This window comes from Schistocerca piceifrons, chromosome 8 (genome assembly GCF_021461385.2).
Source record: "Schistocerca piceifrons isolate TAMUIC-IGC-003096 chromosome 8, iqSchPice1.1, whole genome shotgun sequence".
Lineage (NCBI taxonomy): Eukaryota > Metazoa > Arthropoda > Insecta > Orthoptera > Acrididae > Schistocerca > Schistocerca piceifrons.
In genome coordinates this window covers 354,634,727-354,778,905 of record NC_060145.1, presented here as the reverse complement: position 1 = coordinate 354,778,905, position 144,179 = coordinate 354,634,727, and the positions used below count along the sequence as shown (strand labels likewise).

At 39.5% G+C, this 144,179-nt stretch overlaps 3 protein-coding genes across 5 annotated transcripts; 2 read left to right on the top strand and 1 right to left on the bottom strand.

Annotated features, from left to right (window-relative positions):
• The first annotated feature begins 27,515 nt into the window (after positions 1-27,515).
• Positions 27,516-42,829, top strand: LOC124711516 (sodium/bile acid cotransporter 7-like). Of its 3 annotated transcripts, XM_047241633.1 has the most exons (7): positions 27,516-27,650; positions 27,747-27,966; positions 28,040-28,187; positions 28,267-28,513; positions 34,652-34,777; positions 35,265-35,352; positions 41,933-41,969. In XM_047241633.1, the coding sequence occupies exons 1-6, from the start codon at positions 27,545-27,547 to the stop codon at positions 35,330-35,332; spliced, it is 915 nt and encodes a 304-aa protein (XP_047097589.1). In that variant the 5' UTR covers positions 27,516-27,544; the 3' UTR covers positions 35,333-35,352; positions 41,933-41,969. The 3 variants fall into 3 exon arrangements, with proteins under 3 accessions (XP_047097589.1, XP_047097588.1, XP_047097590.1); XM_047241632.1 differs by lacking the exon at positions 35,265-35,352 and having other exon boundaries at positions 41,933-42,829; XM_047241634.1 differs by lacking the exon at positions 41,933-41,969 and having other exon boundaries at positions 34,883-35,339.
• Positions 42,830-54,444: 11,615 nt separating this feature from the next.
• Positions 54,445-105,431, bottom strand: LOC124711550 (histidine protein methyltransferase 1 homolog). The gene is made up of 5 exons (XM_047241686.1): positions 104,897-105,431; positions 92,884-93,056; positions 88,631-88,872; positions 70,852-70,967; positions 54,445-54,939 (listed from the first exon to the last, which is right to left on the bottom strand). Exons 1-5 carry the CDS (start codon positions 105,171-105,173, stop codon positions 54,893-54,895), a joined length of 855 nt encoding a protein of 284 aa, XP_047097642.1. The 5' UTR covers positions 105,174-105,431; the 3' UTR covers positions 54,445-54,892.
• A 62-nt stretch (positions 105,432-105,493) lies between these two features.
• LOC124711551 (mediator of RNA polymerase II transcription subunit 8) lies at positions 105,494-107,834 on the top strand. The gene has a single exon (XM_047241687.1). The coding sequence runs from the start codon at positions 105,602-105,604 to the stop codon at positions 106,382-106,384; it is 783 nt and encodes a 260-aa protein (XP_047097643.1). The 5' UTR covers positions 105,494-105,601; the 3' UTR covers positions 106,385-107,834.
• The last annotated feature ends 36,345 nt before the right edge of the window (positions 107,835-144,179 follow it).

Here is a 144,179-nt window from a genome sequence, read left to right as displayed (position 1 = left end):
GATACGAAATGTGGGTTAACGATTACGACATTGAGGCAAAAAAAAAAAAAAGGGTGTTCAAATGGCTCTAAGCACTATGAGACTTAACATCTGAGGTCATCAGTCCCCTAGACTTAGAACTACTTAAACCTAACTAACCTAAGGACGTCACACACATCCATGCCCGAGGGAGGATTCGAACCTGCGACCGCAGCGGACGCGCGGTTCCAGACTGTAGCGCCTAGAACCGCTCGGCCACAACGGCCGGCGACATTGAGACAAAAGTTCAGTCATCACAATGGATTGGCGAAGGATCCCCAGGCCCTAAGAAAGCATGTCAGTCTCGACAAAATGACAAAATGATGCTCACTGATCCTTTCAATGGAATTGTACATTTTGAATTCTTGCCTCAAGATGAAACAGTGAACGTGTGTACTATCAAGGTGTTTTGCACAGGTCACGTGAAAAATCGGTAACAAGAGACCAGAGTTGTAGCAGTTTTTGCAGTCTTGCGCCACGATAATCCGTCCGCAAACCGTCGGTTCGTTAGTTTTGTGCCGAAATGTCCTCCTGCAGCGTCCTTACTCGACAGACCTTGCCGCTTACGATTTCTTCTTGTTTCCGAAATTAAAATCAGCGCTGAAAAGACGCCGTTTTCGAAGTACTGATGAAATTAAAGGAAATTCGTCACAGACCTTCATTTAATCCACCTCAAATTAAGCTATCCTGGATTGCTTCTAGAAATGGAAACACCGCTGGGAAACGTGTATGAACAGAGGAGTGAAGTACTTTGAAGGGGGCAAGGACCAATAATTTGTAAAGATTTTAATAAAATTTAAAAAATAAAGCTCGGTTATTTTCTGAACTTGAAAAAAAACACAGTGGTTTTTTATATATTGAAATAATCAGTAAGTTTCTTTTGAGCCGAATTAATATGTGGCATATGCTCAGCACTCTCACGCAGGCTTATTGCCAGCAATAGATCGGCCAAAGTTGTTTGGGTTTGGTGTTCAAAATAAATTATTATTTCGTCCAGTTGCGTTGATGCCTCTGTACGTGTCATAATGTCCTGGGATCGAGCGGCAGTTTCATGAACTAGATCATCATCGCTATTATCACTCCTGTAGACGAACAAATGGTGATGATTTCATCATCATAAATCATCAATTGACGAAAAAAAAAACTTTCAGTTTGTTTCCGGATTACTTGTGACCGTACTGGCTACATTTGGGTCTGTTTATCTTCAGGCGTTTGTGTATGCACCAAAGTGTTACTTAAAAGTAAAATGTGTTAAATGAAATTAACGTAGGACATTTTGTTACTGTTCGCTGCTAGTGCGGCTGTTGGGGTATTTAAAGGGAGGGGAATAGGTAGTGGTTCACCAGTGAAAGATTTGTACAGTGAATTACATTGACAAACAGTGCCAAAATAAATAGACCAACAGTGTAATGTCTCACTACAGCTTCACCAGTGTGCCAAACGAAGCTTTGGGACGATAAAATCGGGTGTGAACAAATGTCAAATAAAAAAGTGTATCACTCGATTTTCGCACCATAACAACTGATGCAAAAGTATCTGCATCCCATACAGGTTGTGGTGCCAGTCGTATTAGACAACGAAGCACTGTTCTGCACCAGCAGAAGACGTCACTGAACATCAGTTTCAGGCCAACTGTGTCCACCGCCCCTCCTCCCCCACCTAACACCCACTCCTCCAAATATTCCAACAGCCACACCAGTAGTGAACAATAAACAGAGAGCCATATGTTAATTTAGTTTCAGACATTTTATTTTTAAGTAATAATTTCCTGCGTGTATAAACGCCTGAATATGTGCAGAAAATGCTCGAAACACGTAGCAATATGTTAAATTAAACATAATACAAATAAAAGTGATTGATAGTAGAAAATACAAGTAAGTAATAATTTCTGGATTTTCCTTGAATCTGGAGCCGTTGAAGTTCGAACACCAAACTAAGCGGCAATATTGTCCTTTACCCCTTCTGTGCGTTGCATCCAAAATTTTGTCCGTGGACACAATGCGTTTCTTTCTCTTTGACGTCATTTCATCTTCGCAAAAAATGGGGGCAGTGCAGTACCGTACAACTCATTCATCTTCAGTGACACTGTGCCTGGTTCCATGTACGGTGATTATATTTAAATGTAATGGTTAACGTAGTCGATTGTTACTGCTAATACTTTCGGATTATCAGAGATTGTACAGTGCACTGAAGGAAAGTCGAACCGGAGATCCTGATTAGTGAGGACCAAATAAACGAGGTCCTACAGTACTAATTATCCACTACCATCCCCTCCCCTCCTATTAAACTCTATTAACACGCAACTGGTAAGGTGGGGTCGTGCTGACCATAGGGATATTTTTTTATTGTGATTGTTTGCAACACTGTAGCCCTTCAGATCTCAGTACCTTTCAGACAGTTTGCTCTGAGCTGTTGAATAGAGTGGTTGTATTCACACAAGGTAATTTTACGATCACAGACCAATTTTTCTGCTGAGTTGAGGTCAGACTGCCCCCATCATACTGAGTACAAGATTTTTCTGACATTGTATTTTCTGCTATCCCAGACTGAATGGCATGACCTTCTCGTAATGTAATCAAAGTATTTGACCCTAAACTCGATGAATAAGTACGGTCGATCCTTGATGAAGTAGAGAGTGAGTTGAGTTGCAACGATGACTGAGATGTTGATACAGATTATAGGAGCAAACACAGCAGTGATTCAGAGAAAGGTGAAAATGAAAATGAGGTGGAAAATGAAAAGGTGTTAGAAACAACTAGATGAAAAAGTAGGAAAAGAAAAGTTTGCCAATATTACTTGTAGCGCACCAATATGCAGAAACTGGCATAGTGTTTGTAAGGACGATGTATAAAACCATTATGTGCATTTGTTTATTTCCTGCTTCAGGAAGTTTACATTATTTGGTTGCTTGAGTTCCTGTTGTTATAATCCATTGACATTTTTTAAGTTTTGAGAATCAGCAATTTTGTGATAGTAAAACACACCAATTCGTTGGACACTGCATTTGTGTTACTTTAACAAGTAAATTGTAACATTTCATATATCTAAAGTACGTTTGCCTTAAGGTATTAATAACTTAACTGCTACCCCATACGAACAGGTCTCAGAAGGCCCAAGGGTACTGACCGACCGCCGGGTCATCCTTAGCCAGTAGGTGTTACTGGTTGCGGATACGGAGGGGCATATGGTCAGCACACCGCTCTCCCGGTCGTTGTCAGCTTTCGTGACAGGAGCCGCTACTTCTCAGTCAAGCAGCTCCTCAGTTGGCCTCACAAGGGCTGAATAACACCCCGCTTGCCAACAGTCGTACAGTGAGTGACCCGTTCAACTACTAGCCAAACCCGACAGCGTTTAAATTCAGTGATACGATGGGAAATGGTGTTACCACTGCAGCAAGGCCGCTGGCAATACAGTAATAACTATCAAGATTAAACTGATTTTACGAATTTTTTTATTTTCATTCCCTAATTATGAAATAAAAAACTATGTTCCTGATGACGCCACGTTAACAGTTGCGCAACAAAAACTTCACTCTACTAGTTACATGTTCAGATTAGATGTAAAACGAAGCGAGCACTTACTGTGTGTCTTTACTATTATTACTTTTTCCCAGCCCCGGATCTACGACATTTCCGAACTGGGTCATAAACTTGATATTGCACCCCCTCCCTCCCGCCCGCCACCCCGCGCCCCTCAAGCGTTTGAGATACTTACTTACTTTTACACTCCTGGCCCCACAAACCGCAGTGGGTTTTTGGCCTCGTCAAGTAGCCTGTACCACAATATTCTGTCTTCGGCGTCTTTCCTTGCTCCCAGTCCCTTGATATCCTTGGCAACTTGGTATCTCCATCTTATTTTCGGCCTTCTGGTTAATTCTGAGACTTCTCTCAGTAAACATCCCTGCCCTCTTCTGTAGACGTCGCCGCCCAATGAGTTTTCGTCAGGTCACAGATGTGAGTTATGAGTGTTGTTGACATGATATTAAGGAAAGTGGCTTCATTTTAAAAAAATATTAATCTTGGCTTCCGCAACTACGTCTGGTTCATTGTATATCTCCCTGAGCACCTTGTCCTTTCTTCTTCGCCATTCTGCTCCATCTTATTTTGATCCAGATATCTTTCACAGGATTTTATTTTCAAACACTTTCTCTTTCTCTCCGTGTATTTATCTATTCTCCATATTTCTGCCCCATATAGTAATACTGCTCTGATTATGATTTTATATATTCTTGCTTTGGTTCCTCTTGAAAAAATTTTAGATGACAGTAGTTTGTTGACTGTGTGTGATGCTCTGGATGGAGCTTTGATCCTCGCCTCTGTTTCTTGCTTCTCATCGTTTTTGTTGCTTACTTCTACCCCCAGATATTTAAACCCATCAACTTCTTCAAACAAGTGGTTATCGATCTACAGAGTTTCCCGTCTTTTTGCTCTTTAATTTACTTCTACCCTCATAGATTTTGTTTTCTCATCATTTACTTCTAATCCAGCTCACCTTGCTTTTTGAAGGAGTCTTTTTGCCGGTATTTTATGGTCATCTGGATTTTCAGCGGTTAGTGCTACGTCGTCTGTAAAGGCCAGAACATTTATTTTTGTTCTTATTTTAATTCCTTCTTCTGCTTCACTTGCTGCGACCGGCGCTTCCTGTATTACAATGTTGAACAAGAAGGGTGATATTCCATCTCCTTTCCCGACTCCTGTTTTTATATTAAACGCCTTGGAATATTCTCCATTCATTTTCACTAGCCCTTTCGAGTCTTTCATTGTCACTTTCACAGGATTTATAATCTTTTTCGGTATTCCTAATTTCTGAATTTTATCGCACAACTTATCTCTGGATATACTTTCATAGGTTTTCTTAAAATCAACAAATAGAGTTCACACTGTTTTGTTATACTCCAAAATTTGGATATGACTTCTTTTAGTACGAATATATGGTCAGTAGTTGAACGATTCCTCATAAATCCCGCTTGTTCCTCATTTATTATCTCTTTTGAATATGGTTAAAAAAAATTTCTGGAGGATCTTGAAAAACATTACAAGTACTGCTAATTAATGAGATGCCTACGTAGTTCCTACATTGTTGTCTGTCGCTCTTTTTATGAATTGGTATTATTATTGCTTCTGTCCACTTCTGTGACATTCTTTCTTCATTCCAGATGTTCGTAACAAGTTTATGTATTTGTTTACAATTTTTATTCCTCATTTGTTAAACAGTTCAGCTGTTTGGCCATCTCTCCCTGGAGCTTTGTTGTTTTTTTAATATTTTGATTGAGTCTATTGTCTCTTTCACTGTCGGCGGTTCCACGAAGGGATCCACATTTTGGTAATCATGTTGTTGCTCCATTTCTACACTTCTGTCTTCAACATTTAGAAGTTCCTCAAAATATTCCCACCAAATTTCCATGCCTTTGGATCTTTCCAGAACTGAATTACCACTTTCATCTTTAATGGAATACCTCAGTAGTATATATCTTTTTCTGAAACATCTGACTGATCTGTAAAACTCTCTTGCATTTCCTGCACTTACATCCTCCTCTGCTCTTTTGATTAAGCTATCCACATGTTCTCTCTTTTTCCTTCTGAGAAGATTTTTCGTTTCTCTATTAAAATTTTCATAAGCTTCTTTACTTTCGTTGGAATTCTCTTGTAAGCGTTTTCCCTTCGCTGCTCTTCTTTCTTTTACTTTTTGTTCACATTCTTCTGAAAACCGTGGATTTTTCCTCGTTCTTTTTCTTTTTCGAAGACTTATAGTGTCGCTTCTTCCACATTTTTTTGATCATTTCCCAGTGGTCTTCAATGTCAAGGACGAGCGTTTGAGAAAGGACATCAAAAATTTAATAAAAGGATTTTTCAAAAAATGTTCATTTTGTAGCACACATCTTTCTGAAGAGCTTCATATATAAAACAAATATGTTCGACCAAATGTTTAAGACATGTTCAGAATCTTAAGTGAGCCAAGGTGCGATGTCAAGTCTCTTCACACAGCAGTCTTCTATCGCATGTCATTGTATTTCACTCTGTAGAGTTCAAACGTGTATATTTTGTAAAGGAAGCCATCAAACCCATATTCAGGACAGTGGAAATTGAAATGTCTTATGGTGCCTCTCCTGCTCCCAGTCGGCCGGTTCGACTTCCTACCCCGTTTAAAAAAAACTCACAGTTATTACTGGGTGGGATTAGTGGTGACCGGGAGATCAACAACTCTTCAGAAAATTTGCACTCTTTGTTGCCTATTAGCTAATAACTTTTTCTTTTGTGTGACATAAAATAAAATGTAGGAAACATAAAAGCAGCAAAGACAAGGAACAAGCAAGGCAGTACATATTTCTTCAATCCTTAGGTCCCAGTAATTTTTTTTCCTCTCTAATCTTGCTACAGCTTTAAACGGCGTGCTTTCCTTTCTGCGAAAGAATCTATTACCTCGTCAAAGTTCTTCAGACGTTTTGCTACTTGAAAAATCAAAATGTCGCTGTCTAATACTGAAAAAGCTGTTAATATGAATAGTACCCATGACTGGTGTGGTTTTTCGATTTGATGACGTCTATTTTGTCAGTGTCTGCTAGATAAAACGAAATAGGCCTTTCTAATATTGCAACCATTGTAACACACGTTAAATAAGAGAGACTGCTTTGGCACAAATTGTCTTTTTTAATTACCTCATTTAGATAAATAACACAACAGAACATAATTCATGATGTACGAATATCAAATGCCTATTAGGCCTACTACAAGCATAAAGTTTTATGTTAGGAAATAGTTTCACATTTCATTCATGTGCTCCATTTTCTAAATCATGAGATCGAAAAGTAGTAGTAGTAGTAATAGTGTGAAATATTTATATAATTTTGGAATCGTCATATTCTTCCATATAATTTGTGTGATATCCCCGTTTATTCTCCTTCCTCCTTCTAACAAACAATATTGTCATCTCTAATTCTGTAACTATTCCTGCCATTGTCAATACTTATTCTCCAGTTAAGTTCACTAACCCTGCCAGAATCATCTATTTAGTTATCCCACGTTTATTCTCCTGTTAGTCGTTATTACATGTTCATACAAAGCCTTTACCACGCTATTCCGAGAATTGAATTAAGCGGTTGCTAACCGGAGACTATACAACTAGCCCTTTGTAGTGTAGTGAACTGTCAAAACATTTTCTGTCAGAATTTCATATTCTTGGATACACCGAGAAGATAATATGTAATCTTTCTTACCTGTTATCCTGTTCGTCGTTTATTTCCGCTCTGGTAGTCCTAATCTATGGATTTCGCTAATAATTACAATAACACTTATCATTCGCACCCCAATCAACCACTTAAACAAACAGCGATTGGTATTCGCCCTTTCAGGTTTATTTGTCTCAGCTCGCATAGTCCCATCCCATTTTGTCTGCTGGAAAGTTTTTTATTACTTGATGCGACGGGGATTCCCCTGGCAGGGACATCATGTACACTATGCACGCATTCAAAAATCGACAAACGATTCGTTCAGATATCAACTCTGAACGTGTCAAAAATGTTCGAAAACCAACAGGTGTGCGTTTCCAACCGATGGACCAACGTGCTGGAAGCTAGGCGCTTTTTGAAACAAGGTATTTTACTCGAAGAATATGAATATTGCGCCCCGTGAAATTGCCTTCCGGGGCAGATTCGCCCGTCTGCCCACCGCCACCCGCACGGCCCCCGCCCCCCCGCCCCTGAACCGGTCCTGCTCTGCTTTTTCCGATGTTAGTTTCATTTCGGAATTTCATTTTTCGACGATTTATTAACCAGATTCTTTCTTTTAATTAGTCGTATGATATCCATGGCATAGTAACATTGGCCCATAGGTCCAATTATTTTAAAACTAAATATATAAATAAAAGTTTATTTGTCTTTTGAGAAAAAAACAAATATAATGTTATGCAACGCTACAACAGACTAAGTATGTTCACACATACGCATGTACGCGCACGACAACACACTGAGCATCCTAACTGATGGTGGCTGCAAGCCAGTTCGACCACTGACTGACCCCTAAACAATGTTGCCAGCGGGGCAGATTTACGGGTGTGAACATTTCCCCCCTAACAATTACCTTCCCGTTTTAGAGGGACAATCTGGGCGGGCCATCAGGAGGGCTAAACGGAGTAGAATGGAGCGGCAATTAACACTTTAGCGGCGGCGTCGTCTTTATTTTGGTGAATGAGCGCGGGATGAGAGGCGGTGAATTACGACGTCCCACCAGGCCTGGGTAAACAAGCCGCCCCGCCACGCCCCTAACGACCGCACGATAACCACTATTAATTTGCGGCCGTGCCGCTCGCAGCGCTCCTCTCCGTGACGTCACGAGCTGCTGCCCAGACCTGCCAACCCAACACCATCTAACGGCTCCGCTTCAAAGCACGAAAGAAGACTTTATTCAGATAACTAGCAGGCAGTAGAACAGGTACGCGATTGGACAGAAGGCTTCAAAGAAAACAAAATTCAGTACTTTATTCGTAATACAGACACAATGCCAGACGTTCCTCATGGAACTTCGTTCAATAAGGACCTTGTTGTTTAAACGTCTCTAACTTTCTGAGTATCGTTTGACTAGATCGAAAATCAGCCACTGCAGTCTGTCATAGTGGTTATGTTATCTTACTTTAATCTTTGAAAACTGGGCAGATTCAGATAATTTGAGTTATTTCACGTATTTTTCATTCCCTTGGACGTTTTTTCGGATATCTTTTTTACAGATAATTCTATCATAGTACCGAACCCATGTAACATTTTTCATGTTGTGCAGTACAATCAACAACACCTCCACACTTTTCAGCGCTGAGCTTATTCCGTTCAACAGTCCACTGAACGTCTACCACAGAAAATATTCTCTCTTTAGCTTCATTGAATGCAGGTATCGCAAAATAGTGTTGTACCACTTTCAGAGTTTCGTTGCAATCATCACTTCTACTCATTTATTAGTACCGTTACTTAGAAAAAGTTTTCGCTACCAGTGTTGCGTGATTTCCCTAAATCGCTTCAGGCAAATTACGAGATGGTTCCTTTGAAAGGGCACGGCCGACTTCCTTGTCCATCGTTCCACCTCGCTGTTTGGTACCTTCCCCAACCAGTGTTGTTCAGTTCAACGTGTAGTATGTCCTTAAAGTACTTATTTCACAGATTCATCAATAACAACATTAAGACCTTTTGAATATAACAGAGTTTTCTCCACCGCATGTCACACTGGCTCTTTTCCCATAGCTAACCACTTAAATACAGATATAACACAGTATAACTGCAAATAACAGTGTAAAATGTGTTCATTTCTCTTTCAAAGACTTTAACTAAATTTCCGACATAACATTTAGTAACAATTTCCTTTAGTTTGACAGGACAAAATGATTATTGCGAAGGATCTCTCGTCTACCGCGTCTTCACAAAAGCATTTCGCCAGACTTAACGCCTACGGATTTTTTCTTGTGAGGATTCGTAAAAGACATTGTTTATAAAGACGTTCCAACTACACCTGAAGATATGCGAGAGAGAATAGTCAGACCATGTGCTTCGATAACTGGTGAAGTTATAAGGAATATCACTCAGTTCATGATAATAAGATTGCAGCACTGCATTGATACCAATGGTCATCACGTCAAACACCTTCTGTAAACGGACGTTCATGCCACCTTTGTGACCTTCGTTGAACTTCAAAGACCTTACACATCATTGGGTTCGTCTCGATAGCCGCTATCAGAAAATAAGTAAAACACTAGCGCATCCCACTTAAAGAAAAATTGACCTTCATATCTCTGAAGCGACCCCACCTAGCAACAATGAACCAACGTCATATTAAGGGCCCCATTGTCCAATGCAACTTCTGTCCCACAAACGTTTCAGTTCCTATCATACTTTCGGAGTTATTTTTGGTGGCAACAGTTAGTGACTGACCCAGTATAAGGAAGAGCTTTAAACATTCCTTCATCAGTTGAGATACAGATACAATGTCGACTTCTCGAATACAAGTTGCGTGGTGGTGAGGCAATGTATATTATAAAAACCAGGGGGTGTCTGTTTGGTCCACTCCTCTTTCCAACGATCAATTAGGCCGAATTTTAACCGGAATTGTTCTATTCTATAAGGGAGGATGTCTAGAGCGCAGTTTTGTTCTCAGTCTCGGATCTTCAATATTTCCGAACCGGCGCAAGAACTTCATAGTGGCGTCCTCCCCACCCCAACCCACCCCCTTCCCCTCGAGGGTTGGAGATAGGACGTCAGAAATTTAAAAAATCGATTTATCAAAAATGTTCGTTTTATGGCGTTATGCAAAACATATTTGTTCGAGGAAATGTTGGTTGGTTGGTTATTTTGGGGAGAGAGAGGAGACCAAACCGCGAGGTCATCGGTCCCATCAGATTATGGAAGGAAGGGCAAGGAAGTCGGCTGTGCCACTTCAAATGAACCATCCCGGCATTTGCGTGAAGCGATTTAGGGAAATCGCGGAAAACCTAAATCAGGATGGCTGGACGCGGGTTTGAACCGCCGTCCTCCCTACGCGAGTCCAGTGTGCTAACCACTGCTGCACCTCGCTCGGTTGAGGAAATGTGGGACACGTTATTCGGTCTTAATTCCGCTAAAAGTGCAGAGCCACGCCTCTTCACACAGTGAAAGGTATCTCCACAACTAAGGGGTATCTTTACAATTAATCTGAATATGGGGGGAGGGGGGGGGGGAAGTATGACCTCAACACAACTGTAGCGTAAAAGGAATGCAGTAGGATGTGCCGTACATCAGAGCTGGATGAAGCAGGAGTGGAATTTTAGCAGTGAGAGCGTAAACAAAAATTCTGGCAAAAGAACATTTAATTGATCGCTACAATTAATTGCACACATGAATATGTATAGTGAGTAATATGATGGTTGCTGTTGCCTGCAATCTATTAAGTCGCATATTAATTAAACCTAGAACTTTACTTCGGAGTCCCCTGCAAGGTCTGGAAGAGGAATAACCAAAGGATGGTTTAACCACGAACACTTACATTCACACGCACTTGAGAGACTAACAGGGGGGAAAAGGACTAAAAACCTTCACCTCAGCACACGTGGGTAGCAATAGAGGATGGTCCCTTGATTTTATCATGCGGGATGAATGAGTAAAGTTTCTATTAAAGTGGATTGCTATAAACATGAAACATAAATAGGAATCACAATTAATTCAGATATTCTACAGCGGAAGATAACTGTAGCCTTGGCACTGTAGACTTTCTCATTAGATCACGACCATGTGGTCCTCACATACAAAAGCGCGCCCAAAGAAAGTTATCAAGTGGGACGAATTGCACGAAAGTCAGTCATAAAATCACGGAAATCATACGCAGTATACATGGTCTCGCGAAGGGGATACTAAAAATGAACTGAATCACAACAAACTCAACACGGCTCCACGTGTTTGATTAACAGTTCAAGTGAACAACAGCCTACATCGTCCCTAGATTTTAACGCGTTTAACACTCGCGCATTAGCAAGTAAAATTTGTCACACATGATAATAAACAGTGAACGATGAAAGGAATCATTTACTTTGACTAGCATTGAAAAACTTACACAAAACACAATATTAACTTATCATCGAAAAGGCACACTTACCGCCGATAGGTCCACGGAACACTCCACGAGCATTCACTCTCCACCAAAAACCGCTCCCCGTACCTACGGAAGTGGCCAGTGGAACCCCTGTTGCAGTGCCAACCTATACAAAAAGTTCGTCCAAGGCAAACAGAAACCTCTTTGCTACCTTCTACGTGTTTGCTACACTTGACTGTTCTGACGCAGTGACACACTACTACACTCCCACGGGGCTACACACTGAAATCCTTGCACACATTCATACATTCAACTGATCGGACAAGAGGAGGAAAGAATAGATACATTGAAATATGGCACTTAAATGTATCAAACATGCGTGTGGGGCTCCGACAAGTACCAATAACCTAATGAAATGTTTAAGCGAAATATGGATAGTATACCGTGGCCACCACAAGCACACTCAGCTGCTCAGTCTTTTCCCTTTTCTTCTTTGCATCCTGGGCAATAGACAATTTGCACCAACAACTGAGGTGCCACAGGCAAACAAACGAAGCAGTGTGGTATGGAAAATGATGAAGAGACTCATGCAGAGACCCTTCGACAGCATTCTTCTATCACACGTCACTGTATTTCGTAAGACGTGTATATTTTGTAATGGAAGCCATCAAGCCTATATTCAGGGTAGTGAAAATTAAAATGTCCTTAGTGCCTCTCCTGCTCTCAGTTGGCCGGTTTGACGTCCTACTCTCTTAAAAAACTCACAACTAATACTGGGTGGGATTATTTGTGACTGGGAGAAGAAAAATTCTTCAGAAATTTTGTACTCTTTATTGCCTATTACGTAATAACTTTCTCTTCTGTGTGACATAAAATTAAATATAGGGAACATAAAACCAGTGTAGACAAGAGATAAACAAGCAAGACAGTACACATTTCTTCAATACTTAGATCCCAGCATTTTTCTCACTGTAATCTTGGTACAGGTATACATGGCGTGCTTTCCTTTCTGCGAAAGAAGCTTTTACCTCACCAAAGTTCGTCAAACGTTTTGCTACATGAAAAATCAAAATGTCGTTGTCTAATACTGAAAAACTGTTAATACGAATACTACCCAAGACTTGTGTGGTTTCTCTGTTTGATTACGTCTGTTTTGTCACTGTCTACCAGATAAAACGAAATAGGCCTTTCTAATATTGCAGCAGTTGTAGCACCCGTCAAATTAGCGGGAATGTTTTGGTATAAATGGGCATTTTTATGTACCTCATTTACACAAATAACACAACAGGACATAATTCACGAAGTACAAAAATCTAATGCCTATTAGGCCTAATATACGCAAGAAGATTTATGTTAGGAAATAGTTTCACATTTAATTCATACGCTCCAGTTTCTCATTCAATGGCTCTGAGCACTATGGGACTCAACTGCTGAGGTCATTAGTCCCCTAGAACTTAGAACTAGTTAAACCTAACTAACCTAAGGACATCACACACATCCATGCCCGAGGCAGGATTCGAACCTGCGACCGTAGCGGTCTCGCGGTTCCAGACTGCAGCGCCAGAACCGCGCGGCCACTTCGGCCGGCTTCTCATTCATGAGATCGAAAAGTAGCAGTACGAAATTTTTGTATAAATTTTGAATCATCGTACTCTTAGATATAATTTGTGTGATGTCCCCATTTCCTCTCTTTCCTCGTTCTAACAATCTTTTCATCACTAATTCTGTAACTATTCCTGCCATTGCGAAAACTTATCCTCTGGTTAACTTCAATAACCCTTCCAGAGTCACAGGTACAGTTATCCCTCGTTTATTCTCCTGTTAGGCGTTATTGCATGTTCGTACAACTCGTTTTCCGCGTTATTCCAAGAACAGAACTTAAGTGGCTGCTAACTGGGGACTGTACAATTGCCCCTTAGTAATGTAGCGATCTCACAAAAAATTGTCTGTCAAAATTTCATTTTCTTAGATACACCGAGAAGGTAATCTTTCTTACCTGTCATTCCCCATCTCGCATAGCCCCAGCCGCTTTTCTCTGTGGGAAAGTTTTTCATTTCTAGATGCGACGGGGATTCCCCTGACAGAGACATCACGTACACTATGCACGCATTCAAAAATCAACTAATGATTCGTTCAGCAATCAACTTAGAATGGGTTCAAAAATATTCAAAAACCAGCTGGGATGTGTTTCAAAATCGTATGTATAATCGATACACCAATGTGTGATGGATGCTAGACGCCTTGTGAAACAAGTTCTTCAAGAATATGAATATGGCTCCCCCTGAAATTGCCTCCCAGGGCAAATAGCCCAGTTTGTCCCCCCCCCCCCCTCCTCCATCTCCCTAGATCCGGGCCTGCATGCGACGACACAATTAATCGAACGCTAAAGATAGTTGATATAATGAGTAATATTTTATGTACTATTGTCCTTGCCTTCCCGTCTTTTGGCTTACTTCCATATGGTTAATGTTTTACCTTGTCTTGTGTTACATACTTTTCTAGCGCAGAATAATAAACTGCAGTATTTCATCTGTTGTAGCTACATTGTGTGTTTATTGTGGATAGTGCTCCCACTAATGGTATCCTCACAAGAGCTAAGGAGAATGGGAAGAACATAATGTATGAACCTACAACACCGGTTACTTAGACGCCATTCACTGTGAATTATTGAGTGAATCGAATTAATTGACTACCAGTATTCTTATTCTCAAATACTTCCGACCGGTGGATGTCCGCCAGAAGTTTTGAGTTTCGTGCATTTCACCTACAGCTACACTGCATCTTCCCACACTGCGTAACAAGGTTGTATTTCTACTACGTATGCCACACCAGCCAAACCTGTGATTCAAATGCTGGAACTTCCGTTTTCCACATATGGCGTGCATAACGACAATATACAGTTTATATTTGCCATTAGCACGTTGGAGACTCAGACTCTACTACACCTTCAGATGTTTTTCATGCCACCTGCACTGTGGACAAACACGAACACCTCAAGGACAGTGTAATTCAATGCGTACATAAATCGAGGAAACAATGCATACAAAATGTCCCATACAGGTAAGGTTATTGGTGACAATTCACCATCATCATTTTGGCGTCACCTTCGAACATGCAGCATTATGGCACGTGTGGTTTAATCAGTTAATTTTCACAGTTAAAAGGCATGTCTTCGCAGTTGACCATCGCTGACATAATTTACAGTATTTTGCAAAATGATAATGCTGGTGTGGACCCTCAAACTGGCAATAGTGTGATAGCAATAGTCTCACCCAGCATTACTAGAGGGCGGCAGCTTCCACTAGTGGACCAGATCCGTGTAGTACAGCGATATTGAGTAGTCTCCAGTGGCAGCTTAGGTTACGTTAGGTTAGGTTACTGTCAAAGAAATTACAAACAGATTGCCGTCTCACACCTGCTCGGAAGACAACACCTACAACAACAAATGCTGTAGAACCTCCACGTGAACTCTGGATTGGTGTTGGTACCATGCCCATTACCAAACTCCAGCAATGAAGTGCATTTCCCCTTGCGCTTACAGGCAACAACAGCAACTGGGTTCAGTTGCTACTCCAAGAAGAAGCTACCTGTCACCAGCAATAGTAGAACTGATGTTTATGGTTCTTCACATCATTCCAGTGGTTTTACCAACACATCTGAGCAACAAACGACCAGCGCCAATTCATCTGTCTTCAAGTGCAGTATTGGCAAAGTAAATACAAAGGAAGCACCAGAGTAACATAACATCCCAGGTACTTTTTGTGGACCATTCCAGTTATATGTCACAGGAACTTGTGTTTCACACACATATCGTATTGATTCAGGATCAGATGTCAGTGTACTCCTGATGAATCAGGACAAATCGTGTTTAGCAAACTTCTGCCTTACAGCTGCTAAAACTCCAAAATTCGTACATTTGCTAAACTAACTGTGGTTGTGAATGTAGGCTACAAGGAATCATTACAGTGGAATTTTCTACTGGCTGATGTTACAGAGTCCATTCTACATGCCAGTTTCCAGCATCACTATAACACTGCTATTTCCTTGTGCCAAGCACATATCCGCATAAGTTTTGAAACTATTCACGGGCATCTTGGCAAAATAAACACCACTCAAACCCTGCTACATGGTGTACCACAACTGAGTGGTGTCCATGGCATTTCTATATTAATGGTTCCATTTCTCATAACTGCAACTATATGCTAAAGGATTCTAATATTTTAGGGTGTGCTTACCATGTTATCATCCACAAGGGATCTACCTCTGTAGCTGAGTGGCCAGCATGGCAGAATGCCAAGTGAGGGGAATGGGTTCGATTCCCACTTGAGTTAGAGATTTTCTCCACTTGGGGAATGGGTATTGTGTTGTCTTGATTATCATTTCATGCTCAGTGACACACAAGTCTCTGAAGAGGCGTCAACAAATAAGACCTGCACCAGGCAACCTGTCTACCCCATGGGAGGCCCTCGCCACGTGACATTTCATATCATCCACAAGGGAAGAAAAAAAAAACGAACATTCTCACTGATAAGAAAGTGTTACATTCCAAAATTTGTGTTGATTCTAAAAAGCTGGAGGGTGCACAAGCCGAAATGTAGACATTATGGGAACAGTTTCCTAAATGCCAGCTTGCATGTACATCCCAAATGTCTCAGGCCACATTCGCTAGACAGCAACCTATGCCTATTTCTGTTGTAACATGCAGCATAAAACACCACTTTAAGACTACTCCCTGACCGGTTGCAACTTTCAAGTTTCACAAACCCACATCCACAGCCAATACTGAATTCTCAAACATTACTGCAACTCAGTGTCATGCCCATCAGCCAAGACCTACAACGAACAATGCCTGTAGCATGGAGCATGGTTGACAGATAATTCTTGAAGCTCAGTGATCTATCCAGGGTGACATCAACATATTTATTGTTAATACTGGAATAACAGTTTGTTCTCAAAATACATACTGTGTTCTCTGTTAGCTAACTGGTTGTTGAGGTGGAATGTAAAGACTTATATCTTTGTGGTACTGGGCTGTAATCTCCAATGGCATGGTTGAAAAGTCAGTTAATATACTCACACTTCACTGAATAGGGCAACAACGGCTCATATCCTTCCTGGGTGAACTCAACGGTGGAAATGGAGATGTATCTAATTTTACTGAAGTCAATGGAAGCATCCAATTTCACCTGTCTGCTTTGACCCATGACATAATGGTGTTATAGAGTGAGATGTCACTACAATGCAATGTGTTTCTGAGTTGGTTGTATTTATAAATGTCATATTGTTGTATTTGATGGTGCTGAGTCTAACTTGTGCTATTGGGTTCATTTACGTTTTGGTTGTCATTGTGTTAATGTGGTTTTGGGCTTAGGTAGTTAGTGTGGCAACATGGGAAGTGGATGTGTTTTCAATGAGCCGGCCGCGGTGGTCTAGTGGTTCTAGGCGCGCAGTCCGGAACCACAGAACTGCTACGGTCGCAGGTTCGAATTCTGCTTCGGGCATGGGTGGTTCAAAATGGTTCAAACGGCTCTGAGCACTATGGGACTCAACTGCTGTGGTCATAAGTCCCCTAGAACTTAGAACTACTTAAACCTAACTAACTTAAGGACATCACACACATCCATGCCCGAGGCAGGATTCGAACCCGCGACCGTAGCAGTCGTGCGGTTCCAGACTGTAGCGCCTTTAACTGCTCGGCCACTCCGGCCGGCCGGGCATGGATGTGTGTGATGTCTTTAGGTTAGTTAGGTTTAAGCAGTTCTAAGTTCTAGGGGACTGATGCCCACAGAAGTTAAGTCCCATAGTGCTCAGAGCCATTTTGTTTTCAATGAGTTGTTAAGGGTTTTTTTTTTTTTTTTGCTTATGTGTTTGGCACTTTCGTTGTCTGATTAGTTTGATGTTTGTTGTGGGGAAAGAAGTCTAACATTTTTATTGTTTTTCATTTAGGCAAAGATATGACAGTGAAGTTCACAAGTAGATGTAGGACACATTTTATTTTTGGCGTGCGTGCGTGTGTGTGTGTGTGTGTGTGTGTGTGTGTGTGTGTGTGTGTGTGAGAGAGAGAGAGAGAGAGAGAGAGAGAGAGAGAGAGAGCATGTGTGAGTATGAAAGTAAGTGTGTGTGGGGGGAGGGGGAGTTGGTGGGTGGATGGGTGGCTGGGCAGGTGGCTGAATATGGGGTATTTGGGTTTTAACGTTGTTGGGGTTTTGATTCCACTTTTCGGAGTTGTAGATGTTGGTCTTTGGTATTGACAGCTGTAGTTGAGCTGTATAGGTCAAGGGAAATGTGCAGTTCCATTTTTTGTGGTTGTACGTGTTTTTTTTTTAGTACTGATAGTCACAGTTGAGCTGCATAAGTCAAGGGAAATGTCCAATTCCTGCAGTTTTCTTGGTTTATCAGAATGTAATTTGAATTTTTTTGGATGTTATTTGTTTTTGGATGGTGCAGTGATATTTTTGTTGTTGTATATTTAACTTGTCTCCACCCTAAGCCCACACTTTTCCATGGTTGTTCTGTTAGTTTCATTTTATTTTTGAAGTGAGATGTTGTTGTGTCAGTTATTATTTTTGTTCATGTTTATTGGTGTATGTATGTAGTGACGTCATTTTAGTAGCCATTTCCTCCATATTGATGACATCATAGGTCAAAGCAGATGGGTGGAATTGGACGCTTCTGTAACGCCAGTTGAGTAGAGGTGCTGTTTTCTAACGTTCTTATCCTCTTGCATAGAGACATGGCACCATTCATGGAATTTTAAATGTGAGTATAAGTACTAATTAATATTCTTTCCTGCTGTATTTGTGGTATCTACCTATAGGCTGTACAGTGCTGGAACTGTTTAGTGTAAAAGTAACTTAACTTTTTCTTATATACAAATGGTATTTTTTTCATTTTGGTACACAATTCATTTTTGTATAAAGTCATGAAATAATAAAATATAAAGTTACAGGATAACCTACAGCCTTTTCCTAATCATTAAGTGCTTTGGGGGAAATTGTTAAGCTGATAAATGAGGTAAACTGAAGTGTATAAATTCCATAAAATATCATAGAAAAAAAAAAGAATTAAATGAGGAATAATGATCAAGTATCTTTACCAGCATTCCTCAATAATTATATGGTGTCTAACAGATAAATGCTTTACGAAAAGTATGTTATCATTTTCATACCACATATGAAGTTGGCATAACAGTAAACAAACACTTTGATAGTAAGATATTTGCAACCTTATTTGAGCCAATATCATTCTTGTGTTTGGCATGAACCAAACAGCTCCACTGTCTTACATAAAATCATTTGTATGATAAATAGTAACTATGTGGAGAAAATCATTTTACTTTCACATAACAAATTGATTTGTAAATGTGACTAAATACTGATCATTTGTAGGGTCTTTTTAATACACTCACCACTTTTTACACATTACAGTCATATAAATTCTTTAACAGAGTAGGAGTTATAAGGGAGAAACATTTTCAATTTGTTTTCAAATTTTATTTTGCTGTCTCTGGTAAATGACCAAACATTTTAGCTACAGGATAGTGCAACCTTTTTTGTAGTAAATACACTCTTAATTTGGAGTAATGAATGTCATTTCTTCTTCTGTATCATAATTATGTACATAATTGTTTCTGTTGAACTGTAGTAAATTATTTAGAACCAACTTCAAGAGGGAATAGATATACTGTGAAGTAGTGGTCAAAATGCCCAACCAATAGATATATTCTGAAGCAGTAATCAAAATGCCCAACTCTTTAAATAGATGCTTACAAGATCAGCTCAGTTGAGCACCATACATTATTCTTACAGCTGGAGCAGCAAGGACTGTCTTTCTTGAAGAGGGATTTTCCCAGAATATTATTCCATATGACATTACTGAATGAAAATATAAAAAATAGGTATGGTTACCAATTTACTCTCCACAAGATTTGTAAAGATTCTAAGTACAAATGATGCTGAACTATGTTGCTTTACAAGTTCCAAAATGTGCTTCCTCCAGTTTAAATTCTTGTTGATATTAACATCCAAAATTTTTGAAGTTTCCACACTATTTACTATTTCCTCAAAAGTCTTACACACTGGTGTAGTACCACTATATGCGCAGAACTAAATATGTTAGGTCTTTTTTAAAACTGAGAGTGAGAACATTCACAGAAAACTAGTCAATGATATGTCAAGAATATTGTTTATGATTTCTTCTGTTTCATTAAGTATGCTTGGATTGATTACAATGCTAGTGTCAACCACAAAAAACTACTTCTGCTTGTTATGTACATTTGATGGAAGATCATTTGAATATATGAGAAATGATATGAGACCAAAGATTTATCCTCGAAGAGCGCCATGTGTAATTTATATCCAGTCAGAATAATGTCCCCAGACTAGACTGATTGAATTACTAAGGATAACTTTATGTGTTCTTTTTGTTGCATATAAAATTATCCATTGATTGGCTGGAGCTCTGCCTTTGTGATAAATAATGGCCTTAGTGCAGAACTGGCATGAACATAATTAGGTGTTTCACTGAGACGGTAGGCTATGCAGAGAAGCGTGTGTTTCTATCAAGTTTCATGTTATTTAATGTTGATAGAATTCCTGGAAGCTGTTGTGTCCTTGTCTGCAAATCTAATTATTATGAAGCGGAATATAGGACAACTTTTTTCTTTTTTTCAAGTTAAGGAAGGAGAAACATGTGGATAAAAAAATCTCAGAAAAAATGCGATAGTTACAAAGAATATAGAAGTTTGCATCTTACATTTGCCTGAAGATCAGCCCAACCCATTGGCAAGTAATTACTAAAAACTTACAAATACAGTGTACAACAAGCAAGTAGACTGGTATTGAAGATAGGCTTATTCTTTTTCAGGTTTTGTGTTAGTAGTCCTTTGCAAAATGTTGGTTTAGGAAAGTGGTGCTGTTCTGTCTTGCTGGCAAATTTCGCTACATATTTAACCTCTCCTGATATTTCTCAACACACCCACCCAGGAGTTGAAGAAAGTTTGTGTTTATTATATAGGTACCAATACTGATTTGGAATGCAGCTTTCTGATGGTACAACTGTGCTTTGCACTTACATTATATTTGTTCACAGTAGCTGTGGGTCTATACATGTCATTTGTCTTTTGAATTTTGTTTATGTTAAAATACCGCCTTGCTATCTGAAAAGTACACATATTAAAAGATCAACTCAGTCCTGTTAGCAAGCTACTGGTCATTCATATCAGTTTGTCACACAATGATACAACAAAATACTTGCTAGCCTTTCCTGGTATCAGCATATTTGACTAATTCGTATTTTACCTGACAGCCTATAATTGTTAACAACTGTTCTGTAAACTGTATGCCCTATTTTGCCATGTGTGTTTTACCATTTCTTCTTAATGTATGTATGTAACATATGCAATATTACATCACAATCTAACGTGAAAACTAATTGCAACAAGTAGTATAATGTCATTCAAATGTATCCTGTCTATCACAAACAGGGCGTGGTATAATGTCTGCCACAGTATGTTCATGTAGACAGTTTCTGATATAAATCATTTAACAGTATTGTAATGTATCAGAAGTCCAAACCCATATGAGTTGTAATTAATTTTGTATGAGAAAATACGATCACTCAAGTTGAATTTGATTTATGTATGTGTTCAAATCCGCTATCTTACTGACAACTCAATGTGTGATGTCATTAAAGCTGTACTGTGGCCTTGAGTTTATGAGGGCATTTTCTGTAGCATTAATTTCATAATAACTCAGTTTGTATAGGAGAATATTGTGATTCACACAGTAGAATGCCTCAGATAGGTCACAGAGAATTACAGCTTGTAAAATTAGCTGAGTGAATGTGTAAATAGCATTCTCAGTAGAGCAACTTTTCTGAAGTCCAAACTGTGATTTACTGAGGACATTATTGTTGCTCAGGTGGAATGCTATTCTAGAATACAGCACTTTTTCAGTAGTGAATAAAGTCAGTAGTTATTGGCATCTCTTCTAAGACCTTTATTATAGAGGGGTTTAACACTGTCATATTTCAATCTATCTGGGAAAATGTCTTCACTGTAAGTCTGGGATTTCCATGAAAAACGTTTGAGATGGATGCCATCTTGCATAACCAACAGAAGTTAAAAGATGTATCTAAAGTAATTACTTGTTCACTGGTCTGGAAGAGAGCAACTTCTTTTAAATTCAATATTTGATTTGATACCGTTCTTGTAACATATAAAATATGCAGCTCATGAGATAAATTCTGGGGTTATTTTTTTGTGATGATATCATGATATTGGGCATCTGCATGATAACAACTGAACCAACTTGATTTTGGTAAAAGGTTAAATTTTGAAAGAGGTCATTAAAAATACTAAATATAGAATTCAAAATAAAATAAGTGACATATTTCACGAGATTATAAACTTCTGTACTGAATATCGCATTATACATACGTTTCTGGATATTATAAGTGGCAAATACTTGCTGTATGTAGTTATATACATTGTTTATTCCATTGAGCAAGCAGTTGTGTATATTCAAACATGATTAAACTGAATATTTGACCTGGAAAATTATATGTCATATCAGTTCTCTGAAAAATATAGCTTTCTGTATGATAGGTGATAAAAGACCTGTTTAAAACCTTCAGATTCTTAAAAATATTAACAATGTGATTACAGGAATTAACAGCAAAGAGCTGGCCATAATAACAACCTTTGTACTGGTACAAGTGAAGCTCATGAGTCACACCTAGACAGCTAAGTCAGTAAGAGCACTGCCACAAAAAGAAGTTTCTGGGTTCAGATCTTGGGCCACTGCATAATTTTAATCTGTTGGGAAGTTCCAAAACAGCGCATGTTCTGTAACAAAATGACCAATTCACGCTAAAAACACTCCCGCCTCTTCACTGAGACTGTGAGTAAGCCACTTATTCCACAACTTCAGCTCTTCAAGGTCTGTTGGTCCAGCTAGGGTATGCAGGACAGCTTCTGTGAAGTATGGAAAGTAGGAGAAAGGTGCTGGTGGATTCAAGCAGTAAAGTTGTGAGTTGCCCATGGTATCTGTCAGAAAGAGAATTACTTGTGGACACCAAGGTTCTAAGTATCAGTCTTAGCACAGCATAAAGTTGTAATACAATTGATAGTTTCAAAATAGCACCTATTCTGCTGTAGATTGAAATATTTGTTTTAAGAGCACCTTCTTTATAAATGTGCATCAATCAATTCAGTACATTCTGGTCAAAAAATCTGAGAATAATGTACACACTTTTTCTTTGTCACTTTGCTTCATGGTCACCTCAGTCAGTAGAAGTATGAATACTTTGTGTTGAAAGTGGTTTTTCTTTGGTCACTATGAACCTATTCAGTAAAACAGCACTGTGGCTGTATTGCAAAGTAGTTGAAAAGTAATAATTTTAGTACTATGTATTATATATTGATCTGGATCTCATTGTTGAACTTACCTACTATTAATTTGTGCTATTCAAATTATTATTGATATGTGGTGTGATGTGATGTTGTTTTAATTTTTTTGTTCAATTTGATGCACAGTATCTGAAAGGCTATTCCTCAAACTGAATTTTACAGCATTAGAATTTGGGCAAATAATTCTTCCAAATACATTTAGATATTTTTGCGTCAGTCTTACTTGAGGATATGAGTCATGCAAAACCTTTGCATATACTTCTCCTGAAAATTAACCTCAGAATCTACAAGAATATGAAGCTCACCTTTCAGAGTAAAGACATTACGTAATGATGCATGGGGAGTAGACCACACATAGTGCAAGGCACAGTACTGTTGTTAGATAACAGTCTGCAACTGTTGTATTGTAATTTGAAGTGAAAGGAAATTTTTCGTAAATACACTCATGCTCATAAATTAATGATAATTGCAGAATGTGGTGCCACACAACGTGGCACTACACAAAACTGGCGCTAATAGCATAGGCACATAGGGAACTCACACAACACAGATCTGTAAGTCCATGGTATTGGTGATAAGTTGAGAAAATAGTCCCAAAACACATGTGCTACAAAACGCCACTGTTTCCTGCGCATGTACCCCGATATCAATATGGGATATGATCACCATGCACACGTATACAGGTCGCACAACAGGTTGGCATACTCTGGATCAGGTGGTCGAGCAGCTGCTGGGGTATAGCCTCCCATTCTTGCACCAGTGCCTGTCGAGCTCCTGAAGTGTCATAGGGGTTTGAAGATGTGCAGCAATACGTCGACTGAGAACATCCCAGATGTACTCGATGGGGTTTAGGTCTAGAGAACAGGCAGGCCACTCCATTTGCCTGATATCTTTTGTTTCAAGGTACTCCTCCATGATGGCAGCTCGGTGGGGCCGTGCGTTATCATCCATAAGGAGGTAGGTGGTACCCATTGCACCCCTGAAAATGCGGACATACTGGTGCAAAATGACGTCCTGATACACCTGTTACAGTTCCTCTGTCAAATACATGCAGGGGTGTACGTGCACCAATCATAATCCCACCCTACACCATCAAACCATGACCTCCAAACAGGTTCCTTTCAAGGACATTAAGGGGTTGGTATCTAGTTCCTGGTTCACACCAGATGAAAACCCAGCGAGAATCACTGTTCAGACTATACCTGGACTCGTCTGCAAACATAACCTAGGACCACAGTCCCAATTGCCATGTACTGTATTCTTGATACCAGCCTTTATGGGCTCTCCTGTGACCAGGGATCAGTGGAATGCACCTTGCAGGTCTCCGGGAAAATAAACCATGTCTGTTCAGTCGTCTGTAGGCTGTGTGTCTGGAGACAACTGTTCCAGAGGCAGCAGTAAGGTCCCAAGCAAGGCTACCTGCAGTACTATGTGGCTGTCTGCAGGCACTGATAGTGAGATATCGGTCTTCTTGTGGTTTTGTACAATGTGGACATCCCATACTGTAGCGCCTGGACACGTTTCCAGTCTGATGGGATCATTGCCATAATCTTTGTGGCACACGGACAGCCCCTGGTACGACCTGCTGTGTTTGACCAGCTTCCAGACGCCCTAGTATTGTACCCCTCATAATGTCATCAATATGTGTTCTTTGAGCCATTTTCAACACACAGCCGCCATTAGCACGTCTGAAAAAGTCTGCACACTTACTCATTGCACCGTACTCTGACATGCACCAACAACCTCTGCATATGTGGACTGCTGTCAGCGCCACCGAGCGACAACCGCAGGACAAATGCACCGCATGGTCATACCCCGAAGTGATTTAAACCCGCATACCGCCCACCAGAGCATTGTTTCACCATGTATCAGCATTATCCTTAATTTATGAGCATGAGTGTAGTAATCTAAAGTGCAGGTTTTAAGTTGTCACAACACTTTGCAGTGTTAATGATAAGACCATTCCAGTTTCGATTATACAAAACATTTATGCGTTCATAACTTGTGTGTGTCATTTCAGCTTTCCATGCTTGGTATGAATTATAAAGTATAAGTCCTGTTTAACTGTAGCCCATTATGCATTATTTTCTTCACATCATTTCTTTTGTTGCAGTCTTTTGCAGGATGAAGACACACCACTTAACTAATAATTTGTATAGTCCTACACAAAAGTAAAAATTACAGAAATTCAAATCGAAATAAAATTATCTGTTTCGAAATCTTAAATTCAAGTATGATGCTATCTTACAATTCTTATAGCTGCAGTTATCTAAGGATAAGCCTATTAACTCCACTTTTATTAACTACTCAGTAATGAGCTGTACAGGATACTACTTCAAATTATCTCAATAAAAACTTGATGTAATAATACAATAACATTTTTAATTTATATTACGTAAATACTGCACTTGATTTAAATTTTGGTATATTTTTCGTTAGTTTATAGTATGAGCACTGGAGAATCACCAGTATGAGTGGTCATTGGAATCACATGGGATGTTAAGGCTCATTCATACTTAATGGATAGAAACAGAAAATCACGTCAAATTATTCCACAAAGCATTACAAATGGCGAAATCCCCACAGATCATCAATTGGACGGCATGGTACGAAACAGGACTTTTCTGTGATGGTTTCTCAGGAAGGAAATGTCGTCGTTGGCGTTACTGCAGAAAACTAAGTCGTTGTCTGCTGACTTCGGAAGTTAACCTTTTTTGCCTTGCTCACGCAAGTTATAGTTATTACCAAACTTTGTGAGAAATTGCGATTGTTGAGATATAATTCCTCAGAAAACGATAAATGATCTAGATTTTACAATATCTGAACAGAACTGACAACTACACTGTGTGTAAATAAAAACACAAAATTATGAAGCAATTTTTTGTAAATAACTTTTTATTAGGTCAAAAGGCCAGCTTTATTGAAGGAGAAAAATGTGTTTGGCAAAAGAAAGTAATGAATCAGGTAAGCAGACTTTACATATTCCCCTATAAATGCTGTACTGTTTCATTTACTCTTAAGTCTATTTTTTGCTAGTAAATAAATGCTGATATTTTTGTAACTTTATTTCCCTTTTCAGCAATTTAGCATATAAAATTGGCCCACAACGTCTGTTATGAAGTTTGCTTTGGCCATTAATTAACTTTGTAGTTGCTAGTTCCTTAATTCCGACGATATATTCCAACGTTTTACGTCACAGATGGTATCTCATAACCTCACTTTCGCCTTTGGGTATTGGGGTAAATGAATTGACTTCATTTAGATGTTCCATCCAGTGTGAACGTCACCTGAGAGTTCCCTCCGTTCTGTTATGTCTAGTGTGGATTGGCATCCCAAGACTGAATGTTATCTATGGTGTGCATTGTTCTGTTAATATTCTCATCGCTAATATGTCTGCCTTTGCAAAAACAGACATAATGTCTGATAGGAAAGCCACAATCAATGATTTTACAATGTAACTTTTAATCTGTCTTGATTGCAAAATGTTTATTCATATGACCGGTTTCGGTTCCTCTACAATCATCTTCAGATCTGTAACGATAATGGTACTAATTTACCATTTCAAGAATGCAAGCCTCTTTCACTCTACCTAATGAACATAAAATGTACCAGCATGTACCTAATATTTCGGTTACAGGAGTAACCCGTCCAAATACAGCAACTTTCACATGCTGCATTACATAAAATTGGATGGTAGAATGCACATCATTTATATTAATTATAACACTATTACCGACAGGTCGCGTCTGGTACATTTGTTACATTGTATATGCACATTCTGTATTCAGTAGATTTTTGTAATCAACTTTTATCTCTAAAAATACTTAATTAAAATCTGAGGATGTCAGGGTTAAAACCTGTACTTATCAAAATTAAAGAACACAATAAAATTATCATTTTTATACGATCTAAAAACAAAAAGCGATTTATATATCTTGATTTCCTCCATGTTCTGCTTTAATTAAGTATTTTTAGAGATAAAAGTTAATTACAACAAAAATCTACTGAATACAGTATGTGCATATGTAATGTAACAAATGCAATAGACGCCACCTGTCGGTAATAGTGTTATAATTAATGTAAATGGCGTGCATTCTGCCAACCAATTTTATGTGACGCAGAATGTGGAAGTTGCTGTATTTGGATGGGTTACTCCTGTAACCGAAATATCAGGTATGTTGTGGTACATTTGATGTTGATTAGATAGGGTGAAAAAGGCTTGCATTCGTGAAATGGTAAATTAGTATCATTATCGTTACAGATCTGAAGATGGTTCTAGAGGAACCGAAACCGGTCATATGAATAAACATTTTGCAATCAAGACGGAATAAAAGCTTCAGTGTCTACCTTTGCTTCTCTAACTGTACTGTCTGGCGACGTTGCGACTTAAATAATACCGTCGTTGCGGACGGGTGACAATAAAAAGAAACCGAATTCCCGCTTTCTTTGCGGAAACAATGTGGAATCATCGCCAGTCGTATGTACAGCTCGCTTAATATCGATATCACATCGATACTTCATACGTCTTTGACCGAAGCTCGTTATGTGTATCGTTGATGTGTTTATATTTACTTACTGTATGGTGATGGCAAGAAGCAGAAAAATTTTGAAATACTGGTTTCTTATCGCTGTTTTAGTAGTTATTTTCATTGCTGAAATCGTACCCCATTTAACTGCTGACGGCGGTTGGTTAATATTTCTATTAGCTAACATGCTGTGTTCTTGAGACTGCCAGAAATTATAGTGCTGTATTGTTCGTTATTATTATGTTTTTTTTTAAGGTTTACCGTGGCCCGACACCAGCGCGAAGTATGGAACAGTACCAATCGTATTTCTTTTAAGTGGCTTAACTCTTCCAACCGATAATCTGTTGACTGCTGCCAAACAGTATGATTTACATTTCGTCACGCAGTGTTTTTCACTTTTATTTACTCCACTCTTCGTCAAACTTTTGACTGTTATTCTTGCGCCAACTGGTGTGGATGATTGGATTATGAAAGGGTACTTCGCATTTGTATTTCCAGTAATGGAGTATACAGAGGCCGCTCGAGGCAGCTTAATGTTTCCAGTGAAGTTTTATCATTTCTAGTAGTATGCCTGTCTCATCGTCATCCGTCGTGGCTACTATTTGTGCAGACGGCAACGAGGCAGCTGCAATAGTAAACTGTATTGTAGGTGCACTTCTTGGAATGATAACGACGCCACTTATATTGTTGATACTGGTATGTTTTCTTCGGTGGGCATTCGTACCTTCCTTTTTGTATAACAGTGGTTTGTGTTATTCTTATTTTATTGTTACAGATAAGATCAGCAGCAGTGGTTTCACCTGTCAAATCGTTGCATGACCTAATTCTCACTGTGGGCATACCACTGCTTGTTGGGCAAATTGTTCGCAAAGTAACTGGAATGAGACTGCAACACAGTATTGCATTGAAGATTAGACAGTTGGCGTTACTGATGACTGTGTTTATAACCTTTTGTGACATATTTATGTCACATCTAGATGTAGAATTACAGCCCATTAATGTACTAGTTTCAGTTTTCTCAGGTAAGCCGCATTGCACAAAAGGTGTAAACCTAAGGCTAAAGTTATGTTTTAGATGCCCCCACCCCCTCCACGCCGATTCTGATTGAGCACAACCGAGTTCTAGGTTACGTTGGATGGTGACAGTTTGGTTTTGAGTTGGCTAAGCCAGTGAATGCGAAAGCAGATCTGGTTTTGGTAACAAATTGACCAGTAGCCAAACCTAATGTTCATGTCCGTGCTATGTTGAAAAAAATTAAAAGGGGGTTCCAGTATGTAATTTTTACCCGCACCTGGAGTTCCCACTTATCATGAACAGTTGCCTTATCACTTAGGCTATCCGAGCATGCTCCCCAGACCAATAAAATCTTCCATATGTCATGCTGTCTACATTCTTGAGTCATAATCTTTGGGATTACAGAAGTGTCTGATTCCACCAGTCTGCTTTGACCCTGACTTCATCACTATGGCAGAAACAGTAATTTTAAGCGTCTCGAGGGTCTTAGGGTGAGGACAAGCTACATATAATAGTAAAAAAACATGATCCAAAAAAAAAAAAAAAAAAAATATTCAACATTCTGCTACACCAACATAATCTGCAGGAATCGGACACTTCCCTTGACTTATATAGGTCAACCACAGGTGACAATAGCAAAACACCAACACCTACAACTACGGAAATGGTAATCAGACATTTCCGATGACCTATATAGGTCAACCACGACTACTGACACCAAAACATCTACAACTACGAAAAATAAAACCAAAACCATAACCTCAAAAATCCACAAACCAAACATCCCTATATAAATTAAAACACATTCGGTACACCATAAATACACAAAACATCACAACAAGAGAAAAAAAAATTACTTACCACCAACAAATTCCGGCACTGCAAACTAGTTTGGCCAGCACAACTCCCTCCCCAACTCACACAGGCAGAAATTGAACATCTTCCCACGCTACAAACAAAAAACCAATAACACCAAACAAAAATGCCAAACATATAAACAAAAAAAATTGATAACTCATTGAAAAAACTTCCAAACCTTCTGTTCGGAATTACAAGCACTGCCAACAACTTCACACATCTAGCACCAAGGCTCAAGTGAATCAAATACAGCACATTATACTCAGCACACACACACACACACACACACACACACCACCACCACCACCACCACCACCACCACCACCACCACCAGAGGACACCATGAAACACAACAAGACACATCTACAAACACAACCAACTCACAAACACCATGCCTTAATGATGCCACACACCACAACACCCTTACGTCATGGGTCAAAGCAGACAGGTGGAATCACACCCATCCATTGACCCTAGTCTTTTGTTGGTGTTAAAGGTGGAGTGTGACCACACCAGAATCGACTGACGACTGATATGCAAACTGCTTAACCATAGAACACTAAAGGGGGGGGGGGGTGTAACTACGTTGTTACCAAACTGACGTAAATTTTACTGTTTCATATTTTGTTCAATGGATGTCATAATCTATAGTTCATGCACTAGTTAATTACAATTATAAGGTCTCCAATGGTATGCTACATACAAAATTTCCTGTTTACACACACTATGACAATACCAAATTGGTCCTTAAAGTTGAGCTATATAGCTCAACTGGTATTGTTGATACCAGTTATGGGTAAGTGGCATAACGTCAAATATCTTATACCTGTCAGTGAGCCATATGATTTTTTTTTAAGGCCAAATATTGAAGCGAATCTATAGTATTCTTAAAGCACTTTCAGTCTTAGGATTCCAGCACCAAATGGGAAAAAATATTGAGGGATTCTTCTAATTTAGGCAAAGCTATGTCCTATATGTAGGTTACATGTTTTAAATAGATGAAGTAGACAGAAAAGGTAGTCTGGCCCTAAAATCTTATCGATTCTCTTAGTTTATTTAAAAATTTAGATATACAAGAAAGTTTTGTACATGTAATGGACAAGTTTTGACTTTTGTAGAAGTATTCCTGCCCTTCTTCATTCTCTACAGTAATAAGTCGACTCCACTCAAACAATAGTTTTTTCATATACTTCCTGCTTACACTGTAACATCCTTACATTATGAGTCACGCTCCCCAATATTTGGCTAATTATACATTACGTTGAACCATCGAAGGCCCTTGTGAATATGAAGATTCTGAGAGCAATGTCAGAATATATATGTTTTATATTTCTCCCAATCCAAACACAGTCATTTATGGTGAAGTCCATTTAAAATAAAAGTAAACTGCAACAAAATAGAAAGCCACTTTCGACTCTGCCTAACTTAAGGTGTGAGTAGCAAATCCAGTTTCATTATTTAGAACTATGAGGAAGTTACTGAAGGTTCATTGCTGAAAAACATGGGAAAATCTTTGCTTAATTTGTTGCCCAAGACTGACAAGATGTATGGTTTGTAGAGGCTGTAATAGGCGAGTTTCCTCCACTTTGTCGGTGGGGGGGAGGCAGAACTACTTCTAATTACTTCACTGGTGATATGTTTATGGATAAACACGCATTTGTTACCACACATCTCCTTTAACCAATGGCATCACACAAAGCCACAAAAGAGTACACATTGACAGTAAAATATACAAAATGCAACATTGACATAAACAAAATTGAAAGGCCAATACCATATAAAAATTGTACAACATATAACAGTGCAAAAAGCCAAAATGTGGGACCAGTACACACACAAAAATTCATGAAAACTAATGAAAGGCTGTTTCTTCAACATCAGTTGACTTTTGTAGTTCAACTGAAAAAACTGATACCAAAATAGTAAAACAGCACAAGCAAAATCAAAAGGCGAGACCAATACACTCTACCAAAAATTGTGAAAATTAACAAAGGCAGTATCAATGTTATTAGTTGACCTGTCTGCAGTACCACAAAGCCAAAACTTGCTTATATGAATAATATAGAAAACCTAACTCAAGTAAAACGAACTCCATGATACCTACCAATCACAGACCAACATTATCACCAGCAACTAACATCACAGTCCAAACTTTCTTAAAAAATACCATTAACACCAGTTTTGATAAACAAGAAAAACACTGTTACCCAAACCCTACAGTCATAAAGGAAGTCATGTGGTGATTTAGTACACCATGGACTGTCCCATGGACATGGTCAGTCAACTTGTACTGTGAATAAAAAATGTTGCCAGGGCATAATGTCACTTATGATACTACATCTGCACACTGCGTATGTAATGTCAATCGAAGTGCTTCTACAGTGACAAACTGTGCTACGCTACCTTTACTTCATTCAGGGTCTTTACTTACCTTATTGGTGATTGTGTTGATGACAACTCTTGCTTGTGAACTAGTTTCCAAAGTGAAAAGAGTCTCATTGCTATACCAAGTGACAATCAGTATGGAGTCTTGTACATTATTTGTATTCGGAAAAAGGCAATTTATACTACAAAAGCTGGTTAATGGATCTTCACGGTTTAGATCACAAATTCTCATTTCAGTGCGATAGATGTCAGACATCATATATGGATTCTCTAAGTGGAATATCATAGTACACCATGTGCCAGATAGAGAATTCCACCACAAGGAATTCAGGTTACTAGACCCTTTGCTCAAATAAGTGTTGCAAATAGCTCAGGCATTGTAACTCTCATTTAACAGGCTGAGGCACAAATAGAGCAATCTCAAAAATTAGAAAAATACTATGCATCAAAAAGTTTGTCATTTGTGAGCATTTCAAATAATAGTACAGTGTGAAGGCAATGATCATTTTCTGCCAGCTATAAGCTCCTACCAAGCAAACATTACTACCATCTTGGCAGCAAACTGGAACTTGACATGTAGCAGGACACATCATAGGCAGCCAGCAGTTTGTGCACTTAATGTTTTTTCTTTTAGATGACCAACATAAGAGATGTTTCCATAGTGCAAACCACCAGTGTTGTGCCAAAGGAGGCCATTTAGCAGCTGTATGCAGTAGCAACCAAGCATAGTATTTCTCAGAAGATTCAGATAGTCAAATTGACATTAACACACTGGAAACTATTTTGTTATCCAGATTCTGATAAACCATTTATATCAGCAACTAGTGTCTTTCTGCTACACACTGGTGCTACAGTGACTTCTGTCAGCTTTGAAACTTATCACCAAACCACCTCCATGCCATTATCCTGAGCTAACCATCATTTTGTGTTGTTGAAACTGTCATTGTAGCCCTTTATGTGAACCCAGAGGGGGAGGGGAAATTAAGTATCTGGCAGCATTATAAATACTACAGCACCAGAAATATATATGCAGGGGCGAGGGGGCGCTGGGGAGGGGCAGTCACTCGCCCAAGAGGTTGCATCTTGCCAACAGCGAATGAGATGAACATTTTGTAAGCCACAAGGGGATGGGCAGTCACGTCTTACCACAGGTAAGACATATCACCACAGAATTATTCGTTGCTTATGGTATTTTTCCTGCTTGTGTCTGTCTACTAGAGCTATTGGACTGTTTCTGTGGTGCAAAACTTAGTGACATTACTTGAACTCTGCAGATGATTTTGCCTTGAATTATTGGTGACTGTGCTGTGGACAGTTCTTTAATACAAACTGATTTTCAAAGTAAATAAACTTTCATTCATGCACTAAGTGACAGTCATTGGTCAGTGTAGCAAATTATTAGTATTCTGCACTAAAGTGTGACTGTGGGCTAGCATTGAAACAGGATACACTATACAGACTGAAAATAAAATAAAGTGGAATTAAATGGGACAGTTTATAAGCAAGAGATACAAAAATGTGTATGCAATACAAAACACTGTATGTCTACAGAAGGCATATTATCAATTCTCTGCAGATTTTAATGGCTACATCCCTGGAATTTCACACTGTACGCATTCCTTACGTATTATTATAACGTGGCAAAACTGAAACATTTCTGCACATTGTTTTACACTGCACCACCTGGCGGTAGCCTTTGTGGGTTTCTGTCAGCACTTTCAAGTGTGTGTGCATGTCTGTATGATGCATCCTTTAATTTTGGCTGAAGATGGAATACATATTCCTAAAGCTGTACTGTGGTGCTAGAAACAAAATGATTCTGAAATCTATATCTATGTAGTCAGTAGTTTCAGTAGTTCATAATCAATACCAAGGGAGTATGTCATTTGAATGGTTCATGGATGAGACGTACACACCGCAGGCATCCAACTGCTCTCTGCGAACACCATGTTTCTTGTGTGTGACTAAATGGGCTAACTGTTACCGTTATTCCATATGACAAATTGCCTGTAAGGACGTATTGGGTATGCTTTCTTGTTAGATATCACCAATTTTGTGAAGTGATCACCTGTATCAACAGCAGAAGTTTTTTTTTTTTTTTTATTTTATTTTATTAAACACTGACTGTAACTTTTTGTGTGCATCAAGTTGTTTTATGTATCACTTCCTTCAGTAAGTGTTTGCAGACTGCAATTAAGGCATTTCTTGAACTCTTACGTTCTTGAAAACAAACAAATAAATAAACTTATTTAATTGGATAGATAAAAAAAATCTACTCACCAAGCGGTGGCAGAACACACACATAAACTGTTGTGACTGGCAAGCTTTCGGAGCCAGTGGCTCCTTCTTCAGGCAGAAGGGTTGAAGGGGAAGGAAGAAGAGTGAAGAAAAAGGACTGGAGAGGTCTAGGAAAATGGGTAGATTTTGGGAAAGTCGCCCAGAACAGCAGATCATGGGAGACTTACCGTACTTCTCATCCTGTACAGTAAGTCTCCCTTGACCTGCGGTTGTGGGCAACTTTCCCTAAATCTACCCCTTTTCCTAGATCTCTCCAGTCCTTCTGCTTCATCATTCTTCCTCTTCCTTCACCTTCAACCCTGAAGAAGGAGCCACTGACTCTGCAAGCTTGGCAATCACAACAGTCTTTAATGTGTACGTTCTGCCACCGCTTGGTGAGTAGATTTTTTTTATCTATCCAATTAAATAATTTTATCAATAATTGATTGTTTTTGTTGTTATAAACAAATAAATAAAATGAATTGGTATAAGTCTTTTCTTCAGCCATGTGCGTATTATAATGCTCATATGGTATTTTGAAATTTATTTTGATGTACGTGCAAAATGTTGAAATTGATATGTTTCCTACTAATAGAATACATTAAATTAGTTTCATGCTGTTGCAGTGGTAATTCTACAAATGACATTGCTACTTCTCATTTTTTGGACAACCAGATGTCTGCCATCAAAGTTTTCACTACAGGACACAAAGGCAATTATGTTCTGTTCAACACACAAGTCTCTCTCCGTTGGTGAGCCATTCTAGTTATGTTTAATTTGACGCATGAAGGCACTCCTAAAAATGTTTTTGTAAATATTACTCAATTTTTCTTTCTTTTTTATATATTTTGCTCCAGGTATCTGCTTAAAAAAATGCAAAGGCTGACTGAAATATTTCAAGCATTGCTACGTCAAATTTCTGTTCGCTCTAAAGAGTAATAGAGGGAAACAGTGTCTTGGAAGAAAGAAGCATTTGAGAAGGCCTTTCTCTTGACATTTTTTTTAATCTGTGAAATGAACATTAATTTCTTTGTATAGCCTTACTTTCAAGTACTCATGCATTTGTTTTCCAGAAAATCTAGATCTACTGTAATATTCATTTATGTGTTTCTGTCAGCCTTGACATAATTTCCATAACTGTGGCATGTGGAGACATCATATGTGTCATATCTCGATGTCAGACAGTTTTTTATTTGATTTTCTTGTCGTTAATCCACATTTTTTTCTGTTATTACATAGGGCAAGCTTTAAATAAAGTACCAAAGTATTTTTGGTTTGGTGTTGATGAAGGGCAGTATATGCAATAAAGAAATAATGTCAGCTTATGGTAAGAGGCATGTTTGTGAGGGAGGTGTAAAAATTATTCAGATTCTGAATTATGCATGGATGCATGGTTATGTTGTTCCAGACAAAGGTAACGCGAAGCTTCTGCAATTTACTTATTACAGGAGATATTTACCTGAACAATATTTCATGCATTTTCAGTGTTCAACTTTATTGTTATGTACTATCAAGTATAGCACTGACTAATTTGTTCCTTCATTTCCTGTTGCATGAGATTTTTTAACTATTTCTAGAAATTGCTTTAGCACTGATATCAAATGTGTCACTGGCTATGTTTATTTTGCTGTAATTGTGATGACGTGTGAAACTTTCAGTTGTTGCTTATAACGCTGTGGAATGATTCATAGTTTTTCCTTCACAGGCTGTACAGTGTCATTTTATTGCAAATGTATTTTAGTGTAAGTTGTTTGATGTATAATGTTTCAAAAGGTGCCTTGATTTGCATTCATCCTTAAAACATGATGCATATGATCAAGTTAGCCACCTGAAGTACAGCAAAATCTGAATTTTATACAGCTTTAAACTGTTTTCGTGTATCATTGTCCTTTGATTGTGTTGTCAGAGGAAAATAAACATTGCTGATTATGAATTCTGAGAGATAAATAATTATGTAAATGTCTGATGCCTTCTGTAATGCTTGGATGTTGGTCACTGTCTGCAAAAGCTGAATATAAAGTGTACCTATAAATCTTATTTTGCAGTTGCTCTTGGCGACCAAGACAATGGATTTAGCATATTGTGTGTCACTGGACTTTAGCATATTGTGTGTCACAACTATGAGAAAATGCTTCATGGCCGGACAAAAGGAGGATACAAGTATATGCACTCAGGTGTTCCCAGGATCCTATAAATGACTTTTACTTTTGGCTTGTTAGTTCTATAAGTGCTAGCGAGACAAACTATCATTTTCTCTCTTATTACAGTAATGCATCTGCAATATGAACCATCCCACACTCTGAGGAACTGCCAGTTCCAGTTTTTAATGGTTTTGCCTATCCACAGGATGAAGTGAACAAACTGTCTTCAGGCAAACAACTGAGTTATTGGCCTCAAGGCTGCAAGAGGAATTCCACAACTCTGCTAGGTTTCGTATATTCTAAAATGGGAACAGATGTTTTAGATTTTCTTCTGAAGAAAATCACTTTGTTTATTGCCATGAAAATAAAGGCATTAGCAAATTGGCAAGAGATTCTTAATAGTCCATATAAATTGTGATTGTTTCGTGACAGCTCCAAGCACATTCCTAAGTATGTTCCCTTGCTCAGCAGGAAAATATACATTGAAGTGATGAATATAAAAGTAATGACTGATTTACTAGAACATTATAACCACGACTGCTAATGGTAACAAATCACAGAATCTACATCTGTACTCTGAAAGGCACCTTATGGCATGTGGTGAGTTTACTTTGTATACCACTGTGACTTCGCTCTTTTTCCTGACCCAGATGCGTATTGTTTGCAAGATGAAAGGTTGCTGGTAAGCTCCATGTGGGCTTGAATCTCTCTAATTTTATCTTGATCGCCCTCTTCATGAGATATACATAGGAGGAAACAATATATTGGGTGACTTCTAGAAACATACACTCTCAGAACTTTAACAGTAGGCCATACCACAATGCAGAATGCCTCTCTTGCAGCACTTGTCACTGGGGTTGGCTGAGCATCTCTGTAACACTTTCACTCTTACTAAATAAATTTATAATGACATGTACTGCTCTTCTTTGAATCTTCCGTATTATCAGTCTTGTCTGGTATGGATCCCATACTGACAAACAGTATTCAAGTATTGGTTGAACTAGTGTTTTATAAGCTACTTACTTTATTGATGGTCTGTATTTCCTGAGGATTCTTCCAGTGAATCTCAGCCCGGCATCTGCTTTACTCGCAGTTAATTTTGTGTGGTTGTTCCACTTCAGATCACTCCCTATGCATAATGCTTCCATCAATTGTTATGCAGTTTTGTAATCATACAATAAAGGGTCTTCCTGTGTATATATTCACAGTATGTTACATTTGTTCATGTTCAGGGCCAATTGCCACTCCCTGCACCAAGTGTTGATCGTCTGCAGGTTGTCCTGCATATGCTACAACTTTCGAGGTTTATGTCTTCTCTGTATACAACAGCATCATCTGCAAACTGACATTATCTGCTATGTCATGTATACATATTGTGAAAAGTAATGGCCTTATGCCTTCCAGAAGTCAAGGAACAAGCAATCTACCTGTGCGACTCTGCCTGTATCTAGTGGTTTGTAAGTCTCATGGATGAACAGAGTGAATAGTTGAGCTGCTAATTAAATCTTTGGCTGGCACATAAACGATACTGATAATGTTTTAGCTTTTGGATGAATCCTCCTTTATAGATATAACAATACCAGAAAAGGAAAGTTGCCACTCACCATATAGCGGAGTTGCGATAGGCACAACAAAAAGATTCACACAACTATAGCTTTCGGCCATTAAGGCCTTCGTCAGCAGTAGACACACATACACACACACGCGCACACACACACACTCACGCAAACACAACTTGCACACATGTCTGCAGTCTCAGAGAACTGAAACCACACTGTGAGCAGCAGCACCAGTGCATGATGGGAGTGGGGAGTGGGTGGGGGTAAGGAGGAGACTGGGGCAGGGAGGGGGAGGGGTAGTATGGTGGGAGTGGTGCACAGTGAAGCATTGAAGTTTAGATGGAGGGCAGGAGAGAAATAAAAAGATAAAGAAATTAAAAGACTGGGTGTGGTGGTGAAATGATGGCTGTGTAGTGCTGGAATGGGAACAGGGAGGGAGCTGGATGGGTGAGGGCAGTGACTAACGAAGGTTGAGGCCAGGAGGGTTACGGGAATGTAGGATGTATTGCAGGGAAAGTTCCCACCTGTGCAATTCAGGAAAGCTGACGTTGGTGGGAAGGATCCATATGGCACAGGCTGTGAAGCAGTCATTGAGATGAGGGATATCATGTTTGGCAGTGTGTTCAGCAACAGGGTGGTCCACTTGTTTGTTGGCCACAGTTTGTTGGTGGCTATTCATGTGGACAGATAGCTTGTTGTTTGTCATGCCTACATAGAATGCAGCACAGTGGTTGCAGCTTAGCTTGTAAATCACATGACTGGTTTCACAGGTAGCCCTGTCTTTGATGGGATAGGTGATATTAGTGGCCGGACTGGAGTAGGTGATGGTAGGAGGATGTACGGGACAGGTCTTGCATCTAGGTTCATTGCAGGGTATGAGCCATGAGGTAAGGGATTGGGAGCAGGGGTTGTGTAAGGATGGATGAGTATATTGTGTACGTTTGGTGGACGGCAGAATACCACGGTAGGAGGGGTGGGAAGGATATTGAGCAGGACATTTCTCATTTCAGGACATGACGAGAGGTAATCGAAACCCTGGCGGAGAATGTAATTCAGTTGCTCCAGTCCCAGATGGTACTGAGTTACGAGTGGAATGCTCGTCTGTGGCTGGATTGTTGGACTTTGTGAGGTGGTGGGAGGATAATTACAGTCTGTGAAGGCTTTCAGTGAGACCCTCAGTATATTTTGAGAGGGATTACTCATCACTGCAGATGCGACGAGCAATGGTGGCTAGGCTGTATGGAAAGGACTTCTTGGTATGGAATGGGTGGCAGCTGTCGAAGTGGAGGTATTGCTGGTGGTTAGTAGGTTTGATATGGATGGAGGTACTGATGTAGCCATCTCTGAGAGGGAGGTCAACATCTAGGAAGGTAGCTTTGCAAATGGGGGAGAAGTTGTTGAGGTTCTGGAGGAATGTGAATAAGGTGTCCTCACCTTCAATCCAGATAGCAAATATGTCATCAATAAATCTGAACCAGGTGAGGGGTTTAGGATTCTGTGTTTTTAGGAAGGATTCCTCTAGGTGGCCCATGAATAGATTAGCATAGGATGGTGCCATGTGGGTGCCCAAAGCCGTACTGCAGATTTGTTTGTAGGTAATGCCTTCAACGGAGAAATAATTGTGGGTGGGGATACAGTTGGTCATGGAGACTAGGAAGAAGGTTGTTGGTTTGGAATCCATAGGGCGTCTGGAAAGGCAGTGTTTGATAGTAGAAAGGTCATGGGCATTAGGAATGTTAGTGTACAGGGAGGTGGCATCAATAGTGATGAACAGGGCACCTGGTATAGGGCAGGAACTGTGGAGAGTCAGTCGAGTAAATGGTTGGTATCTTTTATATAGGAGGATAGGTTCCGGGTAATAGATTGAAGGTATTGGTCTACGAGAGCAGAGATTCTCTCAGTGGGGGCACAGTAACCAGTTGGCAGCATTCTGTCTCGTGATGGGTAGTGGTCGTGATGTATCAGCTCGCCAGCTTGTATTTTCTTCTCATAATATTCAGTAGGTTTATATTGGTATTCCACTCTTGACATAATTGTTTTCTATTGAGTATGTATATTGTGGAACTGCTTATACTTTTTAATAAAAGAAAAAAAATGTTGAGATGTTATACACTGAAGCGTTGAAGTTGAACTGTTGACCACAGTTCTGAAAAATTACCAAGGAAAGGCAACATTGAATGTTGCAACACAAACAAACTACAGCATAGAGAAAAATACCAACTTCAGATTGGAAATTAGAATACCAGAATTAGTTCAGAAATAGTCTTGCTTCAATGCAAAATGCTCTCTTTCCCATGATGATAACAGACAAGATAGCACACCCACCAAGTAGAAGAGAAGTCAGAGTGACACCAGCAGATATGAAGTCCGTTCAAAAAATTCCAAAACTTTGTCTACAAAATTTTTCTACAGTTATCTTTCACTTATTGTGTATGGCCTCCTACGAAATACTCTCCTCCACAACTGACACACTGCTCCCAATGCAGTTGTGGTATGCCTCTCGCTGGATCGCACAAAACGCCATCTGCGAACTTTCCTTTATCTCTTCTATTGTTGCAAATCTTCATCCTTTCAATGGTGTTTTCAACATTGGAAATTAAAAAACAGGTCTGCAGTTGCCAAGTGTGGAGAGTGCAGAGGAGGAGGAAGCAGCACAGTTATTTCGTTTTATGTTGCATTAGTCGCGCACCAACAGGGATGAATGTGCAGGTGCATTATTGTGATGCAAGAGCCATGAACTGTCTCGCCACATTTCAGGCTGTTTCCTTGCCACATTTTCTCGCAGGTGTCATAACACGTCCCGATAATACCATTGATTAACAGTTTGTCCATGCGGCACGAATTCATGAAGAACTAATCCTTCAAAGTAAAATAAAACTGTTAGCATGGCTTTGACATTTGACCACATCTGACAAGCTTTTTGGGTCTTGGAGAACCTTTCCCAACCCATTGTGAAGACTGAACCTTGGTCTCAACATCATAACATAGACCCACATTGAGCTGTGGGTGAAGTTGGCAGCAACACAATGCATTCCAAGATGCTGTGTCTCGATTTCGTGACATGATCCAGCTGAAGTATTATGTTCTTCTGCAATCTGCTGGACAGGCAGTCTTCGATTGACATGCACAATTTCATTCACATTCCTGACATGAGCATTGTCAGTAGATGTCAAAAGCTGTTCCGAATGAGGGTTATCTTTAACTTCCATCTGGTCATTTTTAAGCCATATGAACCTTTTGTAACATGAGTATGTTTTAAGCACTCATCACCATAGGCTTCCTGCATCATTTGTTGTGTCTCTGTAAAGGTTTTCTTGAGTTTCACACAAAATTTAATGCAGATGCACTGCTCCTCTCATTCTGCCATCTCGAAATTCACAAACAGTTACACATTAAACACAGGTTTGTGCCGGAATGCCAACTGTATTTTGCTCCAACACACCATAGATTGCGAAATAATGAATGTTCCAGAATTTTTGAACAGATCTTATATACCTATCAATGGAAACAATCTGTCTCAGCTTTTGGAACAGAAGTTGTTGAAGCAGTAGGCATTGGAAATGTAGAGGGAGAGCATATTTAGAACCTACACAAATAGTGACCATTTTCATGAGAGAAAGGACCTATCAAAAAAGTATATAGTATCTGGGAGATGGCAAGGTTAGTATTCATCTAAACAGTACTCATTTAATATGAGGGAATAGAATGAAAGGTGTGATATTGTGGCAGTAGCCCAAGTGGAAAAGTGTCAGGTGAGTGAGAGAAGCTACTGTTTAGCAGGTATTGTACACAGAGAAATGAAAGTGATGTACAATGGAACATTCAGATAAAAGAGAGAAGAGGCTGGATACACTAAAAAAAGCTAGTCATAGAGTTACAACCCAGTTTCAGATGAGCTGTTACTGAAGAAATAAACAGGTAAGTCACTGAACATAGTTTCACATCCCTCTCCAATGATTTTGATTTATGTTTTCTGTGGTTGCTTAAGGCAAATGCTGGAATGGTTCCTTCGAAAGAGCATGGCTGATTTCCTTTGCCATCCTTATCTATTCTGAGCCTGTGCTCTGCCTCTAATTGGCTTCACTGACCGGAAGTTAATTCCTAATCTTCCTTTCTAGTCATACAGTAAACCTTTTTAACAAAATACTTACTAGTTTTTCATAGTGTTATAAATGTAATAATTGTATATTGAAATGCTTCTTTACAGGAATTCCGATTCTAAGGACAATGTACTCTGGTTATGGGCACCTTTATAGTGCATCACTGCCATTGTTGCTGTACTATCCAAGTCAAATCATACTGGGAGAACTGCTTGGACAGCACATGAAAAACTGGGTGAATTGGGATTCTGGACATGATAAGTAACAAAATGAAGTCGCATGGTGCATCTGGATGAATATATTCAATGAAGATGCAAATTTACTTCCGTCATCACGCAGAAAGACCCAGGAGAAATGATTAACCATAAGAATGTTGTTTCAGTTGAGTAATTTTGAACTTTTTTCCCACATTACCTAATTAGTTGCTCATATTGGTCACTGTACAGAATTCAGAGAACTTAAAAAACATAATAAACTGCTTAATGTCCCAAGTACTTCATGGTAGATTAAAACTATATTCCAGACTTTAATTCAAATCTAGATCTCTGGTTTTTGTGGCTACGGTTCTATAACCTGACCTATCTACACTCACGGTGAATCAGTACAGTACTTCTTTCGTAGTATTACAACCTAAGAGAGTTCAATGCTAGAACCATGGCCATGAAAACCAGACATTTAGTGATGAGTAGCCATTAAGTATACAGGTTTAAAATGGCATAAGGGTCCTTTACTTGCACATAGTCTTTCCACAATGAAAGGTTTGATATGGACATTATAAACTGCTTAAACAAGCACACTAACTATCTGAATTAGGATAAGTTGCTACCACCACAGAAGGGAGTGCTGAACAGCAGTCAAGCCTATTTGAAAGTAGACTGCTGGCTACTTTTATCTGTGGGATAAAGTCCTACCAGATGAAGTTCTATGTCATCTCCTGGCACAGGTGCTCAGTGGGTTCTCAGTTCCCAGAAATAGTGTGTGTGTGTGTGTGATAGCAATCATTGTATTAGAACACTGATGTAGAACTTCATAGATTAAACAGTTTCCTGAGGAGTGAATGGTAAACAAAGAAGAAATTACCACACACTCTGGAGGGGGAAATGAGTGATAACACACTTTATTTTTAGGAAGCAGTGATTTGCAACTTCTAAATATTTTCAAAAAATCTCGATTTTTCACAGTACTTTGCAATGAAGTGACACACACACCTACAGGACAAATCTCACTTTTTCAAAAGAAGGTAATAGTTGTGGTTAATTAGATGAGAAATGAAATTGGAATTATGGTTAGTTTCTTTGAGATTGGAAAAAAGCAAGTGTAATATACACTACTAACAACGAAGTGAAAGTGGAAAGATCAGGTCGTAAGAGTATGTTGTGCATCTAAATTGTGAAACACTAGTAGTAAGTAATATATTTAGCCAAAATAATGATAAGTGGACACTGAGAGCAACAAATAATTCAAAATTTTCTTGCTGGGTTTGTATGATCCTCTTGATTTTTTTTTCCATTTTTAAGAATTAAATTTGGTTTTTTAAACTCTATTTTCTGAAAAATACAATGTATTTCTTCTTTCAGTTTACTCAAACATGTTCCTATTAACCTTAGGAGGGTGGCTTCTCAAACTTGGAAAAAAAATTTCCTGAGAATTGCAGGTGTGATGAGGAAAATGGTGTCAAGAAGTTCCTGATAAATTAATGGCAAGCAGCAGATGGATGGGGGGAGGGGGGGGGGGGGTGAGCCTACCATAGTAATGAATTTTCTTTTTTCTCAGCAGCAGTTTTTCACAGGCAGTAGTTTAACAGTAATTTTTAAACATCGATGATTTCTATTGAATAATATCCATATAATTATCACAGTTTGAGATATTAAGTATTTTAAAATTTGTGATTTACAAAATTCAATTTCATGCTAGGTTAAAAATGTGGAATTCCCTGAGATTCCCCTGATTTTTGTAATTTCCTGAGAATACAAAGTTTTCCTGAAGAGCTGCCACCCATGTTATCTTCTGTGGGCTCTCAATTTATTTCTGTAAAAATATTATAAAGTGTTCATAGTTGTTTTTCTATTTTGGGTCTAATGTGATTTTTTGGTTGTGTTTCAAGTGTTCACTTAAAAGCAAATTAATGGTGAACTAGCTCTGTTCAAGTTGGGTTGTTTTTATATATTTCTGGCATGACAGCATGTCATCGGCAGAGTAACCCTTTTGAGATACTTACTTTCACCAATGTATGCATGCATTCAGAGTGCTTTCTTCGCTGGCTGCAATTACACACACAGTTTGCACTGTTTCATCGATATTTCACTTCTGTGGAAAACTACAAATAGTCTTTCGTATCGATTGGTCCACAGCCACATGAATTTCTTGAGGGAAGTCATTTTCCAGCATACATTGTTTTACTTTGAAATAATCACTTTATTTCATTATTTAGCAATTAGTTACTTTCACCTCATTGGCTGCTACCAGGTAGCATTTACCTTAACTGCAAGTGTGTAAGGAACAAGTTAGTCACTTATACACATCTTACCAAGAAGAATGTTCTCTCTCAGCTGTCTCATTTTGACTTTTGCTTTTTGATACTTGAGCCCAGTACTCCACAGAGTAATGCATCAAGGAGGCAAAATTAGCTAATCACTAAATAATGAAATAAAGTGATTATTTCAGAATAAAACAGCCTGCACAGTAAAATGACTTTTGGCAAGACATCCATACAAATGTACATATTACAACCTTTATTTCAAGGTATTATCCATTCTGTTCTATTCAGCTGTTCTTCCAGATTCTTTTTGCTTTCTCTGACGGCGTTACAACCTCTAAAACTTCTTTTTTCTTTTCTCCATGAACTTCAATTCCTTTCCAAATTTCTCCTTGTATTCCTTTACTGCTTGCTTATTGTACAAATTAAAAAATGTTGGCCAGAGGCACCAACCCTGTCTCATTCCCTTCTCAGGCACTGCTTCTCTTTCACATTCTTTCATTCTTTATAACTGGAGTTTGGTTTCTTTACAAGTTATAGATGAGTTTTTGATCTGTGTATTGTATCCAATCTTAACTTCAAAATTTCAAAGAGTGTTACAGTCAACATTGTCAAAAGCTTTCTCTAAATCTACAAATGCTATTTAGGTTTGCCTTCCTTCAATCAACATATCTTGTAAGGTAAGTTTGCCTTGGTCATCCCTACATTTCCCCAGAGCCCAAAATGATCTTCCCTTGTTTTTTTTTTTTTAAATAATTTGTGCCCGTAGTTTGCAACCATGACTTCTTAATCTGATGCTTGGAATTATTTACATTCTCTGTGCACCCCCCCCCCCCCCCCCCCTCCAAGGGGCTTGCCACTCTTTGGTGGGTTCGTGTTTGGCTACCCCAGGGCCCCAGTCTTTGCAGCATCTTTTCCCTTTTTCCCTTCTGTGCTGCATGTCTGTCCTCTTGCTATTCTCTTTCACCTCCCGTGGGGAACATGTCTGGGATGTTTTTGGGCGTTTTCCGTAGCCGACGTAAGAACAGTCTCACCAATCTTTTTTGTTCCTTTTTTTTCCCTTTAGTCATTCACCTCCTATCCTTCCTCCACTTTGGCATTTGAGGCCCCTCTTTTTCTTCTTCCTCCCCATGCACTCCTGAATGTGAACATCGCCTGGGCCTGGGGCGGAGGATCAGGTTGAAGTGAGAGTATGATCTTGCTCCCTCATAGTAAAGATAGCTCTGTAGCACTCACAATTCTGAGAAGTGAAGGGTATTGCCCGAGCCTCCTCCACTCATTGCCAATGGAGGAAGGAAGGGTGATGGTGGGAGGTGCTCGAAATGTCTGCAAAATGGCAGCCCATGGTGTTGGAGATAGCAATAGGGCTCACTATCTGTCTGCTACTATCAGGCCGGAAACTGTCAATCTTACCCCTAGTGATATATGCCTCTACGTCCTTTCATTTGTCCTCTAGCCATGCCTGTTTAGCCGTTTTTCATTTCCTGTGGTTCCTCTGTTAGGTGCTCGGGATTTGTGACCTGAGATGTGAGTAATTACCTAAGGCAGGTGAGGGGCCCCCCCCTGTCCCCCTCCCTCTGAGGGGCCCCCGAGTAGGAAGGAGCGCATCATCGGAGATGTTGGCAATCATGGGGGATTTTCCCGCAATGAGCCAATCATCATCTTTGTAGTCCTTGTCTACCAAACATAAACGGAATGAAGGTGTCAATCCAGAGACCCTCCCAGTTGCACCATGCTTCCTCGTGGTTTCAGATATTGAAGATGGTCAGTTCTTTGCAACAGTAAATCCATTTGTAATTGAAAAAGGCGTTGATGTAGCTGCCGGCCCTGTGAAATCCTGCTCCCATTTACACAATGGTACTTTGCTTTTGGAGATTACTACTTATTCTCAAGCACAACTGCTTGCCGCTTTGCTTTTCCACGGCTATCCTGTTCATGTTGAGGCCCATAGAACTCTGAACTCTTCCCATGGTAGTTGCAATATAAAAAATGCAGTAAATGAAGCAGGTGAAAACTAATGTCTCAAAAATGAGATCAACAGGAAGTGAAAAATGGCTAAGCAGGCATGGCTAGAGGACAAATGTAAGGGCATAGAGACATATATCACTAGGGGTAAGATAGATAGTTTCCAGCCTGATAGTAGCAGACAGTGTCATAGTGAACCCTATTGCTATCTCCAACACCATGGCCTGCCATTTTGCGGACATTTCGAGCTCCTCCCACCATCGCCCTTCCTTCCTCCATCGGCAATGGGTGGAGGAGGCTTGGGCAATACCCTTTGCTTATCAGAATTGTGAGTGCTACAATGGCACCTTTACTATGAGGGAGCAAGATCATACTATCACTTCATCCCAATCCTCTGCCCCAGGCCCAGACGATGTTCACATTCAGATATTGCAGCATCTTTCTCTTGCGGGCAAGCACTTTCTGCTTCATATGTACAACTGCATCTGGGCAGAGGGCACGTCTCTCAGACACTGGCATGAAGCCACTGTCATACCCATACTTAAGCCTGGTAAGGACAAACACCTTCCTTCTAATTACCGCTCCATTTCTCTCACCAGTTGTGTTTGCAAAGTGAAGGAATGTATGATTCATGCCCGGCTAGTATGGTGACTTGAGTCTTGCAATTTACTAACCACTGCACAGTGCGGATTTTGAGAGCACCATTCTGTAGTTGACCATCTTGTCACTTTATCCACCCACATCATGAATAGTTTTCTGGGGGAAATCCCAGACTGTGGCTGTGTGTTTCAGTTTGGAGAAAGCCCAGGACACCTGCTGGAGGACTGGTATCCTCCGTACTCTCCAGACCTGGCACTTCTGTGGCTGCCTACCCCATTTCCTTCATGAATTTTTAGAAGACTGAGTTTTCAAGGTATGTGTGGGTTTTATGCCTTGCCAGAAAACTTTATCCAGGAAAACGGCGAGCCTCAGGGTTCTGTCCTGAGCATTGTCCTCTTTGCTATCTCCATTAACACTATCATGGCCTGTCTCCCGCTAGGCATCTCAGACTCCCTGTTTGTTGATGATTTTGCCATCTATTGCACTTCTCCACGGACTTGTCTTATTGAGCGGTATCTTCAGCAATGTCTCAATCACTTTCACTCATGCAGCATCAACAACGGCTTTCGTTTTTCCACTGACAAAACCATCTGTATGAATTTCTGGCAGTTCAGTTGGTTTCTTCCGCTGCCTTTAAATCTTGAGCCTGTTGCTCTTATGTTCATTGAAACTACGAAATTCCTGAGTCTCATGCTCATTAGGAAACTTTTTTGGTCCTCCCTGGCAGCCTGCTGTATGCAGTCCCTCAATGTCCTACATATCCTCAGTGGTACTTCCTGGGGAGCAGATCATACCACCCCTCCTCCGTTTGTACTGGCCCCTTGTCTGTTTGAAACTAGATTATGGGTGTTTTGTTTACATATCTGCATGTGTGTCCCTCTTATGCCATCTTAATACTATACACCATTGTGGCATCTGTTTGGCCACTGGTGCCTTTCTCACTAGCCCAGTTGGAGTCTGTTTACAGGAGCTGCCAAACTACTGCTGTCCTAACACTTTGACTTTCTCCTCAGTTTGTCTACCATGTGTGGCTGCCCATCAAATGCCTCCTTCTTTGACGACTCCTTTGATCGCCAATATGGGGTGTGTCCTTCTTCTCCGTTACCTCTGGGGGTTCACTTTCGGCTCTTGCTCTGGCAGCTTAACTTCCCCAGTTGGCGTAAACCTTTCATCTCCTTGGCTAAGTGTGGTGGCCCATGTTCACCTTGGCCTTCATTCATTTGCTAAGGACACTACTCCAGCCTCGCTCTATTGCCTTCACTTTCACAACCTTAGCATGGAACTTCACAATAGTACCTTTGTGTACACTGATGGCTGTCAGATTAACCATGGTGTCAGGTGTGCCTTCGTCAATCGCACCGACGTTTTTTGGCATCGGCTTCCAGAACACTGCTCAGTATTTACAGCAGAGATTTTTGCCCTGTATCAGGCCATGCAGTACATCCAGCAACACAGGCTTTTCAGTTGCTCCAACTCTCTTGCCCTTCAAAGCCTCTGTGTGCTGTACACTGTCCATCCCTTAGTGCAGCAGGTCCAGGAGAGCTGTCACTTGTTTGCTCTTGATGGAGCCACTGTGATGTTTATATGGGTTCCTGGTCACATCGGTCTGACAGGAAATGAGGCTGCTGCCAAGGCTGCAGTCCTCGTACCTTGGCTCGCTAGTTCTTACATTCCCTCCATCACCACTGGTGCTCCCTTCATGGGAACAAATTCCAGGATATTAAGCCTCTCCCAGAGGCTTGGACGGCCTCCTCTCGGCCCTCTCGCCATGAGGAGATCATTTTAGCTAGGTTGCATACTGAGTACTGTCTATTTAGCCATCGCCATTTGTTAAGTGGTGCTCCCCCACCACTTTGTACTCACTGTGCTCAACCTTTGACAGTCCGCCATTTCCTGATGGATTGCCCCCTTTTTTTTTTTTTTTACTCCTTACATTCTCATTTGTGTTTGCCATCTGAGTTATTGGCCATTTTAGCAAACAATGTGCACATTTTACTTTTTATCCGTCATAGCAGTATGGCAAAGGTCATTTAATTTTTAGTTCAGGACCTCTGTTTCTCTAGGGCATATTTTATAAACCTTCCTCCACATCCCTGTTTTCAGCCATTTTCTCTTCCATCATTTGGGATTAATGTGTAGTTGTTTTTAACTCCTCTCTTTGTCTTTGTGTTCTACAGTCTGACATGGGCACGTATGAACCTAGTTGTCTTTGCACCCTAAAACAAAACAAAACATTCTTTTTGCTTGTTGTGCATATCTTACATATCGGCTGAAATAGTTTTGTCATGGCTAGCTCTCCCAGGAGTCTCAGCAAAACTGAGTGTGACATAGTGTACTCATTGAAAGTCCATTGTATGTAAATTTAACATTCGTTTATCATTAATAATCAATCAAATTTATAAACAAAGACCATTATCACCGATAAAAAGTGGAAAATGACAGCTCTTCTGTCAGTCATAAGATTTACAACTGGTAATGAAACAACTTTGAAAAGTAATAAGCTCCTCCTCATATGTGGATAGAAAAAAATGAATGTATATATCACAGTGACAAACAAAACTGAATCCATAACCGAGTCTTTTTCATTGATTTGTATAATGAACATACATGACCATCATGCAATTATACATGAATTTGAGTATTATATTAGCATATTTTTTAACAATAGTATGTTTGACACTGTTATATTGTCCAGTTTTTAAACTTAGAAAATAGATACTGCAAGGGTTCATACCAGTAAGTGACAAATATTTGCCTCAACATGAGAGAGAGAGAGAGAGAGAGAGAGATAAAGTTGCCCTGACTGGAAATACATACATGTGTAGCTGTTGCTTTAAACTATGAATCTTTGACTTCTTTTATCATTGAGCTAGGATGTTCCTTAACCCTTTTTCTGAATTATGGTTTTTTTGTTAAACTTCCACTTTCTTCCTTGTTTATCATCAATAGTAAAAATAAGGTAAGTAAAGCAGATTGAAATTGTAAGTCTTTATAATGCCATTATCCTTACATAGGTGTACTTCGATTACAGCTTCTTCAGCCTATCTCAACTGGTTTGAAATTTAATTCCAAAAGGAATTTGTGAGGTTAAATTTTCCCAATTTAATGTATGGTGCTATAAAACATTGAAATTTTTTGGTTAATATCATGAAGAGAATAATGCAACATATTTGGAGAGGACGCATTATGTAGAGAAGCCCAAATGGAGTACCCAGTTTGGTGAGCACATCCTGTTTGGCAGTATGAAATGTGACTTGAATTAAGCTGTAGATATTAGGGATGAAATTGTTTGATCAATTCTTTGTTGCATTCTGTGCATGTAGCATTGAAGATTTAGACTTAGAAATACCACTTGCATTGTAGAACATATAGCTGATAGGAGAAGAAAAAATAATTTGTGAGACAAGGAAATATTTCACTGCACAAAGCTTCAAATTGAAAAAAGGATCTGTATTATTTTGTGAGAAATAAGAAGATTTCAATAATTAAGATTTTTGTGCTGTATAATTCCTAATGTGGCTACAGAGTGGTTACGTAATGCAGCACAACCGCAGAAAAAGAAGCAAATCTCTTGTTTCAAGTTTGATATAATGATACGTCTCACTGCACTACAGGAAGCTGCACTTAAACCTATTGCCAGGTGTTAAAAAGGAAGAAAACATCACCTGTGAAAGCCTTCAGTGTAGGTTCAAATGAAGTAACACTTCCTTTGCATTTGCAAAAATTATTGAAGTAAAATACCAATGGGGAAAAAATATAATGTCAACAGAAAATCGATGCAAGAATTCAGTTACCTGTAAATGAGTAGTCTAATGTAATTATACATTGTTGAATTTTTCTGTGAGACAGCATAGTAGTCATGTGTTTCAGAAAGGAAAATTTGTATAATCTTCAAGACTGAAATCAAAATATTTGGAGGTGGGTCCATGGTACAAATATATGTGGACTGAAGTATGGATCACCATATTTTGTGACAAAAGCAAGCAGATTGGTACCAGTGTAGCTGAATGTTACTTTGTAGTACTTGGTGGCTAATTAACGAAGACAAGCTGGAGACTTGTCAGACTGACACACTATCAGTAGAACAGCATTAAAATTAATGGCAAGGAAGTTGCACAATAAAATTGATGGAGCATGAGTTTTGGAATAACTGGAGACTATATTCAGTAACATTGAATACAGTAAGAGGTTTCAGTTGTCTCCCAACCTCACCTATATAGAAGGAGATTTTTAACAGGTTAGTTTTAATAGCTTGTTATAAGTAGTATAAGCATAGTAGTGGCAAGGCTACAAACAGTAGATCCAAGTGGACATTAGTGTAAGTAAATAGATGCAAAATATAAATAAGAACTATTACATATTACTGCTGTTTGTAAAAGCAATGCTGTAGAATTGGAACAGTGATATATATCTTATTTTAGATATTATGTGAAAGGCTCTGTGTGTATCATACACCCATCCACCCTCCATCCCTCCGTCCGTCTCTCTCTCTCTCTCTCTCTCTCTCTCTCTCTCTCTCTCTCTCTCTCTCTCTCTCGCTCCCTCCCTCTCTCCCCCCTCCTCGTCCCTCCCTCATCACACCACCAATCCCTGTCCACAACCTGTAGAGAAGTAGTCAACGTTTGTAGCTCTAGCAACATGGACTCAGTCTAAATGGAAGTCAAAGAAGGTTAAATGTCATGTCAGCAACAAAGTCATTAGAGATGCAGCCACAATCAGAATGGGGAAGTATACTGGCTAGCTGTGTTCTTATACAATTTAGGGAAACTGTGGAAAACCACAAGCAAGATTACCAGGTAGAAAATTTAACCCTGGTCTTTGTGAATGTAAGTCCAATGCCTCAGCTGCTGTGAGGAAGAAGAAATATTATGGTTTAATGTCCCATCAACAATGAATTCATTAGTGTTGGAACACATCACCAAATTGGAAAGGATGGACAATGGAAATTGGCCATGCTCTTACGAAAGAACCATCTTGGCATTGGCTTAAGAAAGTTAGGTAAATTGCAGAAAATCTAAACCTATGTTGTTAGATGGGAATTTGAACTGCTGCCATACTGAATAATAGTCCAGTGTCATACCATTGTGCAACCTTGATCAGTCATAATCACTCTACCTGTTTTGTACAACTTTGTGCACAACAATAAGGAGAGGTGGGCTACACAGTGATGCAGCAATTGTCATCGTAGGAAAGCTGGACAAGAGCAGAAATGATTAGCGAGCAAGTTAACACAGCAAACAGAAGATTTATTTAACTTGTATTTCTCCAAGTGAAGGAAGACTCATTACAAATATTGTAGCAAGAAATAAAGTCAGCTATCAGTGTCCGGAAGGAAGAGGCCTGCTGAGCATGAACAGCGGTATTGTAGTTAGGAGGCTCCAAGTACTACTGGATTGAGTGGCTGCCATTGTGGTGACGGAGGGCGCTCATAGTACTGAGCGGGTGCACACCATTGTGGCTGCCGAATCCTGTCCAACTGCTATCGGTGTCAGATGGAAACATGCCATTCCATTACGAACTTCACGACACCTGTGGGGTGGTATCGATATGTGATACCACACTACCAACTGTCTCAGCAAGAACAATTAGCATTTCCTTTGATGCAAGTGGATATGATTGTACTTGAAGAAGATAAGCCAGTAACTGCTAATTGAACAAAGCTGGATATGCATGGGATTTTATCCCTCTATGACAAAGTATCCACTTTATAGGGTGGCCAAAATATTATTTTTTAAAAGTTCCAAATACATGCTATTCTGAATTCAGCTTAGAGACGACATAAATCCTAATGTGACTTTTTCTTTTTTTGTATACCCAAAAAGGGGGGGGGGGGGGGCGATGCATCTTGTGGAATCTTCACAAGTGGATTTTGAGTGTACACCAGTGCATACATGTTGGTGAATACTTTGAAAAGATGAGAATGTGTTATGAGTTTCCCAGTATTGTAAGTACAACCGTTGTAAATTTCAGGCCCTGTGAAGTTTTCCAGTGGTTGTAGTTTTGAGAGGTCTGATGGAGAAAATGATATAATGCTTCCAAGCGAAGTGGTACAATAGTTAAACCATTCTGGTTTATGATTTCTGTGGTTTCCTTTAGTTGCTTAAGGCCAGGGTGGCCCTCGTAAAAAGGACATAGCTACTGTGTTCAACCAGAGCTTGTGTCCAGGAATGGCTGATTAAGAAAATTGATCATGGTTATGAAGGTGAGCAGATTAGCCCAAGTTTCAATTGGCTGTTAATACACTTTACAGAAGTAGGTGCTCCCAATTGATGTATAGTTGGACATCAGCACTAGAATGATTTTTTCCTTCACCTTACTCCATTCATGGATGTTACATAGGAAGAACAATTCTCAGAACCCTTTGTACAAGTGTGAATTTGTGTCATTTTACTACTAGGGAGGTCATTATGCAGTCAGACAAATATGGTAGTGTTGGATCTCAGAATTTTGAGAATAAGGCTCTAATCAACGCAAAATGTCTTTCTTATAGCATTTCTCACAGGAGTTTGATATTTCGCTACAAAAAAGGAATTAAATGGAGTACACCATGTTGTCCTGTATTCATAATTTATCAAGATATTAGTTGTACATTGGAAGACTATTTCTCTCTATATATCATTTTGCTTTTTATTATTCTGTTTCCACTTATTCTAGATAGCAAGTAGCAGGTCATAAGTGATTGTCCTACCCCCAAATGTATGACTATTGCAGTAAATGAAATATTGTAAAATTTATTCTACTCTCTCATAGCACACAATAATTTTAAAATTTTTAAAGTGAAATATATTGTGCTTTGGACTTTGCTTCTGAATAATGCATTCTGATTTTAAATTTGCATCATTGTTTATACCATCCATTATTTTTAAATTTTTATTGAGTAAAAATTTAAAAATAATGGAATATTAAGAGTACATCAATTGATAGGCGTAATATGATATACAATTTATGCAAAATTTAATTAGTTATTGAAATCGAGATACTTTTGGATACATCCAGCATGTTGATTTCAATTACTACATTTGGTTACTAATGTTATCCTTTCGTACTTGCTTTGAAAGAAAGTAATAATGTTTTCCACATTGGTGCCATAAGATGACTAACTTGTTCTTACAATTTTCCCATGTGAACTCAGTCATTAGGAACATTGTGCTTTGCAAACTTTTTTTCTGTTGTACAAGGCCAAATCCTGATTGCGAGGTAGGTATGAACGGCTATTATGAAACAACTTAAAGCCAATTTTGGTAATGGCAAAAACTGGATTTCATACAAAAAATTACACATTAGGGAAAGTTTAATATTTTGAGTCTTGCCTATCCTAAACTTAGCATGTAATTAACTTTTCTTTAAGTACATAATTTTTGATTAAGTGGTAATTTGCCACCTAAAGTAACACATTCCAACAGATAACACCGGGGTTGGGAGAATTTTCATTAGATAAAAAGTTATACTACAAGTTCCTCAGGTTTTTATTTAGTAAAGACAGCATTTTCTGCTGTATACTGTATGGCACAATTCATCGTACCTCAAATGCAGTTCTTGTTTTCTGAGAGAGGACTGTTGAACAGGAAATTAAAACTCTTGTTACAAGACCTTGCCAATGTGCTTACTGCACCATAATTGTCCTCATATTCTTTGATGAACATTTTATGCAATGTAACTGTTTCATTTGCTACACACACATCTATATAAATGAATCCTGTCTTATGCCAAAGTGCTGCATTGTCAGCCACTGTCAAGTATTCATTGGAAGTGGAGGAGAAAAAAGAAAATCACCAAGATAGTCTGTTTACTCCAATGCTGCTTTCACAACTTTATATATGCATACCATACCTATTTACAGCATTAATGAAGTCCAAAGCGTTGCAAATAAAAATTCATTTTATTCACTACTTATGTCAAAAGTTCATCAAAAATTAAATTATATACAATACTCATTTTTCATAACTGGTTCTGATGCAGGAGACAATGTGTACAGTTATTATGAAGATTTTCCTGTAGAGATGATGCACATACAGGTAAGCTGGTTTTATCTACCTTTTTTGAAGGTAATTTTTAATATTTCTCGTTGGACACCTGTAATCAATCAGAAAATGTATAATTTTTAAAGTTTCTGTATGCTAAGGGTGATTCTGTCATTAAAAGGCAGCTAGTAAAGAAACATTAATTGAAATTCATTTTCCTATATTAAAGAAAAAGCAAAAAATAAAAAAATTGCAATGACAAGTCAATTAACCGCACACAAAAAATATGCAAATAAAGATGTACTACATACACTAAACATTTGTGAAAGCTGTAACACCATATAGGTTATACACAACTAAAAATGAATTTTTACCACAAATTAGCTACTCAGTGATTCACTGATGATTAAGATTACAGATATGTACATAATCTCTGTACTGCATGTTTTTAACTCATAGGATTAAAGTAGCCTTGTGCTAGCAAGAGATAGCTGTTACCTTGGACAAACTGCAGCCAAAAGTTGAAATTCTATATCACCAGTATTGTGAAATTGTCCAGTCCGTCCAAAAAAAAAAAAAAAAAAAAAAAAAAAAAAAAAAAAAAAAAAAAAAAAAAAAAAAAAAAAAAAAAAATCATAATGTAAATGAAACTGGGTTCCCAGAAAATAAATATAATGCACTGAAATTATTCAGTGATTACTTCCTCACAGTGAAAGGCTACTTTCAATAAACAGCATGCTTGTGCAAAGATACCATTCCAGGTTGGCCTCACACTTCTGATGACATGGTGGAAAGAATTTGCAAAATGTTTGAACAGAGTTTACAGAAGTCTATTCACCATGCAAACAGAGAACTGGCAATGCCTCATATGACTTGTCTGGTAAATGTTAAAGTGTGGTTTGGTCTATAAACCACACAGACTATAATAAGTGCAAGCTCATAAGTTTGCTGATAAAAAAGAAACATTTGACATAAGCAGTGCTCTGCTAGAGGATATGGAATATGATACATTTTTACCATGGTTAATTTTCAGTGATGAAACATCATATTGTGTTAGCAGTAAAGTAAACTGACATAATGTATGCATGTGGGAACTCCGGAAACCTCATGACATTACTGAGCATGGAAGAGACTCAAATAAAGTGAATGTTTTTTTGTGGTATTTCCTGTGAAAAATGTATGGTCTCTCCTTCTTTTAGGAAAACACAGTGATTTGAATAAGCTATCTTCAAATGCCGCAGAACTGTGTTTTTCACAACTTTAGGAGGACTACGATGAACTCATTTTCCAACAGGATGGACCTCCTCCAAGCTCGCACTACAACATACATCAGTTTATCAATGACACTCTGCCTCAACGCTGGACAGGGCGCACGGATCCCAAGACACAGCCTGCATTCTTGGCCTCCAAGATCACCAGACACGACTCCATGTAATATTTTCTTGTGGGGATATGTGAAGCAAAGTATGTTCATCTCCCCTTTACGTTCTGACAGAAATAGTGCAGAACAAAATAACAGCCGCTACAACTTCTGTAAAAGCAGATACATTGTGTAATCTATCGTCAACAGGTTGTTCGTGCTGCTACTAGTGGACACATTGGGCATTTGTAACAGCATAGCTAAAACTTAAAGGTTATTTTGAAATTCATCCATGTTTGTAGCATATTTTTATAAATAAATATCTCTGTGCATGCATCTGTATTACATTTACGTCAGCAAACACTGCAAAACAGTATACAGTTTAAAACATGCAACTCTTCAGTTGTTGTTGTGGTCTTCAGTCCTGAGACTGGTTTGATGCAGCTCTCCATGCTACTCTATCCTGTGCAAGCCTGTCCATCTCCCAGTACCTACTGCAGCCTACATCCTTCTGAATCTGCTTAGTGTATTCATCTCTTGGTCTCCTCTGCGATTTTTACCCTCCACGCTGCCCTCCAGTACTAAATTGGTGATCCCTTGATGCCTCAGAACATGTCCTACCAACCAATCCCTTCTTCTAGTCAAGTTGTGCCACAATTCTATTCAATACCTCCTCATTAGTTATGTGAGCTACCCATCTAATCTTCAGCATTCTTCTGTAGCACCACATTTCGAAAGCTTCTATTCTCTTCTTGTCTAAATTATTTATCGTCCATGTTTCACTTCCATACATGGCTACACTCCTTCAGGAGATTACAAAATGTATTGTATCACTGAAAAGTGCTAATTTCTCTGGCTGTGACAATATTAAATCTCCCATGTCTGATCTTCCAGTTATCCACCACCTACCAAAGTCTCACCATCCAGCCTTGAGGAGCAGTCCCCTCATAACTCAGTATTACCCAGGACTGGAGCAACTGAATTACGTTCCCTGCCATGATTTGACTACCTCTCATTGTGCCCTTCAATAAGCAATGTCCTGCCCACTATCCTTCCCACCCCTCCCATAGTGGTATTCCGCCGTACACCCAACCCACAAAATATACTCGTCCATCCCTACACAACCCCTGCTCCCAATCCCTTACCTAATGGCTGATATCCTTGTAATAGATTTAGATGCAAGACCTGTCCCATACATCCTCCCCCCACCATCACAACTTTCCCATCAAAGGCAGGGATACCTGTGAAACCAGTCATGTTGTCTACAAGCTAAGCTGCTACCACTGTGCTGCATTCTATGTCAGCATGACAACCAATAAGCTGTCTGTCCGCATGAATGGCCACTGATAAACAGTGGCCAAGGAACAACTGGATCACCCTGTTGCTGAGAAAACCATTCAACATGACATTCTTAATTTCAATGACTGCTTCACAGTCTGTGCCATATTCATCCTTCCACCAACATCAGCTTTTCTGAACTGCACAGGTGTCTGAAATATGTTCTACGTTCGCATAACCCTCCTGGCCTCAACTTCCGTTTGTCATAGTACTCAACCATGTAGATCCTTTGTTGTTCCCATTCCAGCACTACACAGCCCTCTATTCCACCAACACACCTAGTCTTTTTACTTCTCCCCTTTTCCGCTACCCCCTCTACCTCTGTCTAATGTCCTGACTCACCTACCTGCCCTACCCTCTCTCCATCTCGTGCCTGCATGCTCGCCAGCAGCTCTTTACCATCCCCCACCCCTACCCTGCTATCCCTCCCCCTCCCCATCCCCATCCCAGCCTCCTCCTTACTCCCACCCAGTTGCCTTTCCCATCATGCACTGCTGCAGCTGCCAGAGACTGTGTGTGTGTGTGTGTGTGTGTGTGTGTGTGTTTTTTGTCTATTATTGACAAAGGCCTTGTTAGCCAAAAGCTTATTTGTGACTGCCTATCTGCAACTCAGCGTTTCTGTTAAATGGTGAGTAGCACCTATCCTTTTCATAATATTGTTAGACTCACATTAAGCAATTTCAAACAAACATCAATGACCTGCTACTATCAGATGTAGGCATTTATGGTCATGCAATAAATGTAAAACATCTTTGGTGGGAGCTGGATAAAAAAGTAAAATGGAGTCAATACATAAATAAACCTTTCAGGAAGCTCAGTTTAACATGTTTTGCACTTAAAACTATCTCTTTTGATTATGCTTGATATTACCTTCTGCAGCATTGCACTGACTCGACTGAAAGGAGCAATAAGAGTAATGCATACAGCAAATAGCTGCACATCTTGCAGAGGCATCTTTAAGGTTCTTCTAATTCTTATACTCTTTGATAATTATCACAGCTGATAATAAAGAATATCTTTCAGGTAGACTGAGATTTTTAGAATCACAATACAGGACAAAAAAAAGTTTTATTTGGATTCTACGTATATGCTATTTAAAATGTTGCAAAGGTGTTCAACAGACTCACTTCTAAAATAAAGCAAGAAATTGGGAATAGCAACCATTTCAAAAGAAAATTAAAAATATACCTTAGTAGCCACTTCTACATATTATTTGAATGTCCAGATTAAAGGACTAAAATGCTATGTTAGCTGATGGCAAGTAGCAATGTTTATTGTATAGATGCAAGACAAATGGTAGTGTGTTGTAAACAGGACTCTGTTGTTATGGATGCACATAACTATTATGCTTCAAAAATAACTGTTTGTTCACATAAATAATTTAACAGGGTGAAGGTAACTACATGTCAAAGGATAATTCCCACCTTCAGAGAAACTGGTGTTGGAGCAAAGGGTCCAAATAGCCTGGATCGTGAAGCAGCCATTGAAATCAAGCATGTTGTTCTCAGCAGCATGCTCTGCCACTGGTCATCAACTCTGCTCTTGGACACAGTTTGAAGGTTCCCATTCAGTTTAGTTGGTAGTCATGTCGACATAAAATTTTGTGCAGAAATTATGCCAAAGTTTTCACAGCTGGCCCTGCTTTGACAAGATAAGCCTGTGACAGGACTGGAGTAGGATGTACTGGCTGGGTGTATGAAACAGATTTTGCACCTGGATGGTCCACTGTGGTATGATGTGGTACAAGGAAGGACTAGGTTATCATGCATAGATTGATATGATAGCGAACTGTGGGAAGGGTTCAGGATTGTAGGTTGGATGTTCCTGGCAAACAGTACGTTTTGGTTGATGCCGTCTGTGGTGATATAGAGGAAATGAGGGAGAGGGAGGGCGGTGTATCTTTGCAGCTGAGAGTGGTCACAGCATTAGGTATGTATGTGGATATGGCACAGGAAAACTGTCTGTGAACTAGATTTTGGGGACAGTGCCTGCTTTTGAAGACCTCTGTAAGAACCTCAACAGACTGTGCAGGGATTTATCATCAGTGCAGATGGGATGTCCATGAGTAGTCAGACTAAATGAGAAAGTTCTTTTGATGCGGAATGGATGGCAACTATTAAAATACAGATATTGTTGGTGGTTAATGGGCTTGACATGGTCACAGGTTTAGAGGGATGCATCACAGAGATGGACGTCAATGTCCAGGAAAGTGGCATGTTGGGCTGAGGAGGAAGAGGCAAAGTGAATGGAAGAAAAAGTTCAAGCTGTGGAAGAATGATGATGGGGTGTCTTGGTGGCCCTGTGTCCAGATCATAAAGATATAATCAATGTACCTGAATGAGACAAGGGGTTTGGTATTATATAGATGTCCCATAAATAAGTTGTCATAGGTGGGTGCCATGCAGTATGTCCATGTCTGTCCACAAATTTATTTGTGTATCTTCTCCTCAAAGGAGAAGTAGTTAAGTATAGGGCAGCAGATAGTTAGATGTATAAGGAATGAGATGGTGGATTCAGAGTCAGTAGGACACCACGAGAGGTAGTGTTCGATAGTGGCAAGGAGCACGAGAGATGTCAGTATGCAGCGAGATATTGTGAACTATGATGATTAGGGATCCAGGTGGCAATGGGTTGTGGATGGCAAGGAAACTTTTTGTGTCTTTTATAAGGGAGCTTAGGCTGTGGGAAATTGTTTGGAGGTGTTGGTCAACAAGAGCTGAGATATTTCAGTGTGAACACTCACCAACTACATTGAAGTGCCAGGACTGTTACATTTATGGATTTTGGGCAGCATGCAGAAGGTGAGTGTACAGGGAATGGTTGTGAAGAAGAGGCAGATGGATTTGGAACAGAGCTTTTGGAATGAGCCTAAGGACTTCAGTATGGATTGGATGCTATTGGATTTCTGGGTTGATATCACTATGGCACGGCTTGTAGGTGGAGGTAGTCATACAGTTGGCAAATGCTTTCTGTCATGTGATCGCTATGGTGCATCCTGTCTGCAGGGTCTGTGTTGAGGTTGTGGAGATGTTATTGCCTCTGTTGAGATATTTGTGTTCCAGGAAAGGGATCTGGAACAGGATGGTGAAGCAAGTTGGAGGTAAGGAATTCCTAAAAGGTTACCAAGCAGTGGTTGGGTGGGATTGGCAAGGGAGGAGGGTTGTAGTTGGATGGCAGTATGAACTGCGTGAGGCAATGGTCAATACTAGTATTGAGTTGGAGAGATTGGTAGCAAAGAAGTGTTTCCACTGTAGGGATTGGGAGAGGGAGTGTAGGCCTTTAACAAGTCCAGTTCATGATTGGACATGGGTGAGAAGTGGAAGGTGAGGTCTTGTTTGATAGGACTGGATTCTTTTGTAAGATTGAGAGATCTTTGATGGATAATTTGACAGCAGTGTTTTGGGTTTGTTTAGGTTCTGGGTTTTATGGGATGTTTGGAGGGAGTTTTGGGGGTTGTAGAAGAAGGAAGAGGTCAGCAAGCAGTATTTGGATGCTATGAGGGTAGTGTTGTTCCGTGGCAGTAATATCAATAAACTGAACACTATTGCAGGTGGTGTCTGGAGTGCTCCAAGAGTTGGAAGACAAGGGTTTAATTTGAGAGATATGTAGTTGGGACTGCACAGTAACAATATCATGCAGAGTGGTTCACAGAAGCCGTTATTGTGGTGATTTATTTTCCCTAGTAACAGGTTAGTGGGGCACAGGGATCAGAAGAATCTGGAGTTTTGAAGATTATTGTGAAAGGACAGGTGGCATCCAGAGATGGAATTTTTTCATGGTTAGACCATTTCAGGGAGAGGAGGTGGGGGGGGGGGGGGGGGGGGGAATTCCATAGCATATGCAGCATTTAAGGAACAGGATTTGGGACTGGGTTTCAACTAGGGATAGGGATACTTTCCTGAAATGATGTATTGAGATATCCATTGCCCAGTGTGCTGAAGATCTTATTGAGATCTTCACAGACTTGCACTATCCCCCAAACATAGTCTGCAGACATATTTCCCGTGTAATTCTCCCCCGCCTTCCCCCCATCAATCCTCTGACCACTCCCAAGAACTAGTCGCAAAAGAGGATCCTCCTCATCACCCAATATCACCATGGACTGCTTTCAGCATTTGGCTAACACATGGACTTGCTTGTCAGCCTAAAGCAGTATTGTCTTTCCTCATCATTCAACTGACACTTGTGTCTTCAGCGAATGAACTGATGGCATATGGGTGTACTAGGAGCGTGGTTCATATTCAAGTGCTTCCCTGTTAAACCTACAAAAAGGGTTCTCTTACACTACCATATGCATTTTTCAACAAACTTCTGGAGCATTGTACTGACCGAGATGTATCCACTTCCAGAAGTTTTCCATTTTGTGTATTTCCAGGTGTCAGGAACTCTTACTTTCTGTGATTTATCTGTACACAGTTTACGATTATAAAATAGGTGTTGTTGAAGAAGCAGACTTACAACTAAAAGGATCATGATAGCTAATGATTTTAATATAAAATGTAATGAATGAATCCAGTGAATCACTGATCTCAGCCCATCATCTGATTTCAAGCCAAACTTCAAGGAATTCACAAGAAAGACAGAGAGAACTGCAACCTGTATAGATAATAGTCTGTGAAATTATGCATTTGATGATACAAAAAAAAATCTGCATTGATTCAGGGAAATCTAATCATTCTGCATTGTTTCTGGAGCCGCCAAAAACATATTAACCATACATTAGGAAAGCATGCATCAAACAATACTTCAGTAAATAAAATATAACTTGTTCTACTGCAGACTTAAACAGGCCAATGGGTCATTGTAATATAAGTTCTAAAACTTATGACAATTTCATGAAAGCTTTTTTGTGTGTTTTTAGAGTCTGCCATAAAAAAATTACAAGCATAATAAAATCAACACCTGTTGGTATAAAAGCGCCAAGTGGTAAAAAAGATGCAATGAACTAAACACACAGATTTTATGAACTATGTAAAACAGTATAGAACTGTAATTAGATGGGTAGTAAAGGCAACAAAAGAAACAGTGCACACACCAAATTCATTCTGAACCATAGAAAAACTCCACAAACCTCTAATATTAAATTAAGTGATAATTTCAAATCCTTCAGAAACAGAGCAGAATTATTCAATGAATTTTTTTTTTTATTTTTTATTTTTTTTATATATAAATATATCAGAATGAGATGTTGATGTAACATGTTACCTAGATAATGTCCACCTCTTCAATTTCAATACCCACTAGAATAATTAAAATAGTTCCTAGTTTAAAATCAGAACCCCTGTCTGTAATAATTAGTCAGTCATTTGATGCAGAATGTGTCCCAGATGCTCTAAACTATGCGCAAAGGAAGATGCAGTGAGCTACCAACCAGTAAATCTCCTCCAAGTATTTAAAAAAATTGTTGCAACTGAGATCCTAAATTTCATGGCAAAATCTAATATCATCGCATTAAATTTGTGCAGCATCCAGAAAGGGAAGAGTACAATAAGAGCAATCAAAAAATTCTCTGAGAAAATTTGTTTATCTTTGGACAAGGCCCAAAAAGCCAGGAATTTTCTGTAACCTTACAAAGGCTTATGACTGTGTAAACCAGTTCCTGCTATTCCATAAATTAGGAAGATATGGAATAAACAATAGTGAAATGGGTCAAATCATATTCAATAGATAGAAAGCAAAGTAGTGTTGTAATATCAGGTATAAGAAGTTATTTCTCAGACTGGAAAATTATTTCATGGGGAGCCCCAAAAGTTCCATTCTATGTCTCCAGTGATGCATGCGCACACTTTAAAAAGCCTGCGCATGTGACAGTGCTATGTCATCCACAAAAGGTGCCCAGACTTTTGTTTATGGGTGGGGGTTCACCATCAGAGCCCACCATAGGCCCCAGTCTATTTAAGGCTATCCGAACTATGTTCGACCTCAGTTATCTACGTGTATTGCTACAGCTCTTAATGAACACAATTGGTTCCTGCTGAATGTTACTTAAATACTGTGTTTAGTTGTTAATGCTTCCCTGGAATAAAGTTGTGTTCAGTCTACTGGTTGTGTTGCACTTATACCTAATTACAACACGATTGGTGATGAGTGTGGTCCCAATCTCCATGCAAATTTCTGCTCTGGTTGGTCCTCCATTTATTCTAACAATGGCTGATGGTGTTACAGATGACATTTTATGTCAGTTGGTCGAACAGCAAGACTCATTTGACATGGCATTGCACCACCAATCACAGGTGCTGGACAAAACTCAGGTACTTTGATCACTGGCTTTTGTTTTATCTAATCGGCACACTGCTCAGTCTGTGTCACCCGCTGTTTTGCCCTCCACAGCACCCATGCTTTATCTGCCTCCCTTATCTACATACGATTAGTCTGTTGAGGAATGGGATGCATACCAGAAACATCTGCGATGCATACCAGAAACACCTTCAAGCTTGTGGGATTACTGATGCTATTTTATGTCATGCCTTGTACCTTTCATGGGTATCACCAAGAATGTATCAAGTCCTATGTCAACTTTCTCCTTTGCAGGATCCTTCTTCTTTAATGTTTGACCAAATGTATGAACTTCTTTCAAAATACTACTGTAAGCCCACCCATATCTTCAGATCCCGGGCTGAGTTTACTGCTGTAGGAAGCAACCACATCAGTCCTATTGAGCGTGGGCGGCTGAACTCCATGAGTTAAGTCTTAATCGTTGTTTTGGGTCCGATGTGCATATGGAGTTGTATGCTGATCAGATGGTGAGAGATGCTATCATTTGTTTAGTTCCGGATCGTGAGCTGCAAAAGCAACGCCTCTAGGGCGGAAACCCATCCCTCTCCAAGGTTTTAGCTATTGCACAGTCATTCGAGGTGCTTTGGGTAACCAAACTGAGTCATTGTGTGAGGTATCAGCAATCCAACCTTCTCCTCCACACTGAACTTCAAATAGTTCGCAGAAGAAAGAGAAGGTCACAGTGGTCCACACATGATCACAGCGTCAAGGTGGCTGGCTTCGCTCCCAGGAGTAGCCTAGTAAGACTACAACATGCTGAGAAAATTTATGTGAAATGCATTCCAGATTTTCTCTCAGTTGTTCTGCCACTAATGCTGCTGAGTCGGGAGGTCGGTAAAAGGAGCCAATTACTAACCTAGCTAGGTTGTTGAGTGTAACCTCCACCCATAATAATTCACAGGAACTATCCACTTCTACTTCACTACAGGATAAATTACTACTAACAGCGACAAACACGCCACCACCGGTTGCATGCAATCTATCCTTTCTAAACACCGTCTGTGCCTTTGTAAAAATTTCAGCAGAATTTATCTCTGGCTTCAGCCAGCTTTCCGTACCTATAACGATTTCAGCTTTGGTGCTTTCTATCAGCGCTTTAAGTTCTGGTACTTTACAACGCAGCTTCGACAGTTTACAATTACAATACTTATTGCTGCTTGGTCCCCGCATGTCCTGACTTTGCCCCTCACCCTTTGAGGCTGTTGCCCTTTCTGTACTTGCTCAAGGCCATCTAACCTAAAAAAAGCTGCCCAGTCCACGCCACACAACCCCTGCTACCCGTGTAGCCACCTGCTGTGTGTAGTGGACTCCTGACCTATCCAGCGGAACCCGAAACCCCACCACCCTATGGCGCAAGCCCAGCTTGGACAGTGATGTTACCGCCTGGTTGCCTCCTGTTCACAGTGTACGACACACCAAGCAGCTCCCGGGGCATTGTTGTCTCCTTGACTGATACCGTGCAATGCATGGGACCATATACAAGCGGACTTCGCCAACCACTTTCTGAACGCTTACTGCCTGTTGTTTGTCGATGCGTTTTCTCATTTTCCATATGTCATTCATCATGTCTCCACATCCACAGCTGCCACCGTCACAGCCTTGTCCAAAATTTTTTCACTCAAAGGCTTGCCCACTACATTAGTGTCTTATAATGGTCCAAAATTTTCATTGCAAGAGTTTGCGGCATTTTGTGATTCCCGTGGTATCTGTCACATCCTCGGCCCACCATTCCATCCTGAATCTAACGTTGAGACAGAACGCCTAGTGCAAACATTCAAAACTCAAATAAAAGAGTATGTTGCCTCAGATTGGTTTCTCTCCTCATACTGCTACCATTTCACACCATTTGGCGAGAAGAGCCTGGGCAGAGCTACTCCATGGGCATCAGCCAAGGACACTGCTACACTTTCTGCACCCTCCATCTAGACATCAACCCGTGCAGCCACCGTGGCTCTTCTGGCTGGATGTGGCTATCTGGATCGTATGGAGGACAGACTATGCTTGAGACACCATGATCAGCTTCGCCTTCACGTGGACAGTCGGGCACCCCCTGATGTCACACCATTGCCTCCAAGCCTGTCCACATTGGGCGTCACATCATCTGCTCCTGCCAGTTCTTCACTCCCGTGTGAGTGAGGGCATCTGTTCTCGGTAGCCGAACCAGCAGTTCCGTCACCTGTCCCTAAGCAACTGATGCCAGTATCATCAGCACCATGAGCACCATCATCAGAGGCAATGCCCGATGTCAACATGGAAACTGCCCTGGCATTGCTGGTGTTGCCATATGGTTTGACATGTGAAGGAGGGTAAAGAATGTGTACACGCCCGAAGCAGTTCAGACCGAACACTTACATTGCAGCACGCTATGTTAGCCAGAGCCCAGTGGATGAGGAAGACAGCATGGACATCTTAAGAATCTGTGATCTTCCTAAGAGAGGAGGAAGGTTGTGTCACGTGTGCGTACTTTCAAAAGGCCATATGTGACAGTGCTAAGTCGTCCAAAAAGGAATACTGTGTTCAAGTGGAATAAAGTTATGTTCAGTCTACTGCTTGTGTTGTATTTATACCTAACTACAACAATGCCGAATCCTATTTTTGTTTCATTTAAATGATTTACCTCAAAATATAGCATCCCACTCAGTTTTATTTGCAGATGACACATCTGCACTCATTGGAAGTTAGATCACAGAAGGAGTCATTGACACCCTAAACAGCTTAGAGCATTGGTCTATGACAAAGACCCAAAAAACACAGTTTAAAACTAAACAATCAAAATCATATAACTCCCAAATTACCTGTACAAATCAGGAACTTAGATTCTGTAAAATTGCTGGAGATATATCTTAGAAAATAATTTATCGTGGTCTTCTCACATAACCTACTTGTCAAACAAGTTAAAGTCTTGCATTTGCAATTACGAAACTGTCCTAGGACATGCAGTTGACATGGACATTATAAAAATTGTTTATCACAGCTACTGTAAATCCGTTGTAAGATACAGAATAATCTTTTGGGGGGAATGCAGGTAGTGGAAATAGGATATTACTACAACAAAATCCTGTTCTTACAAATATCAACAATAACAGGAAAAAGACAGATTATATCCTTTTCCTAATATTGTTGATATTCCAACCTGGAGCTTCTATTGTTTTATTATGAGACACATGTGTAATATTAAGACTAGTGATTCATGCTGACCACTCTTTAGACTCTTAATATTTTAACTATTCCATTTATTTATATTTATACTTAACAATCCTGAGTTATTTACAGGAAACCCTTTGCAGCATATGTATGATGGTAGATACAAGATTAATTCCAATTTACTACCTAATGATTTAAAACTCTAATCTTAGTCTCCGCTTGGCTATGAAAATTTATAGAAAATTAAAAGTTAAAAACTTTCAGAGTATGGAATTAGGTTTGCTGAAAAGAAAATTACTTGCTCTCCGTGTGTAACAATATTATTCAGTCACAGAATTTTATATGATGATAAAGTTTCTTTGTATAGTAATGTAATAAACTTGTACTGATAATTGTACATTAAGATTATGTTTCAGATTTTTTGACATTCTATGCCTCAATTACACATGGTGTTAGGGCTACAAGTGAAGGTATTTGTACTGATGACAAGGGACAGTTTATTGAGCAACATCACATCACCATTTACTTAATTTGTAGACTAATAACCGTAGCTATTAAGCATAGTATGTTCGTGTTGTGGCTCGCCGATTTTTCAAAGTGCCGCCACATAGTTACGTGCGTCCTCTACCTGCGGTGCTGTCTGCCAGCCATGCAGCAGCAGCGCCACCTAAGCGGCCAGCCAGCCAGCGGCTGCTAGGCTTGGACTCAGTTATGATTTGACTGTTAAAGTTTACACACGGCTTACTCTGTTTACTTGATCTGTGACTTTCATGTATTGCGTCTTCCTTGAAATATATTTGTTCAACTTGAAGTTATAACAGTTTGTATGTTGGTTAGTACTTCAAAGTACAGGTGGCACAAGCAAGCCATTAATGTTTACTTTCCACTGGGCAGCAGGTCAGGTATTGAAGTGTGGCCATATGGACGCAAAATGAAGTCTAAACTGACAGGAATAGTCCATAATGTGGTGCAGTTACAACAGTGCAGGATCATTAGGTAGCAAATTATGTGATGTGTTTGCGAGAAGACCGTTAGATGCAGGTAAAAAAAAAAAACAATTAACACACTGAAATGGACACATATTAAGTTACCAGTGATCAAACTACACTCTTGGAAATTGAAATAAGAACACCGTGAATTCATTGTCCCAGGAAGGGGAAACTTTATTGACACATTCCTGGGGTCAGATACATCACATGATCACACTGACAGAACCACAGGCACATAGACACAGGCAACAGAGCATGCACAATGTCGGCACTAGTACAGTGTATATCCACCTTTCGCAGCAATGCAGGCTGCTATTCTCCCATGGAGACGATCGTAGAGATGCTGGATGTAGTCCTGTGGAACGGCTTGCCATGCCATTTCCACCTGGCGCCTCAGTTGGACCAGCGTTCGTGCTGGACGTGCAGACCGCGTGAGACGACGCTTCATCCAGTCCCAAATATGCTCAATGGGGGACAGATCCGGAGATCTTGCTGGCCAGGGTAGTTGACTTACACCTTCTAGAGCACGTTGGGTGGCACGGGATACATGCGGACGTGCATTGTCCTGTTGGAACAGCAAGTTCCCTTGCCGGTCTAGGAATGGTAGAACGATGGGTTCGATGACGGTTTGGATGTACCGTGCACTATTCAGTGTCCCCTCGACGATCACCAGTGGTGTACGGCCAGTGTAGGAGATCGCTCCCCACACCATGATGCCGGGTGTTGGCCCTGTGTGCCTCGGTCATATGCAGTCCTGATTGTGGCGCTCACCTGCACGGCGCCAAACACGCATACGACCATCATTGGCACCAAGGCAGAAGCGACTCTCATCGCTGAAGACGACACGTCTCCATCCGTCCCTCCATTCACGCCTGTCGCGACACCACTGGAGGCGGGCTGCACGATGTTGGGGCGTGAGCGGAAGACGGCCTAACGGTGTGCGGGACCGTAGCCCAGCTTCATGGAGACGGTTGCGAATGGTCCTCGCCGATACCCCAGGAGCAACAATGTCCCTAATTTGCTGGGAAGTGGCGGTGCGGTCCCCTACGGCACTGCGTAGGATCCTACGGTCTTGGCGTGCATCCGTGCGTCGCTGCGGTCCGGTCCCAGGTCGACGGGCACGTGCACCTTCCGCCGACCACTGGCGACAACATCGATGTACTGTGCAGACCTCACGCCCCACGTGTTGAGCAATGCGGCGGTACATCCACCCGGCCTCCCGCATGCCCACTATACGCCCTCGCTCAAAGTCCGTCAACTGCACATACGGTTCACGTCCACGCTGTCGCGGCATGCTACCAGTGTTAAAGACTGCGATGGAGCTCCGTATGCCACGGCAAACTGGCTGACACTGACGGCAGCGGTGCACAAATGCTGCGCAGCTAGCGCCATTCGACGGCCAACACCGCGGTTCCTGGTGTGTCCGCTGTGCCGTGCGTGTGATCATTGCTTGTACAGCCCTCTCGCAGTGTCCGGAGCAAGTATGGTGGGTCTGACACACCGGTGTCAATGTGTTCTTTTTTCCATTTCCAGGAGTGTATCTGTACCTATACCCCTAATACTCTGTATAGTCGAGTCTCCTGTGCATTAAATCAACAATTTATATGTACATGATGGGATTCCAAAATTTCGATTCTTTCATATTCAGATAAATATTTCTCAGTTTCTGCAGTTACTCACATAATATGTTCTAACAGCACTACTGCTGCCATGGCCCTCTTTCCATTCTTCCAGTAGACTCTTTTGCAATACCTTAGAAACTCAGTGCGGACAATAAGAAAACTAAGGCATGAGCAGTGTGAGAACACATTTTAAAATCATATATTATTATCTAAGCACTGTGTCTGTCGTTTTAAGTTTTAATACCAGACTATTCTTGCGAAACTCTAAGGAAGCATTGCATTCATTTGCTGACTTTACACAGGACTAGAACTTCCAGAATTTTCTGGTAGGGCTTTCAATAGGAGCAGACTGTGAAAAATTATTGTAGGATCTATGCACAGCCATTTACTTAAGGATCCGCAAGTTATCATTTTGTTTTCTTAATCAGCTATTTTCTTCATCATCTGCCTACGTTCTCTTTCATTGGAAGAGTGTAGCAAATCTTTCTTTTCACAACAGTGTCCAAATCTTAGAATTAAACCATGGCTGGTGTTTGTCACTTAGAATTAAACCATGGCTGGTGTTTGTCATCTTTACTTGATTTATGTTTTTGTACAATATGATTTAGCATGTATGCAAACTGTAACAACACATCTGCATTTATCATGTTTAACTGCGTGTTCTGAGTTCATCTTTTACACAGGATGTTAGTGACAATTAGTTCTACAAAAAAATTTATTCTTGTAACTTTCTTGCAGAACTTTTGTTTTAGGTGACCATTGTCTCTTTGGTAACACATTCAAAAAGAATGAGACTGCTTGTAACCAGAAAGATCCAACTATGTCAGCATAACATACGATAATTAATCTAAATTAACTGATGCCTGTTATTCTTGCCCATGTGATGTCACTGTCACTAGACACAATGTTTCTTTTTGTTGCTACAAACACTACATTAGGCATCTATAATCAATCATCTAAGATTCAATGACTGAACAAGATATCCTCACAAAGACTATAATTCCCCATGCTACAGTGTTCACCCTCTATGAGCTCATTGGTGTGCATCAAATGCTCTGAATACAGCAGTGTAAAAGGAGGCATGGAAAATAATTTAGAAATGGTATCTACTCTATTGAAAATTTTTTTGCTAACATTACTCACACTCTAGCAGAGTTGAATCTCATACTCAGTGAATGGACTCGTAAAATCAGAATAAATACATAACATTAAATTAGAACTCTACACCAGATGCCATTCCAGTTATAACTAATTTAAATGTTTTTGGATCATTATTTTTATTTATTAGTACTCACCATCTGAGCTTTTCCAGCAAGTTTCACTAGCTAAGTCACCAGCAGAGCACAACATACTTTCAAACTGTCTTAGACTACCACCCACTCCAAAATAATATGTTTTTCCTGCTAAATATCTGAAAGTATGATAAGGAAATTCACACATATTCTTTTCTGTTTCAAGCAAAGAGGAATACACAAACCTTAGCAAAAACTATCCCTGCCCACAGACATAATGTACTGTCTGCCAGAAATGAATATATGCGACACTGAAAGCCATGTAGATTTTAGCAGTGAACCCCCCAGAATTTATACATCCATAAAACAATAAAACTGGTAAGTCTATACAATACAGACACAAAGAGTAAGGACTGTATAACTAGATGAGCAACAGAGCCTCCAATTTCATTTTTTTTAAATTTTTGTTATTTATTTATTTTTACCACTGAAGAAATTCCAATCAAGTTTTCATAGACATATAAAATGGAGCAGTCTTTGTTTCATAGCACTCAATCAACCGGAAGAGTAGTACTGTTTACTCAAACCTGATGTGGACAAAGTTGAAGGATAATTTTACTGCTGCTACAAACACAAATGCTGTTGTCTGACTCGTGAGTGACACATATATGAAGATCACTAATACTGGATATTAAAAAGATTTTAGTTCATTGTGCATATTAAATATAGTAATGAGTATTTTAAACACAAAACCAAATATAAAATGCAAACACCACTCACAGATTAGGCATTAGGCCTGTTCCAACATGCCAACTGACATCTAGAAAGCGGTACAAGGAGTCATCTATTTTCATGGGATATGTGATCAGCATGTCATCATCGATCCATTCAGCCATTATTGCCACTAGATGAATACTTATGATACCACTGCTTCTTTATTCTAGCAGCTCCCCCCTCTGGCAAAGTGGACCCTGTTCCAGACCTCTCTACCTCAGAAAAATCCATGTAAATACTGGGAATAGAACCGGTTCATTTAGCATTGAAGGCAGCGACGCTAGCCACTTGGCTCTGGAGGCAAATATTCCATCTAAAAGTCTTTTGCAATGCACATCTGTCTATGTCAATCATTTCCTTTGAACATTAATTGATTGGGCTATTAAAATATTTTGCTTTCTAATCTCAAGAATATAGTTGGGAGAATAATGATTTTCCTGTAATCAATTAGGCAAAAAGGGTCATTTCTTGCACTTATTATACTGAATTTGCTGCTACAGGTGGTATGATCAATATGTTTACAGCACATTTCAAATGACTCAAATGAAAGAAGATGTATGTGATAATCTTTAGGCTCCAAGTATAGCTTTATCACAGAGTTGTTATAACAGCACACTCAAAATTTTCTGTGATATAACAATACCTTGATTTTTCAGCTCCAAAATATATGGTGCATGCATTATACAGTGGCGATAGGGTGATTAAAAGTTATTCATAACTGTATTCTGACAACCTACCATTAAGTGTATAGTACATACAGTACCACCCATGGCATAGTATTATGAGAGGGAACACTTCACTCTGCACCAGAATTTAAACTGTTATGAATCTTCCTGCCATAACAATTGCTTGCCGGCCTGTAAATTAAATTCAGATCAGTGGCTTCTGTGGGCAGTTCATCTGCCCTTGGGTTGTGACTCACTGTTCAATAGCTTAGTGAGAGTGCTGCACACATAAAGCATGGGTCTAGGATCTAGTCTGGCACACAGTTTCAACCTGAGAGCTAATTTCAGACATATTAAGCTGTGGGAAGGCTTGCCTGCCTCAGTGATACTATAGGTGCAACTGCAATGGAGGGGTATTTGTTGAGAGGCCAGACAAACTTGTGGTTCCTGGAGAGGGGCAGCAGGTTTTTCAGTAGTTGCAGGGGCAATAGTCTGAATGATTGACTGATCTGGCCTTATAACATTAACCAAATCGGGCCTAATGTGCTGGTATTGCGAACAGCTGAAAGCAAGGGGAAACTACAGCCATAATTTTTCCCAAGGGAATGCAGCTTTACTGTATGGTTAAATGATGGTGGTGTCCTCTTGGGTAAAATATTCCAGCGGTAAAATAGTCCCCCATTCGGATCTCCGAGCAGGAACTACTCAGGAGGATGTCATTATCCGGAGAAAGAAAACTGGCGTTCTATGGACTGGAGTGTGGAATTTCAGATCCCTTAATCGGTCAGGTAGGTTAGAAAATTTAAAAAGGGAAATGGATACATTAGATATAGTGGGAATTAGTGAAGTTTGGTGGTAGAAGGAACAAGATACAAAATCCAAAATGGGTAATGTAAGAGTAGGTTTAATAATGAATAAAAAAAACAGGAGTGTGGCTAAGATACAGCAAACAGCATAGTGAACACATTATTGTAGCCAAGATCGACACGAAGCCCACATCTACCACAGTAGTACAAGTTTATATGCCAGCTAGCTCAACAGATGATGAAGAGATTGAAGAAATGTATGATGTGTAAAAGAAACTATTCAGATACTTAAGGGAGATGAAAATTTAATACTCATGGGGGCCTGGAATTTGATAGTAGGAAAAGGAAGAGAAGGAAAAGTAGTAGGTAAATATGAACTGGGTGTAAGGAATGAAAGAGTAAGCTGCCTGGTAGAATTTTGCGCAGAGTACAACTTAATCATAGCTAATACTTGGTTTAAGAATCATAAAAGGTTATATACATGGAAGAGGCCTGGAGATAATGGAAGGTTTCAGTTTCCAGGGGCAGATGTAGACTCTGACTGCAATTTTTTGGTTATGATCTGTAGATTAAAACTGAAGAAACTGTAAAAAGGTGGGAATTTAAGGAGATGGGATCTGCATAAACTGAAAGAATCAGAGATTGTAAAGAGTTTCAGAGAGAACATTAGGGAACGATTGACAAGAATGAGGAAAAGAAATACAGTACAAGAAGAATGGGTAGCTTTGAGATATGAAATAGTAAAGGCAGCAGGAGATCATGTAGATAAAAAGATGAGAACTAGTAGAAATCCTTGGGTAACAGAAGAGATATTGAATTTACTTGATGAAAGGATAAAATATAAAACTGCAGGTGAAAAGGAAAACAAAAATGAGATCAACAGGAAGTGAAAAATGGCTAAGCAGGCATGGCTAGAGGACAAATATAAGGACATAGAGGCATATATCACTAGGGGTAAGATAGATACTGCCTTTAGGAAAATTAAAGAGACCTTCGGAGGATAGAGAACCACTTGTATGAATATCAAAAGCTCAGATGGAAAACCAGTTCTAAGCAAAGAAGGGAAAGCAGGAAGGTGGAAGTATATAGAGGATCTATACAAGGGCGATGCAATTGAGGGCAATATTATGGAAATGGAAGAGGGCGTAGATGAAGATGAGATGGGAGATATGATGCTGCATGAAGAATTTGACAGAGCACTGAAATACCCAAGTCAAAACAAGGCCCCAGGAGTAGACATCCTTCTATTAGAACTACTGGCCTTGGGACAGCTAGCCGTGACAAAACTCTACCATCTGGTGCACAAGATGTATGAGAAAGGTGAAATACCCTCAGACTTCAAGAAGAATATAATAATTCCAACCCCAAAGACAGCAGGTGTTTACAGGTGTGAAAATTACCCAACTTTCAGTTTAATAAATCATGGCTGCAAAATACTAACACGAATTCTTTACAGATGAATGGGAAAACCGGTAGAAGCCAACATTGGGGAAGATCAGTTTGGATTCCGTAGAAATGTTGGAACACGTGAGGCAATTCTGATACTATGATTTATCTTAGAAGGTAGATTAAGGAAAGTCAAACCTACATTTCTAACATTTGTAGACTTAGAGAAAGCTTATGACAATGTTGACAGGAATACTCTCTTTCAAATTCTGAAGGTGGCAGGGGTCAAATACAGGGAACGAAATGCTATTCACAGTTTGTACAGAAACCAGATGGCAGTTATAAGAGTCAAGGGGCATGAAAGGGAAGCTGTGGTTGGGAAGGGAGTGAGACAGGGTTGTAGCCTATCCTCGGTGTTATTCAGTCTATATATTGAGCAAGCAGTAAAAGAAACAAAATAAAAATAAATTTGGAGTAGGAATTAAAATCCATTGAGAAGAAATAAAAACTTTGAGGTTTGCTGATGACATTGTAATTCTGTCAGAGACGGAGACCTGGAAGTGCAGTTGAATGGAATGGTCAGTGTCTTGAAAGGAGGATATAAGATGAACAACAACAAAAGAAAAACAAGGGTAATGAAATGCAGTCGAATTAAATCAGGTGATGCTGAGGGATTTCGATTATGAAATGAGACACTTCAAGTAGTAGATGAGTTTTGCTATTTGGGGAGCAAAATAACTGACAATGGTTGAAGTAGAGAGGATATAAAATGTAGAATGGCAATGGCAAGGAAAGCGTTTCTGAAGAAGAGAAATTTGTTAACATCAATTTAGATGTCAGGAAGTCTGTTCTGAAAGTATTTGTATGGAGTGTAGCCATGTATGGAAGTGAAACGTGGACAATAAATAGTTTAGGCAGGAGGAGAATAAAAGCTATCAAAATGTGGTGCTACAGAAGAATGCTGGAAAAGACTGGTAGATCACATAACTGATGTGGAGGTACTGAATAGAACTGTATCATAAATTTCTTTTTTCATCAATTTTAACTTTCAGCATACTTGTGTAGTACTACAGTTCAAAAGCTTCTATTTGCTCCTTGTCTAAATTGCTTATTGTACATACCGGCTGATCAAAAAGTCAGTATAAATTTGAAAACTGAATAAATCATGGAATAATGTAGATAGAGAGGTACAAATTGACACACATGCTTGGAATGACACGGGGTTTTATTAGAACAAAAAAAAAAAAAAATAAAAAAATAAATAAATACAATAAAATAAAATTAAAATTAAAAAAATAATAAAAGTTCAAAAAAGATCCGACAGATGGCACTTCATCTGATCAGAATAGCAATAATCAGCATAACAAAGTAAGACAAAGCAAAGATGATGTTCTTTACAGGAAATGCTCAATATGTCCACCATCATTCCTCAACAATAGCTGCAGTCAAGGAATAATGTTGTGAACAGCACTGTAAAGCACGTCCGGAGTTATGGTGAGGCATTGGCGTCGGATGTTGTCTTTCAGCATCCCTAGAGATGTCGGTCGATCACGATACACTTGCGACTTCAGGTAACCCCAAGCCAATAATCGCACGGACTGAGGTATGGGGACCTGGGAGGCAAAGCATGATGAAAGTGGCGGCTGAGCACACGACCATCACCAAACGACGCACGCAAGAGATCTTTCACGCATCTAGCAATATGGGGTGGAGCGCCATCCTGCATAAACATCGTACATTCCAGCAGGTGTTTATCTGCCGGGCTGGGGATGATGCGATTCTGTAACATATCGGCGAACCTCTTACCCGTCACGGTAGCAGTTACAAAACCAGCATCACGCATTTCCTCAAAGAAAAAAGGCAACATAACACTAGATGTGGTAAATCCAACCCATGCCATGACTTACTTGTCATGCAATGGAGTTTCCACGACAGTTCTAGGATTTTCGGTAGCCCAAATTCTGCAGTTGTGGGTGTCGACAGACCCTCGGAGTGTGAAATGAGCTTCGTCGTTCCACAACGCGTTACTCAACCAATCGTCATCTTCCACCTTTTGAAATGCCCTCACCGCAAATCCCCTCCACTTCACTAAATCGCCAGGTGACAGTTCATGATGCCGATGGATTTTGTACGGATAGCATCGGAGGGTACACCTCAGTGCCAACCAAGCAGTAGTGTATGGAATGCTGGTGCGATGTGCGGCTGCACGAGTGCTGACTTCCCCGTGCGTAGACGAACCCGCTACAGTCTCCATTTCTTCCTGAACTGTCTCAGCAGCATTACGCCCTGTGCTCGGTTGGCAACGGGGTCTATCGTCTAAACAACACGTGGCTTCGAACTTCGAAATCATTCTTGCCACAGCTGCATTTTTAAACGGACGTTTACCCATTCGAATCCCCTTCCTATGGCGATAGGATTGTAATGCTGAACTAGCACATTCCCCATTCTGATAATACAGCTTCACTGAAAGTGCCTTTTCAGGTATCGTCAACATCCTGCGAATGCTGGCGCATCTGATTCTCTCATTCATTACAGCTCCTTTTTATACATGCTTGTCATGCACAGTCACTGACATTTTGCTGTCCAGTGCCATCTGTCAGACATTTTGTGAACTTCGTCCCCCCCCCCCCCCCCCCCAATAAAACCCCATGTCATTCTAAGCATGTGTGTCAATTTTTACCTCTCTATCTACATTATTTTGTGGTTTATTAAGTTTTCAAATTTATACTGGCTTTTTGATCACCCGGTATTTCACTTCTGTACAAAGCTACGCTCCAGACAGATACCTTGAGAACAGGCTCCCAAACACACAAATTTATATTAAATATTAACAAATTTCTCTTATTTCAGAAATGCTTCTCTTACTATTGCAAATCTGCATTTTATATCATCTCTACTTCAGCCACCATCAGTTAAGCCGAGTTCCATGTTTGATTCTTGGTCATAGCTTTTTTCTATTCGATATTTATTTTGGTGTATCTGATAACATTCCGATAATTTGAATACATTTCATTGCCTGTTTTTTTTTTTTTTTTTTTTTTTTTTTTTTTTTTTTTTTTTTTAATAAAACATCAGGCTGTGTGATTTATAATCATATAAGTGTATATAATGTACTGACAACTATTTTCACCACATGACATTACATGCTACAACAGGATGATGCTTAACTCATCTACACCGTGAAAGTGATGCCACTGAAATGTGCCTCTCTTTCTCAACATTGTGATATTTATTTTTTCCAACAGGCAAAGAATTTTGCTGCACAACTTCAAAATCACGCAATATCACAGCGGATCAGAGTATTACAAGATAGGGAGATGCCATCAAAATTCATGCTGTGGTCCATAACCAGTTGTCCACGCCTGTCTTTCGAGATATGCTTTTATAAGCTTGGTACACTTACAAATTGATATCTGATGGATGTGTTTTTAGCAACATGATTCAGATAAGTTTTCTACACACATTGTACCAGAAAAAAATGTCAATGTGGCAAGATTTTGTTCATGTATTGCACTTGGTGAAAGAAATATTTGTGATTTGCCTGTTTCTATGACAATTCACCCTACTGATTGCAAGAACACTCTTGAATAAACCATCAGCTAGGATTATATATTTTAGGTGTATTTTTGTACTATGTATCAGGATGAAAATACCTGTCAATACATTTTACATATTTATTTCATAATGTTTTACTTCAAAAAAATGCAAAGAAAAGTATTCCGATGATCAGAATGTTATCAGAGACACTGAAAAAGCTATCGGATGGGTAGAAAGCCATGACCAAGATTGAACAAGGACCAGCAGTTTGGTAGTGTAATGCCTCAACTGCTCAACGACCGATATCGCTCTGCTAGACATGTAGAATGACAGGTACCCTAGCTACAGCATGAGAACACAAAAACGTTAATAACTTGAACATTATTAACTTTGGACCCCACATCATATTAATAAAAAATGTTTGTTTTTAGACAATCACTGAAAATACAGTTTCTGCCATCAACTTTTTCAAAAAGTAGGGAGTGTCTAACAAAAAGTGGAGACATGTGTCTCTTTATTTTCAGTATAGATCCTCCTCGCAAAACTTGACCAAATTTGAGAGTTCTTAATGTTCACACAGCTGCTTCTCTTTTCTGTAAATTTCTTTCTTATTTCCTAATAGGTGGCCTCTTATCTTTCCCCAATCATGCATGATTCTGCAGCCTTGTGTTTGTCCTTTATCCATTCCTGTTTTTCCATTTTTGTATTTTCTGTCAATCTCATTTTTAAATATATGTAATAGCTTGAACCTACTTGATTTGATCTATTTTAATATTTTCTAATTTTACCAATTAAATTCAATACTTCCTCTGTTATCCAATGATTTCTGCTATGCCTTGTGTTTTTACCTATTTAATCTCCTATTGCCTTCACTATTTGATCTGTCTAAGTTACTCATTTGTCTTCTACGGTATTCCTTTCCCCCGTTTCAGTCAAAAGATGCCTAATGTTCCCTCTGAAACTCTCAACAACCTCTTTAATGGCACGGGATTCAGCTGGGGTGATGTTGGGGGTTGTCGGGATGTTCTTCAAGAAGGACTGGGAGGCAACACTGGATGTGAGGAATTCCTGAAATGTCTGCAAGGGATGGTTTTGGGGGAGGGGAGGAGGATCCCTTTGAGAAGGCAGTCGGAACTGTTCTAGACAGGGTTCAACACTGGGTCTAGTACTTGGGGGGGGGGCTGTGTTTGGGTAGTGAAGTGATATTTCCAGTTGAGGTTCCGGGTGAATGAGAGGAGATCTTTAACCAAGGCAGTGTGATTGAATTTAGGTGTGGGGCTAAAGGTTAAGCCTTTTGATAGAACAGATGTCTCTGGAGGAGAGAGGGATCTGGATGAGAGGTTTAGGACTGAATTGGGACTGGTGATATGTGGCATTTGACTGTGGTTATAGTTGAGATTTGGTCTGTGTGGGGTATGTGCTGGGATGGGGAGATTGAGTAGGGTGGCTAGGCTAGGTTTGTTGGCTATGAGGGGGGTTTGTTGAAGGTTCTGTTGTGGTTGGTGTTTGTGAGGGATAGGGAGAGGGACCCCACTTCTTAGGTGTTGCACTAGCACTGTGGATAGTTTTTTCAGGTGTTGTGTGGCATGGAACTCAAGTTTGCAGCTGGCTTCTAGGATGATGTTCCTCAGTGTGTTCTCCAAGCAAGGGTTTGAGAGGTGGAGGACTTTGAAGAGAGATAGGAGCTGTTGGGAGTGGTGGTTACATGAAGTAGTGTAGAGATTCAGGACAAGTTGGGTAAGGGCTAAGGATTGAAGGTTCTGGAATTCCAGGAGAGACTGGTGGAAGGAGGAATTGCACCCAGAGATGGGAACTTTTAAGGTAAGCCCTTTAGGGGTAATTCCGAAGGTTAAGCAGGACTGGAGGAAAAGTATGTGAGATTGCAGTTTGGCTACAGTGAATGCATGTTTCCGGAATGAATGTAAATAATGTGGTATAGGATTAGGGTACATAGTGGGTAACTGGTGGGTAGGGAAATTAAATAACTAAAGTTGAGATAGTAATCATAAGAAGGAGTAAAACACGGAGGGAAGGACGAGAAGGAAAGAAATTGTGTGGGTAATGTTCAATACCAAAGGAAGACCAGTAAATAAGAAAAATACGGAAAAAGTTGACCAGACCAAGCAACTATGTCCAGATCAGGGGAAAAAAGAACACACGTAGCTCAAAAACAGAGAGAGCGAGTGGCGAAAAAAGATCGCGCGTGCCGCAAAATCGATCGCGCGTGCCGCAAAAGCGATCGCGCGAGCCGCAAAAAAGATCGCGGGTGGGGCAGAAATGTCCCAAAATATTTTCTTGTGGCAGAGAAAGATAGCCAATGGCACAAAAGTATCGCCAGCAACAAGAAATCGACGGAAATGGATGATACTGGTAGGTGTGGAAGAGATTGTTGGCAGTGATTGTTGGCTGGGAAACAGCGAATAACGAACGTTAAAACTATGGAATGTTGAATAAATAAATCAATAAATAAAAAAGAGAAGAGGACTATAAACGGAACAAGATAATAGGAGGAAGATGAAACTAGCACAGTTGGTGACGAAAATATTTATTTATGTATATATAAAACACTGAAGGAGAGAAAGTGTTAAGATGACAGACGTAAGTGATAGCTAACAAAAGGGACAAAACAATGAAGGATGTGGACCATATAGGTGATCTAAATGATTAATGGAAAATCTCATATAAGATGTGAAACAAATACTAACAAAGAGATAGAGGGGCTGGCCAGTACTTGCCTCAGCTCAGTACAGCCGATAGATACACATAAAACAGAACTGAAAATTTACATTCCTAGCTTTCAGAACTTTGTTCCTTCATCAGGGAGGAGAGAGGGGAAAAAAGGGAAGAAGGGAAAGTGGATTCAGTTACTCACAACCCAGGTTATGAAGCAACAGGGAAAGGTAAACAGGGAGGGTGCAAGGATGGAGGCATGGTTGTCAGAGGGAAGCCAAAGATATTCTACTGTAAGTACTGTGCCAGCTTCAACCAAAGAGGATGCATACAGAAGTAAAGAGGTATATAGTATAAAGATAAACACAACTATGTAGGATGAAAAGATGCGTGAATGGCTAAAGAGGAAAGGGAAAGAGGAGAAGACTGAAGAGTGAATGGGAGTGAGGTTGTTTAACGTAGGTTCAGTCCAGGGGGATGGCGGGATGAAAGGATGTGTTGGAGTGCAAGTTCCCATCTCCGCAGTTCAGAGGGACTGGTGTTGGGTGGGAGAAGCCAAATGGCACATACGGTGTAGCAGGTTCCTAGGTCCCTAGAATTATGCTGGAGGGCATGCTCCGCTACTGGGTATTGGGCATCTCCTAGGCGGACAGTTCGTCTGTGTCCGTTCATGCGCTCAGCCAGTTTGGTTGTTGTCATGCCAATGTAAAAGGCTGTGCAGTGCAGGCATGTCAGTTGATAAATGACATGTGTAGTTTCACACGTAGCCCTGCCTTGAATTGTGTATGTTTTACCAGTAGCGGGGCTGGAGTAGGTGGTTGTGGGGGGATGCATGGGGCAGGTTTTGCAGCGGGGTCGGTTACAGGGGTAGGAACCGCTGGGTAGAGAAGGTAGTGTGGGAATATTGTAGGGTTTAACAAGGATGTTACGGAGGTTAGGGGGGCGACGAAAGGCAACTCTGGGTGGTGTGGGGAGAATTTTGTCAAGGGATGATCTCATTTCAGGGGTTGACTTGAGAAAGTCATATCCCTGGCGGAGTAATTTGTTGATGTTTTCGAGGCCAGGATAATATTGGGTGACAAGGGGGATACTTCTGTGTGGTCTGGGGGTAGGAACATTGTTGTTGGATGGGGAGGAATGTATTGCTCGGGAAATCTGTTTGTGGACAAGGTCTGCAGGATAGTTGTGGGAGAGGAAAGCACTGGTCAGGTTATTGGTGTAGTTGTTGAGGGATTCGTCACTGGAGCAGATACGTTTGCCACGAATACCTAGGCTGTAGGGAAGGGAGCGTTTGATGTGGAAAGGATGGCAGCTATCAAAGTGAAGGTACTGTTGTTTGTTTGTGGGTTTGATATGGACATAGGTGTGGATGTGAGCTTCAACAAGATGAAGGTCAACATCCAGGAAGGTGGCTTGGGTTTTGGAGAAGGACCAGGTGAAATTCAGATTCGAAAAGGAGTTGAGGTTATGGAGGAAATTAAGGAGTGTTTCTTCACCATGAGTCCAGACCACAAAGATGTCATCTATAAACCTATACCAGGCCAGGGGAAGCAGCTGTTGGGTCTTCAGGAAAGCCTCCTCCATGCGGCCCATGAAGAGGTTGGCATAGGAGGGAGTCATCCTGGTTCCCATGGCCGTTCCCCTGATTTGTTTGTAGGTCTGGCCTTCAAAAGTGAAGTAATTATGGGTGAGGATGAAGTTGGTAAGTGTGATAAGGAACGAGGTTTTTGGAAGATCTTCGGGTGGGCGTTGGGAGAGGTAGTGCTCAAGGGCAGAGAGACCATGGGTATGTGGGATGTTTGTGTAAAGGGATGTAGCATCTATGGTGACAAGAAAGGTTTCAGGTGGGAGAGGAGTGGGAATGGTTTTGAGGCGTTCTAGGAAGTGGTTTGTGTCTTTGATGTAGGATGGGAGTCTGCGGGTGATAGGTTGTAGGTGCTGGTCTACCAGAGCTGAGATACGTTCGGTTGGGGATTTGAAGCCTGCTACAATGGGACGGCCAGGATGGTTCTCTTTGTGGATTTTGGGTAATAGGTAGAAGGTAGGGGTACGTGGCTCAGGTGGAGTGAGTAAGTCTATGGAAGCCGTTGTGAGGCCTTGTGAGGGACCTTGGATTTTTAGGATTTTTTGCAGCTCAGTCTGGATGGAGGGAATGGGATCCTGGGTAACAGCTTTGTAGGTTGAGGTGTCAGAGAGTTGCCGCAGTCCTTCTGCCACATACTCCACACAGTCTCTCTGCCCTTGAGCACTACCTCTCCCAACGCCCACCCGAAGATCTTCCAAAAACCTCGTTCCTTATCACACTTACCAACTTCATCCTCACCCATAATTACTTCACTTTTGAAGGCCAGACCTACAAACAAATCAGGGGAACGGCCATGGGAACCAGGATGGCTCCCTCCTATGCCAACCTCTTCATGGGCCGCATTGAGGAGGCTTTCCTGAAGACCCAACAGCTGCTTCCCCTGGCCTGGTATAGGTTTATAGATGACATCTTTGTGGTCTGGACTCATGGTGAAGAAACACTCCTTAATTTCCTCCATAACCTCAACTCCTTTTCGAATCTGAATTTCACCTGGTCCTTCTCCAAAACCCAAGCCACCTTCCTGGATGTTGACCTTCATCTTGTTGAAGCTCACATCCACACCTATGTCCATATCAAACCCACAAACAAACAACAGTACCTTCACTTTGATAGCTGCCATCCTTTCCACATCAAACGCTCCCTTCCCTACAGCCTAGGTATTCGTGGCAAACGTATCTGCTCCAGTGACGAATCCCTCAACAACTACACCAATAACCTGACCAGTGCTTTCCTCTCCCACAACTATCCTGCAGACCTTGTCCACAAACAGATTTCCCGAGCAATACATTCCTACCCATCCAACAACAATGTTCCTACCCCCAGACCACACAGAAGTATCCCCCTTGTCACCCAATATTATCCTGGCCTCGAAAACATCAACAAATTACTCCGCCAGGGATATGACTTTCTCAAGTCAACCCCTGAAATGAGATCATCCCTTGACAAAATTCTCCCCACACCACCCAGAGTTGCCTTTCGTCGCCCCCCTAACCTCCGTAACATCCTTGTTAAACCCTACAATATTCCCACACTACCTTCTCTACCCAGCGGTTCCTACCCCTGTAACCGACCCCGCTGCAAAACCTGCCCCATGCATCCCCCCACAACCACCTACTCCAGCCCCGCTACTGGTAAAACATACACAATTCAAGGCAGGGCTACGTGTGAAACTACACATGTCATTTATCAACTGACATGCCTGCACTGCACAGCCTTTTACATTGGCATGACAACAACCAAACTGGCTGAGCGCATGAACGGACACAGACGAACTGTCCGCCTAGGAGATGCCCAATACCCAGTAGCGGAGCATGCCCTCCAGCATAATTCTAGGGACCTAGGAACCTGCTACACCGTATGTGCCATTTGGCTTCTCCCACCCAACACCAGTCCCTCTGAACTGCGGAGATGGGAACTTGCACTCCAACACATCCTTTCATCCCGCCATCCCCCTGGACTGAACCTACGTTAAACAACCTCACTCCCATTCACTCTTCAGTCTTCTCCTCTTTCCCTTTCCTCTTTAGCCATTCACGCATCTTTTCATCCTACATAGTTGTGTTTATCTTTATACTATATACCTCTTTACTTCTGTATGCATCCTCTTTGGTTGAAGCTGGCACAGTACTTACAGTAGAATATCTTTGGCTTCCCTCTGACAACCATGCCTCCATCCTTGCACCCTCCCTGTTTACCTTTCCCTGTTGCTTCATAACCTGGGTTGTGAGTAACTGAATCCACTTTCCCTTCTTCCCTTTTTTCCCCTCTCTCCTCCCTGATGAAGGAACAAAGTTCCGAAAGCTAGGAATGTAAATTTTCAGTTCTGTTTTATGTGTATCTATCGGCTGTACTGAGCTGAGGTAAGTACTGGCCAGCCCCTCTATCTCTTTGTTAGTATTTGTTTCACATCTTATGTTATTCATTATCAGACCTACTCCTTCATTATCCCTATTCGAATTTGTATTTTTGGTCCTGTGCTCAACTGACCAAAAGTAATAATATGAGAAGGGAAGTTGTCACTCACCATACAACGGAGATGCTGAGTCGCAGATAGGCACAACAAAAAGACACTCACAATTTTAGCTTTCGGCTGTTAAGGTCTTCGTCAACAATAGACAGACATATAAGTGCGTGCGTGTGTGTGTGTGTGTGTGTGTGTGTGTGTGTGTGTGTGTGTGTGTGTGTGTGTACTGTTGACGAAGGCCTTAAAAAGGCTGAAAGCTATTGTGAGAGTCTTTTTGTTGTGTCTATCTGTGACTCAGCATCTCTGCTTTATGGTGAGTGGCAACTTTCCTTCTCATAATATTGTTACATTCAATCCTGGATTTTCCATTGTTTGACCATAAGTAATGGTCTTCCTGCCATCGGACTTCAAAAATTGTCACTAAACCTAAGTTCAAGCTATCTATTTCCCTTTTTAAATTCTCCAACATACCTCCACAATTAATGGATCTCTCACTTCACACTGCAACTCATCGATTCCCAGTGTTTTTTTTTATTTTTTTTTTTTTAAAAAAAAACCACAATGACATACTTCTGAGTAGTCCTGCCCAGAGATCTGAATGTGGAACTATTTTACCATGGAATATTTTAACCAAAAGAATGTCATCAGTATTAAGTCTTGCAGTAGGGCTGCACGACCAGTCTTGCAGTAGAGCTGCACGACCTCAGGAAAAGCAGTGGCTGTAGGTTCAAACTGTTGCTCCTGCAAATACAGCAAAGGCCGCTTGCCCTTCTGCAGCAACCTCGAGTTAGTCTGGCCTCTCCACACATACTCCTCTGTTCTGGTTGTATCTACAGTACAGTTATCTGTTTTGTTCGGGTACACATGCCACCCTGCTTCATGGGGCCATTGGTGTAGATTCACAAGGCCACTGGTAAAGGCAGAGGGGGTTTGTAAACATAACCTTTGTACAATAAGGGCACAGAATACAGCGTTTACAGTAAGGAAAGCAGAGGGTGGTTCCTTTGATTTGCATCAGACACCATATTGAAACCGAGTAAACACTATGGCTAGAACTAGACATCTTTTCGAAGTGGAAGTAATCTAACTGACTAAATGAAAACTTTCATGAAGGGAAACACTAATGAAACAAGTTTTGGTACATCTTTAGTTAAAAACTCATCACCTGAGCTTTTAAATTAATTACTATTCACATGTGGAAGTTGTAAACTGCCATTGCTTTTTAGCTTCAGATGACGATAAGCTACTTCTGTTTTGTAAACATTGGTCTTTTTCTTCACACACATAATAAAACTAAGAAAGTACAAAGTTGTATACTAGTGCTGTTACATTGATGACGTAACTGCCTGACTGATGAACCACAAACACACATAGAACTTCTACACAATGAAATAAACAACTTACACCAAAAACTTCAAATCATAATATAAACAGAAACAGACAGCACACTAAATTTTCTGGATCTCACCATATAAAAATCAAACAAAACCTATGACTTCATGATGTTCACGAAACCAACAGCCACAAGTACCACCATTCACAATCTATCAAACCTCCTGGTGGCACACAAAGAAAGCAAGCTACAGATTCATGCTCGACAGGCTGAACTTAACACCCATAAGCAAACAGTTACACACGGGTGCTAAACACAATAAAGCAAATAGCAGAGGAAAATGTTTACAAGTCCCATACAACATGTAAATTAAACCAACAAATTTGTAAACGGAAAAAGAATGAATGCACCATACACACACAAAACCTTACACAACATAATACACAAACAATGACCACATACAAGACACAACACAACAGCATCACACACACAAAACAAAATGGCACATACTCACCTACAATAACAAAATTGTCCACAGAATAGGTAACATATTGAAGAAACAGGGATTTCAAACAGAATACAGGACAGACAACACAACACACAAAAAACTCATAACACAGCAGACAGCCACAAATAAATTCAACAGATCAGGAATATATGAACTCACATGCAACACTTGCCAATAGTATACATAGGACAAACATGCAGGCACTTTAAAACAAGATACTCAGAACACCTCAGAGCCTCAAAAAGTAACAGCACCCATAGCACATTTGCTGACCACCTAACAGCCCATAACCACCATCCATCTACAATAGCAAAAAGACTTAAAAATACTAATAAAATCCATCCAAAGCCTATGCCACAACTCTCTGTAAAGGCACCTTATTTAAAACATTAAAGGAACTTAGGCAACACAAATAGCAGATAAAGGAGCTTACACGCACGCACGCACACATACACACAAAAGGGACAGAAAAAAGTAAACAATTAAAATTCTGCACCAGACTCACTCGGGAACAAATGATCGCCAATGGGGTTAGGACACACAACAACATCGTGTACATCGCATTTCGCGAAGAGGAAAGGCAATTACAAAATCAAAAATATGCAAAGTATATTTAATATGTGCATGCAGTGGCCTCAGAATGAATAAGAAGAAGGACTAGTCACAACAAAATGTGAATAACATACATCAAGGGATAGGTTAACTCAATGATAAAATTCATGTTTACATTGTTTGGTTTGCAGATGACAAGCTAGTCCTGCAAACCTATATAATGTAAAATCAAGGTAAAAACAAAACAAACAAAAATACTGTCTTTGGGCCTCATTTTGTTACATCAGTTACAATCTAAAATTTGTTCACTTTTGCAGTTGTCCAATAAACAAAACACACTTATGATGGCACAGAGGTGCTGAAACATATTAGGGCAATAAGAAAAAACAGTGTTTTGCATAAAAGAACCTATATCCCATAATAAGGAACAAGTTTCTGATATGTTGCAGCAGAACAAAAAGACAAAAAAACTTACGCTGTTTTGTAACTTTGCTGCCAAGGATCACATTAAGTTTAAGTATTACATACTGTAACACAACATAAAGCAACTACTAAAAATCTGAAATCTATGTTAAACGGTGATAAATGTCTCTTCAACAGGCATTATGTACCAAAGCAAAACACGTGAATGACAAGAATAACTTTTTCTTTTCTTGTGCAACTATGACTAGACAAAGGGACACAATGATAAGATATGTGTTAAGACATCAGGAAATAATTTCCATAGTACTAAAGGGAGGCATAGAAGACAAAACAGTATGGTAAGACAGAGAGTAAATGTATCCAACAAATAAATGATGAAGCTGGGTGAAAGGGCTACTCTGAGAAGACTGATGAATTTGGGTTCATTTAATCACAGTAAGTGTGTTATAGACATACTGCTATAGACATGCTCCTGTAATTCCAGTGAGAGTGCTAAAATAATGACACTGTTCATCATGAAAAAGAGTAATTTTTAAAATCTGAGAACACTACCCCCCTAAGGGGAGGAAACAAACAAGTTATTATACCTCACACACATGTCACAAGATGAAAATTAAGTTAAAATTAAAGAAATTCATGTTCATACACAGACTGTGCATCTTTTGTGAACAGAGGGGAAATAATGACACTTGTTCACAATATACCCTCCACATCACACCATTTGGTATTTTGCAGGACATAAATGTAGATGTAATGTTTTATCCCAGATGCCTCTTTGGTCATCAACAATTATGATTGTGGTTATCATACTGTTAAATGAAAGGAAAAAAAAACAAAACAGAAAGATATCAATACAAATAGTTCTAAAACCTAATCAATATGCTAGACATTCCAGTTATGTAAAGATCTTCAATATAGTTTAACATGGACTCCAAACAACATTCATACAAAAATGATGCCAGAAATGAAAGGAATAACAAGCAACAGAAAAAAATCATACAACAGACTGCGGACTGAACCTTACATAAGCACAAACACAAACACACACACAAAATCATATACTAATTTCTAATGCTTCATTAAATATAATTTGATACATTAAAGGTTTTATTTATTATATTTTAGAAATTGAAGGATACACAGTTCCATTACTGTTCAGTGTCTTCTTAAATACTGAGCATAGTTTCTGCTGATTTTGTGGATTATATATTGTTTCAGACGACAAAATTATGTCATATTTCTGTCCTTCCTTAACCAATTGTAAGAATGACTCCCAATCTCCACTGAAGAATCTGCACAATTTAAGTTTATTTTTCCATTCCTTGTGTGGGAAGTTCAACATGATATTTTGAATTGTTACTGAAGAAAGCACACTCTTATTCTGAAATTGCAATAAAAAAATGCAGAACAGTGAACAAATTACTCAAGGAAGTACAAACACAAAAAAATGTAAACAATTGTTAAAATTATAACACTTGTTATTTGTTTCTACACTGGTCCAGTAATCAATTAAAAATATTGTTCCAGCAATTTAAAACTCCAGAGACCCATCTTGCTCATTTCCTCTTTCCAGATACAGTATTAGTGTTTGTCAACTACTCAAGAATGTGGACACAAAGGTTCAATTATTCTTACGTAAGTTCCTGTTAATCTATCCAAGATATGACATAATATCCAACTTAACTTTGGCATTTGCAGAAACTACTTTTATTCTGATATTACAAGAGAATGATACCTGTAAATGTTTGGCTGCACAAGCCCTATCTGCTAATGTTAAGCAACAATCACTTAACTGACATTTTAAGCGATACAATAGTCACTAATATTTATTGATATATGACCATGGTAGTTTTTTGCACCAGATTATCAAATTAAAAATGCAATGAATAAGAGGAGTTTTGTGCTGTTTGGTCATCTGAATGGCTACCTCGAAGGTTATTACACTTCCATGAACTCTAGTGCCACCAAGACAAGCAATACATGACACTTACAGCACTCTTGACGGGGAGAGGAATAAACTTTGAGATTTCAACCATTCAAATAGCCACAACAACAGCACATAAATACCTTCAATCTATGATACAAACCATCAACAGAACATATAACTGTAACAGCAATGACAGAGAGGGAAAAGGATTTATTAAGTGTGCTATGCTTGGTATTTTGAAACAATTTCAAGCAATGCAAATATGAAGTATCATTAAAAACCATATACCATAAACGACACAAAAGAGAATTTACAGCATTTGTAACAAATTTTTGGCAATTTTGTAGGAGGAAAAGATGTCTTATCATATTTTTAGGATGGTCAAAATGTTTGTTAATGTGACACAAAATAAATTACCCCACTTAATTAAAATTAGAACAGCTCTTTGCAAAAGTTGCTGGAAATGTTCACTATTGACACTGATGTAGTGTTGTGTGCAACTTATCAAACTATAGGATATGCTTTTAGAAGCTGTATCCAAGGGCTGGCAGCAACAGCATTTTCATTTTTCTTCTGTAGCTTCCAGTTTGTGGGGTTTATAAGAGTGCATCTGACCCTTTAAACTGCTGCACAGAAACCAACTGCAGGAAGAAAGAACAGTCAATATTGGAAGAGAGGGTAATTTTACTGTCTTTGCTGACTGTCCTCACTTCACCAAGCACTTCATGGGCTCACACATGTACAGTTGGTGCCATTGCTTCATCTTTTTGAAAATATCTATACAAGCATTCACTGATCTGTGGCAGGCTCATGTTATGCGTTGGATTAAACCTTGATAGCTATTCTGTGTTTAGTCTCCCGCGGTTATGGCGATTATGCCGTTATCCTCTCTCTCCGCGAGTGGCAGCAGCAGTGTGGATTGATATTTGCACATTGTATTATCTTTGACCTGGCGCTTATAGTTTCCGGCTGTGCTGTGTGGGAGCAGTTGGTCGGTTGGCACAGAACAGTGAGGAAATCTCAGCGGCGCGTAGTTTGGCCGAGGCCGCTGGCAGTGTCCACATATGGTCGGAGTGTGTGGAGCTGTTCCCATTGCTACGAGGTCCTTGGCTCACCGATCCAGGACACGAAAGTTGAGTTTTAACTTAATCTACCAGCAAGTTGTGACTGTTCACACTATGTCATTTCGATTTCGTTGTCGGCTGTTGGGACATTCCCGCAAACAACAATGTGTGTTTTCAAGTTGGCAAATTTTAGCCACCCTCCGATGGAGTTTAAGTGTGCTTGGTTATTTTGAATTGAAGTGCACCAGCGGAATCTTCTGCCTTGTGGCTGTTGACGTTCCGGTTACCTGCCCTGGCCGTTGATGTAAATTCAGGCAGTGTATTTTCCTCATCATGTTGTCACTGTCCAGCGAGTGAGTAGTTTGACAACTAAATTTATAATTGGTTGCGGGCGTCAATACCTTGTACGTTGTTCCATTGAACTACCTGTTGTGTGCTGGTTGTGTGGAGCGGAGGTTATCTTGTCGGTGGGTCCATTGATGCCTATTGGTTGGGTTGTCGCCAGATCAAGAATGGATGGGCCGACTGCTTGTCTCACCTAAACGAGCATTAGTGTTTGAATTCAAGGTCGACCCTCAGAAACTTCTGAGTGCCGTTGGGTGTACTGCCTTTTCTAATTTGTTCTTGTTGTTTGTATTTGTATGGCTTCTAGCCGATTTTTAAATTAAGGTTGTTTTGCCCTTAAGGCGTAAGATTGTTTGGGCCTTCAGCCTAATTGAAAGAACTGATTTACGATAAGGCCTTCTGCCTTTTAAATTTCTGATTTTGGTTTGAGTCTTAAGTTATTGGCTTTCAGCCAATTTTAAATTAAAGTGGTCTTGCCCTTAAGGCATGAGATTGTATGGCGCATTCAGCCGGTAAATTAATACTGTGGTTTTTTTATTTATTTTTCTTGACTTGTAATGTTTGGTCAAATAAATAAAGTTTTATGTTCGAGTGTAACTGACAGCTGCTTATTTTGTCCCCTTTCCACAATTTAAACTGCCTGTCCAGTCCTGCGGGTTTCAGGGTGTCTCATTCATCTTCAGTCAGCTGATCCTTGACTGGACCAAAGCAGATTCTGAACATACCACTAGTATTAATAGTTTGGTGAAACAATCAGACACACTATACACTACACTATACTACATCTTCATTCAGAAACTAATAGCAGGAATGAACTGGCACAAGTTGGTCTGAAAGTTTTAATACTTTGTCAACAGAAAACTTACAAGGATGAAGACACAGGTTCTTTTCAGTATTTTCCTAATGTGATAATCTTTTAATTCCAATAGGCATAGCTACACAGAAGAATGCTGAAGATTGGATGGGTAGATCACATAACTAATGAGGAAGTATTGAATAGGATTGGGGAGAAGAGATGTTTGTGGCACAACTTGACCAGAAGAAGGGATCGGTTGGTAGGACATGTTCTGAGGCATCAAGGGATCACCAATTTAGTATTGGAGGGCAGCGTGGAGGGTAAAAATCGTAGAGGGAGACCAAGAGATGAATACACTAAGCAGATTCAGAAGGATGTAGGTTGCAGTAGGTACGGGGAGATGAAAAAGCTTGCACAGGATAGAGTAGCATGGAGAGCTGCATCAAACCAGTCTCAGGACTGAAGACCACAACAACAACAACAACAGGCATAGCTAATCAATATTATGATTTCCGTGGGATTTTCTGCAGGCTATATTTCATCTAACCAATGTTTCGTGATGTCAGATCCGTTTTAGCTACAGCTTTTGTTCAATTCTGGTTTTTACCATTTTGCCACTAAGTTTTCCTTGCAGATTTTCACGGAGGTTTTTAACGACACTCTTCCACCCTTAAACTCTTGCAGTATACCATGAATATAATAACTTGGTGAATGAACAAATAAAATAATGTTATGATTGCAGTGGCGGGGAACAGTGTTATCAGTGTGCAGCCAGCCACACTTAACAAGGCTCTGCATGTACCTACAAAATGGCCGATGTCTACAGCAAGCATGTGGTACGAAAGAAAGAACTACAATTGGCTGGCTGCTGGCCCCTACAACTTGATGCATCACAATATGATTTAAAAAGTTATTATAATAAAAATACAACACTTCAACATTACTTCCACAGTTTGAACTTAACAATGAGCACACACTGTTTTATCAGCAACACTATTTTTTGTCCATTTCAACACATCACTAACACATCTGCAGCTATGATTCGAACAGCCTGTAGCTGTCACATGTCTACATATGCACCCATCTCACACGCTGATGTGCCAAATGCTGCTCCCGCAACTAGTTGGGTCCATCGCACTTTCTAATCATTCATCACTGTTTCTAATATTCTCATGAAATGCCAGGACAATTTTTGGACCAGTTTTACTTTTGCCATCCTGTAACAGTGAAATAAAATGAAGACAGACACAGCATACTCACATAATCTTGAAAGTGAACTCTGGCTCCTTTCTGCAATGCAAAAATGCCCAGTATACCATGTCCACATCCGAGATCCAGAACATCTTTCCCATCAAAATCAATTTTTGCATCTTTTATTTCATTCTCAAGGTATCTGACTAAATCAAATGTACATTCCCATACCTTCAGCCCACCTAAAACACAAATAACAAAGCAAGCAATACAGAAATTGTAAAATTAAGCATTTGCAGCTGGAGATAAGAGCACGTCAGCTACTAAAGAGAGTAATATTTTCTGAATTTTGACTGCATCCTAAAATATATACATTGATTGACCTGCTTTCTCACTGGCTTCCTACCAGGAAGTTTCAAATCTGCACACTCTCCACTGAAGAATGAAAATTCATTCTGGAAACAATGCCCCAGGCTGTGGCTAAGTCACATTTATACAGCATCCTTTTATCCAGGAGTGCTTGACTCACAAGGTATGGGGATAAAACCATTAAGTTTAGAAGGTAGGAGAAGAGGTACTGAGGGAGTTAAACTGTGGGGACAGGTCATAAGTTGTGTTTGGATAGGTTAGTTGCTACAGCGTTTGCCCACAAAAGGCAAAGGTCCCAGGTTCTAGCCCATGACTGACACAGGCAGGAAGTTTCAACTCAGTGCACAATCCACTGCAGAGTGAAAATTATACTTCAGATTTCCTTTGGTTGATGTTGTCTTTAGTACTAAGAAGAAAACCCATTCAACATTCACACTAACATGCGGTCGCACATCCACACTGTTTTGTCAGTATTGGTGATGTATTTTTCTCAACAGAAATTTAAAAGCATCAAATATATATTCACCTGTAATTCTGTGGCTGCTAACTAGAAAGTGTGAATCTTCTGTCAGTTACTATACCAGATGACAAACTGGTGACTGCCTCTTCATTACAGAAAATCAAATGAAATTGAATATCCATGAAAGATCACAGCTCATACTAAAACTGGTAAAAAGTACACTTTCTTTTTCAAATACAGATGTGCCAAAAGTGCACAACATATAAAACAGAATCAAGTTGACAGAGGAATTCATCGAAGTAAAAAATTAATGATATGTAGGATGACCAAGTCATTACTGATAAATTAGACCAGAACAGAGAAACATTCGTTGACTATCCATGTCAATACTAAGAGGAAAAATAGGTGAGATACATATTTTGCATTATAAGTTAAGCAGTAAATGGAAATCTGGGAATCCAATAAGAAAATATATCTTGGAGAAAAAAGTTTACTTGTAACCAAATGAAGGGTACAGTTATACACCAACTGGTGAAAACAACAAAACCAAACAATGTATTGCAGACAAAGCAAGAACTAAAAATGTCTGTACAAAAAGCCAAGCTAAAAATAATTGCAATAATCTTTAGAAGTAACACAAGTCTCATAACAGTGGTGCATGCAATTAGTACAGATATGAGCCAGTTTTACTTACAGTCATGTTCTTTGTGCATTGTAGAGCAAAATGATATCCATACACAATTATCTTACTCTCCTAACACAATTTTAGGAATTTTTATTATGGTTAAACTTTAGAACAAGGTATGTAGTTGTAGGAGATTTTTTACTGTTCCTGTTTATTCAGTTGTTGCGGAAATCTTTGTTTCTTGCAAAAATATTCTGTGTCTGTGATTATGATGTGTTTGTAATAGCTGAACTAGTTAAATGACACCATATGTTTTAAAAAGATGTTGAGATACATATGGCTTGAAGTTCAGGTCCACGCCACTGTTCTGCCAAGTTGACAACACTACTGACATGCTGTACGATAAATGGATAGAATTCGTGAACACTGACCCTGACTATAGCTATGATCAAACACATGTGGAAGAATAAATCTTTGGAACCACACAGTAAAATTTTAGTGCACAATGGTTTGCATTTTTCGTTGATGATTATCTTCCCGATGAATAAATATTCTCATTAGTAACAATCCTACAATGAAGAATGGAGAACCGCAACTGCTCTTTTTCTTCATTATGCAGATTATATGTATTTTATTTGTCCTCATGACTTGGAGGCAATGCAGTAGTTTACAAATCATTGGAATTATATACATCCCAACACAGAGATTACAATGAAGATTCAGAAGTGAGGAAACCTGACTTCCTTAGACATTATAGTATAAACTGTATGGACACTTGTAAAAAATATAGTTTGGGAGGGGTAGTGGTGTGGGAACCTGGGATGGAGGGGGAGGGGCTGTTATTTCATAGGCTGGGGTGTTCTGATGATGTTTTAATGCGGTGAGCATATGGACGAAGGTGGTATTGGTTGCATTAATTGATGAATATATTGAAGAGGGGTCCACAATTGTTTCATTTATTGTCATCTTAGAGGGATTTACGGACTAGCAGTTTCAGCGTTTGTCAAAGACTTTTAATGTTGCATGCCCCACACTGCCATAGACTTCAGCATTTAATTGTAAATCATTGGTCTGAGTTTAAACATTTACTGCTGGAGGCTTGCACAAGAAAAATAAAAGATTACTGGAGAGGGGGCGGGGGGGGGGGGGGGCAGTTAAATCAATGATAGGGAGGGAGACAATTCACTCTTCTACACTGTAGTCACATTTACATGAGTACATTTGGGTAAGTACTGCTGGAGGAAGAGTTTGCCAGATACTTTTTGCGTTATTTTTTTTTTTTTTTTTTTTTTTTTGTCATCAGTCTACTGACTGGTTTGATGTGGCCCACCATGAATTCCTTTCCTGTGCTAACCTCTACATCTCAGAGTAGCACTTGCAACCTACGTCCTCAATTATTTGCTTGACGTATTCCAATCTCTGTCTTCCTCTACAGTTTTTGCCCTCTACAGCTCCCTCTAGTACTATGCAAGTCATTCCCTCATGTCTTAGCAGATGTCCTATCATCCTGTCCCTTCTCTTTATCAGTGTTTTCCACATATTCCCTTCCTCTCTGAGTAGAACCTCCTCATTCCTTACCTTATCAATCCACCTAATTTTCAACATTCGTCTATAGCACCACATCTCAAATGCTTCGATTCTCTTCTGTTCCAGTTTTCCCACAGTCCATGTTTCACTACCATACAATGCTGTACTCCAGACGTACATCCTCAGAAATTTCTTCCTCAAATTAAGACCGGTATTTGATATTAGTAGACTTCTCTTGGCCAGAAATGCCTTTTTTGCCATAGCGAGTCTGCTTTTGATGTCCTCCTTGCTCCGTCCGTCATTGGTTATTTTACCGCCTAGGTAGCAGAATTCCTTAACTTCATTGACTTCGTGACCATCAATCCTGATGTTAAGTTTCTCGCTGTTCTCATTTCTACTACTTCTCATTACCTTCGTCTTCCTCCGATTTACTCTCAAACCATACTGTGTACTCATTAGACTGTTCATTCCGTTCAGCAGATCATTTAATTCTTCTTCACTTTCACTCAGGATAGCAATGTCATCAGCGAATCGTATCATTTTTTGTGGCGGTGTTCGTAGCGACAAACACTTGGCTGTAGAAATGGCTTACGAAGTCACCGCCACACTTTTAATAGCGGGCCGACCGGTCCGCTGGAACAGTAAACAGAAAGATGAAACCCCAAACACTCTGATTAAATAAGTCGGTACTTATCTTTATTCATGAAGATACAGAAACACAGTAGTGAACTCGGTGTCTACAGAAATCTGTCTAGTTCGAGTCGGAGCGGCTAGGTCAGCGTCGGCTGACGACAAACAACAACTCTGCTGCGATGAACACACAACTGACTAGCAAGTACACAATTCGGTGGCGAGTATACAACTGAGCGGCGAATACAGAACTGTCCTAGCGCTCGCGACTCCAGCGCTTAAGAACCCAGAAGCCAGCGGTGGCGCGCGCAGACTTGCGGCGATTTGCTGTCTCGCTGGCGCTGCTTATGCGGACGGCGTCCGGACTTTGATGCTGCCAACCTTTTGGCAGCGGGCTCGGGTGGCATTACTGGCTAGGACATAACATCATTGATATCCTTTCACCCTGTATTTTTATTCCACTCCCGAACCTTTCTTTTATTTCCATCATTGCTTCCTCGATGTACAGATTGAAGAGTAGGGGCGAAAGGCTACAGCCTTGTCTTACACCCTTCTTAATACGAGCACTTCGTTCTTGGTCGTCCACTCTTATTATTCCCTCTTGGTTTTTGTACATATTGTATATGACCCATCTCTCCCTATAGCTTACCCCTACTTTTTTCAGAATCTCAAACAGCTTGCACCATTTTATATTGTTGAACACTTTTTCCAGGTCGACAAATCCTATGAAAGTATCTTGATTTTTCTTTAGCCTTGCTCCCATTATTAGCCGTAATGTCAGAATTGCCTCTCTCGTCCCTTTACTTTTCCTAAAGCCAAACTGATCGTCACCTAGCGCATGCTCAATTTTCTTTTCCATTCTTCTGTATATTATTCTTGTAAGCAGCTTCGATGCATGAGCTGTTAAGCTGATTGTGCGATAATTCTCGCACTTGTCAACTCTTGCCGTCTTCGGAATTGTGTGGATGATGCTTTTCCGAAAGTCAGGTGGTATGTCGCCAGACTCATATATTCTACACACCAACGTGAATAGTCATTTTGTTACCACCTCCCCCAATGATTTTAGAAATTCTGATGGAATGTTATCTATCCCTTCTGCCTTATTTGACCGTAAGTCCTCCAAAGCTCTTTTAAATTCCGATTCTAATACTGGATCCCCTATCTCTTCTAAATCGACTCCTGTTTCTTCTTCTATCACATCAGACAAATCTTCACCCTCATAGAGGCTTTCAATGTATTCTTTCCACTTATCTGCTCTCTCCTCTGCATTTAACAGTGGAATTCCCGTTGCACTCTTAATGTTACCACCGTTGCTTTTAATGTCACCAAAGGTTGTTTTGACTTTCCTGTATGCTGAGTCTGTCCTTCCGACAATCATATCTTTTTCAATGTCTTCACATTTTTCCTACAGCCATTTCGTCTCAGCTTCCCAGCACTTCCTATTTATTTCATTCCTCAGCGACTTGTATTTCCGTATTCCTGATTTTCCCGGAACATGTTTGTACTTCCTCCTTTCATCAATCAACTGAAGTATTTCTTCTGTTACCCATGGTTTCTTCGCAGCTACCTTCTTTGTACCTATGTTTTCCTTCCCATCTTCTGTGATGGCCCTTTTTAGAGATGTTCATTCCTCTTCAACTGTACTGCCTACTGCACTATTCCTTATTGCTGTATCTATCAAACGTATCTCGTCATTCCTTAGTACTTCCGTATCCCACTTCTTTGCGTATTGATTCTTCCTGACTAATGTCTTGAACTTCAGCCTACTCTTCATCACTACTATATTGTGATCTGAGTCTATATCTGCTCCTGGGTACGCCTTACAATCCAGTATCTGATTTCGGAATCTCTGTCTGACCATGATGTAATCTAATTGAAATCTTCCCGTATCCCCCGGCCTTTTCCAAGTATACCTCCTCCTCTTGTGATCCTTGAACAGGGTATTCGCTATTACTAGCTGAAACTTGTTACAGAACTCAATTAGTCTTTCTCCTCTTTCATTCCTTGTCCCAAGCCCATATTCTCCTGTAACCTTTTCTTCTACTCCTTCCCCTACAGCTGCATTCCAGTCGCCCATGACTATTAGATTTTCGTCCCCCTTTACATACTGCGTTACCCTTTCAATATCCTCATACACTTTCTCTATCTGTTCATCTTCAGCTTGCGACGTCGGCATGTATACCTGAACTATCGCTGTCGGTGTTGGTCTGCTGTCGATTCTGACTAGAACAACCCGGTCATTGAACTGTTCACAGTAAGACACCCTCTGCCCTACCTTCCTATTCATAACGAATCCTACACCTGTTATACCATTCTCTGCTGCTGTTGATATTACCTGATACTCGTCTGACCAGAAATCCTTGTCTTCCTTCCACTTCACTTCACTGACCCCTACTATATCAAGATTGAGCCTTTGCATTTCCCTTTTCAGATTTTCTAGTTTCCCTACCACGTTCAAGCTTCTGACATTCCACGCCCCGACTCGTAGGACGTTATCCTTTCGTTGATTATTCAATCTTTTTCTCATGGTAACCTCCCCCTTGGCAGTCCCCTCCCGGAGATCCGAATGGGGGACTATTCCGGAATCTTTTGCCAGTGGAGAGATCATCATGACACTTCTTCAATTACAGGCCACATGTCCTGTGGATACACGTTACGTGTCTTTAATGCAGTGGTTTACATTGCCTTCTGCATCCTCATGTCGTTGATCATTGCTGATTCTTCTGCCTTTAGGGGCAATGTCCCACCCCTAGGACAAGAGAGTGCCCTGAACCACTATCCGCTCCTCCGCCCTCTTTGACAAGCCCGTTGGCCGAAAGTCTTCGGCCGCCAATGCCGATTATTTATCAAAATTTAGGCAGTGGCGGGGATTGAACCCGGGACCGACGACGTTTTGATTAATAATCAAAGACGCTACCCCTAGACCACGGGTTATAGAGTTTGTTAAAGGTTATTGGCAGATGTATAAGCCAAAGGTTGTAAGTTGAATTATTTATGGGGGTGGGGAGTTTAATTTGGTTAGGGTTAATTCTGGGTTTCGGTATTGGGGTCATTATGTAGGTGTTGTTTCTGTGGGGTGTTGCGAAAATTTTGTTTGGATTGTGGTTTCCTTTTGTTTGAAAGGTATAAATGATTTAATTATATTTTTGTTTGGGTATCATGTTGAAAACAGGTTATTTGGTGAGTGGGTGGTGGTTTAGGGAGAATAGGATTTGGGATAAATGTATGACATTAACGGTTTTCATTTTGTTTTGTATGTATGTGTGTGTGTCAGCGTGTGTGGGATGTGGCAGATAACTTTGGTTGGTAAGTATGTTTTCATGTTTTTACTGCAGTATGTATGGTGTGTGTATTTAGGTGCATAATTATGTTTTAATTGTATATTAAAATTGATGTTAACATTTTTTTATGAATTTTTGGATTGTGTCACTAGTTGACAGTAATAATGATTGACTGTGATTGGTGGATATTGTGGACTTTGTTTTAACAATTTCAGTCAGGTTAAGTGTCAGTAATAGAAGGATGAGGAAATTTTGGTTTCTTGCTACCACCAAATTTATTTAAGCTATATATGACAAGCAAATTTCTGAACCCAGCTTTTGGAGCTATCAGCAGTTTCATGGATTTCGTCTGAGTTATATACATCAAGTAAAATCCCAATATAAGCTTTTGGAGCAACGTGTGGTTTTATGGAGTTCATTTGAGCCATATGGGTCAACTGAAATTTCCAATACCAGTTTTTTGGAGATTTATTCATGCGTTGGTATTATAGAGTTCACTTTTTCTATTTGTGTTTATTTGTATATTGCTGCTTTGTGGACTTTGCTTGCTGGATTTTTGTCGAAGTTTTTGTTTTGATATGCCTTCAGTATTATCAACCTCATATATTTTGTTTGTCTGAGCCCAAAACCCCCTAATTCCTATGGTTGTCCTAGTTTCAAGTTCTTTTTCAAATGAAATATATTGTGTGCAACATTGGCTGTTGATGTCTTTGATGTGTGATGTGGTCACCATAAGGGCACCATCTTGATGATGTGATGGTCAAAACTGACAGCCAGTATTGGATGTTTCGATATGTCTGATGATCCAGGAGAGGGGACAACCATACGAGTTGTCAGATACTGGAATAAAGAACACAAATTATAGTGTATTTTGGGCATAGTGGGTATACAGATTGAAACAATCAGCATAAAACAGGAAATGATGAAGGATGGGATCACACCACTCAAATGACAAATAACTTAAAACCAAGGGTGAAAAGTAAAAATGACAGCCTGGACTCCGCATATCAAGGCAAAATTGGTGTGCATACATGCATGTATTAAATGTTCACTCTGACACCAAATTACACACCAAGGCTCAAACACAGCCAAGTAACTTAATATTTCTCAAAATATAAAAAATAACTGCTAGCACAAACATGCACTTCCATAGAATTGGAAGTCTGGTCCCTTCCATATCAGCACCGTTCCACTGAAATAGCTGCTTCTGTGGTAATAGAGGATAAAAATTCATGAATGCCATATATGGTATGTTATTTGTGGTGTCTCAGTTTTATTAGCAAATGTGATGAAAAATTAATTTGCTAGATCTCAGTAGTATCCCATGACCACAATATTTTGACAGTCTGAGTAGGGATACTTCCAGCTATTTCTTCCCCTTACCCACAGTTCCCTCACTGACTGGTATGCTAACACTCGGAAGGGATGGTTCCAGGGCAAAGGGCTTGTGGCCTAACCTCAGCAAAAAGATGATGTGCAACACCAATACAGCCTGCAGCCTCTATGCAGTGCTACATTTGCAAGTTTCTTAAACCTCACATCAGATATTATGTCAACACACTAATCCTGTGGTCTACAGGTGAGAATAAAGCCAGCATTCAATAACCTTGTGTGGACTGTCATTTGACACTGTCTATTGTGATCATTCAATGAACGTCTGGTCCAATATCACTAATTACACACAAAATGAAGAAGTCTGTATCCTAAACATTGAGCACCTAAAAAGTATATTCCCAATTTTATCATCTGCTCTCAATCTATCCTTCCAAGTGCATGCTCAGTAGCCAATTTCTAAAATTTTCAATCATTCTTTGCAAAGCAGTTATTGCAAAGAGTGTTCATAATGAGAAATGAGAAATGGTAAAGACAAGTGACTGCGCCTGAGCATCAAAATAATGTCACTGATTGAGAATGATTCCATCAATAAATATAAATCCACTCTGTTGAGGCCACATAGTACTCATGAAAGCAGAACACAAATTTCCACTTTGTATTCATAGAACGGGTGGTAACACTATAATGGTTCAAATGCTTAATAGTTGCAAAGAAGATTTCTGCTAACACTACTGCTTATGCCACCAATAATCAGCATCCTGTTGTCACCAAGCATTAACACAGAAATAGTGGAAATTTGTGTCAAATTAAATAAAGCTTAAAGTTGTTCCACCATGAGGGAGACTGGACCTGCATCACCATAAAACTCTAATTGGTCTGAACGAAATTCAGCACAACATGCTGCAGCACTGTAAAATATCAGAAGTACACTATGTGACCAAAAGTATTGGGACACTAGGCTGAAACTTACAAGCTCATTGTGCCCTCAATCGGTAATGCAAGGATTCAGTATTGCGTTGGCCCACCCTTAGCCTTGATGACAGCTTCCACTCTCATAGGCATATGTTCAATCAGGTGCTGGAACGTTTCTTGGGAAATGGCAGCCCATTCTTCACGGAGTGCTGCACTGAGGAGGGCTATCGATGTCAGTTGGTGAGGCCTGGCACGAAGTCGGCATTCCAAAACATTCCAAAGGTGTTCTATAGGATTCAGGTCAGGACTCTGTACAGGCCAGTCCATTACAGAGATGTTATTGTCGTGTAACCATTCCACCACAGGCCGTGCAGTATGAACAGGTGATTGATCGTGTTGAAAGATGGAAACGCCATCCCCAAATCGCTCTTCAACAGTGGGAAACAAGAAGGTGCTTGAAACATCAATGTAGGCCTGTGCTGTGATAGTGCCATACAAAACAACATGTGGTGCAAGCCCCCTCTATGAGAAACATGACCACACCTTAACACCACCGCCTCCGAATTTTACTGGTGGCACTACATGCACTGGCAGATGACGTTCATCGGGCATTCATCATACCCATACCCTGCCATCTCATCACCACACTGTCTACCATGATTCATCACTCCACACAACGTTTTTCCACTGTTCAGTCGTCCAATGTTCATGCTTCTTGCACGAAGCAAGGCGTCATTTGGCCTTTACCGCTTGACCATGAAATCCAAGTTTTGTCAGCTCACGCCTAACTCTCACAGTACTTGCAGTTGATCCTGATGCAGTTCAGAATTCCTGTGTGACGGTCTGGATAGATGTCTGCCTATTAGACATTATGACCCTCTTCAACTGCTGGTGGTCCTATCAGTCAACAGACAAGGTTGGCCAATACACTTTTGTGCTGCACGTGTCCCTTCATATTTCCACTTCACTATCGCATCAGAAACAGTGGACCTAGGGATGTAGGAAATCTAGCATACAGACGTATGACACAAGTGACACCCCATAACCTAACCATGTACGAAGTCCGTGAGTTCCGCAGAGCGCCATATTCTGCTATCTCATGATGTCTAATGATTACTGAGGTTGCCGATATGGAGTACCTGGCAGTAGGTGGCAGCACAATGCATCTAATATGAAAAACATATGTTCCTGGGGGTGTCTCGATACTTTTGATCACGTAGTGTATCTTGCAAGCCGTGGAAACAGTGAATCCTATTGTTGAGTTGGCATAAGATTACCGCTGACTGCTGGCAGTGTTGTTGCCAGCTTTAAACTGCAGAGGAAAAATGGCAGAAAGCAAAACAATAATATTCTATTATGCTGTGCCAACACTAACGCATTGCCCTAGAGATATTTACAAAATCTTGTTGGGTGATTGGTTGAGGAAGGCATGCAAAGCAGTCATATCCAGCTCCCCTGCAACTCTCTGAAATCCTCTTACATCACCTTGACTACAATCCACTTTCTTAGTAGGCCTACTTTTGAAGAGTTGTACATTGCATAACAATATCTCTCTACAAAGATGGCCGAGTGTGGAGAGGATAGAAAATGCTTACACGGGCTACAGCATGAGTTAATTAGAAAAAACTTCCAAATACTGTCTGATGTGTTCCAAATGGGAAACAGATGGCTCATTTCTACTGACACGAAATAGTCAAAAGTACATGCAATAGATATGAGCACTGCAATCTGTGAGATTGGTTGCATCATTGTTTCCTATTGCAAACCTTAGGCCTACCAGAGATCTGGGCAAACAAGTAGAGTGAATAGCAGTATACTCAGGAGCCAAATGATCAATTTTGGCTCCACAAGTTCTAAGAAGCATCTTACTATACTTGAATGAGAGAAATACTATTTCAACTAATTTCAAATATTACGGTGTGACATATGATAGTAATCTGCATTAGGTCTTCATATGAGAGGTGTAACCTCTAAGGAAACCAAGTCCTATTCCATGTAATGAGGCTTCTGAAGGGGAGTGGTCAGCATGACGGACTGCCGTCTTAAGGCAGCCGGGTTGGATTCCTGGCTGGTCGGGGATTTTCTCCACTCAGGGACTGGGTGTTGTGCTGTCTTCATCATTATTTCATCCCCATCCAGTGCGCAGGTCGCCCAATGCGGCGTCGAATGTAGTAAGACCTGCACCAAGGCGACTGGACCTGCCTCATAAGGGGCCACCCGGCCAATGATGCCAAAAGCTCATTTCTATTTCCATTGATAAGTTATCTGGTGGAAATTGTTTAAATATTGTCAAAAGGGCATTAGGCAATAGACACTGATCGAATGAGACAGCATAGCTGTTGAGGCACTGACATCATATTCAAAATGATGAAGTTTGTTCCACGCATCCACCCAGATTTAGTTTTTATAAAATATTTCAAGCAAATGCCAGAATGATTTGTTCAGCAAGACACCTGTCCTATTCTCATAAAACATGGGGTCTACTTATATATTTTGTGTGTATGTGTATAAGAGATATTTCGTTTCATTGCATTATGATGACAAATTGTACATCACTGTGAGATGATCACTGCATGAATAACTAAATAAGTGGAGATCACAGAAAGCAATGTAAGAGGCTTACTGATTCTTGATTAGGCCTCATCTGTATTCTTCTGTTTCTGTGTGGTTCACATCTGATTGCAGGCATTGTGTAACACAGATACAATAAGATTATTCCAGAAAAATAAAACAGCTGTAAAATGAATAGGCAACAAAAGACTGTCACTCATAATGAATAGTATTAGACCCAGAAACATTCAATTTGATTTAACAACATGCATTTATTCTTTAGAAAATACAATTGCGTTAAATGAAAACGGTGCATCCACTATAAGAAAACGTAAATATTCAAAGAATATAACTACAGATAAAGTTAAGTAAAGCAGAAAATTTCTCACGCACCTTCATACTTGGATGGTACCAAGTCCGTATGTTGTTCTTCTGCATTCAAAACATCAGAGTCTAATGTTAATTCTTGGAGGGCAGAAGTAGGGTTTATATAACATACATTGGCATCTGTTATGGATGAAACTGATGAACTTTTGATGCTGACATCCAGAACGTCTGCTTCGAATTTCACTTCCTCTGCTGGCGCCCAATTTAGCAAATTGGCGATTACACCACGCTGTGATTTGTCGGGGGCCACATCGTCTGTTTTTGAAAACCCAAAAGCAAACATCGTATCTCACAAATATGCTGGATAAATGTATAGGTATGTTCTTCGTAAACACTTCACTAACCCAAAGAAAATGTTTTTACTGTGAATGAATTCTATGGAATCACATAGCCCATAGCATTTGTAAACAGTGAAAGTTCTGTTTGAAAACACATTTGAAATCAAAATAAGCGCTCTTCCCACCAAAGACATCTATATGGCAAAGTCGAAAGTCCCCACGTCCTTCCCCAGCCGTAGAGAGCTCAAGTTTCGGTAGCATTCGCTACCATGTTCAACATCTTTAACTGTGATATCTGCATTACAGATGACCTTTGAGCTACGCGCTTGGTAGTTTTAATATCTCTGAAAGCAAATAATTAGATGTTGTTTATGTATTGCTATAGTCTGAAGTGTGTTGTGTGCGTGGTGATTGACAGTCCAATTCATTAACGATGCAAAGAGAAGAAAAACAGTTGGACGCGGCTTTAGAAGCCTTGATATTACGTGTGAATGATTTGAAAACCTCTATCGGTTCAATGCTTTTCAAATTAGAGCATGAATACGAAACCATTAACTGGCCAACTTTCTTGGATAACTTTGCTCTAATGTCAGGTCATCTGACATCAATATCCAAAATGCTCAGTCATGACAAATCACCGGCGCTGCGTAGCCTGACAGTTCTTCCTCTGCTTTTGAGCCCTGAAAGAGATGAAGAACTTGTTCGTCTTACCGAAAATCGTATTAACACGTTTTCGTATGATGTTGTGCCAGATTATTTGCGAACGAAACCAGAACCCGAAGTTGAACATAAAATGATGCAGATGGAACACAAAGCAGCAAACTTAAGTTTCGAAACAGCACAGAAACAAGTTAGTCAATACACAAAAGTAGTGACACAAGTTTGGGAACTTGTTAGTAAGGCACGAGAGGAATGGGAAAGTGAATCAGGATCACGATCTGGTGCAAACCAGACGTCATCTATGGCAGATACACACACTCTTGTTGCAGCAGTGGGTATGGGAAAAGGTCTAGTCCCAATGGTTCAACAACAAGTAGCTGCAGGACCTCCAGGAATGATGGTAGCACCAGTGGGGCGACCAGGTGCAGGAGCACAGCAGCCAGGAGGGCCTCTGAATCCCAACCAGCCAGTACCTATGGGACCAATGGGCAAGGCACCTTCATCAATCAAAACGAACATTAAAGCAGCGACTCAAATTCATCCATATGGACGATAAAGTGTCTTTACATATAGGCCTACCAATAATGGCAGAATGATGACACACATACATTTGAAGTAAAAGACTGATTGTTGTGTTATTTATTGATACTGCTTTATATCATTGTTTTGATTCAAAACATCCTTAAAAGTGTTTTAATTTATAAATGTGGTTGAAATGAATGTGTAAAAGGTTGGTTTGCAAGCTTTGTAGAAAATCAGTTCTGTATACTGAATATGGCTTGCCACCAATTTTCTCTTGTGTGTTTTGCATATGATGATGATAGTACAACATTGCAGCAGCACAGTGTACATCGTAGAAATCCAGTCTCTCTGACTGTTGTAGTGTAAGTCAAGTTCAAAGTTCAGTGCCTTTTAGATCTTTCTATAATCCATTCTTAGATTTCTTGAATGTTGTTCTCCTGCACCTCCACCCCCCACCCTCTGTTAATGAAATTTGTTTTTAACCCCGTGTTAAAGCTGATATGCAAGTGTATTCATATTTAAAATGAAATGGCAGCTTAAAATGATTGAGAATGTAAAATTGTTTACTGAATCAGATGTAGGACATGTATACCTGCCTTTCAAGGGTATGCATATACTTACTCCCAACGAGCCTTTCAGACATGTGTGATGAACCAACTTAGATTCCAGCTGAAGTCTGTCTGTTAACCAATCTATGTGAGCTACTCATTGGAAGAGCATTACTTGCAAATGGTTACCTAGCTGTTAGTCATAGTCCAGTGTGTAAGTTCAAATTAAAACATATTCTGCTTAGTAGTAAGAAATTTATCATTGTGATATGACATTTAATTGGTATTTGGAGTTAAGTGAGCTCTGATGAATAAAAAAATGAATTATATATAAAAAAAATCTTGTACACAAAACTATTTGTAGGTGTACAGTATTGATGAGCAGAACTGATCATTAACCAACTATTTTAAACTGTTGTAATGGAGTATACTTTAAAGCATGCCTTTTTTGTGATATAACATTTGTTCATCTTAGTATTATTGTTGAGTACAGCAAACCCTTTTACCCTGGGATTTCGGATGATTGTTGTACATGCACACTGTGTTGTTATTCTGTGTTTCCTGTTTACAACATTCAGTTATTCTTGTTGAACTGGTGCTGAGTGCAAGGATGGCACTTACCTGTATTCCTCCTCCCCCCTCCTTTCTCCCCTAATGTTGATTCAGGGGTCAAGTGATTGTTATGAGGAGGCTGACTTGTAGCAAAAACAGAAGTATAGAATCATTGTTGACAATATTCACTCCATATTTGACACATCATTTTGAAGTGTGAAAACCCTACTTTTCAATTCACACAGATAAGAGTCCATTGTTACCAACTTTTGCTCTAGGTCTATATTTAAAACATTATTTTCTATAATCAACTAAAACTCAAGTTAAGGTAAAACATCGTAAGAGAAATTTTAAAGGAATATTTGGGTGCACTTTATGTACAAAGACCATACATCACCTATGAATGAGGCCCGAGAGTTACGAGAGGGAGGGGAGGGGGGGGGGGGGGGGGGATGGCAGATCACTCTTACCTGAGAGCATGCAATGTAAGATTGCTGCTGTAACTTGAATGTTGATTGAAGAGATATGATGATCTTCGTTTTAAATTATATGTATTTGAATCAAGATGATTTTGCATTTTAAGACTGAGTTCTCTTAATGTTGAACAAGGTAAAATAATTGAATCTGTGGTTCATTCTCTCAGTTGCCACACTGAAAAGGCATGTACAAAATCATGATGTAGCCACGTGAAGCAACTGTACTGCATACAGAAACTGTCCAGGATCGTATTTCGTAATGTAGATACTGTACATTTGTACATTATGCTTAGTTCTTTGTGTGACTGTTTGATAATTTCAAAGATGTTTTCAACAAATACATGAAAATGAATTTTTCCGTTACTTCACTACAAGCGCAGTTCATTTTGTGTTTTTTAATCTAAGAGAAAATTGGCAAAATGAATACCTGGGCAATACCAAGTATGTCAGGTAGCGAAATTTTAAAAGTGAATGCTATAACACACACTTAAGATTACAATAACAGCAACATATTGGTGCAGCGTTACAGCTCCATAGTTTCCAGTTTGAGTATCGTAGCACTTGTAGCCCAGGATGTTTTGCTACTGGCAGGAAGTTAATCACTCAAGTACAATCATCACTATCTTTTAACTCAGATGAGTATAATCATTATCTTTTTAAAAGCATTTGTATGATTTATCTCCATTTCAGCACTGCCTGATCTCAGGTTTGTTTAGTCAGAGTGAGGGTTGCTACAGGGATACTTAAAAAACTGCAGTGAGATACATTACAAGGAAGATATTGTACTTTGGAGGAGTTTGACTCACAAAATTCGATAACCCACACTGCTTCCTCCAGTATACATCTCATGTAATGACCACAAGTATTAAAATCTAATCTCATATAAGTACATTGAGCTCACCAGTCCTTTTCCTTCCCATTCAACCCTTCTGCCAGAAGGAGCGACTGGCTCCAAAAGCTTGCAAATTGTTATACCTTTTATACGCGTGCTCTCCTGCTCGCTCTTGGTGAGTAGATTTTTTATCTATACAATTACTCATATCCTGGTTTTTTGCCACTTACTTGTCCTTAATCCCAGCTCATTATTAGCAGTCGATGGTCAACGTCCAAGGCCTCTGATGATATTACCAAGATTTCTCTGATCTTTCTATCCATTTCACTATTGTAGAGGGTATAGGCAACTACGAACTTTGTACTCAAGTCATTACTGTTCCATATGATGTGGCTCTCCCTTGTTCATGAAGCGGTAGCTCCCAACCAACAAACCATTCCTTTAGCAGAAATTAAACACTTTCACCTTCCTCATTTTGACTGCCCCAACCCTTGGATCCAAGCAAACTTTCATAGTTCTGTCTTTCTCTTCAAATTTGTATATGAATCTCCCATTACATCCTATTAAATATTGTTGTTGAATTGTATGATTTACAGTACAGAAGAAATGTGTGTAAATGACAAAATCTTCATAAGTGTTCGGTGTTGTCCTGAAAGAAAATTATCTCCTCTTCTCATCATATACTCATATTTGTGTTTTGTATCATATTCTCCTAATTTGTCTATGTAACTGTATCACAATTAATCATCAACTTACCTATGCAAATAGGAGTCAGTTGCATCTTTTGATCTGATATTATACTGCTACTGTCGCCCCAGAATGACATGCCACTGCATACCAATCTGTATCTTACCTCTAAGCGTCTATAAACTAATTCTACGCAATATCTCATGTTGGTGCACCTGTGTCAGTTATTGCATGTAAATTATGTACAGCTAAATTGACTGTCCTTAACGTGAGCTAATCAATGTTATCTTGTTTTTCACAATCAGATTAATAATAATGAAGATATATGTTGTGTTGGCAGAAGAGCCAACACCACGTTACTAGAGGAGGCCGATATGCACGTGTTTTAGCTCACGTAGGCTGGCGTGAGGAGGGAAGAACTATACTGACGTGAGGTCTGGAACATGACAAGGAATTAGAATTCAGAAAGTGGACATAGCTAGTTTGATACTTAACTTTAATCCATAAATGATGAACGTCGCTCTTAACGGTACATGAGTCACAATATTATCTGTTCAGAAGACATAGTAACTGAATAAGGCGCCTTGCTAGGTCATAGCAAATGATGTAGCTGAAGGCTATGCTAAACTGTCGCCTCTGCAAATGAGAGCGTATGTAGTCAGAGAACCATCGCTAGCAAAGTCGGCTGGGGCGAGTGCTAGGGAGTCTATCTAGACTAGACCTGCCGTGTGGCGGCACTCGGTCTGCAATCACTGATAGTGGCGACACGCGGGTCCGACGTATACTAACGGACTGCGGCTGATTTAAAGGCTACCACCTTGCAAGTGTGGTGTCTGGCGGTGACACCACAATATAAATTTTGTAAGTGCTAGTACACTTCATATAGCATAGCTTCCAAGTAATTGTTCCAGAGTAAAATCATTGTTGTGTTGTTGTCAGTAATTCTGTCCATTTACTTTCTTCATGTGGGTATATCTGCCCATTATTTATTGTATGTGACACATATAGTAATATATCCCTCAATATGAATATCCATCATTCACCGTACTTGAGCTCCAAATGGAAGCTTTTTCTGCCTCCAGAATACTGGTCTCCAAAGCTTTTTACTTGACATCGTATCGCATACCATCCTACTGGGCCCTTGCACCAGTTTCCGGCTTATTGGAATTCATCATCTCTCTGTGAAAACAGCCTAAGCCAAATCTGCCAACTTATAAGTTACTTAAAATTAACAAATTACAGCAGATATTATGCCTTTCTTAAATGAATCTCGTAACTGGATCTTATGTAAACTATATTTTGAGTGCTTCGAGGGGAAAGACAATGCTGAAGGCACTGGACTGAAACTCATAAGAGCAGTGTTTAAATCCACTCTATCCTTCCATCAAAATTTAGATTTATTGTAGTGTCCATAAATCATTTAAGTCAAATGCAGGGATGATTGTTTTGATGATACAACCAACTGCCTTCCTCATCATTGTTCGGTATGAACTTGCACTCCGCTGATTATCAAATGGATGTTAAACGTAAATTTTCTTTTCTATCTGATCTGATTAGCTATGATGCACAAGGAGAATAAAAGATTTTAATGTTGGTACAACCAATATAGGTGGCAAGTTGAATCTTGCCTTTCAGGAATGGTAAAATGGCAGATTTTGGATACATGAAGTGAAGTACTGATTAGCTTTTAGTCTGAGAAACCAGCAATGAGCACAATGTGTGACAATCCAGGTTAAATGGAGAAAAACCGAATCCCAGGCAAGCATTCATTGTAAATCTTTAGGTGGGAGTGAAAATCATTTGTATTGACAGTAACTGACAAGACCAGTAATAGTTGTGTACTGTTCCACTAGTTACACAAAGAAATAATGTGAAAAGAAAATCAATGGCAAGTGCAGGGAAACTGCGGTCTAGCACAAATCTTAAATGGCACTGTACAGGAGTGAGAAAATGGCATGTGCACTGGTGTCTGCATAGCAAAACCACACTGCAATTCTCATAGATCTACTTATTATCCAGTCTATAACAGAAGAATTTGTCTTTTGACTTTACCTTCTTGGTGTGATTACACATGGCAACAGGAAAATATCCACATTGTTTTAAATTGCACTACTATTGGTTTTGCATATGGTGCCTGCTGGCATATGGTGGACTGCTGGCTGTCCTTGTGCACACACAGAATGCAAGTTGAATGATGTATCTGCTCAATAACAAATGCCATGTCTGCCAGATGGTGTAGCTCACAATTGGGAAAACATCTGGCATGTGGAAGGACCCTTGCATCCACACCATCAGACTTCAGTAACTGGTTTGTGTGCAAGTTGGAGCCAGCAACTTTCCTGGAATTGAATTATCCCAACTAAAGTGAAGCAACTTTTGCTGACACTGAAACAATGACATCGTCACTGTTGGGCACTGCCACCAGCTGGATATGGGCGGGTCTGAGAAGGCCTCATTATTGTGAAATTATTAGAGGAGAAGTCCACTGAGATGTTCACAATAGTTTCTGGTGCACAAACAGAGTCGGTTCCTTTTTTTAAAAAAAAAGCATGGAAATACCAGCTGCCCCCCTACGAAAGGCTTTTCATCCCTGGACGCCAATATGTCTCATCCTGGACTAGCAGATCCGCTTCTTTAAGCGGCCTAGGTTTCATAGTTGCAAGCCACTGCTTCAAAATAATTTGTGGCACTCATATCAATAACTTCTGAATGGGGTATAAAATCTGACATGATTCTGTAATTGCTGTTACTCCTCGGTGATAAAAAAATCACATCAATCAAATTTAGCGTAGATAGTAGTAAACAGCTTGAAATAGTTCATTTATGACGATGTCAGCTTTACCCCTCTAATAAATAAGAAAGATAAGAGAATGTGTTGAGAAAAATTTCTGAGTGTCCTTGGGAAGTCACAAGCTGGTGATTAATTACATGATAATTTGTTTGAAAAAAATATTTTAGAAAAGGAGCTCTAATGATGCCACATGGTATCCAATATTGACAGGGCATGGAGTACCTGCCGCCATGGAGCATCCGGATGCTGCTGCTGCTGTCAAGAGATGATAAAAATAATTTACCTGTCAGTTATTACTCTGTATCATTCATTGACTGATGGAACATTCTTATGATACACCAGGCCAGACAATTTACTGAATTTAATGTTTGAAATGATTGAATAATTAAGAGAGAGAAAGAGAAATACAAGGTGTGTTACATGTACGATTTATTTGAAAATATATATGAAGTATGTTACAGTATTTATCCACGCTGATTTGTAGTTTGAAGATATTTATGTGTTAGTCAGTGGTGATTAATAATCAGTGCAAATTGAGAAATTTTTTTCAAATACTGCAGAACATTTATTCCTTAAAAAAGCTATGATCTTTGAGGAAACTTTAATTTTAGATTTGTGCATGGAATAAATGATTTTAACATAGTCAGATGCAGATACAGGATATATCAGTGAATATTTCAGTTTAATTTTCCACTGCACATTTTCGGCGGATTTTAACATTAGGTCCCTGATGCGGCTAGTTTCACCTGCATTGGAACTTGATATTCTCTTAGCATTCGTTATTGAGAGTGTGTCAGCATATGGGCAGTTTTAAAATATTCCTACACATGTCCTGATAGGAGAAATGCCACAAACTCTATATTTTAAATCTCGGTCATTTATTTTCCCAATCTCAGAGCAGCATTGCTGTCTCACAGAACAGAGTCATGAATTTGAGTTCCATCGTGGACTTCAGTTTTAAATGTGCCATTCTGTCTGTGGACACCAATGAAAAATGTATCCTGTAAATACGTTATCATCACCAGTATAAAATACACTGGCTAACAAAAAAAGTTAAGCTCCTAGAAGGGGAGGAGGTTGAGAACACATTTAATGTTATGTCAGTGATTACAATATGAGCCAAATTTACACAGAACTCTACAGTATGAGTCTACTTATCAGCAATATGTTCTACATCCTCTGGTCTGGATGCATGATTCAGTTGAGAATGAAGTCATAAAGCCATTGTATCCTCTCCTGAGGGAAGCTGTTGGAGCTGATTCTGGATACTGGCATTGGGATAGGGTTAGCATCAAAGATGGTCCTAATCATGTTCTATAAGGGACAGATCTGGGGCTTTTCTAGCCATGGGAGTTCACATAGGATGTCCATGTTGTATCACTGTGCTGTCAGAGATTCCTCTGTCTCTACCAGCTGTGATATGAAGTCATTATCAATGATTACTCACACCATGACACCAGTAATACTGCTGTGCCTTTCCAAAACAGTGGAAGAATGGGACCTCTTCCAGGTCTGCTGAGGATGGTCATTTGGGGAATGCAGAACTGTGATTCATTACTAAACACAGTGCAATGCCATTCATCAGCAGTCCATATTTCTCAGTCATGGCACCACTCCAAACACAGCCATTTGTGTTGTGGTGTTAATGGCAGCTTACACATGGGACTGTAATTCCTTTGTCCAGCTGCTGCTAATCTCTAGCCAGTTGTGCAGTATGACACAGAACATTGCATGGGGTCCATTACTTGTTCTTGGATGGCAGGCAAAGATGTGAAGAGGGAGTTACAAAGTGCTTGGTGCACAATGTGGCTGTTCAGATATAACAAATCTCTCAGAGAAATGACTAGGGTGGAAGACTGCTGTAATGAAAATGAAATGGAGAATGGTGGGACATGTAGTTGGGCCGGTAGATTATAAATAAACCAAGGATGTTCCTTGCTTCATTCTTTGAGACAAGGAATTGGTTGACAGGAACCTTGATGATGCATAAGTCTGCCCCCATGTTCTCATGCAGTTGCACATCAGGTAAATATCACATCTGCATGCCTCACAGATCAGGATATGGCATGATCTGATCAACTGCCATATGGATGCCCACAATGAGACACTTTCAAATTGGTGTCAGGTGTTGATATCCACATGAGTATATGGCATCTCAAAGTCCTTGATGGTGATGCCCCTATGCCGTCCATGCCCCTTATATATCCTTTCAGGCCTGGTAACAATGTTAAACATGACTAACTTAATGCACTCTGCTATCTGTCCTTCTTGTCACTAAGAACTGCAGTTTGAATCACTTACATGTCCACCAGGGGTATGTACATGTACAAAGTTACATTGACATCTGACCATCTCTTCTGAGTACTTCACTTTTTTTAGTCAGGCAAACTTCACATTATGGATGTGGATGTACAATGTCTAAAAGCCTAATCAAAATATGTAGGCTGTTTAGATATAACAAATCTCTCAGAGAATTGACTAGAGTGGAAGACTGCTGTAATGAAAATGAAATGGAGGTTAGTGGGACATATAGTTAGGTCTGTAGATTATAAATGGACCAAGGAAGTTCTTTGCTGCATTCTTTGAAACAAGGCCAAGATGAGGACCGAATGAAAAATGTGTATGTGACATTGAGAAGCATGCTTGAGCTACAGGATGCAAGCAGATGAAGTCTGTATTGCATGGAAAAGTGACATTAGTGTGGAATATTACTCTCTTTCAGATGTCGGTATTGAAGAGCAGGCTAAACACTATGCAGAGGTGTGGCAAATGCACATCTTTGCATATTACTATTTATTTATTTTATTTATCCATCCGTTGACAATACATATTGTGTGGATGTTGTCAAGGGTACATGTAAGCCATTTCAAAGAAATGGGACACAAACAATATATACGTAAAAAAGTACAAAACAAAACAATACAATGAAGTTAATAATAATAATACAATGAAATTAATATGGCCTATATACATCCCTGCTTGTTATTTTAAATGCATAGTCTGTTTTTCATAAGGCTTTAGTTTTGTCCTCCCTAAACGGCAAGTCCTTATATACACAACACTGCTTAAGTATATATTTACATCACACAACAGCTGTCCTTTAAGTATGTAAATGTAATGAATGATTAGGTACAGACAGAGTATTTTCCATTTTGCCTTTATAAATATCATCAGAAAAAATTTATTGACATGCATTCCAAACCAAATTGGTTTATCCAAACAGAGAAAGACTTAAGAGAACTACACATCACAGAAAAAATGCTCACAGACAGGACCGCAAAAATGATAAGCAAAGACAGAAAAGAGGGATTCCAGCTCCAAAATAGAAAGAAAAGAACGATTGTCATCTCTGATGAGGAAAGAAAAGCAAGATCAGAAAGAATGAAACAGTACTGGGCGAAAAGAAAGGCACAGAACACACAGAAGTGATTGATTCAACGTACCCCAAAGTTGGGTGAAACAAAGAAGAAGAAGAAGTCATTTACAGAATAAAAACATCGTTCTACTAGAAATTTTTTAAATTCTGTTTTAAATGTGTTGTCATCTTCTAACTGCCTAATGTTGACTGGCAGTGCGTTGTACAGTTTTGCACCGATATGGCACACATGCCTTTGTGTATTTGCTCCTTTTGTTCGCTGAGTATGGAGTGCTGCGCTATTACGGGTATTGTAGTTATGAAAGTCAGCATTTGTCTGAAAATCTGCAATGTGGGTCGTGACATACAATACACATTTGTATATGTATAATGATGGTATAGTAAGTATTCTAAGCTTTTTGAATATGGGTTTGCAGTGTGTCTGTGGATGACTGTGAGTTATTTTTCGGATGGCCCTCTTCTCCAACAAAAAAATTTGTTTTAGGCGTCCTGTTGTGGAACCCCAAAATATTATTCCGTATGTGGCAAGAGGTTGAAAATAGCCGAAATATGCCTTTCTGGCACCCTCTGAGGTACAAACATTTGCAATAATTCTGAGGGCAAAACAGGCTGAATTAAGTTTCTGTGCAAGTTTTATTACATGCTCATTAAAATTTAAATTTTCATCCACATGAATCCCCAGCAATTTTGTGGATGTCACTCTGTCTAAGGCTTTGTCACCCCACACCAGATCGAGATTTACATTTTGACATCTTTTCCCAAACTGCATATAATTTGTTTTATTTACATTCAATGTCAACCTGTTTGCATTGAACCAAGAGTGGATGTAATTTAGTAGTTTATCAGCAGTTGTTGGTAGCAGTTGCTTTGGTGCACTTATTATCACACTAGTATCATCTGCAAATATTATTGCTTTGGCTGCATCATCTGAGGTGTGAAAATCATTTATATAGACAAGAAACAATATGGGCCCTATGATGCTGCCTTGTGGTACTCCTATTTCTACATTTTTTGCCTCTGATACTGAATTTATTTTGTGGTTGGAGTAAGTTGGTGTTAGTCCTACAACCTGTGTTCTGTTTTTTAGGTATGATTCAAACCATTTTTTTCCTACCCCATGTATACCCAACGCTTCCAATTTTTCTAAAAGAATGTCCTGGTTCACAGTGTCAAAAGCTTTGGAGAGGTCTAAATTTACTCCTACTACACTATAATCTTTTTCTAGAGTTTTGATTATTTGTTCAGTTTAGCACATTACTGCTGTTTCGGTATTTTTACGTGCTTGGAATCCATGCTGATTTCTGTTTAGTAAATTATGGTCATTTAGATAGTTGTTGATTTGGTGCTTCATCAGTTTTTCTAATGTTTTTGAAAATGCTGGGTGGAGAGATATTGGGCGATAGTTTTTTACCTTATACTTGTCGCCATTTTTAAATAATGGCTTCACTTTTGAAATTTTCAGCCTTTCTGGAAAAGCTCCTTCACTGAATGATAAATTGGCTATGTGTGCAAAGGGCTTTGCGATTTGTGGTGCTGTCCTTGTTATGATTGACACAGGCACCTCATCTATGCCAGCCGACATTTTGGGTTTCAAGCTTTGTATCACTTTCAACACTTCACCCTCATTTGTTGGCTCTACCCTCATCCTACAAGCTGTTTTTGGATATTCAGGTTTTTCTTTTCGTTTGTAAATTTTAAGCTTAATGAAGTTGTTGCATTTATGAAATAATTGTTAATATAATTTGGCAAATATTGTTTATTAATATTGACACTTTTTTTTTAATTTTTGAGGCTAATGTCCTGGTTTTCAAAACCCTTCCCCGTTTCAGTCTTCACAATACCCCATATGGCTTTTGATTTGTTTTCAGACTGTCTTATAAAACTATCATTACTCATAAATTTTGCTTTAGCAATTACTTTTCTATATATACCCTCTTGTAATTCCTGACTGTACAAATAAAATAGTTGTTAAAAGAAGATATGCGAAGTAGTTCAGAGTACATAATTTTCAGTGACAGAAAGCTAAGAAACAATTGTAATTGAATATAAGAATCAGGGTACACCTTGCCCTGACCTTGTATAACTTTGTTTTGGAGATAATATGATATTTTCCAGTGCATTTTATTACAAGTATCAGCAAGTTACAGGTTTGTAATATTAAACACTATAAATGAAATCACAGGTTTGAGAGAGGAATTTGTAGAAAGTTTGTGAGCATTGAAGTGGTAGGGTGAGGAGTAATTTTAACAACAATTTATTAATGCTAAGAGTCACCAAATAAAGAAATAGCAAGCACTTAATGCAGAAGCTCATATGGCTCTCAAGGAAGTGCCTTGCAAGCCTGAATAAATAATTATTACTATTCTTCACTGGGAAAGAAATTTAGAAGGAAATTTGGTTACTGTTCTTTTAGTAGTAGATTCAAATACAAGCACAATAACTACTTGAACACCTCACAATAATAATAAAGAAATATAAAATTCCAAAATTTTAAAAAAGAAGAAAGCCTTCTGCCAAATGGATAAACAATAATTTTTTTAAAAATATATTATTTGGGGCCAGAGGCCAATTATAAGTTTACAGTAAGTCGGGTGACTCAAAATTGTACTTAACATACACAGAATGCCACACTGGAATATAGTCAAAGCACACTGAGAATATGAAAAATAATTTTAAATCAGAATTTGCCAACAATCGCAAGTAACACATGTTGTTGTTGTTGTGGTCTTCAGTCCTGAGACTGGTTTGATGCAGCTCTCCGTGCTACTCTATCCTGTGCAAGCTTCTTCATCTCCCAGTACTTACTGCAACCTACATCCTTCTGAATCTGTTTAGTTTATTCATCTCTTGGTCTCCCTCTACGATTTTTACCCTCCACGCTGCCCTCCAATGCTAAATTTGTGATCCCTTGATGCCTCAAAACATGTCCTACCAACCGATCCCTTCTTCTAGTCAAGTTGTGCCACAAACTTCTCTTCTCCCCAATCCTATTCAATACCTCCTCATTAGTTACGTGATCTACCCACCTTATCTTCAGCATTCTTCTGTAGCACCACATTTCGAAAGCTTCTATTCTCTTCTTGTCCAAACTAGTTATCGTCCATGTTTCACTTCCATACATGGCCACACTCCATACAAAGACTTTCAGAAAGGTCTTCCTGACACTTAAATCTATACTTGATGTTAACAAATTTCTCTTCTTCAGAAATGCTTTCCTTGCCATTGCCAGTCTACATTTTATATCCTCTCTACTTCGACCATCATCAGTTATTTTACTCCCTAAATAGCAAAACTCCTTTACTACTTTAAGTGTCTCATTTCCTAATCTAATTCCCTGAGGATCACGCAATTTAATTTGACTACATTCCATTATCCTCGTTTTGCTTTTGTTGATGTTCATCTTATATCCTCCTTTCAAGACACTATCCATTCCGTTCAACTGCTCTTCCAAGTCCTTTGCTGTCTCTGACAGAATTACAATGTCATCAGCGAACCTCAAAGTTTTTACTTCTTCTCCATGAATTTTAATACCTACTCCGAATTTTTCTTTTGTTTCCTTTACTGCTTCCTCAATATACAGATGGAATAACATCGGGGAGAGGCTACAATCCTGTCTCACTCCTTTCCCAACCACTGCTTCCCTTTCATGCCCCTCGACTCTTATAACTGCCATCTGGTTTCTGTACAAATTGTAAATAGACTTTCACTCCCTGTATTTTACCCCTGCCACCTTCAGAATTTGAAAGAGAGTATTCCAGTTAACATTGTCAAAAGCTTTCTCTAAGTCTACAAATGCTAGAAACGTAGGTTTGCCTTTTCTTAATCTTTATTCTAAGATAAGTCGTAAGGTTAGTATTGCCTCACGTGTTCCAACATTTCTACGGAATCCAAGCTGATCTTCCCCGAGGTCCGCTTCTACCAGTTTTTCCATTCGTCTGTAAAGAATTCGCGTTAGTATTTTGTAGCTGTGACTTATTAAACTGATAGTTTGGTAATTTTCACATCTGTCGACACCTGCTTTCTTTAGGATTGGAATTATTATATTCTTCTTGAAGTCTGAGGGTATTTCGCCTGTCTCATACATCTTGCTCACCAGATGGTAGAGTTTTGTCATGACTGGCTCTCCCAAGGCCATCAGTAGTTCTAATGGAATGTTGTCTACTCCCGGGGCCTTGTTTCAACTCAGGTCTTTCAGAGCTCTGTCAAACTTTTCACGCAGTATCTTATCTCCCATTTCATCTTCATCTACATCCTCTTCCATTTCCATAATATTGTCCTCAAGTACATCGCCCTTGTATAAACCCTCTATATACTCCTTCCACCTTTCTGCCTTCCCTTCTTTGCTTAGAACTGGGTTGCCATCTGAGCTCTTGATATTCATACAAGTGGTTCTCTTCTCTCCAAATTTCTCTTTAATTTTCCTGTAGGCAGTACCTATCTTACCCCTAGTGAAACAAGCCTCTACATCCTTACATTTGTCCTCTAGCCATCCCTGCTTAGCCATTTTGCACTTCCTGTCGATCTCATGTTTGAGACGTTTGTATTCCTTTTTGCCTGCTTCATTTACTGCATTTTTATATTTTCTCCTTTCATCAATTAAATTCAATATTTCTTCTGTTACCCAAGGATTTCTATTAGCCCTCGTCTTTTTACCTACTTGATCGTCTGCTGCCTTCACTACTTCATCCCTCAGAGCTACCCACTCTTCTTCTACTATATTTCCTTCCCCCATTCCTGTCAATTGTTCCCTTATGCTCTCCCTGAAACTCTCTACAACCTCTGGTTCTTTCAGCTTATCCAGGTCCCATCTCCTTAAATTCCCACCTTTTTGCAGTTTCTTCAGTTTCAATCTGCAGTTCATAACCAATAGATTGTGGTCAGAATCCACATCTGCCCCTGGAAATCTCTTACAATTTAAAACCTGGTTCCTAAATCTCTGTCTTACCATTATATAATCTATCTGATACCTTTTAGTATCTCCAGGATTCTTCCAGGTATACAACCTTCTTTTATGATTCTTGAACCAAGTGTTAGCTATGATTAAGTTATGCTCTGTGCATAATTCTACAAGGCGGCTTCCTCTTTCATTTCTTAGCCCCAATCCATATTCACCTACTTTTCCTACTGATGAATTCCAGTCACCCATGACTATTAAATTTTTGTGTCCCTTCACTACCTGAATAATTTCTTTTATCTCGTCATACATTTCATCTATTTCTTCATCATCTGCAGAGCTAGTTGGCATATAAACTTGTACTACTGTAGTAGGCGTGGGCTTTGTGTCTATCTTGGCCACAATAATGTGTTCACTATGCTGTTTGTAGTAGCTAACCCGCACTCCTATTTTTTTATTAATTATTAAACCTACTCCTGCATTACCCCTATTTGATTTTGTATTTATAACCCTGTAATCACCTGACCAAAAGTCTTGTTCCTCCTGCCACCGAACTTCACTAATTCCCACTATATCTAACTTTAACCTATCCATTTCCCTTTTTAAATTTTCTAACCTACCTGCCCCCCGATTAAGGGATCTGACATTCCACGCTCCGATCCGTAGAACACCAGTTTTCTTTCTCCTGATAACGACGTCCTCTTGAGTAGTCCCCACCCGGAAATCTGAATGGGGGACTATTTTACCTCCGGAATATTTTACCCAAGAGGACGCCATCATCATTTAATCGTACAGTAAAGCTGCATGTCCTCAGGAAAAATTACGGCTGTAGTTTCCCCTTGCTTTCAGCCGTTCGCAGTACCAGCACAGCAAGGCCGTTTTGGTTAATGTTACAAGGCCAGATCAGTCAATCATCCAGACTGTTGCCCCTGCAACTACTGAAAAGGCTGCTGCCCCTCTTCAGGAACCACATGTTTGTCTGGCCTCTCAACAGATACCCCTCCGTTGTGGTTGCACCTACGGTACGGCCATCTGTATCGCTGAGGCACGCAAGCCTCCCCACCAACGGCAAGGGAGGAAGTAACACATAAGAGACTGAAAACCAACTCATTATGGTACTAGCAAAGATTTATTTTAGTTTCTACAAACAAAAGGAACTGCCATCATTGAACAGATAGAGTTTGGCTTAGAAAAAGAAGTGCCTTAAAGCAATGAGAAACAAAAATGGAGTAGCAAATACAAGCCACTAATGGGATCTTACAACCTAAATATTTACATAATGTGCCTTCCAATGCCAAATTAATAAATCAGGTAAAATGCCCTGTGGCAACAAGCAAATTAATTTCTTTTTTAAAAAAGTAACAGGAAATTTGTGATGATCAGTTTAAAAGAAATTTAACAATTATTAACACCATTTAAAATAACAGGAACAGTAAATACAAAAGCCATAAATTAACTTTCGCTCACTGGGCCAGCAGAGGGAGGGAGAACAATAGGTAACAACAAAAAATTATAACAATATCACAAAAGGTTGAGCTCACACAAAATGTGGCTCAAGCATTCAGTATTACAATAGAGATACACAAATTTAACTACCTGGCCAGCTGCTTTAATAAAAGGAGGCACACCATTATGAGCCACTGCATTCAGATATCAAATAGTATGACAAAATGACTCTTTGTCTTGAATTAGTTGACAACTGAGGCACATAGGACTATAAAGTGTGCTCCCTTTCTGGGCTTTTATACCATCTATGTATAACAACAACAACAAAAATAATATTAATAATCCTTTGCTCCCCTGTAACACAAAAATTTATATTAATAAATTTCATACTAAAGCAGGCACACATACACGTGCAAATCAACTGTACTATGTAAACAAGGATATAAAATGCAAACCAGCAAGGGAGTTTTAAAACAAATCTGTTATGAGCACAACTCTCTAAAAGAATAACAACAGAACACATGAAGCTTGTGTGAGCAACAATGAGCTACGCCCTTCAATAAGTACAGCAACCTGTCACCTGGTGTAGTCAACAAGAAGATTCAGCAATAACACATACCTGCAGCAATTCATGATGCATGCTCAAAATGGCCATAAACAGCCTAATAAAATTAATAGCTGAGTGCAGTCTTACCCAGTTGTATAGAAAACACAGAAAACAGACTGATAGATGCAAAATAACCAGGTTGATGAGGCTCAAGACACCTATTTAACAATGATGGAGGTAGATGCTCACCATAAAGATTCCAACAGTTTTCAGATGAGAAGAAATCCCAGGGAAAGTTATCATCCATCAAATTGTTGAATATCTAGTGGCTCGAGTTCAGGAAGGCATATCAGCACCACCAATCCTCAGGCCAAGCTGTCATTTATACCCCAGTGATGAGACCACTGAGAAGGTAAGCACATCCGCAGCAATAGCAAACCCTGAAGAGCACACTGTGCCTCTAAATGGTTAACACACTTAATATATGTTGTGCACACCGATATATCACTGTTCAGCACCACACTGCTCTCTCCCTGCAGAAGCACATTCACTGATTACCCAGCAACTAATAGTACTTATTTATTGTTTTATTTATTTCTTTGGCACTGTACAGCTTTTGATAGTGTGGAGGCATAATAGTACAGAATGCAAGTGTGGCAGTGGAAACAGTAACTGCTGCTAAAAGCATGAGCTACGTTTAGTCTAGCTAATGTATAGTTAGAACCAATCTTGTGCTTATGAAAATAATATCAGTGTTAAAGTAGTTAGAGTTCATAATGAATATCAGTCAGGAATTTACACACATTATGAGATATAGTAATCTCTTTTATGAAAATGAATATGTTGTGTGCATAGCTGGCACCAATGACATCACAAGAAACGAGGCGCAAAATTGCTTAGCAAGCCTGAAAAACTTCTTAGGAGTTAATAAATCTTGTAACACAATAGTTACAACACTACCTCATAGGTATGATCTAATATATAATTCGTGTGTCAAAAAAAAAAAAAAAAAAAAAAAAAAAAAAAAAAAAAAAAAATGAAACAGTTGTGTGCTTCATTTGGAAAATATAGAGTAGTTGATATAGGTAAATTGTACAGATGCCTTCATACCAAACATGGGTTGCATCTAAATTCTGAAGGCAAAAAACTTTTTGTGTGACAAAAGAAACAAAATTACTGCAGGAAAAGGTGCCTTAAACAAAATTCTAAATATCAGAGGTATCAGGAATGCTTTTTTAGAGTAAATGGTAGCATAGACTGACATCCAAGCAGCCCTAAACAAGTTTGTGTTGTTGTGGTCTTCAGTCCTGAGACTGGTTTGATGCAGCTCTCCATGCTACTCTATCCTGTGCAATCTTCTTCATCTTCCAGTACCTACTGCAGCCTACATCCTTCTGAATCTGCTTAGTGTATTCATCTCTTGGTCTCCCTCTACGATTTTTACCCTCCACGCTGCCCTCCAATACTAAATTGGTGATCCCTCGATGTCTCAGAACATGTCCTACCAACTGATCCCTTCTTCTTATCAAGTTGTGCCCCAAGCTCCTCTTCTCGCCAATTCTATTCAATACCTCCTTATTAGTTATGTGATTTACCCATATAATCTTCAGCATTTTTCTGTAGCACCACATTTTGAAAGCTTCTATTCTCTTCTTGTCTAAACTATTTATCGTCCACATTTCACTTCCATACATGACTACACTCCATACAAATACTTTCAGAAACGATTTCCTGACATTTAAATCTATACTCGATGTTAACAAATTTTTCTTCTTCAGAAACGCTTTCCTTGCCATTGCCAGTCTACATTTTATATCCTCTCTACTTTGACCATCATCAGTTATTTTGCTCCCCAAATAGCAAAACGCCTTTACTACTTTAAGTGTCTCATTTCCTAATCTAATTCCCTCAGCATCACCCGACATTCCATTGTCCTCATTTTGCTTTTGTTGATTTTCATTTTATACCCTCCTTTCAAGACACTGTCCATTCCGTTCAACTGCTCTTCCAAGTCATTTGCTGTCTCTGACAGAATTACAATGTCACTGGCGAACCTCAAAGTTTTTATTTCTTCTCCATGGATTTTAATACCTACTCCAAACTTTTCTTTTGTTTCCTTTATTGCTTGCTCAATATACAGATTGAATAACATCGAGGATAGGCTACAACCTTGTCTCACTCCCTTCCCAACCACTGCCTCCCTTTCATGTCCCTCGACTCTTATAACTGCCATCTGCTTTCTGTACAAATTGTAAATAGCCTTTCGCTTCCTGTATTTTACCCCTGCCACCTTCAGAATTTGAAAGAGAGTATTCCAATCAACATTGTCAAAAGCTTTCTCTAAGTCTACAAATGCTAGAAACGTAGGTTTGCCTTTCCTTAATCTTTCTTCTAAGATAAGTTGTAGGGTCAGTATTGCCTCACGTGTTCCAACATTTCTACGGAATCCAAACTGATCTTCCCTGAGGTCGGCTTCTGTCAGTTTTTCCATTCGTCTGTAAGGAATTCGTGTTAGTATTTTGCAGCTGTAACTTATTAAACTGATAGTTTGGTAATTTTCACATCTGTCAACACCTGCTTTCTTTGGGATTAGAATTATTATATTCTTCTTGAAGTCTGAGGGTATTTCGCCTGTCTCATACATCTTGCTCACCAGATGGTAGAGTTTTGTCAGGACTGGCTTTCCCAAGGCTGTCAGTAGTTGTAATGGAATGTTGTCTATTCCGGGGGCCTTGTTTCGACTCAGGTCTTTCAGTGCTCTGTCAAACTCTTCACGCAGTATCATACCTCCCATTTCATCTTCATCTACATCCTCTTCCATTTCCATAATATTGTCCTCATGTACATCGCCCTTGTATAGACCCTCTATATACTCCTTCCACCTTTCTGCTTTCCCTTCTTTGCTTAGAACTGGGTTTCCATCAAAGCTCTTGATATTCATGCAAGTGATTCTCCTGTCTCCAAAGGTCTCTTTAATTTTCCTGTAGGCAGTACCTATCTTACCCCTAGTGAGATAAGCCTCTACATCCTTACATTTGTCCTCTAGCCACCCCTGCTTAGCCATTTTGCACTTCCTGGTGACATCATTTTTGAGACGTTTGTATTCCTTTTTGCCTGCTTCACTTAGTGCATTTTTAAATTTTCTCCTTTCATCAATTAAATTCAATATTTCTTCTGTTACCCAAGGGTTTCTACTAGCCCTCGTATTTTTACCTATTTGATCCTCTGCTGCCTTCACTATTTCATCCCTCAAAGCTACTCATTCTTCTTCTACTGTATTTCTTTCCCCCATTCCTGTCAATTGTTCCCTTATGCTCTCCCTGAAACAGTGTACAACCTCTGGTTCTTTCAGTTATCCAGGTCCCATCTCCTTAAATTCCCACCTTTTTGCAGTTTCTTCAGTTTTAATCTACAGTTCATAACCATAGATTGTGGTCAGAGCCCACATCTGCCCCTGGAAAGGTCTTACAATTTAAAACCTGGTTCCTAAATCTCTGTCTTACCATTATATAATCTATCTGATACCTTTTAGTATCTCCAGGGTTCTTCCATGTATAAAACCTTCTTGTATGATTCTTGAGCCAAGTGTTAGCTATGATTAAGTTATTGCTCTGCGTAAAATTCTATCAGGCGGCTTCCTCTTTCATTTCTTAGCCCCAATCCATATTCACCTACTATGTTTCCTTCTCTCCCTTTTCCTACTGTTGAATTCTAGTCACCCATGACTATTAAATTTTCTTCTCCCTTCACTACCTGAATAATTTCTTTTATCTCATCATACATGTCATCAATTTCTTCGTCATATGCAGAGCTAGTTGGCATATAAACTTGTACTACTGTAGTAGGCGTGGGCTTCGTGTCTATCTTGGCCACAATAATGCATTCACTATGCTGTTTGTTGTAGCTTACCTGTACTCCTATTTTTTTTATTCATTATTAAACCTACTCCTGCATTACCACAATTTGATTTTGTATTTATAACCCTGTATTCACCTGACCAAAAGTCTTGTTCCTCCTGCCACTGAACTTCACTAATTCCCACTATATCTAACTTTAACCTATCCATTTCCCTTTTTAAATGTTCTAACCTACCTGCCCGATTAAGGGATCTGACATTCCACGCTCCGATCCATAGAACGCCAGTTTCCTTTCTCCTGATAACGACGTCCTCTTGAGTAGTCCCCGCCAGGAGATCCGAAAGGGGGACTATTTTATTATTATTATTATTATTAAGCATTACAATCCATGAAGGCTTTTTGCTGCAGAATGGACAATGTTGAACCACTTTGCTCTGTCTTTACAAGTAATTTGCCACTGTCTGTCATGTCCTAGTTTTCTGAGATCGTCTTGAATATTGTCCAAGTATCTCATGCGTGGGCGTCCAAGAGGTCGTCTTCCGGTGGGAATCTCTTCAGTCACTTTCTTGATGGTCCTGTTTGGTGGTGCTCTGATGACATGCCCTATCCATTTCAGTCTTTTGGCTTTAATTTTGGCCACTTGTTATTTAGCAATCTCCATTCATCACTGATCCTATCTCTTATGGGTCCAAATATTTTTCTCAAAATTTTTCGTTCAAATACTCTTAATCTGTTTTCCTCTTTTTTTGTGAGAGTCCAGGTTTCAGATCCATAGGTGAGTACTGGTATAATCAATGATTTGTATACTTGTAGTTTGGTGTTCCTAGAAATTAACTTGCTTTTGAAAACTGTCAAGAGACTATAGTAGCATTTGTTAGCCTTCTGAATTCGTGATTCTATTTCAATTTTTATGGAGTTGTCAGAGGTTACTATTGTACCAAGGTAATTAAATTCATTTGTCTTTGTGAAAGCTGTGTTATTAATTTGCAGTACATTATTATTTGATGGATAGCGGGATAAGATAAAGTACATTGTTTTGTCTGTATTCAGCTGGAGGCCTGTGCCATTTGTGGCTTTAATTAATTGTGCTGTAAGAAGCTTCAAATCATTCTCACTGTCAGATAATAATGCAATGTCATCAGCGTATGCTACAATGTTAATTTTGCTTTCCAGTTGTGCTCCAATTTGTAGTAGCTTTACTTTTTGGATTATTCTATTGATTACTAAGTTAAAAAGAACTGGTGAGAGTGAATCCCCTTGTTTGACTCCAGTTTTAACCTCAAAGTCTTCAGAAAGTTTGCTAGCTACTTTTATTTTGTATTTTGAGTTTAAAGTGCAAGATTTTATTAAATTTATCAATTTGTTAGGGATGCCAATCTGCCTCATGCACTTCCATAAATATTCCCTGTTGATACTGTCAAAAGCTTTTTTAAAATCAATGAAAAGCATATGTACATTTTGATTGAATTCATATTTCTTTTCACCCAACATCCTTAGGACATATATATTGTCAATAGTCGATCTGTTAGGTCTAAATCCACATTGGGCATCATCTAGGGAGTCTTCAACGTAAGGGCTTATCCTTGCTAACAGTATATTTGTCAGAATTTTATATGTTGTGTTTAGTAACGCAATTCCTCTGTAGTTTGAACAATTTGTTGGGTCCCCCTTCTTGTATATAGGGCACACAACTACTTCTTTCCAATCATGTGGGACCTGTTCCTGCTTCCAGATGTTGGTGATGATTTTGTGTAAGCAGTTTACAAAAGGAAATTTACTGAGCTTCCATATATCTGTGTCTATACCATCACTTCCAGGAGCTTTATGTCTCTTCAGCTTCTTGATGCTTTCTTTAATTTCTGCTAAGCTGGGCTCTTCGTCCGATGGGTCAGCAGTAAGATATTCATTGTCATCTTCCTGAGAGACGCTTATAGTTGGAGCATTTAGTAACTCATTAAAATATTCCTTCCATCTGTTAGCAATGTCACTTCTTTCTGTTAGCAAGGAGCCATCTGGGTCTGTTATGAACTGTCCATAATTTTTTATATTCCCACTTTTAAACATATTTATGCTCTTGAAAAATCCTCTGGAGTCTGTGGTACGGTCATTCTCAGCTCTTTTTAATTTGTAATTCATAAAATCCCTTTTCTTTTTCCTAATGAGTTTCCTGGCAAGTTTCTGTTTCTCTTCAAAAATAAGTTTGTTTTGTGTTATTGGTTTTTGTAGGAATTTTTCCCTTGCTAATTTTCTATCTTCGATAGCGTTCGAGCACTCGGCATCAAACCAGGGGTTCTTAGTTGTAGTAAAATGTCCCAAAACTGAGGTAGTTGCTCGTGTGATATTTTCTTTCAGAGCGTTCCAGGCTTGATTAGTATCATCATTGTTAATTTTACTTTCCACTTCAGGTTTGTGTGTTTCTAATTCTCTAATGTACTGGTTGAGAATGTTTGGGTTTTTCAGTTTCATTGTATTAAACCTAGGAACACCATTTAATTTAGACCATTTATGTCTTGAGAGTGAGATCTTGAACTTGGCTTTTACAAGAAAGTGATCCGAATCACAGTCTGCTCCCCTTTGACTTCTGATATCATGTATGCATTTATGATGTTGTTTTTCGATTAATACATGATCAATTTGATTTTTTGTGATGCCATCTCTTGAAGCCCATGTTTGTTTATGTATATCTTTATGTGCAAAATATGTACTTTTGATCAACATGTTTTTGGAAGTGGCAAAGCTAATAAGTTTTGTTCCGTTTTCATTACTCTGCTGATGTAGACTATGAGGTCCAATTGTAGGTTTATAATGATTTTCATGTCCTAACTTGGCATTGAAATCTCCTAGAATTATTTTAATTGAATTTTTCGAGAATGTATCATATACCTGTTCCAATTTGCTGTAAAATTCTTCTTTAATATTGTCCTCTTTATCCTCTGTTGGAGCATGGCAATTTATAACATTTAAAGTCTTATATTTGCATTGAATCGTAATGTGAGATATCCTTTCATTCACTGCCTCAAATTTCCTAATAAAAGGTAACAATTTGTTGTTTATTATAAATCCTGTCCCTAGTGCATGTATTTGTGTATCATTTCCCCCATACATTATTGTATACTTATTTTTGTTTATACTTCCATTACCCGTCCATCTGATTTCTTGTACTGCAACTAAATCCATTTTATACCTTTCAAGTTCCTGTATGACATTTATCAGTGATCCTGATCTATAGAGACTTAATACATTCCATGTTCCCATATTCATAACCTTTAAATTTTGCAAGTTCGTCATCAAGTTTGGTGGCCCAGCATTCTTGTCATTCTGATTCGTAGCAATCCATTTTCTCCTACAGGATCCTGTGATAGGGTCGCTGGCCCTAAGCACAACCCCCAACCTGGAGGACCAGGGTCTTGATTTCGGGGATGCCTACCCCTAGAGCAGTTGCTTTCACTTCAGCTAACGAACTTGCTCTGCCCGGCCTGTTGGTCCGCGGGAGGTATTTGATTTCCCTCCTACCACCCATATCTGGGAGGCGTTCCCTGATCCGCCACCTGGGGACGCGCCCTCTAGGAGTTACAGGCTCTCCCGAGGGGGGACTATTTTACCTCTGGAATATTTTACCCAAGAGGATGCCATCATCATTTAATCATACAGTAAAGCTGCAAGCCCTCAGGAAAAATTATGGATGTAGTTTCCCTTGCTTTCAGCTGTTTGCAGTACCAGAACAGCAAGGTCATTTTGGTTAGTGTTACAAGGCCAGATCAGTCAATCATCCAGACTGTTGCCCCTGCAACTACTGAAAAGGCTGCTGCCCCTCTTCAGGAACCACACATTTGTCTGGCCTCTCAACAGATACTCCTCCGTTGTGGTTGCACCTACGGTACGGCTATCTGTATCATTGAGGCACACAAGCCTCTCCACCAACGACAAGATCCATGCTTCATGGGGGGGCCTAAACTAGAAAAACCTGAAACTTCCTGGTAGATTAAAACTGTGTGCAGGACCAAGACTCGAACTCGGGGACCTTTGCCTTTCACGAGCAAAAGTTCTACCAACTAGGCTACCCAAGCATGACTCACACCTTGTCCTCACAGCTTCACTTCCACCAGTACCTTGTCTCCTACCTTCCAAACTTCACAGAAGCTCTCCTGCGATGCTGCAGAACTAGCACTCCAGGAAGAAAGGATGTTATGGAAACATGCTTGCCACAGCCTGGGGGATGTTTCCAGAATGCAGTTTTCACTGTGCAGTGGAGTGTGCACTGGCATGAAACTTCCTGGAAGTTTAAAACTGTGCGCCAGACTGAGACTCGAACTTGGGATCTTTGCCTGTCACAGGCAAGAGCTCTATCAGGAAATTTCATACCAGCGCACACTCCGCTGCAGAATGAAAATTTCATTCTGGAAACGCCCTCCAGGCTGTGTCAAGCCATGTCTCTGCAATATTCTTTTTTCCAGGAGTGCTAGTTCTGCAGCATTGCAGGAGAGCTTCTGTGAAGTTTGGAAGGCAGGAGACAAGGTACTGGTGGAAGTGAAGCTGTGTGGTTGGAGTGTGAGTCATGCTTGGGTAGCTCAGCTGGTAGAGCACTTGCCCATGAAAGGCACACTTCACAGAACGTGAAAACACACAAGTACCGGGTGATCAATAAGTCAGTTTAAATTTTAAAACTTAATAAACCATGAAATAATATAGATAGGGAGATAGAAATTAACACACATGCTTGGAATGACATGGGGTTTTATTAGGAAAAAAAAAAAAAGTATTGCTGGACGTGTGAAAGATCTCTTGTGCATGTCGTTTGATGATGATCGTGTGCTCAGCCGCCACTTCTGTCATGCTTGGCCTCCCAGGTCCCCAGACCTTAGTCCGTGCAATTATTGGCTTTGGGGTTACCTGAATTCGCAAGTGTATCGTGATCGACCGATATCTCTAGGGATGCTGAAAGACAACATCCGACGCCAACGCCTCACCATAATTCCAGACATGCTTTACAGTGCTGTTCACAACATTATTCCTCGACTACAGCTATTGTTGAGGAATGATGGTGCACATATTGAGCATTTCCTGTAAAGATCATCATCTTTGCTTTGTCATGCTAATTATTGCTATTCTGATCAGATGAAGCGCCATCTGTTGGACATTTTTTGAATGTTTGTATTTTTTTGGTTCTAATAAAACCCCATGTCATTCCAAGCATGTGTGTCAATTTGTACCTCTCTATCTACATTATTCCATGATTTATGCAGTTTTCAAATTTATACTGAATTTTTGATCACCCAGTACTTTCCTTACCGTGTCACACGCCCGCAATGACACCAGGATACATCCAGTTCCGCAGTAGGCAGTGCTCATAAAGTCTTGACTCATCAGTGTATAAGGTAATTAAGAGTAATATCTTGGCATGATCTTATGAAATGTTAATAAATATGGAAATGATTTACCTACGTTTATTTCATAAGAGGAAGAAATAAATATTCAGCTTTGTTGCCTGTGTTTCCTAATGCATTTAAATTTAAAGTCCAGTGGAGGAAGGAGGTTGGTTTTAAGAAGAAGATTCTTTATTCTATCTGATTGCTTTGGTGCAGTATAGTCTAACTGTGTGGAATAAGCTGTAAATATCTATTACACTGCACATTTTTCATCAGTCATACTTCAGATAGAGGACATACTAATTTGACTGAAGTTATCACAATACTGGAATTGCTATCAGAGAGCAAAATGGATATCATTTTCTCTTGTTAATACATTTTCAATGCTGATACTGAGATGCTGATGAGCTGCAGCCATTACTGCAAATTAAAGCCTCTAATGAACAGCAACAGTCACATTGCAGAGTGACTGTTGTGGGACGAAAGAGGTCAGAATCATAAAACACTCAATGCCACAAGAAGATCAGAATCAATGTAATACACATCCTCAGTCACATTCTCATTGTTGTCCCTCTTTTCATGTGAATGATATCCACATAGTCAGGTGATGATTGTTGTAAATGGTGTTAAGGCTACACACTTGGTCCTCATGATAGTGGAGGTTATTTGTAGATAGCTCTTAATGAAGGGGATTTCAGAAGGTTGTCTAATATTGTACAATGTCATACTTAAAATGTTTCTATTCCTAGTTACATCAGTTTCCAAGGTATTTCTGAGTGGCTGTAAAAAAACATTTCAGCTGGGCAAAGGTATCCGCTTGAGGCAGATGTTTCAGCTGGTGCCAACAACAAATCTGACAACTGATCTGATGGAACTGCATTATCCTGGTAACATAAGAGTTCCAACCTCATCTTAATAAGGATAGAAGCTGAAGGAATGAATTAAAATTTGTGCCACAGGTAGGTCTCCTGCTTACTAGGCAGATGTGCTAACCATTACCTCACCGTATCATTGTGGTTCTCATAGCTGCATGGATTATCTTACTCCAGTGTCTTTTTCTAAAGCAAACCTCAATTCATGCCTTCAGCCCATTTTCCCCTTTTTAAGTTGTCAGTATTGCTGAGGCTCTCCAATATTAGAACAGCATTCCAGGTTTGTATATAATGGGGAAACGCTACTTGTACCTCAAGCTTAGGTGATTGATTTATCTGATAGAATTACGTTTTCCCAGAAATATGTGACTTTGTGTTAGGGAGGGCATTAGGCGAAGGTAGTCAGTGCAGTTGTGGTGGCCCCAATTCCGTGGTAGTGTAATGGTTAATAGCACATCTGCCTAATAAGCAGGAGACCCATGCTCAAGTCCCAGCTGTAGCACAAATTTTAATTCATTCCTCAGCCTTTATCCTAATTGAAGAAAATTTGGTGATGTTCATGAGTCAACAGAGAAGGGTGAAAAATGGAGATTGACCTTTCCCGAATGCTGCAGAAAATACCAAAAGAAACAGCATCCATCACATTTTCACAACAGTGCACAATAACAACAGCCTGGAGATGCATGTTCATAGCTCTGTTACTAAGTGAAATGCTGATAATGGTGAGCCTGTACTTCCAATTTCTACTGTGTAAATTATGACATTGTCAAAATTGTGAAGGGTTGTTGCCACTACAGTTCTTAAATGACTTTCACATCACAGGTACTTCTCAGATATTTGGATGAGTGCTTTTGAAATATACTTTTCCAAATTAGAATTTATTGCAGGTTTGCTAAAGCAATGAAACCTACTTAGCACTTAGTATATTACAGCATTTAATGGACTTTTTTGTTACTGTTATTCATATTGAAATAGAAATACTACCCATTTGTAGTGCAGTGTAATGGAAATTGCATACAAGACCCTAGGGCATCCAATTGTAGAGTGCTGTTCCAGTGGTTGGAGTATTTATCAAGCAAGCAAGGCAACAGACACCAGACAAACACAGAAATGAGCTGCTTGTATTGTAAGAGGTCTGTGCAGCCCACACAGAAACGTAGTAGGTAACTTAAATGAGCATCTTTGGAAGAAAGACAACTTAGTTCTTGTGAAATCCATTGGGGCAGATTTAGAGAATCAATATTTAAGGAAAACTGTGAAATTTCAGCTTTCACTGTTATATTCGTCACATACAGATCATAACAGTAGATAAGAAAGGTGTGTGCAGAGACATGCTGAATACGAAAATGGAACAGGACAGGAAATCACTAAAATTGGTACAAAATAGCTTCTGCCCTGCACAGTGCCTTATGGAATGTGTATACAGAGGCTATCTATAAAGTCACACTACAATTTCAAAAAATTGTATGTTGCAAATTATTAAGGACAGAGAATTGTGGTTTGTTTTAAAGTGTCTAGCAGCTCTCAATAGTTGTTTTTCTTCCTTTTTTTTTTTTTTTTTTTTTTTTTTTTTTTTTTTTTTTTTTTTTTTTTTTTTTTTTTTTTTTTGGCAGATTTGACTTGGAGTGTATAAAAATGTTGACAGACCAGGAGGAGGCACAATGTGTCATGTGCTATGTAGAATCCAAATCTGTGGCAACAGTTCAGAGTTATCAATGTAAGTATGGGAAGGGACCACTGGCAGAAACAATAATGATTTGTTGTTTCAAAAACATTAAAGAGACAGGCAGTGTCAAAGACCTTCCTCAAAGTGGTTAACCATGTGTTTCTGAAACACGTTTGTTGGTAGAGTGCAAGCTACATTTCAACACAGCCCCTAGGTATCAGTTCATCGTGCGTCATGGGAATTACATGAAGCAAATCAACTGTTCATAAAGTGCTACATAAGTGGTTACATCTTTTTGCATACAAAATGCAATTGGTCCAAGCATTGCTGCCAAATGATGATCCACTATGGTGTGCACTCATATGTTCTTTGTTGGCCTCCACAAGTGCTGGCAATGACTATTTTAAAAAAGTGCCTATTTCCAAATGAAGCAACATTCCTCATTTCTGGACATGTAAATCATGACAACATGAGGATTTGAGGCTCTGAAAATCCACACAACACATGTGAACACATCTGTGACAGCTCTAAGCTTCATGTTTGGTGTGTCCTAATACACAATAGTGTTACAGGCTCATTTTTCTTTCCAAAGAAAATCATAATGAGGAATTTTTACCTGGACATACTCAAACAATTACTGCTACCACAGATCAAGGAGTTGCAGCCACCCATTATCTTACATGATGGCGGTGCACTACTACTTTGGAGTTTGAACATACAGGGCATGCTGAGTGACACATTTCCTGAGAGATGGATCAGTTGTAATGGTTCCATAGCATGGCCCTCACCTCTCCCAATGTCACGCCATTACCCTTCCTTTTGTGGAATTACATTAAAGATGACATGTGCACAACACCAGTCATGATGTTGCTACCATTTGTGCATGTGTCAATGAAGCAATCAGAACCTTTGATGCTGCTGTGCTAGCCTGTAAATGGGCAGAACTCTAATATCACCTTGATGTTCTCTGAGTGATTAGTGGGGCAAACATTGAAATTCTAGGATGGCAGGAAAAAAACTTTGAGAACTGATAATTGGTTTACTACAAGCTATCATATTCTACCTGTAGTAATCTACAGGTTATGATTTTTTGAAGTGGTAGTAATTTTTGACATTTATAACTGTCAAATTGTGATACTGACTTTGTTCTTAATGGAACTATAGACTTTTATCAATGACTTAACATATGTGGAACAAAATATTACTGCCACAAACATCTGTCCCACCGCCAGGAGAAGAAGTAATATAAAAATCTGACCCACTACACCAAATGTAAGCAAATGTAACTCAGATATTTTTCATGTGTTTACTATTCTGAGTGTCATATCATGTTCTCAGGATCTTGATCTTGAGCACATATAGATACTATGAAGCAATTACAGTCTTGCAATAATGCATGCTGAATTTCATCTGGATTTATCACAGCATAGGCACATGATATATGGTAACTCATGTTTTCTGGAGATGTGCATTGTTTCTTTGTATAATTTTTTTTTATTTTCCCCACAGATAAAACTCCAGAGGTGCTTGATCTGGTGAGTGTGTGGACTATTTTGAGTTTCCTGAATGACCTATCCAATGATCTCCAAATGTTCTGTTGAAAAAATCTGTAACTAAATGCGAGGAATGGGCAGGACATTCGTCGTGGCTTATGTCCAATGGGATGTCTACTGACAGTTGGCATGTTTGTTAGGAACTGTGTATAGTTGTGGCTATTTTCAGTCCCATGAACAAAGTAAGGATCAATGATGTGATTCCTGAGGGTTGACTGAAAAGTAATGCCTCCACCTTCGTAACTCTTCAACAGTTGGCAGCATTGGTATACGGCAGTACTGGCTTGTTCCATAGCCTCTTCTCTACAGATCCAGTTGGCAGGAAGCCTTAGCATTGAACAGTTATGTTGTTACAGTGTAAAGTATGGAACCCTCCACAGACAGTCGATCAATGCGTTTTAAGCAACGTGCAGTCATTGAATCATTGATAGCAGAAGGTGTCACCCCAAAGGAGATTTATCAGAGAAAGAAAGCAGTTTATGGTGATTGTGTTGCAGTGAGTACTGGGCATTGTTGGGTGAGTAAGTTTAAAGATGTAGAAGTGGGAACATCTGACCTGCATGACAAACAAAGAGTTGGATGTCCTGTGGCAGTAACCACTGAGTTTCACGAGCAAAATGTTGACAGATTGATTCAGGACGATCATCGTATCACACACGGCATCCTCCATACAGTCCAGATTTAGCACCATCTGACTTTCATCTGTTCCTAATAATGAAAGATGATCTGCAGGGACATCATTATGCTTCTGATGAAGACATTGAGAGGACTGTGAGACTGTGGTTGTGGAAACAGAGTGTCGACTTCAGAAAACTTGTTCATCGTGGGCATAAATGGCTGGTGATTATGTGGAAAAGTGAATATTGGAAATTAAAGATCACATTCTAAGGATTATTTCTGCAATTTGTCTATTAAAATATTCCCATCCAAACCCAATTAATGATGGTGGAGGCATCACTTTTCATTCAAGCCTCGTACATTTACAGACCAAGGTGCTGATTAGCCACTCCTTTCAGCCAGCATTGATTTTCAACTATTACATCTACGCTTTGCAAGCCACTGTGAAGTGCATGGCAGAGGGTACATCCCATTGTTCTAGTCATCAGGATTTCTTCCCACATCATTTTTAATTTTTGTGGATGCCATTTGGTTACCAGTACACAAGTTTGAAAGTGATTGTCATGAAGCTGTTGATGGAGCACAGTATGCAAAGGCTGAAATGCACTGGAATGTAGTGTACTTCTTTGGCTGATTACAATCCAACATTGATGTTGTCTCGTAGACACATGTGAATTTTTATGTTACAGCTGCTAAAATGTTTGTTTCATATCTCTCACTGACTGATATCCATTTTATTGATGCATTTTATTCTTCACACTTTCAGTTTCTTGATTTTTTAAAGTAACATTTGCAGATAGATATTGTCTGGGCATGGCATGATAAGCATGATCAGCATGATCAGGATATCTTCCAGTCTGGTTTTAGGGAATCAGGAAAGATAGGTGCAATCTTGTAAATGGTGAAGATGAGACTACGACAAGGCTGAGAAACTAGAGTGTGTGATATACAGATAGATACATGATGGACAGATTGCACACACCGAATACTACCATCTGCATGTACACTAAAATGGCACATGAGCATGATGTGTTCATTTGTAGATTGAAAGAGAAGACATCCTCACTGCTCACAACAGAAACTTCGATTTCTACACAGTGATGAAGAAGTACAAATTGGACATGGCCAGAACACATTACTGGAGTCATACAATTGTTGCATGGTGATGAGAAACGGGCTTAATAGTTGCTGTTAATAAGCAAACTCTCTCTCTGCCTTGTATACTTCGAATGAGGTACATAACAGGCACATTACTTTGACAAGCTACATAGACAACATTGTAATGCAGAGCCTAATATACTACAATGTAGTTAGGCAACTGAAGCATGGACTGTATCACTGTACACTTTTCACATTAACAATATGGTTATAATAAAGGGAAACATTCCACTCCTTACCCTCTCCCAAAACCCACTTCCTTTCCTCTTTCCCTCTCCTTCCCTCTTTCCTGATGAGGCAACAGTTTGTTGCAAAAGCTTGAATTTTGTGTGTATGTTTGTGTTTGTTTGTGTGTCTGTCGACCTGACAGCACTTTCATTTGGTAAGTCACATCATCTTTGTTTTTAGATATATTTTTCACATTAACAAGTTAGATTATGAGGCTGTCAAAAGGAAACATATAAGCCAAAAGGAAACAGGCTGGCATAACTCGGAGAAATGACAAATGCAAGCATGCAACCAATACATGCTACTTTACAACATCCACAAGAACACTGACAGATTGACTGAAACAGCCCCTTCTGCTGGAGACACATATCGCTCAAATCATTCAGACTCAGATGGAGACCAGACAGACAGACGAACATGCACAATGTTCATTACCAGTGTGAGAAGGCAGACTGCAAACATAACAACAGACACACTAGAAAAAAGGAATATGACATGACAAAATGTTGTTACATCAAGTCAGTACGTAACAGAGCCCTAGACAGTGTGGTAACAGACAAAAAAACCATGATGCATCCTTGTTGACACTGTAGACTGTCACAGCAAGCCTAGATTTACTTGTGGAGGAGGTTGAGTGAATAAAACGCACACAAAATAGAGGGTTGGTCGAACAGTTTGTATCCCAATAGACTTGCATACCCACAAAGGGTCACCATAAAAGTAGGTGGCTTGTTTGTGCGAGACATTATGGTAGCCTTTATCACTTCATTAATAATAAATTACTTTATTAATCACTTTATTAATAATAAATTACTTTATTAATAATAAATTACTTTATTAATAATAATAAAGTAATAAAGGTTACCATAATGTCTCGCACAAACACCACCTACTTTACGGCGATCCTTTGTGGGTATGCAAGTCAAATTTTGCTGCTCCAGCTTCGTTAGTTTTGCTGCTAGGACACATTGTATACCGTAGTGTAAGCAAAATGATGAATATTGAGAGAATCAATAACCACGTTTTGATTGAATATCTTCATTTGAAGGGAATGACACCCAAGGAAATTGTGGAGGACATGCGGAATACACTTAAAGAGTGCTCTGTCTCATGCAACAGTGAAAAACTGGGTGTTTGACTTCAAACATGGAAGAATGAGTGTGGAAGATGGGCCAAGGAATGGAAGGCCTGTCACTGTTGCCACTGATGAAACAGTGACTGCAATTCACAATACGATTTTGGAGGATTGTCGAATAACATTGCAGCACATTGAAACCACATTTGGATTCTCCCATGGGTGTGTTCGTGACATTGTTGTGGATATTTTGTGAATGCAGAAAGTTTCATCTCAGGGCATTCCAAAAGACTTGAGTGCAGATTAGAGATGGGAGCTTGTGCAGTGTTGTGAAGAAATCATCGGCCAATCTGAAGTGGATAAAGATGGCCTTCTTGCAAGGTATGTGGCAATGGACAAAACATGGATTCACTAATTTGATCCTGAAACAAAACAACAGTCACAACAATGAGAACATCCTTCATCTCCTATTCAAAAAACTTCCGGGTGCAAAAATCCGCCGGTAAGGTGATACTGTTGTTCTTCTGGGATGCTGGTGGATTACTTACAAAAGGGCATAAGTTTCAATGCATCATACTATTGCACTATCCTGCACCATTTAAGAGAAAAGATAAAGAAAAAAAGGTGTGGAAAATTGGCGCTCAGAGTTCCTTTGGATCAGGACAATGCACCACCGCACAAAGCCCTCGCAACAATGCGTGACTGCGTGTTCGAATTATTATGTCATCTGCCATATACTCCAGATTTGGCTCCATCAGACTTTCTTCTTCCCCCAAACTTAAAAAAAGACCTCAAAGGATGACTATTTGACAGTAATGATACAGTGATTGATGCTGTGAAAGTTTAGTTGGACTCGATATCAAAGAACTGTTATTTTAATGGTTAACAGAAGTTACTTGTGCATGCCTGCAAGTGTATTAGTGTACACGGGTATTATATTGAAAAATAAATTGGTATAATGAAATTTCTGCCATTCTTTATTTGTTAGGCTAAAAACTTTTCACCCGCTCCCCACGTATTATTATTTGAACAATATAAAATACTTAACTTGCAAAGAATCCTTTTCCACATGAATGACAATCTATATTTGTTACTGTCACTGAATAACTGTTGTCACTTTATACAGTACAGAATTATAATCTCATTGTGTTGTGTAATTTACTATAAACTTTGCTACACAGTCTGACTAATAGTTCTGTTATATCACAACTGGATGATGCTGTCGTTGTGAGGTACCAACTTTAACACGGGACCTTATTCTTTGGGCGACTAACGGGACACCAATTTCCACAGCACAACAATAACTGCAGCACAGAAACAGCAACCAACAAAACATGTGATAAATAACCACGTGACAAGGATGAAGGCATACAAAGAGAAGCACCAAGCCAGGTGCAGAAGACTACAAATGGCACAACACACTCAACCAAACTTTTACCAAACACAAACAAAAAAGAAACTGACTAAAAACAAGTACCGGTAACCACAGAAACAGAACAAGTGAACACTTACAGAAATGATTCTATAAATATGAGTCACTAGAGGAGAAAATGTGCATTAACAGGCTGGGATACCAAAATATCTTTCAAACCGCCTGGTGTTTCAGAACATACCAGATACACTCAAAAGGGAGCACAATATACTTTTCCTCTAGCTAATAATCAGACCGAGTGATCTCAAAGGCTAAAAATCTTTTATCCTTGTTGATTTCTTGAACTTGTAGGGAGAGCAGGGAATGGAAGGGTTCAGCCTGAACCAAGTGTATAGGGACCTTTGGAGTATTCAACTTGATCAGAACAAGCATGAAATGCTATGGTTTCCTCTACATCTACATGGATACTCTGCAAATCAAATTTAAGTGCCTGGCAGAGGGTTCATCAGACCAAGGACCCATGAAGCTGTTCCATCTAAATACTACCCGGAGTACTGTCATAAATGCGGATTTCATAAAGGTCGTGGAAAACACAACACACAATGGCAAAGAACTATGTATCTCACACAATGCTACTACTACCAACCAATGGAGATGAAATCAGTAGCATTATACATAAATTCAAGAGTAAATCATCCACAGGTCTAGATGAAGTTCCTATGTGTATACTGAAAGACTGCATTAGCAGCATAAAAGAACCCTTAGCAGACATTATAAATGAGTCATTCTCATCAGGTTGCTTCCCTAATGATCTAAAGCATGCAAAAATTCTTCCCATACACAAAAAAGGTGATACAAAAAACATAGAAAATTACAGACCAGTTTCATTGTTGTCTTCTTTTTCAAAAATAATGGAAACTATTATGAAAAACAGACTTATGGACTACTTAAATAAATACCAACTCCTATGCAAAGAACAGTTTGGTTTCAGGACTGGAAAGGGAACAGAGGCAGATATAGAAAAATTTACAAGAGTAGTTCTAGAAGCCCTAGATAAAGGAGAGCAAGTAACAGGCATTTTCCCAGATCTCGGCAAAGCATTTGGTACAGTTGACCATGAAATACTACTGGGTAAACTTGAAGTACTAGGAATCAGGGGGGTTGTAAATAAATGGTTTAGATCTTACCTTGCAGACAGAGTGCAGAGGGTGGAGATATCTCAAATTTCAAGTAGCTCAAATTATTTAGTGAAACATCTTTCAGATGAAGAATATTTGAACATTGGAGTACCTCAAGGGAGTGTGTTAGGCCCAATACTATTTCTAACTTATATTAATGACTTCCCACAGTGGGTAACGCAAGGATAAGGTGTTGTTTGCTGATGACAGCAATATAATAATTACAGACAGGTCACCAGAAATGTTAAATGTAAAAGCTGAAAAGGCACTTATGGAAGTTCACAACTGGTCAAATAACAACAAAGAAACCCTTAATGTGAAGAAGACTAATAACATAAACTTCTATATAAAGAAAAAACTGAATATGACAAAACTTAAAGTTAAAAATGAAACTGTAGAGTGTGTAGCCAGCACAAAAATTTTGGGTATGTATGTTGATCAACAATTAAAATGGGATGAACACATCAGGATGCTTGGAGAAAAAATTAGCACAGCATACTATGCCTTACGAATATTGCCAGAGAATGACATACTTTGCACACATACATTCTATAATAAGTTACGGCATAATATTCTGGGGTGCAAATGCCCAAAATGTGAAATATGTGTTCAGATTGCAAAAACGAGCTATCAGAATAATGAGCAAGAGTCACAAAAGAGCACACTGCAGTGAGTTATTTAAAAAGTGGGGTATTCTGACAATCCCAAGTGAATATATCTTGCAAACTACAGTTTTTATTCACAGAAATATTGAGCAATACTTAGTAAACAGCTGCATACATGATCACCAAACCAGAAACAGTAATTGCTTGTACCTAGACAGAATGAATAAAACTAAAACCCAAATCACTATGTTTTGCCAAGGTGTCAAGATATACAATAAATTGCCAAGAGAAATCAAAAGTATAAAGGAACTCTGTAAATTTAAAGCATTCCTTAAAGAATATTTATTAAAAAATTTTTTTACTTGATTAGAGAATTCATGCAGCATAAAATTGGCGTAAATAAATAATCAGGTTAAAAAATTATAAAGTGGACATACTAGACTGTAATTTACCCATACAAGTATTAGAGGAGTCTTGTGATATATTTCTTTTGATTGAAGCAGGTTCTTCTGCATTATGTAATTCAATGATAAATTGTGTGTGTAATATACATATATATATTATGAACTTATTATATATAGCTTGTATTTCATTACCTTATATGATAAAATAATGTACACATGTATGTATAATGATGACATCCATACAAAGAATTTTGTTTATGGATGAATAAATAAATAAGTAAATAGATGTATACATGGGCTTTGCATGCTCGCAGGAGCCATACGCAAGGAAAGGATGGCTAATTGGTCTTGCAGACACCATAACAGTGATATCAGGGGGCACCAACCCAAAAGCTGTGATTATATTAATCAACAGTCAGTGGACTTTGACAGCCATGTCACAACTATGCAGTTACAGTAGAAATGAGTAAAGATAATTATGAATGGGTAATTTTGTCAATTTATGCACAGTTCTCTGATGAGGCTCAGTCGCTACAAAGAACAGAAAACAGGCATGATTTAAAAGTTAATGATCATGGCAGATATCGAAGCATATTCAACACTATGGCACTCATCACGAACAAATAACAAGGACAACATATACATTATTAACAGGGAGGACCAACCACACACCAGCTGAAATTACAGGACTTTGTAGTTACGCACGACCTTTCCCAGACTGAAGGTAGCATTGACTATAAGATAAAGTACACAGACTGATGGAGATTTTGAAAGAGGTACTAGACAAACCAGTTCCAACAGTAATATGTCAGAGCAAGGAGAAAATACCCTAGTCGAATTAGTTTAGAAGTGACATAAGTCAGAGCAAAATTAAAAATTAAAATAATACCAGTCTCTGACAGTGTTTCTTCTGAGACCCTTACATGAGCAGCACCACAGATTACTCCATTTTTAACTGAGATAATAAATGAAGCCCAAACTGCCTTGATGCCTGTGGCATTAAGAAGCGCATCTGGCCACTAAGTTAAATAATTAACAGGTAGAATCTCACAACGACCTGAAACATTCTCAGGCATGGTCAAGAAGTGTTGTACTGAGATTATCAGTGGCTTTCAGCACCATATCAGAAGAAGCACCGTGCATGGTGCTTGGAATATACCCGACTGACATAACAATCTATCAGCGAGCTGCAACATACTATCTGAAGATGGATAGCCTATACTAATCGAAATTACAGAGGAAGATTTAAAGGACAAGAATCAACTAGTGAGTGAGTGTCAGCCAGTGTGGGGAAATTAATGCTGCAGCCATAGAGTTACTCCTTCGTCCTGAGATGCGGGAGCATTTGAAAATGTGCCACATACGTCCCTAATGAGTTATATCACACCATTTTGACCAACACGTTCCTTACCCAATGCACCTTCATCCATTGCATCTCAGTCAGGGAATAAGGCGTTCCTGTGGGGAACCAGGCACCTCTGAGAATACACAAGGATTGGACGAAAGTATGGAAACATTGCGAAAAAAGCATGTTTGAACATAACTGCAGATGCTGGCCAAGCTAATTGGCTGTGCTGTTGTATTTTACCACGAACGACATCTGTTCAATTTCCTCAATACGTTGCAAGTGTCAGTTATGGCCAGAACAGAATTACATGTAGGTGTGAGTGTCTCATGTCAGAGCTAAGAGAATTCAAACGTGAGAAATTTTTGGTGCTTGTATAGTGG

Coding starts and splice junctions, on each gene's coding strand:
- LOC124711516 (XM_047241632.1), top strand. CDS start 27,545: ATGGTGATGGCAAGAAGCAGAAAAATTTTGAAATACTGGTTTCTTATC. Junction 28,514..34,651: donor ACTAGTTTCAGTTTTCTCAG/GTAAGCCGCATT, acceptor ATGCTGTTGCAG/TGGTAATTCTACAAATGACA. Junction 34,778..41,932: donor ACACAAGTCTCTCTCCGTTG/GTGAGCCATTCT, acceptor GCTTCTTTACAG/GAATTCCGATTCTAAGGACA.
- LOC124711550 (XM_047241686.1), bottom strand. CDS start 105,173: ATGTTTGCTTTTGGGTTTTCAAAAACAGACGATGTGGCCCCCGACAAA. Junction 93,057..104,896: donor GGTACCATCCAAGTATGAAG/GTGCGTGAGAAA, acceptor TTTGTGTTTTAG/GTGGGCTGAAGGTATGGGAA. Junction 88,873..92,883: donor GAGTTCACTTTCAAGATTAT/GTGAGTATGCTG, acceptor TTGCAATTTCAG/AATAAGAGTGTGCTTTCTTC.
- LOC124711551 (XM_047241687.1), top strand. CDS start 105,602: ATGCAAAGAGAAGAAAAACAGTTGGACGCGGCTTTAGAAGCCTTGATA.